The 125,134-nt window shown below is 41.2% G+C and overlaps 1 protein-coding gene across 2 annotated transcripts; it reads left to right on the forward strand.

The window, feature by feature from the left end:
• The first annotated feature begins 4,367 nt into the window (after positions 1-4,367).
• GAK (cyclin G associated kinase) lies at positions 4,368-103,110 on the forward strand. Of its 2 annotated transcripts, XM_032213190.1 has the most exons (28): positions 4,368-4,677; positions 30,603-30,664; positions 35,521-35,580; positions 36,400-36,514; positions 37,792-37,934; positions 41,971-42,096; positions 44,930-45,019; positions 46,824-46,959; positions 47,449-47,561; positions 48,411-48,522; positions 50,226-50,349; positions 57,798-57,847; positions 57,953-58,101; positions 60,252-60,374; positions 62,404-62,537; positions 64,996-65,190; positions 67,707-67,824; positions 68,500-68,579; positions 70,111-70,304; positions 70,822-70,977; positions 72,400-72,885; positions 76,211-76,375; positions 91,828-91,950; positions 93,820-93,939; positions 96,446-96,682; positions 98,962-99,110; positions 99,686-99,862; positions 101,030-103,110. In XM_032213190.1, exons 1-28 carry the CDS (start codon positions 4,536-4,538, stop codon positions 101,129-101,131), a joined length of 3,981 nt encoding a protein of 1,326 aa, XP_032069081.1. In that variant the 5' UTR covers positions 4,368-4,535; the 3' UTR covers positions 101,132-103,110. The 2 variants fall into 2 exon arrangements, with proteins under 2 accessions (XP_032069081.1, XP_032069082.1); XM_032213191.1 differs by lacking the exon at positions 76,211-76,375.
• The last annotated feature ends 22,024 nt before the right edge of the window (positions 103,111-125,134 follow it).

The raw sequence follows: 125,134 nt of genomic DNA on the forward strand, positions 1-125,134 counted from the left end.
ACACATACACATATATAATAAAACAGTGAAAGCAGAGTAAAACAAGGTAGTTTTACCTCTTGAAGTCTATTGATTCATATCTAGTTTCAGTTTGCTTTGGCAGTTAGTAGATCAGATTCATTGGTATAAAAACCATGAAATAAACTTGTACTGCTTTTGAACGCTATACTGTCTCCTAATTTCTTATGCCTGACATTATATGCTTAAGTGGTTAAACACAGGCGTTGGCTACCAAGCTATAAATCACACCATTTTTTTTTATTGGACTGAACCACTTGGGTAGTTTCCCCATACAATACGACTTTCAGTATAGAAAACCAGTGAAGAAACTGGATTAAATGTCCATGGAGCGTCTCAATCATCCAGGTCACGGTTATCTCAAAGGTTCTTTTTCAAGACACAACTGGACTTTCTTGAGGAAAGAAAGAAAGGAAGGAAGGAACGAACAAACGAAGGAAGGAAAGGAAAAGTAAGAAGAAAGAAAGAAAAGAAATGAGGAAACAAAGGAAGGAAGAGAGAGAAAGAAGGAAGGGAAAAAAAGAAAGTCAGTCAGTCAGTCCAGTTGCCTTTTGAAAAAGCACCTTTGGGATAGCTGGATTAAACCTTCCTCTAGTTTCCTTTATATAGGACTATGATGGCAAACCTATGGCACGCGTGCCACAGGTGGCACGCGGAGCCATTTGTTAGGGCATGCGAGGCATTGCCGTCAGCTCCAGCACGCATGTGTGTGCTGGCCAGCTGACTTTGGCCTTTTTTTTAGGCTGTTTTGAAGCCCCCGGAGCGCGAAAAACTGGCCCTATGGGCAAACCGGAATTTCAGGAACGGACTTCCAATTTGCTCATAGGTCCGATTTCACCCTCCGTAGGTTGAAAATCGGCCCTCCGGACAAACCGAAAGTCACCATTCCAGAACTTCCGGGTTCCCTGTAGGTTCGGTTTTCAGCATCTGAGGGGGCCGTGGAGGCTATTTTCGCCCTCCCCAGGCTCCTAGAAAGCCTCTGGAGCCTGGGGAGGGTGAAAAAACCGTACCAAAAGCTTGGGGGGAGGGCTGGTCGAGCACATCCGCACGTGGGTGGGTGTCACGCGCATAGCATTATGGGTCTGGCACACCCATGCACGACCCCCCTGCGCTCCCCCCGCTTTTGGCACAGGAGCCAAAAAAGGTTAGCCATCACTGATATAGGACTTGATTTATCTTTTGGGAGATAAATGAATAAAAATATGTTTTAGTCACAGCATAAAATGATACCATTGAGAACCTATTTAACGATTTTAACTTATTCTGTTAATATGCTAACTGAGCATTCCACATGCTACTGAATTTCATGTGTTTCATGTGTCATTTTTATAAGGAAATAGGTATATATCAGATACTACGTATTTCCAAGAATGTCAGTGGAAATAAGCACGCTTTGACTATACAGTGAGTTGCCTTGGACTGTAATTTACTACTCACTTCACAGGATTAAATTACAAGACTTGCACTGTGTTTGCAACCTTGGAGCAGCAATGTCATAAAATCAAGCAGGCTGTCTCCTCTGAGAGAGTGGAGGTGATACAGGAACGGAAGTGTAAGGGATAATTTAAGATTTGATTTGGTACGATGGAGGTCTGGAGGCCATTATAGAGTCTTCATTTTCCAAAGCACCTAACATGATATTAAAACTCCATTAAATTCAGTGGGGTTTATATGTGCGCAGACCTGTATAGAATTTCACTGTAATTCTAATCATTCAAAGGCAAGACTGTGTATAAAGCTAGGAGGTTTTGAAATTACCTTAACTACTAAACCAGATATTGTCAACCTGATACGTTTTATTACTATACTTTACAAAAGAGATCTTCATCCTTGCAATCTGAATTTTACAGGATTATAGAATACAGGTGGTCCTCAATTTACAACAGTTAATTTAGTGACCATTCAAAGTTACAATGCCCAAGCAGGAGACCCTACACTCATGATGGTGAACCTATGGCACTGCCACAGGTGGCAAACGGAGCCCTCTCTGCAGGTATGCAAGCCGTTGTCCAGCTCAGTTACACCACACATGCATGCCAGCGGATTTTGGGGTCTCTGCTGTGCATGCGGGAGACCTGTGTGCATGCGCGGTTGTGCCTGCATGTGTGGGGGGTTGTGCCTGCATGCATGAGGGGTGGGGGGAGAGCAGAAGGATGCAGCACGACCCCTGCACTCTATTTTTGGTTTCACAAGTCTTCAGGGAGGCCTGCTAAGTCCAAAATGGGGTGCGGGGGGGGGATTTCATGTGCATACACAAAGGGGGGGGTGCGTGCATGCAGGGGTTGGAGGGAGCACAGTGGGTCATGCATGAATGCACAAGGGGGCAAGGCGCATTGCATTGTGAGTGTGGGCATGCACATGGGCGTGATTTCGGCATGTGAGGGCAAAAGGTTAGCCATCACTGCCCTACACCATTCCTGACAGATGGCAGTCCAGTCTCTTCTTGACAGCTTCTGGTGATGAAGCTCTCACAACTTAAAACATTTGCAACCTTTACTGCTGACTCCCAACAAGCAAACTCAATGGAGAAGCAGGTCACAAAATGATCCAGAGACTTTGCAGTTGCCTGGGATTCACCTAACAACCTTAACTGGGACTGTACAAAACAGAACTGCTGAACAAGCCAACCCTTGTCTAACTGTCTAGATGACAATCTACACTTTCCTCCCGATGTTAATATCCTGAGTAACATCTGCCTGTTTAAATGTAAGTAGTAGCGTCAGCCAAGGAAAGCTCTAAATCTTGATCCTGTACTAAAAACAAAACCATGAGAGTATTCGCAAGACACATTAATAAGCCATCTCCTAGCCTAATCTTGTTTCAGCCTAGACTAGTGTTGGATGAAGCCAGTTAACAGTCAGGTAAACCGATGAAACCTTAGTTCAGGGGTGTCCAAACTTGGGAACTTTAAGACTTGTGGACTTCAACTCCCACAATTCTGCCTGGGGAATTCTGGGAGTTGAAGTCCACAAGTCTTAAAGTTCCCAAGTTTGGACACCCCTGCCTTAGTTTATTCTGGTTGAAATTACTGTAACCTATGCATAATGTGCGTCGCGTGTGAGCCGCCCTCCTCCTTTCGAAGAAACCGAGTAGGGAGGGAGGTATCCAATTGCAGTAGTTGTCCGAGTGCCGAAAGTCATCGGAATGACATCACAAGGGTCCAAGCAACTTCGCGGAAACCGGCGTGGGCGCGGCGAACATTCCGACCAGCAGGCAGGAGAGATAAGAAGTGGACAGAACACACCGGAAAGAGAGAGGGGCGGGAGGACGAGGAGGAGGAAGGCGGGGCTTAGAACGTTGAGCAGGGCGGGTCCGAGCCCTTAGTGAGCGTGGACCCAAAGTAGCCATCTGCCGTAAGGGAAGAGGTGCATTGAGTGGTTTCGCTATGCTTTTTTTTTTTTTACAACTATTATGAAAGGAATCGCTTCCTAGAGAAGACAACGGAAAACCCCCAAAACTTTTACCTCCTTTGACAATAATATTCTCTTCCTGTATTTTATGAGAGCAAAGACAGAATGCTTTTCACTTCGTGGTTTCTTTTTTTTAAGTACCTCCCTCCCAACCTGGAATACAAAGAGCAAGTGTTTCTATTTTTAAAATTAAATGATCACCAAACGGGAAAAAATAAATACGTTATACATCCCTTTTATGTATTATTTACTGAATTGCCCGGGACCATCAACATCGGAAGGATCACATAGTGAACATTAAATATTGGGGAGAGAAGAAAGGCAGCAAAGAGCGATATGATTTATATGTGTGTGTGTGCGCGCCTGTACACACACACACACACACACACACACACACAGAGACACACATACGATGTCAAAGAGTGACATTGGTAAAAGGCAATCCTATATAATAGGGCCCACTATTAATCTTTCTCAAACTAAAAGGTGAGCAGAGAAATAATATAATAACATAACAATCCGCTTTACTATCTATCTATCTATCTATCTATCTATCTATCTATCTATCTATCTATCTATCAATCATCTAATCATTTCTACATCTCCGTATATGTATATGCATAGTATAAGCAGGCTTAAAGTAAAGTTGAATTTCTTGCTTCCGAGTCCAAATGCAAATGCCCGTGCTAAAGAGCGAAGAGCAAAGCGGGGCGATTTCCTGCTCCCCTTACAATCTTTTCACCGTCAGGAAGGACCAAAGTTCAAAACCGAGGTGGCCCTTCGACTAAAAGCGAAGCGAGTTCCAAGGCAACTTTCGAGGAGGTGCCCGTCGTGCCGTTAGTACAGCGATAGTCGTCTTTACTTACCTCTTTGCGAAGGGCTGGCGGGGGGCGGGGCGACAAGAAATATGGGCGGGGCTCCAGCTTCCTGCTCTGACGAACAACGTTGGCGGAAGTGGGTTCGGTGCGGACTGGAGGAGAGGGCGAGTACGGCGGGCTGAGCGAGGGTGTAATTGGCGGCGGCAGGCGAAACCGGCCAGCTTCGGCCAGCGCTCTCCCACTCCCCGCCCGGCGCTGGACTTGCCGCCGAGTCCCTGCTTGAGCCGCCATGTCGCTGTTGCAGTCGGCGTTGGAGTTCTTGGCCGGGCCCGGCTCTTTAGGAGCCGCCAGCCGGGATCAAAACGATTTCGTGGGGCAGGTGGTGGAGATGGGCGACATGAAGCTGCGGATCAAGAAGGTCATCGCCGAAGGTACGTGGGGCAGAAGCGGGCGAAGGGAGCTCCGGCTGGGGTGCCCCCCCCCCAGATCGCGGGGAAGGGCGGGAACCGGTGTGGTCAGGCGGCTCTCGCCTTCCTCCTTCCCTCTCCAACCTCTTTCTCTCTTTTTTTCCTCCCTTTCCCTTCCCTTTTTCCTCCTCCTGCCTTTTCCATTTCAGTTTCAGGAAACAGACCACATAAAGCATCCATCCTTAGGAACCAGGATGCTATTAGTCCCCAAAATAAGAATGTCAGTATTTTTTTAAACCCCGTTTAACATTTTTATTATTTTTTAAAGAATGGGGTTTATATACCAAATTAACCCCTCTGGCGTTGTATAGGAGCGGGAAAGAAAATTGACCTTGGTGTCTCTGTGTGTGTGTGTGTATGTTTGTGAATTCTTACATTTGCCAAGAGACATTAGGAAGAAAAGGAAGGCGGAAGAAGGGTCTTTAAGGGTGTAACAAGGCCAGCAGCAGCAAGTGTGACATTTATGGGAGGGAGCCTTCCTGGCAGAGATACCAATGTGTTAAGAAATATTCCTTAACAAGCTGTGATTAAAGGGGAAGGAGCAGGAGTAAATAAAATAATAGCTGTTATCAGATAATGATGTGGTCTTAAGGTATTGTGATTTGGCAGATATGAGTGACCTTTTTTTCCATTTTGGGATTTTTCACATTTCATTGTCAGTAAGATGTTACTGCTTTTTCCATAGCTGTCTGAACAGTTATCCGTTGCATTGGATCCTTTTAAGATCAGTTCAAGGTCTAAAATTTAGCAAAGGCAATTTTGCTATATCTCACAATGCTGCCTGGACATATTCACAGTAATGTTTCTGGGAAGATATTTCTTCCTGTGAAATTAGCACAATAATCAATCCGGAAGTGGGGGTTATAGCAGATGGAGGATTTACAAGATGCTAGAGTTTCAGCATGCAAGAGTTTCATCTATATATATTTACATCTATATGGCTATTTAACGGGATATTCAGAACCATTTCAAACATATATTCCTGGTGAACTGGGCATGGTATTGTGTAACTGCATGTTGCGGTTCCTAACCATAGGTATGTGTGTTGCATGGGTAATACTGACAAATGAGCAGTTATGTATTTTCCCAAACTTTGATGGCAGTGAATGTCACATTTGTACTTGTATTTTGTCCCCAGTTGAAATCATGTCATCGCAAAGTACTGTACTATACACCTTTGTTGTTTCTAGATTTGTTGGGAATAACTATGAATCTGCCTGGTAAAGATTTTATGACATAGTTCATCTAGTGATCTAGTCCCTTGCCTCTTAGCACCCCCCTGCTGCCCCCTTGCCTCTTAGCGCCCACCGAAGTCATCTCACCGCCCCCTTTGGGAACCACTGGTCTATAGGATAAGATTCCAAGGCGTAACCTGTGCTGTTAGTGTTACTGTTCATTTGAGGCTAGATTTACTAGATTTGTGAAGCTTTTCCTGTGAAAGTATATTGTTTCATGTGACGAAAATCCTTAAGCAGAAAGTTAATGGAGTTTGATGAAGTTAACTATTAAAGATATTAAAACAGAAGGTACCTTGGTGACTCATATGTCCAAACCAAGAGTTCTGATTTCTTCCTTCCATCCCTCATTGGACATGCTGTTCCACTCCAGAAAAATTACCCCATTCAACCTGCTAAGCAAGTTTCAGATGGACACTTTAATATAGTTTGGGGGATATCAGCCAGAAATATTCAAATATATTGAATATACATACAATATTTATGCTATACTGCAGGGCTTAATTAATAAAGGTAGATTCTGAAAGTCCCATGTGGATAAAATATACAGTTCCTGCCCAGGGTTAAAGTGAAAGAGAATAAAGTTGAATGGTGTACATTTTCTGTTCTTACACTAGATATTTATTTTGGTGAGGTCTTGAACTTTCAAGCTTTTCTCCAGAATAATTTGTTTAACCACCCTGCTGTTAAAACTAAAATGTTTCCTTTTTAATTGTCATTGTATACATTTTTAGGGCACTAGAAAATGCATAGTCACTGGAGAGGTTGTGGAGATGAAGCTTAGTAAACTGGGGTGCTGTTGCACTTGCATGATTTTCCCATTCCAAAAATAAGACAGAGCAAATTATTTTAGGATCCAACTCTTAGAGCTGAATGCACCCTTCTAGATTTTATCTGAAATATGGCAAAATGTTGGCCGATAGCTTTGTTCTGTTGTGCTTTGTCCAGCATCAACTAACCCATAAGGTGATTTATTTGTTTCTTCCTTAGCATATTGTGTGTATCAGGTTACTCTGATTTGTTAAACATGGTTTGTGGCTTTGTATATTAGGCAGTTTCAGATATTTATCTGAATTCAATCAATTATGGTTAATTAAACCACATATGATCTACTCTTAGCCAGGACATTTTCATGTCTTGAATGATAATATTTTAAAATGAGATGAATGTTAACATATAACAGATCTGGTTACATATATTTGTGTAATGCTCAAAGCACTACAAAGAAGTCTCTATTAATAGGCTCAATTTTTTATTCCTTCATAGAAAAAGTATTTTGATTTATTTTCTTTTTAAGAGTTATTGGTAAAGTGTTCATCGGGATACTATTGTAATTTACTTTTAAATGCTCTCCCATGTAGGAGTTTCATTTTAAATAATTGTTACTGAATTTTACAGATACAAAGATTAATAAACTAAGGAAAAATATACAAACTAACTAGTTTCCTACAAATTAAGAAGGAAAAATAAAAAAAAAAGTGCAGAGGAAAAAATAAAAAGGAAGAAAAAAGAAAAGTATATAAGGAACCGATTTCCCTCTTCATCAAGAGAAGTACAATTTCAATAACTTATCACCTATTCTGATATTACAACAGAAGATCTTTTCATCTCATACCTCATCTCTTATCTAAAGACAAATGTTTAAAGCCTCATTAGTGCTAATCAGCAAAAATTCATTAAGAGCTGCAAAAAATAATGTGTGTGTATGTGTGTGTTTGCATTTTAACCTTAAAAATCAACTTTGTGTTCCTTTCCTTATTTCAAAATATAACATTTTTTCTTCTTTCCATATCTTATCTTCTATATAAAGCAATCTTTAAAATCTTATCATTGAGTCCTAGTCTAGAAATCCATTAAAAACTACCAGAAACATCATATTTATTTTAACCTTGCTTTAATTTAAAGCTAAGTCAGCTTTATATTCCTTCCCTTTGTTTTTAAAAATGTTCTTTAATCCTTTTAAATAGTATATCAAAAGTGTATTTCTTTTCACTTTTTTCTTTGCCTTTTTCCCAGGAATACCTTCATAAATTAACATACCTGCTTTGAAAGACCAAGATAAGAATGTTGTCCAAGTAATTCTTCTGTTTTATTATTTGTGTGTCCATTTTTGTTATGAAGACATCAACTGGTTTCATTTGTATATCCAGTGTAACATATTTTTCCATATCATTCTTGTAGTTTGTCATTTTTAAATCCACATCCACCACTCATTTATCCTCTTCTATCACATCTTTTAGACCTTTTTTATAGTGGCATGCAATCTTAAGAGTAACCTCTGATTTCATTGCCCCCAAATACCCTTAAATTTTCCCCAAATGTAAATATTTTGCTCCGTTCTATACTAGTGGTTCTCTTCTCTTTTAATTATAATCTTTCATTCTTTTTTGTTCCTTCTAATCCTATGCTTTTCTCTAGTCCAGAATATTTTCCCATGGGAATATTTCTTACACTTACTGTATTTTTCAGACTATAAGACCCTCCGGACTATAAGACACACCTAGCTTTTGGGGAAGAAAGCAAGAAAAAAAAATCTGCCTCTGCCTCCCAGCAATTTGCCTCCTTGCAGCAAACAGTAAACAGCCTGGTCAGCTTCAGCACAGCTAGATTTAGCACAAGCAGCTGATTGGCAGTTGGATCGGCCTTCTGGAATACCACCGATCAGCTGTTCCAGGCTGTGGGGATCGCCACTGCCCATCAGTGCCATTGCCGCTGCGACCTATCGCCGCCTCTGCACGCCCCATTTATGGCTTCTGCGTGCCCCATTTTTGGTCTCTGTGCATCCCATTTTTGGCCTGTTCCAAGCGACTGGTATAGGCGATACCCGCCATCTGGAACAGGCCAAAAACAGGATGTGCGGAGGCCGAAAATAGGGCACACAGAGGCCAAACACAGGGTGCATGGAGGCTGAAAACGGGGCGTACAAAGGTGGCAACAGAGATGGGCGGCGCTGGTGCTGATGGGCGGCGGATCCGTGCAACCTGGAACAGCTGATTGGTGGTATTCTGGGAAGCTAATCCAACCGCCAATCAGCTGCTCGTGCTAAATCAGGCTGTGCTGAAGCTGACCATGCTTTTTGCTGTTTCCTGCAAGGAGAAAAATTGCTGAGAGGCAGAGGCTGAAGGGTGGGGGCTGGTGGGTGGGCGGGGCTTCGGCAACATTTGCTCTATTAAGATGCACAGACATTTCCACCCACTTTTTTGTGGAGAGGGGGAGTGCATTTTACAGTCTGAAAAATACCGTAGTTTTTAAATCTTTACATATTTTAATAGAATTTTTTAAAAGGAAGTTTGTAATTAATTCAAAATCTAATTTCAAATCCATCCCACCTCTTAGTCCATTTATAACATTACATGACCTGTGTTCTAATCACCCTTTTGCTTTTTACTCTATAATCAGAATTTTTTAAAGTCCTTAAACTTTCATTAAAATTATTTTGTTAAGGATTCATTCACCTGATGTAATGAAACTTCATCTTTTTGACAATTCTTGCTATCCAAAAATCTGTTAAGCACTTTCCAGAAGTGATCAAGAAAAAGCATATGTAAACCAGAGGTGGGTTCCTACCAGTTCGCACCTATTCGGTAGAACCAGTTCATCAAATCTACCGAACCGGTTAGAAGAAGTTCCACCAGTGGACCTGGAAAGCAGGCCACACCTATAGAAGAGGTTCCAAAAATTTTGAAACCCACCACTGATGCAAACCCAGTTATTTTTGTGAAGGTACCAAACTGCGGCTTCAGCAAAAAATGGCTTTTGATCAGTTTCCAGAGCTCTAAAACTAACCAGAGAGAGACTACTATCTTACAGTCTCCTTGCGGGGACTCCTGTATGGAGTGCATGTGGAGAATCCCAGATCCTCTCCTTTTTCCAGGATGGAATTCCAAGGAGCTGATCTACTTGCCAGCTCCTTGTCCTTGCCACCGTGATTAGTTCTGCTCTCAGCAGAGCCATCTTCAGTCACCATTGCTTCGTCAGAAGTCCTATGTAGGAATTTAATGCTTCAAATATTCCAGGACAGAGGAAAGATTAATCCTTCTTTGATGGGTTTAAAAAAATAAGGAAGCTTTTTATTTGAAGTAGTTTATATATAATATTGAATAGTGATGCTTAATCATGCTTCATGATTGATTGATTGATTGATTTTCTCCATGATGATCTGTCCCTAATCCTGTCTTTCAGGTCTTTCAACAAGTTTAATGTTTAATGAATAAAAAACAATTGGCTGGGGTGTACACTAAGGCCTTTGCCCATTGTTTACAAATCACAATGCATATGGATGCACAACATACTAAAACAAAATTAAACCACATTAACATGATGTATGAATAAGATAAAGATTGTTCCTATAGGAGCTACTATATGGCACTGTAATATTCATTTACCTTGTTGGTTACAGTTCAACATGTGGATTGATTGATTGATTAGCAATGGTTTATGGGTTTTGTGTAAAAATTAAATGCAAATGATAAATTTGAAGCAGAAAATATAATAAGATGTGGTTGAATAATGTAACCTGCTATAGTCTTGTTGTAGAGACTATTAGCTTAGTGGTATTATCAAACCACTTGAAAAATGCTTTTTTGTCTGTACAGAAACATAAGCCACACATTATACAAATATGTTTTACCTTTGACTTTTGTAACATGAAAGTTTTACTCCTCAATTTGAGTTTTAGTATTGTGAATTGGACTTTAGTTTAGAGCAGTGGTTCCCAAACTTGGCAACTTTAAGACTTGTGGACTTCAACTCCCAGAATTCTCCAGCCAGCAGAGCAGAGCTGGCTGGAGAATTCTGGAAGTTGAAGTTCACAAGTCTTAAAGTTGCCAAGTTTGGGAACCACTGGTTTAGAGGACTGTACATTTAATTTTATATGTTTTAAAATACATAGAGGTACACCAGAAGTGTAACATTTTTTTCCCTACAACTTTTGGATACTGATGATCATTGGGTTTTGCTTGACTTGGAAATTTGAGGTATATAATATACTAAGAAAACTATTATTAGTCAAAAGTTACTTTTTATAGCACTGCAAAATATGAACCAGCCCATTATGTAAAACTATAATGAGTTTATTTTGTGTGAAATTATGTGTTACATTTTGTTAACCATAGTTATAGCTTAACTGTGTTATGAACACAATGAATGCAGATACACTAGCTCTTACACTTTTATTAATAGCAACTATGGGGTTTTTGCATTTTCTTTCCAGCAACTTCTCATCATATGAAATTTCCTCTGTTTTCCCTAAGGTTAATGTCATCACGACAAAAAAGTGAATTAGTTGTAGATATGATTTGCAAATCAGCCTCTAACCCTAATTCTTGCAAGTAATGGATAACCCTGTTAAGGCCAATAGATGTATAACTTAGATGAGTGATAGAGAAATATTGTGGTTTGCATTACAGCTGTAGTAGGCATAATGATATTCTTTGACTTACTACTTTTCTGAACGTTATTTAAAAAGAAACCATAATTTATACATTGGAAAACTATAATTGAGAGTCTAGTATAAATTAAGATAGATAGAAATGCCACCCTTACGATTTATAAAATTCTTCCAAAGTGCTAAATTGCAAGGGATGGAGATAGGAAACCTACAGTATTACCTCTTTTTACCAGTAATTGATAACTAGAAATTTTCACAATTTTAAGAGAGAAAGGTAGCAAATTCATTGATGTTTATGTGTTTTACACCCACCCACCCACACACACACACACACACACCTACCTCCTAAGGTTTTAAGGATGATTTCTATGTTAATGTACAGAGGCTCAACCTACAGAGGATGTGACACTAATTGTTAAAATGTGTCAAGAGTACCAATTAATACCTAATGATAAGGTATTTTAGTTTTATGATGATGACTTGGAGTGCTTCAAGAACTACATGGAAGAAGAGATAAAATAATAACACAGCATGTAAACATGGAACTGTCTTATATAACTGAGTCTGGCATTTGGACTCTGACTGTAAGCAGAGACTATTCTGGGTTGTTGTCAAGAAGTTCAAAGATATACATTGTCAAGTAATTGGCTGTCACTTAAAGAATTCACAACTTCATGAGAAGTACACATCTCTAGGGTATAGATGTCTTTTTTCAAAAGAGTTGGAAAAGCCTTCAGATTCTATCTGTGATTGAAATCTGTAATAAATATATACCGTATCCATCTTCTAGAAAGAATAGCCAAAATGCAACTGAATTGATATTTTCAACACTCCCCCACCAACATTTTTTTTTTACTTTTAAACTAGCATATTGTTGTTTTTGACCTAACAAAGGAGAAAACATAGTGCTAAATGCTTTCCAAACAAATAGAATCTTTCTCTGGCTGGGGTTCAGCTTTAGGTTGTTTATGTCACCCAATGTCTTGCATCCTTCAATAATTAGGGGAGGAACTTCCATGAATCTCTAGCCTAGTCTGGGGTATTATACACATGGAGTATCATATGCATGTTAATTGTCAAAAGGTAAAACAGAAAAGTTTCCCCTTTAAGTCTGCCCACGTCTGAGTCTAGAGCATGGTGCTCATCTCTTGTTTCTTGGCCAAGGGAGCCAGTGTTGTCCGAAGATATGTACCTTATCCCTAATCCACGTGGAACAATTCCCTGTGCATTTCATAAAGGTATTCAATAACAGTAGAGTGATAACTGAGCATTGTGTAGTACCCCACAGAAAGTGACTGACATCTTGACCATTCCTGCTCCCATATGATTGATTAGAGCAGGGATGTCAAACTCACATCATCATGGTGGTGTCATGTGATGTATCAGGACTCCCCCCTTTGCTAAACGGAGCGGGCGTGGCCAGCACATGACACATCTGGCCCGTAGGCTGGGAGTTTGACAACCCTAGATTGGAGCTGCCACCTCAGAAAGAAGCAGAACCATCTACTTCCAACTCTCATGGGAAGTTCAGAAGAGCACCACAATTGATGGTACTAAATGCTACCGCAGGAAGGCCATGGCACCTTCATCCAGGACTTGATGAAGAGACCAATGCTGTTTCCATCCCATAACCAAATCTAAAGTCTGACTGAAAAAGATCCAGATAAATCACTTTATACAAGATAACTCAATTTATCTAGGACAGTGATGGCGAACCTTTTTTGGCTTGCGTGCCAAAAGCAGGGGCAGCACAGGGGGTGGGGTTTCATATGCAGACGTGCCACACATGCGTGTGCTTCCCCTCTCTGTATGCATGCACACATGACCCGCACTCCCCCCTGCTTTGGGCACACTTTTTTCGCTTTCCTCAGGCTCCAGAGCCTGGGGGGGGGGCGAAAACAGGCCTCCCCCTCGGAAGCCCTCCAGAGGCTTCAGGAACTTTCCTGAAGACTCCGGAGCGCGAAAAACCAGCCCTACGGACAAACCAGAAGTTTGAGAACAGACTTCCAGTTTGCTCTTAGGGCCATTTTTCTCCCTCTAGAGCCTTCAGGAGGCTTCCCTGAAGACTCCGGAGGGTGAAAAACAGACCTACAGCCAAACCAGAAGTCACTTCTTGTTTGCTTGTAGGGCCATTTTTTGCCTTCCGGAGCCTCCAGGGAAGCCTTTTGAAGGCTGCTGAAGGCTCCGGAGGCCGAAAAACGGCCCTACAAGCAAACTGGAAGTCCCTTCCTGAATTTCCGGTTTGCCTGTAGGGCTGGTTTTACATGCTTCGGAGGCTTCAGGGAAGCCTCCAGAGGGCAAAAAACACCCTCAAAAGAAGGCTGAAGTCAGCTGGCCAGCCTGCACATTTGCGCTGGAGCTGACAGACCAACGCCTCACGTACCCTAACAAATGGCTCTGCATGCCACCTGTGGCACGCGTGCGATAGGTTTGCCATCACGGATCTGGGATATCCTGCCTCTGGAGCTCTCATTTTTTCTAAAAAGAGAAGATTAGAGACTAGATGCGTTATCTAAAATTGCCAGATTGAGAGAGAGTTTATTCAAGAGCAGGCGTATCACTGCATCCTTCAAAGAGGTTGATACTAGTACTGGGGCAATCCCTAGATTACTTTGCAAATTGTTATTCCAGCCTCGTCATTTGCGTTTGTCCATATGGCTTTGAAATCTAAGTAATTTTATCTGCAAAAGTCCAACAAGTAGGTCACAGTGGGTTTTATAAAAGTTGTCCTGTCCAGTGCTCTCCAGTAGGAAAGGTAGATAATATTCTACCTGAAGATGAGTTCATGCCCCTGTTTAGTGAAACTCCTTGTCTTCCTCTATTGGTGCTACAGGCATCCCTTCAGGCTTTTCATCTTGTGGAATCAACAAGCAAGGAGAGACAACTCCCAAGCAATTGCATTCAACACTCTTGTTTGTGAATTCCAGAAGTCTCTGAGATGCATGATAGAACGCTTGCAATGTAACTCGAAAATCCCTAGATCCTATTGAAAACAGTTAGATCCATAAGGTGGCTGGGACAACTAGCCTGCTGAGTCCCCTTCCCCTTCCTCCCTTTTCTAGAGATCACAGGTGCCAGTCATTTGCATGACAGTGAGCTAACCATAACAAAGAATAGTGTGGATTTGTTCATTGCATAGGCTAGGCCTACGGAGGGTGTGGATTCCTGAGCCTTTCTCAGAATCCCAGTACCGTTCCCCCAGGAAAAAATTACCACTAGGCCTGTGACAAGGTCTAGGAATTCAGGAAGGGCTACTGTTAGTTGGCAGGATGGGTGATATACCAGCTTTATCATCAAACGCTGACATTCACAGCCAATCATCTTTGGAACACAGCCCAGGCTTATAGCCAAAGCCCTTCAGGAACATTATGCCCCACCTCCAGCTTTGAAGTCACAGCCGCTGAAGCAACTGAAACCCAAATTGGACAGAGCAACATCTCAACTCCTGTTCAACCAGTTCTCTCAATCATGCATGCAAGGTTCACTGGTTCATTCCCAATGAGGTCACGAAAAATAATGCGGTCTTATTACTTAGTGGTTTGTTATTCACCAGCAGCCAGCACTGAAGCTAAGAGTGCTAGCAGTCTGGGTTCAAAGTCCAGAATAGAGGCATTTGACACTGGCACCATTTTGCTGGTTGCTGTTCTGTCTTAACAACCAGGCCAGAGTCTTTTTATCTTGCTTTCCTCTGCCATTTAGTTGTTTGCATCTCACTTTCATCCTCCTTCATAGAATTCCTGAACTTTTTTCTAAAGTAACTTCTAGCCAACTTGCCAATGAGCAGTAGCCTTATTCCTCCTCAACCCAGTAATGCCAGCCTTCAGTGAAGCAACCATCTGATCAATAGCTACTCCAGCCAGCCCATCCTTCTCCCTAATGGTACATATTCACCACTACATTTAAACACCTCTACCAGGCATGAGCTGATGCCTTCCTAGCCTTAAACGCCCTTTGTGGGTTATCCTGCTCGCTGTTTAGACATTAGACAATGCTAATTGAATACAGGTAGTCCTTATCTTACAACACTTCCTTTAGTGGCCTTTCAAAGTCACAACGCCACTGAAAGAAATGACATGACTATTTTTCACAATTATGACAGTTGCAACATCCCGATGGTCACGTGGTTTACGTTTGGATGCTTGACAACTGGTTCATATTTATGACAATTGCAATTGCAGGGATAAAGGGATCATTTTGTTGCGACCTTCCGACAAGCAAAGTTGATGGGGAAGCCCAATTCCCTTAACAATCGTGTCACTAATTTAACAACTGCAGTGATTTACTTAACAAACGTGGCAAGAAAAGTCGTAAAATGGGGCATAACTCATTAACAAATTTCTCACTTAGGAACATACATCCTGGGCTCAATTGCGGTCATAAGTCGAGGACTGCCCATAATCCCCATCTGATTCCAGATGAATCCTTGAGCATGGCCACTGTGGTTGGGGCGGTCCTCATCACATGCTGTTGCAGTGAGTTTCCTATATTAACAATGCTGCTTATAACACAGCATTTGCTGCTGCCAAACATCATGTTTTATTAAATTGGTTAACCCAAATTCCACTGCATGGGAGGTGTGCAATCATTGAGGAAAAGAATTACAACCAAAGAACACTACATGAGCCCATAGAACTGGGGTGATCTATATTCTGTGTCTTTTCTGTCTTAATGAGAAATGTTTTATATTTTGGGGCACACATTGTTCTTTCTAAGCGTCTTGCAATATATAACTGCCATTCTTTCTCACTGCGATAGTCCCAAGCAATCTTTCTGTGCATTTGCCCTTATCATGGCTTTCTAGAGAGTTGACTTTTGAAAAGTATTACCTTGAAATAGCAGAAATATACCTATGTCTCGGAATTTGCTTTGTTCTGTTAGATAAAGAATCTGAACAAGAATAAGAAATGCTACTGTAGCTGCCTTACTTAAGATTCCAAGTATCTCCATGTTCTGGAGCTTAAGCTTCTTGGCCTACTGCAAAATATTGAAATTTGAATGCCTTTTTAATTATCATGAAGAATGCAGTGTTTCTAGAAGCAATCCAATTGTAAATACCTTATTGCTGCAAAATAAAACTTCATTTAGTTACTGGGGAGCAAACGGTGTATATTACCTGTTCACAGTATCTTAAGAGAGCAGCTTTCCTATAGTTCTATTAGGCTACAAATAGACATTGTATTAACAGCATGCTATCATTAGCCATACTTGCAGTCTGGCACATCTGAGTAGCACTAGGCCAGGAAAGGCTGCGTAAAAAAATACAAGTCACTTGATTGGAAGAAAAGGTTGAGAAAAGAGATGAGTCAGATTGGGGCGGGATGTGGGAAGATCATACTTGTTTTGTGATTTGGATTTCATCTTTTAAAAAAATATTCTGAAGGAGACACATATCAATCCTCAGCAGAGGATAGGAATCCTTCAATCTTATATTTGCTTGTTCCCTAGGTCTTGTTGCCTTCTATTGCAATGATATGACTGCTGATTTTCTGCATTGATTTTGTTCCCTGTATGCAGAAACTACCATGAGAAGCACTTTTGATTCCTGTGATATCCCTTATAATTTTTTTCCAGAGTCTTTAATTAGTTTACGAACAGTCTCTAAAATTTTAGATGCTAGTATAAATTTTATGGGAAACTATAATCTTTCTCTCCATCCTGTTCTCATCTGCATTTATGATGGATTTAAAAAAATGAGGCCTTTGATAATTCTAAAGGTGTAAATTTGTTATGGTAAGTTTAGAGTATGTATGTATGACCTTATCACAAGTTCAAGGCCAATAACTCTTTAATGCGGCTAAACTTTTCTGTATTGTGAGTCCTAAAACTTATTTGTAGGCCACATGGAATTGTTGCTTATTATATAGTTGCTTATAGAACTGTAGATGTTTAGGTAAAATAAACCACCTATTTACTGCAATACAGCTAGTCCTCAACGTAGAGCCACAATTGAGCCAAAAGTTCTGTTGCTAAGTGAGAAATTTGCTAAGTGAGTTTTGCCCCATTCTACAACTTTTCTTGCCACATTTGATAAGTGAATCACTGCAATTATTAAATTAGTAACACGGTTGTTAAATGAATCTAGTTTCCCCATTGACCTTGCTTGTCAGAAGTTTGCAAAAGGTGATTACATGACCTCAGGGCATTGCAACCATCATAAATGCGAGACAATTGTCAGCACCTGAATGTAAATTACGTGACCATGAGGATGCTGCATAATTTTGAAAAATGGTCATAAGTCACTTTTTTAGTCCTATTGTAACTTTGAATGGTTACTAAGTGAACTGTTGTAAGTTGAGGACTACCTGTACAGCATACCATCACAGTCAATCATATGAACACTAGAGAGTTCCAAGTTCTCTGCTGCAAATAAATGTGATAGGGTTATCCATTTGCATGCTGTGCTTAAAAAAAACTCCGCATTGTTTACTACACAAAGAATCACAATTCAGGATCATATTTTTAAGGAGCTTAAACTAGTCATTTACTAGTTTTTTGCTTCTACAACATGGGTGTCGAACTCGGGTCATCACATGATGTTTTGCAATTTTTTCCCCATTTGCGGAGCTGGGATGGGTGTGGCTTGGACATAATGCATCTGGTCCGTGGGCAGCCAGTTTGACACCCATTTTCTACAGTATTAACATGGCAAGTAATGAGGTATATTTTTTCCAAACGTCATTCAATTTCAATAGGATGGGATGGTATAGGATGGATAGGATACTTGATTGGTCAAGTGTCAACCCTGAAGCCATTTTGGGAGCTTCAGGGCTGCCACAGCAAGGCGGGGAGAGAGAGATAGCTGGGGGATGTGTAGCCAAAATAGCATTCTTTCCCATGGGAGCCAAGGATGCTCTACCAGGTGTTGGAGGGGTGTGGACAAAAGTCAACCAGAGTTGGGATTGCAACTTGATTGGACCATGTGATGGACATGTGACCTGGGGAAGGTGCAAGAACTTTGGGTTTTGATTTGGGTAGGGAAAACCCTGGGTCCTTCAGAGTATGGCTTTCACCAGCTGTGCCAATATCACATTCCAAATAAAATTATGCTTTGAGGAAACTCTAGGCCTCAGAGTTGTGATTGCTTTGAGTTTGTTACTTGGAACCCGGACACTAAGTGTGATTAGATACACAAAATTTGTTTCTTTTTTTAACAATATAGTCTTAAACATGACAATTATGAAGCTTACTACGGCCTTTTGAATGGGCTGATTGAAAGTCTTAAAGCTATTGTGTGGCATGGAATGTAGTGTTTCTGAATATAAAATAACTTTCTGTATCACTTGGCACAGATTTATAAAAATGGGAAGGGCACTTTCATGTAGTTAATACTTCCTTTTAATGGTATGTAGCATTCACAATTTTCTGGTGTCGCATCCTCTGTGTCAACATACTTACTCTCAGAATGAGTATGTTTGACGTTATAGTTAGAAGGAATATGGTAATTTCTCAGATGCAAAGCAAATACTCCTGGTGGGTATTATTCCTTCAGAAATAATGTTATAGCTAACATTTGAATTGTCTGAATTTTAACTGGGCCCCAGAGAATGCTGCTGAAAGAAAGAAAGTGCCCTACTCTCATTAAGTTATTCACTTATTATATAGTATGGTACCCAGAAATATGTACAGAATATGAACTAATCTATATCTAATATGATGAATGCAAGGACAATGAGTAAGGCTGTGTTCTCTTGTTCTGTTGCATCCGTTCAAGTTTTTCTTTGCTGTTGAAAAAAAAAAGTTGCTAATCTGAAACTGGCAGCTTGCTTTAGCAAACACAGGTCTTTGAGGGAGCAGGTGGTAGGATAAATTCAGGCATTGCCTTGAATGCATGCACTCTCTTTAGAAATGGCGGAACAGTTGATCAGGTAACTTGCAAGCAAATGGCTTGCTCTGTTTTTAGTATATTTATTGAAACTTTTAAGCAAGAGGAAATCTAATAGAAACTAATATGAAGTAAGGGGAAAAAACGAAAAAGCAAAGAGAAAGGGCGTTGGTACTTACCTGATACGCCTCTTCTCATAGTGGGGGGAGGAGTATCCAGAATGGGTTGACCTTGTCCTCTCATGATTGGATGAGTCAGATAAGCTCTTTGGGCAACGCCCCCTGGCCACCAGGTATTCCCCATATTTGACGAAGAGCTCTATCCGACTCGTTGCACCATTCACTCCAGACTCTTAATTCAGTTCTTAGCTTTTATCGTCTTCAACATCAATATTTATATAACCTCATAAACAATGAACATAACACTTAGTCGTACAAACATAGTCAGGGAGGGACTGGATACTCCTCCGCCCCACTATGAGAAGAGGCGTATCAGGTAAGTACCAACGCCCTTTCTCCATAGTGAGGGGGGAGGAGTATCCAGAATGGGACGTACCAAAGCCTGCATGTCCCTAGGGAGGGAGACCCCTGAGGCCCCATGTCCCCCACTCATGCCAGATGAGGCATGGGCCCAGCCCTGTGAACCGCCTGCAATACCCTGCGGCCAAAGAGGCTTCTGCCGAGGCAAAAGAATCCAGTTTATAGTTCCTAGCAAAGGGAGAGGGGAAAGCCCACATGGCTGCCCTGCAGATTTCGGCCAGGGATGTTGCTGCGCTCCGTGTGGAGTGAGCTGTGATATGACTGGTGTCTGTAAGCCCTGCAATTGGTATGCAGTATGCAGTGGCAATGCAGGTTCACAACCACCTGCCTATTGTGGTGGAAGTTACCTTGTTACTCAGGGACCCTGGTTGGAAGGAGACAAATAGACCTTCGGATCTCCTGTTTGGCCTGGTTCTCCTGAGGTAAATCCTCAGAGCCCTCCTTACACCCAGAGTGTGCCACTTCTTCTCCAACGGGTGAGAAGAGTCTGGACAGAAGCTGGGCAAATCAGTTCCTGGGCTCGATGGAAGCAGCCCCCCCCCCTTGGGGATGAAGGATGAATCCAGTCGTAACCCCACCCTGTCTTGATGGAAGACGCAGAGATCCTCCCTGGTGGACAGAGCTTGCAGTTCGGATATCCGCCTGGCGGAGGTGATGGCCACCAGAAAGGCCACCTTAAGAGTCAGGAACTTAAGGGAAACTGTTCGTAAAGGCTCAAATGGAGCACCTGTTAGAGCGTCCCCTACCCTGTGTAAGTCCCAGGAAGGGTACCTGAATACCGTGGATGGTTTGGGGTTGGAAGCCCCCTTGAGGAATTGCCTGACCACAGGATGGTGAGTCAAGCTCTGGTTCCTGCCACGCAGGAGAACTGACGAGATGGCTGAAACCTGTCTCCTAATCGTGTTTGGAGCTAACCCTCTGTCCAGGCCTGCCTGGAGGAAGTCCAGAATCTGTGGCACTGAGGCCTGGATAGGATTGTACCCCAGGGAGTTACACTATGAGGCAAAAGCCCGCCACATGGAGCCATAGATACGCTCTGTGGAGGGTGTGCGGGCAGTCTGGATAGTCTGCATCACCCTGGGGGGGGGAGAGGTCTTTCCCCAGGATGCTCCACTCAAGAGCTAAGCGGTCAGCTGGAGCCATAGAGGGTCTAGGTGCTCCAGCGACCCCTGGTTAAGGGATATCCCCTCCTGGGGGATTCTCCAGGGCCTCTCCCCTGAAAGCGACTGGAGATCTGCAAACCACGGCCTCCGGGGCCAGTGAGGCGCCAACAGAACCCTTTCCGCCCCCTCCTGAAGGATTTTCCATATGACCCTGGGGGTCATGGGTAAGGGCGGAAAGGCATACCGACGACCCCTGGGCCAGGGGCTTCGCAGAGCGTCCACCCCTTCTGCCCCCCATGTCTGGTACCTGGAGAAGAACCTCGGGAGCTGAGTGTTGAGGGGCGTGGTGAATAAGTCAACCTCCGGCCGTACGAAGCACTCCGCCAGCTCCTTGAAGATTGCTGGCTGCAGCTTCCGTTCCAAGTTGTCCACCTCGGTCCGGCTGAGACAGTCGGCTCTGATGTTCTCCACCCCTGCTATATGTTCTGCCCTCAGCGAATGCTGTTTAAGATCATAGGCTATCTGAGGTGCTTTTGCGATTTCTCATAGTTGGACATCCCATTCTGAGTTTGTGGTGGGTTCTGGCATGGGGACTGGCCTGTCTGACCCTTTTTCCCCGGCCATAAGGGTGCTATGATTCTATGACTAGGATTAGCTCAGAGATATTCTGAATGTAAACACAGACGGAGTTCAATGGTCAGCCACCAGAGTGCGTGTAAAGATGAAGTGAGGGAAGCTAAGGCTCACAATAAAGAAAGGCCTGCCGCAAAGGTAAAATAATAATAATAATAATAATAATAATAACAACAACAACAACAACAACAACAATAATCATCATCATCATAATAAAATAAAATACAAAAGGGGGCATCTTCCCCCATGTTAAAAACAAGAAAGATTAAGGAAATGATTGGTCCCTTGCTGGGAGAAAGTGGCCAGAAGGTGACAAGCAGCAGGGGTAAAGCAGAACTATTTAACTCATGTTTTGTATCTGTCTTTAACAAAGGGATAAAACAGTCCAACCTATCAAGAACAGCACCCCAAAAATCAGATTAGAAACCCAAGATGAGATAGGGAAGAAAATGGTAAGTGAGCACCTGTCTACCCTAGCCAAGGTCCAATTCCCAGGACCGGATGGATTACACCCCAGGGATCTGAAGGAACTGGCTGACGAGATCTCCAAACAACTGAACCATATCTTTCAGAGATCCTGGAGTACTGGAGAACTACCATAGGATTGCTGATATGGTTCCCCTCTTCAGAAAGGGAGAAAACAGATCAAGAGCCCAAAGCCAACATGGGTTTGTCAAAAACAGATCATGCCAGACTAGTCATATTGCCTTCTTAGATACAGTGACAACACTAGTGGACCATAGGAATGCCATCGATATAGTTAACTTGGACTTCAGCAAGTCCTGATAAGGTAGACCATAACATACTACTAGATAAAGTAGAAGAATGTGGGTTGGACATTGTCAACACCAGATGGCTTTGTAACTGGTTGACCAACCGCACACACCTGTACTCCTCGATGGAACTGCCTCTTCATGGAGGGAAGTATGCAGTGGAGTACCCCAAGGCTCTGTTTTGGGTCCAATACTCTTCAACATCTTCATCAGTGATTTGGATGAGGGTGTTAGGTATGTAAGCTAACAGTTGGGTTAACACTATATATGTCATGATAGTGCTGTTTTTTTAAGTACTGCTGTTATCTCAAGCGGTCATAAGGAGGAGCCAGAATGACTGTCAGCTCTCCGTTTGTTAAATGCTGATCCGTGTGGGGACTCATCAGATTTGCAGATGACCCCAAGCTGGCAGGAATAGCCAACACTCCAGAATACAGGCTAAAGATATAGAAGGATCTTGATACACTTGAACATTGGGCACTGTCTAAGAAAATGAGATTCAATGAAATAAGGTTCTACCTTTAGGCAACGAAAACGAAATGCACAGGTACAGAATACTTGCTCCACAGTAGTAACTGTGAAGGGGATCTTGGAGTCCTAGTGGACAACCCTTTAAATATGAGCCAGCAGTGTGCAGCAGCTGCCAGAAAGACCAACAGTTTTAGGCTGCATAAACAAAGGAATAGAATCAAGCTCACGTGAAGTGTTAATACCACTTTATAAGGCCTTGGTAAAGCCACACTTGGAATTCTGCATTCAGTTTGGTCACTATGATGTAGAAAGGATGGAGACTCTAGGAAGAGTGCAGAGAAGAACAACACAGGGGATCAGGGGACTGGAGGCTAAAGCCTATGAAGAACAGTTGCAGGAACTGGGTAGGTCTAGTTTACTGAAAGGAAGGACTAGGGGAGACGTGATAGCAGTGTTCCAATATCTCAGGGGTTGCCACAGAGAAGAGGCAACCTAACTATCCTCCAAGGCACTTGAGTGCAGAACAAGAAGCAATGGGTGGAAACTAATCAAGGAGAGAACCAACTTAGAACTGAAGAGAAATTTCCTGACAGAACAATTAATCAGTGGAACAACTTGCCTCCAGACGTTGTGAATGTCCCAACACTGGGAGTCTTTAAACTGTTGGATAGCCATTTGTCTGAAATGGTATAGGATTTCCTGCCTAGGCAGGGGGTTGGGCTAGAAGACCTCCAAGGTCCCTTCCCACTCTGCTATTGTATTGCATAGTATTGTATTGCATTGTATTTTGCTCTTTGCCTAGTCGCCCCAACCCTTGGAAGGCCTTCAGGCGTAATCTCTAACCTGATTGGAGGTTCTTCTGTCCCTCCATTGAGAGCTGCAGCCTTTAGCAGTGAGGGCTGATTTCTGCTTGTGTTTTCCCAGCTGCCATCTTGGGCCACATGGAGCCTCTCCTCCCCCTTCTTCCCAAATGGCTCTGCGGGGCAAATACCATAGCCCTGCCCTGAAGAATTAGTAACAAAAAACACAGCTTGTGCTACTAAGAGCTGCTGGCTTGTGCAGTTAAGTGTGGCCTCCTGCTGAGAACCTTCTCGCCCCCCCCTTCTTTCTCCCATTTAAAGGGGAGTGTTCTTAAAGGAGAAGCCTCTGGAATTCTCCTGCGACTCAGAAAGGGGCAGAATAGGGTTTGCATAAATCCTGAAAGCAAGGTTGTTGGAACCCAGATGACAAAGTCATTGCTGCCTGAAGAGAAAACTAGTGATCTTTCCTCAGTTTCCAGGGGCGTGGGGAGGGGCTCTTCCTGCTGCTGGCCTTGTGGCAGCTGCCTCTGCCTTTCCTACTTGGAAGTAGGCTGGGGGGAGGGGGGAATTGATCCACCGCCTGCCTCTTTAACCCCCCTTGATGGAGATATGCCTCCTTTTGGCCTTTGCCTGCCTCCCCCGCCCTTGGCTAATGCCTCTGCGATGGTCTCTAACCTTTTTAAGGGCTCCTCAGAGCCTCTGGTGGTGGTTGTTGCTGCAGGGCTGAGAGCTGGGCTCCTGCCGGCCTCCTCTGAGCTGCTGGGGGGCGCCATCTTGGACCACGTGGTTTCAAGATGGCCCCCGGCTCCAAATTCAAAAGCTCCTCTTTGCTGGAGCACATGGAAATGGCTTGTGCCTTTGCAGGCTGCCATGTAGCTGCCGCTGCCGCTGGAGGCTCTCTCTCTCGCCTCCCCCTGCCTCCCACAGCTCTTTCTGAGCCTCTCCGGCTCTCACCTTGTTCACTGGTGATCGCTGCCAGCGCAGGCTCTCCAGAGCGTTTTAACAACCCGCGGTTCATGGCTCAACCCCTGAGGGGAGCAGAGGAGCACTCCTGCTCCTGAGAAGCCTCTGCGGCAAGGGCTTGCCTGCAAGAGGCTTGTGCCCTGTCCTCCTGCTTGCCCGGCAAAGGTCATCACTGAGTGACTCCGTCTCACTCAGTGGCCAGGGCAGCGTGCCGCCCCAGGGGGGCTTGTGGCAGTCCAGTCCTTGCAGGAGGAGGCTGTGCGCGATGTAGGGAGGCAGGATTCGCCGGGTCCAAGCTTATTTTCCTTAATCCTTTGTAAATTACTGGAGGTCTAGAGTGGTGCAACCTTTCCAGTGAGTGGATGAGTCAAATATGGGGAATACCTGGTGGCCAGGGGTCGTTGCTTATCTGACTCATCCAATCATGAGAGGACAAGTTGAACCCATTCTGGATATTCCTCCCTCCTCACTATGGAGAAAGCAAAAAGTGCATGAAAAAATGTTGGGTGGGGAAGAAAAAAAGATCTAAAGAAATGGCTTCCAATGTTCTTCGTAGCAGTTATAAGTACAAATATCTTTTAACCTATCTCTAAAGTTACATCATATTATTCTTTCTATAGTCTATCTTGTCTAATCAGAGCCATAAATCACGTTCATTTCTTCCTTTTTTTAATACAAAAAGTCTGTAAGAGGCTTCCAGTCACCTCTAAATTTAGATAATGTCTTTTCGCTAATCAAAGATGTGAGTATATCTATTTCAGCAAAATCTGTCAACTTCATCAATCATTCCTTCATAGTGGATAGTGTCGTATCTTTCCATCTATGGAAAGTGTATGTAGCAATCACTTCATAGTAATCACATGTTGAAATAACCTTCCATTTTTTAAATATATTTGTTTTACTATCTATTTATCTATTAATCCTAAAAGAAAGTTCTGGCTTCAGTTGAATAATGATCTTTAAAATCTTCTGTATCAAAGTATGTATTTTATCCAAAAATATTTGGGAGCACGGTGGCTCATGTGGTTAGGACGCTGAGTTGATAAGCAACAAACTCATGTTCGAGACCAAAGTGGTACCATGGGTGGAGTGAGTTCCGGTCCTTTGCTCTAACTCCTGCAGGGGACATGAAATGATCTCCCAGCCGAGCAACAGTACTATCACCAGCTAATCCTTTCAACCCTGAAGCACCTTGATGCTTCCAACATGAGTGTGATGCAATTCTGTGAAATTATTTAGCTATTTTACATGGCCACTAGCTATTTTACATGGCCACCAAGTATGATAAAATGCCCCTTTGTATTGTTCACATTTCCAACATACATTTGAAGTGCTTTTGTACATTATAGATGTTTTCTCTGGCATTATGTACCAAAAATAAATAATTTTATAAACATTCTTTTTGAGATTGTAACACAATGTAAATTTCACCCATTTTAATCATATATTTTCCCATTGATCCATCTGTATATTAAACCAACATTCTTAATTCCACTTTATCATATACTCTTAACTTGTTCTTCTTTTGCTTGAGATAGATAAAAATATGTTTCATAAGTCCTATATCCATATTAAATCTTTCAGATGGCTGTCTGTTCTTGACCCTTTAGTTACATTTGTGAATTGCAACATAAAGTGCCTCTTAAAGAGTCCCTCTTTGTGTGAGATGGGTGGTTTAGAAATATGAAATATAAATGAATAGCAATACAATACAATAGCAGAGTTGGAAGGGACCTTGGAGGTCTTCTAGTCCAACCCCCTGCCTAGGCAGGAAACCTTATACCGTTTCAGACAAATGGCTATCCAACATCTTCTTAAAAACTTCCAGTGTTGGGGTATTCACAACTTCTGGAGGCAAGCTGTTCCACTGATTAATTGTTCTAACTGTCAGGAAATTTCTCCTCAGTTCTAAGTTGCTTCTCTCCTTGATTAGTTTCCACCCATTGCTTTTTGTTCTACCCTCAGATGCCTTGGAAAATAGTTTGACTCCCTCTTCTTTGTGGCAAACCCTGAGCATACGCACACACAAATATCTGACATATGCATTACTGCTACTGTGTTTGCTCTTTGAACCTTGTTTTTACGTGAAGCTGTTACGCCAAAATTATTGGACAAAACAAAATGAAGCAAAGACTAAATAATGCATGGCATAAATGCAGGGAAATAGTATGTTAAGCCCATGTTAACTTTGAGAAAGAAAGAAGAAAGGTAAGCTTATTTCAGCTGGGTTGCCCTAACTTGCTGCCTGTCACCTTCCCCAAATATGGGGTGTTTCCAATTTCCAGTTTCCTAGCCTTGAGTAAGCTTCTTTATGCTCTATCTTAAAACCTACTGAACTATCCAAAAACTACATACAGGCAGCGGAAAAGCGGAGAATCAGTAAAATTTTAAATTATTTTTAATTCACGCACTAGACAATGCATACATGGAAATAGGAGGAATAGAATAACAGAGTTGGAAGGGACCTTGGAGGTCTTCTAGTCCACCCCCCCTGCTTAGGTAGGAAACCCTACATCACTTCAGACAAATGATTATCTAACATTTTCCTAAAAACTTCCAGTGTTGGAACATTCACAACTTCTGGAGGCAAGTTGCAGCTGTTTTTCAGATGAAGCACAGTGTAATGAGGACTAACAGCTTGCAAAGGAACTACTCCCACCTATGACTCAATGCCATAGGGTTTCCTGTTAAACACGAAGCAATCTTAGAGAGCAATTTATTTCTCATTCAACCAATAAACAATCTGATACGTTTCTGAGGGCACAAATTACACGCCTGTAATAACAAACAGCCCTACAGGTCTTGTTAACCTTGTTCACGAACGTATACTATATGTTTCTCAAATCATAGCCTCTATTGGTTATGCCTGGGGTGTCTCTTTTAAAGAATTGCAGACTCTCCGCGTAAAGTTGAGAGCTGGTTATTTTGCCAGATCAGTAGCAAGTGATGTACTAGGCACAAAATAATAATCCTGCTTGGAGCTCTCATTGTGAATATAACACACCATTCTATACACACAATGGTGCGGACTGCATACTCTCAACATCCAGAGAATGGCTAGTGGGTCATTGAACAGGATTAGGTGAGCCAGGGTTGATGGTCTTGAACTTCTAAGAGGGCCTCAAACGCTTGCTGTTGCTACTAGAAAACAAACAGGTCATCCATACAGGTGAAACTCGAAAAATTAGAATATCATGCAAAAGTTCATTTATTTCAGTAATGCAACTTAAAAGGTGAAACTAATATATGAGATAGGACTCATTATATGCAAAGCAAGATAGTTCAAGCCGTGATGTGTCATAATTGTGATGATTATGGCTTACAGCTCATGAAAACACCAAATCCGCAAACTCAGAAAATTAGAATATTACATGCAATCAATAAAACAAGGATTGTATATAGAACAATATCAGACCTCTGAAAAGTATAAGCATGCATATATACTCACTACTTGGTTTGGGGCCCTTTTGCAGCAATTACTGCCTCAGTGCAGCATGGCCTGTGGCACTGCTGAGGTGTTATGGAAGACCAGGATGCTTTGATAGCAGCCTTCAGCTCTTCTGCATTGTTCGGTCTCATGTCTCTCATCTTTCTCTTGGCAATGCCCCATAGATTCTCTATGGGGTTCAGTTCAGGCGAGTTTGCTGGCCAATCAAGCACAGTAATCCCACAGTCATTGAACCAGGTTTTGGAGCTTTTGGCAGTGTGGGCAGGTGCCAAGTCCTGCTGGAAAATGAAGTCAGAATCCCCATAAAGCTCGTCTGCAGAAGGAAGCATGAAGTGCTCCAAAATCTCCTGGTAGACGGCTGCGTTGACCCTGGACTTAATGAAGCACAGTGGACCAACACCAGCAGATGACATGGCTCCTCAAATCAACAAAGACTGTGGAAACTTCACGCTTGACTTCAAGCATCTTGCATCTCTCCATTCTTCCTCCATACTCTGGGTCCTTGGTTTCCAAATGAGATGCAAAAGTTGCTCTCTCATTAAAGATGACTTTGGACCACTGAGCAACAGACCATGTCTTTTTTTCTTTAGCCCAGGTAAGACACTTCTGACATTGTTTGTTGTTCAGGAGTGGCTTGACAAGAGGAATACGACATTTGAAGCTCATGTCCAGGATCCTTCTGTGTGTGTGGCTCTTGATGCACTGACTCCAGCCTTAGTCCACTCCTTGTGAAATTCCCCAACACTTTTGAATGGCCTTTTCCTGACAATCTTTTCCAGGCTGTGGTCATCCCTGCTGCTTGTGCACCTTTTTCTTCCACACTTTTCCCTTCCTCATAACTTTCTATTAATGTGCTTTGATACAGCACTTTGGGAACATCCAACTTCTTTTGCAATTACCTTTTGAGGCTTTCCCTCCTTATGGAGGGTGTCAATGATGGTTTTCTGCACAACTGTCAGGTCAGCAGTCTTTCCCATGATTGTGATTCCTACTAAACCAGACTGAGAGACCATTTAAAGTCTCAGGAACCCTTTGCAGGTGTTATGGCTTAATTAGTTGATTAGAGTGGGACACTTTGAGGCTAGAATATTGCACCTTTTCACAATATTCTATTTTTTTTGAGATTGTGGATTTAGGGTTTTCATGAGCTGTAAGCCATAATCATCAAAATTATGAACTAACTTGCTTTGTATGTAATGAGTCTATCTCATATACCGTGTTTTCCCAAAAATAAGACAGGGTCTTATTTTCTTTTTACTCACAAAATATGGCTTGGGCCTTATTATGAGGGGAGGGTTTATTGTTTGGGGTTGCCAGGCGGCTGCTCTCTTCCGAGCGGGCTCCAAAAGAGCTGGGGACAGCCTCAGGGGCGAATGGCTGTGAAAGGCGCTCTGCATGGCTGGAGAGGGGGGTTGTGCGAACGTACTCTCTGCCGGCAGCTGGCCCACAACCATAGAGCATACGCCCAGAGCGGCCACTGCTGGAAGACTCGGTTTGGAAGCCACCGAAAAAGCCATGCGGTGGCGGCGGGAGCAGAGGTGCCTTGGCTCTGCAGAGAGAGCTGGGCCAGGGCGTCATGAGGCTGGGAGGTGTGCGAGCAGAAGCGAAACAGCCGCTCGTGCAACCCTCCTCTCCAGCCATGCAGAGCGCCTTTCACTGGCATTTTGAAGGCGCCAAGCTGCGGGAGCTGGGCGGCGGTGAATGGGTGCTCATGTGGCTTGGCAATACCCCTAGGTCAGTGAATGTGGGTTTGCCAGGTGGCTGCTCGTGAGTGTGGTTGCTTCATGACTGTTGTGTTGCACTGCTGCGACAGCGCAACACACCCATTCGCCCATGAGGCTGTGCCTGGCTTTTGGGAGCCCACTCGTAACAGAGCAGCCACCCGGGGAAATACGGTATTAGTTTCACCTTTTAAGTTGCATTACTAAAATTAATGAACTTTTGTACGAGATTTAAATTTTTTGAGTTTCACCTGTATATCGAAACGAGAGTGCAAAGCCTTTCAGCATAAGGACAGCACGAGGTCTGCGCAACATTTTTGAGGATTGCATGCTCACAGCAAGTGCAGTCAGCAACCATGTGGTAGGTTGCTTAAAACCTTCAGTTGGCCTCTTAACCTTTTCTGGAGAACGTTTGGGTTTATATGTTAGATTGTTTTGTCGGTGATTATTTATTACGTGTTTTACAGGTTGGGTCATAGTTGTGTGTCGCACAATATATTTTGCTTTATGATGTTGGCTTACTGGATGTCCTTGGTGATTATGGCAGTATTTAATTGTTAGATTTATACTCTCTTTTTGATTCAGTGTCTTAATTGACATATGCAGGGTTTCTGCCTCACCACAATCATCAGGTTCTATCTTAGCTGACATTTAAGGTTTGTGTGATAAACTGTGCATTGGCAGGAGAAGCTGGGGAGAATGTCACTGCGGCTTCCCAAGGAGGAGGCAGCATATTCCGGAGAGGGTCCCAGACAAGAGACTGCATAGTTTTGAACTGGATGGTGGAGGGGAAGAAAAGTTTCAAAGTGGCCACACCTTAAAGTTTCCCAAGCTATAACTACTGTATTAGGTTAGGTGGTTATAGTTTTAGTCTGGTAAGATTCTGTCTATTAGGTGTAACCAAATAAGGATCTGGATTTGAATGGATCTCATTGTGCCATCTCTGGGGTTTGGGACTGAAAGGTTTTTAATCATCTCATTTTTTTTTCTAGGTGGCTTCGCTTTTGTATATGAAGCTCAGGATCTTGGAAGTGGGAAGGATTATGCTTTAAAGGTAATTATCTTAATTTGGGGGATTTTATTTCTCTGCTTGACTTCATTGATAGTAACAATTTGAATGGCAAATACTGGTAGGGTTAGGGTAGTCCTCGATTTAACAATAGTTCACTTAGTGACCAAAGTTAAAACAGCTCTGAAAAAAGTGACATAACCATTTTTTGCACTTATACCATTGCAGCCGCCCCATGATCAGGGGATTTACATTTAGATGCTTTACAACTGGTTCATATTTATGACGGTTGCAGAGTCCTGGGGTAATATGTTCATCAGAGTGACATAGCAAAGTCAATGAGAAACCAGGTTCACTTAACAACTGTGTTGCTAATTTAACAACTTCGGTGATTTGTTTAACAGGCGTATCAAGAAAAGTTGTAAAATGGAGCAAAACTCACTTAACATATTTCTCACTTAGCAACAGAAATTCTGGACTGAATTGTTGTTGTAAGTTGAGGACTACATGTACAGCAGTTAAGAACAAATCAATTCCAGAATTGACTACTTATTAATAAACATAAAATATGTGGCTTGGTAATCTCTTTGACTATAATTTTAGTCCAATATGATGCCTTTCATATGTTTTGGAACTACAACTTCTGGAAATGTACATAATATATTGGGAGATATGTATAGATTGGAGGAGATTATCCACATAATATTTAGCTAACAATCGTCTGCCTCCCCCTTTCCTAACTCTATCCTGCTGTACATTCTCCATTAAAAAGGCTTCCTAGATAAGTTTGTAAATTTCCCCCTATCCTATTCATGATGTTCACTTTTTCTGGACTGCTTCAATTTACCTACCTGAATTGAAAGCAATCCGTATATGGTGGTCAAGAGAACAAGAATGATCCATAGCATTTCAAGGGAAATACTTGTTGTTTATTCTACCTGTCTAAGATGGCATACAGTGGGAAATGCCCTCAATTTATCTCTGCAGCAAACTGGGAAGTAAGAAGGGCTTAGAGAGATTGACTCAACCAATCATCCAATGAGCTCCATTGTTCAGTGAGGACTAGAAGTTGGGTCTGCCTCTCTTCATCAGTACAACTTCAGTACGCCAGATAATGTAAAATTATACACTGAGGAATGCCTATTGTTAATGTCCATATTTGTAAGCTTTGCTTAAAGCAGCCCACTTACAGTGATAAGAAAATCAATGTTATTGTGCATAGTGCGTAAATTTTCACCATGCTGCACACTGTCCCAAATTTTTTTTCCATTTTTCATTAGAACATTAATCCTAAGAAGGAAATAAACCCATCCAATTGACTAGTTACCGTATTTTTTGGAGTATAAGATGCACCGGAGTATAAGACGCAACAAGGTTTTGAAGAGGAAAATTAAAAAAAAAAGTTTTTGCACTCTGCAAACCTCCCCAAAATGGCCCGTTTTTCACAAAAATGGGGACAAAAACAAGCAAAAAGTGGTCTGTTTTTTGCAAAAAAAGGGCATGGATAGCCTATAGGAAGCTTATAGTGTGCTCCTGAGGGCTGGGGGGGGGGAATTGAGCAAAAAATGGGCTGTTTGCTCATTTCTGCCCTCCCCAGCCCCCAGGAGTTCTCTGAAAGCTTCCTAGAGGCTGTGCATGGCCATTTTTGTGAAGAGGGTGGAGTTTTGGGAGGCAAAATTGCTGTATTCAGTGCATAAGACACATCCAGTTTTTCAGCCTCTTTTTTGAAGGAAAAAGGTGTGTCTTATACTCCGAAAAATATGGTAATATATATCTTGTGTTATGTTTGGTTATCTTACTCTTCTTTTTTCTCTCTTTAATACTTGTCCTAAAAGAGTTTTAGACACATAAAGTACTAATGGTGATGCAAGTGTCAGACTTGGTAGACAAATTCTAAGGAGAAGAGGAAAGAAAAAAGATTTAGTGTTTAATTTCTAAAACTTCTTAGAGCTAGTTCAAGCAAATGCTTTCTCAGTAACTTAGAGTAGAAATGCAGATAAATAATGAATAAATGAAAGCATTTCCTTCTTTCTATGCCCCTGGGATATTTTTCTCTCAAATACCAGTTTTACACAAAATCATTGTGGTTTTCAATTTAATATAGCATGCTTTTTCAAATTTCACCAAATAAGAAGATAAAGTGAACTTCTAAATGAGTCCTGATGCATTTCCTTTTGATTTAGAAGAACCCAAAACTAATTATAACTGTTGTTTAAATGTTTTTATCATTCGCAAACTATGTAACTTGTTATTAAAATCCCACAGTGATAAATAGTGAACAGTGTAAATGATATTTAATAATATGTCGGTATAGGGTCAGAGGTGCTATTCTAAACATTAAAACAATAAATATTCTGTTCTTATATTCTAATTTTGGAATCAAATATCAGACTAAACTCTTATTTGGAGAGGAAAGCAAGAATGAATGTGTTCTATGCAGCAAAACTAAGCTCTCAATTATGGATTGAGAAGGAGAGAAAAGCAAGAACGTATGTGTTAAGCATAGCAAAACTAAGCTCTCAATTATGGTTTAAGAAGGACAGAAAAGCAAGAATGTATGTGTTAAGCATAGCAAAACTAAGCTTCAATTATTGGTTTAAGCAGGAGAGAAAATAGGAATGAATATGTTCTATGTAGCAAAAAGCAATATGTGTGGCAAACCTGGATTCCTAGCTTAAAGTAACATACCCTATTTAGTGTTTATGAATGAAATGTTTTAAAAGCACTCAACATATGAGTGTACATATGTGTACACACACACGACTGTTAACAGTATATGATTACAATTAGTCTTTGATTTATGACCAGTTGTTCAGGGATCATTCAAAGTTACCATGGTGTTGAACAAGGGACTTATGATCTGTACTCAAACTTATGGCTGCTGCTGCTCCACTGTAACCATGTGATCCCAATTTAAGTACTTCGTAATCTGCCTGACCTTATGACCATCTGCAACAGCCCCTACCTGCCTATCTTTCCTCCCCATCCCATCTTGCTGTGTCCTTTGGATCTACTTCCCATCTGGCTGGGTAGCCACAGGCCTTGGGCTTGCTTCCTGCCCTGCTTGGTACCACATCCTTAATTCTCCTCTCTGCCCCATCACACCTTGCTCCATTTACCTCTGAAGATTGTGCTTCCGAAAGAGAATCAGGCAATGCGCATGTGGCCTTCCTATATAGAAGCCACTTGTGTCACCCTGGAAGTGGGTGCCATTTTGGAAGCTGCAGAAATTCCTGGATTACCTGCTTCCAGGATGTCATGAGGCAGTACAAGAATGCCATGCAGCACATCGGTTGATTTTCCTTTTCAAAAGCCGATTCCCAAAGATCACATTTCTGAAAGAGGACTCGGCTAATGTGACATGCGTTCTTTTACATAAGCCGCCTTGTGCCATTCCAAAAATGGCCGTCATGTCATCTCTCCGAAGGGTACAGTTTTCCAAATCACATGATTAGTAAAAATTGTGTCCACCTGAGAGCTTGTGAGAATGGCAAACTATGCCTCTGCAGGAAGGTTGCGTGTCACATGGGCTGGGATCTCTTCTGGAAAGGTGATCTTTGGAAAAGGCAAGTGGAATAGTTGTGATGGGGCGGGATGAAGGCCCAAGGGTCCTTCAAGAGGTGGGGGAGACTATGTGAGGCCCTGAGCCGGCCACATGCGAACTGGAATGGTGCTGCACTCCCAGGGCCTCTTCTATATCCTGATAAAACCTTCTGCTCCCCTTAATGATCACAGCAGGGAAACACAGGATTGTGGTCATTAAGCATTTGGGCACCTCGCGTAATGACCACAATGATTTATAACTGTAATTCCAGGTTCAGTTGTGGTTGTAAGTGGAGTAAAAAGTGTTTCATGAGAGCTGAACTTTGTCTCCCTCTGCAAAGTTCTGTTATAAAGGAATCCGGATCTGCTTCTAAGTAATATTACATAAAACAGCAAAATTGTGTTTCCTTAGTTGGTTATCTATAGTGAAACAAATGTTCTGAATAAAAATATTGACCAAATAATTTAAAAAAATTTTTTTATATTTTTCTTTAAAATCCTATATGAATTTGTATCTAAGAAAGTGTGTCTGAGTCTATGTTGCGTTTACTTCCAATATTTCATTTTTTTTCTTTTCCTTTTGTCATTGGCTTAAGTTCTTTAGTATATATTTTTTTTGTTTAGCAAAAGTAAAAATACTGGGGAGAAGTATGGCATTAGTATTGTTCCTTAAAGCACTGTGTATGAATGTTAAATATTGCTACCTGCATACTTGAGCCTTTCCTACTAATAAAGAAATATTAATCAGTAATAGAATCTAGTGACCATGTTTTGATTTCTGATAGCATACAGTTTCATGCATTGAGATATTTTTTAGCAATAACCCAGAAGATTTTTAGTTGAAAATTGAGATTCCTGTGAATTGGCATAGTGAAGTCAGGATCCAACCAAAACTTGTGGAATAATCTCTATGCCTGATTTCATCTAAAGCTGGAGGTCATACATGATAGCACTTAGCGCTTATATACCGCCTCACAGTGCTTTACAGCACTCTCCAAGTGGTTAACAGAATCAGCATGTTTTCCCCAACAGTCTGGGTCTTCATTTTACCAATCTCAGAAGGATGGAAGGCTGAGTCAACCTTGAGCCGGGAAGGATTGAATTCCAGACTGTGGGGAGAATTACAACAATGCATTCTGAGCATTGTCCCACCACAGCTCTTGGTGATATCAGTGATATGAGTGTATTGGTCTTCATTTACATTCAAAGTTGGGGTGAGCTAATAACTAGTTTTTAATATAATTATAAGAGAAGGAAGGGTATAATTACTATTGTTTGGAAACAAAACAAACACCCCCCAAAAAGAGAGAAAAGAAATCAAAATGTTCTTCTTTGAGATCTCTTTATTTTCCTGGCAGAGATTATTGTCCAATGAAGAGGAAAAGAACAAAGCTATCATTCAAGAAGTCTGCTTCATGGTATCCTTTTGGAGACAGGTGAAGAAGTCATATTATGCTTGGACTATCAAATTCTGGTTTAATAAGTAAGGCTACAAAAGTGGTTTCTTTGCTTCTTCTTCAGAGCAAAAGTTCAGTTTATATTTAAACTAGAAACTATCTTAATGTTTTTCAAACAGCTCAGAATTTGAAACCCGAGTTTATCTGGGGCTTAAATATCGGTTCACTGTTGTGTTCCAAATTGTTTTGCTGCTCATATGACAGGAGAAGTAGAGGAGGCATGTGTAGCGGAGGACAGGAGAGCTAGTCTAAATGGGATCTTTGATTAAATATATGATACAGGAAATTTGTTTGGAGTTATAGTTGCCTCAGAGAGCATATTAGTTCTACCTGCCTCCTAATCTGTGTAAATTTTCCTTGTTTGAAACTCAGCTTTCTTTTGACCTATTAATCTTAATAATGTTTGTTACATCAGAAATGCTTTCCTCTGTCCTTTTCTCCCTCCTGCTTTAAATTATGCATAGAATGTGGTTGTGTTCAGCTGACTGTTAAAAGTTGATCCTAATGTTAATTGGATAAGCTCAATGTAAGCTACGCTTGACCACATCGGAGGCAGGAAGCGCAGTTGCCAAACTTTGCCAATAGTGGCGTAATGTGGAATTCATTGAGTTTTCAACATCCTGGTCTGGGTGGTCAGCACATGTTTCCGACCACAGTCTCTCGTTCAGAATTGGAATTATAATCCAACCGAGTAAACAGTAGTTTCACTGCATGCAAACCTGCAAAGAGGTTTTCCAAATAAACAAGAAAATTTGAAACCTTAACAGACACGTGATTCAGAAAAAACTATCTGGACACCCAAACATTGTCCAGTTCTGTTCTGCTGCCTCCATTGGAAAAGAAGAATCGGATACTGGGCAAGGAGAATTTCTTCTGCTCACGGAACTTTGTAAAGGTAAAGTTGCAATTTTTGTGTGGAATCACCTTGGCTTGACAGCCTCATTCACTGACTCAGCCAGGCTGGCTCTGTTGAGAAAAGACGTTTCTTAGAACAAAAGCATTTAGTATCATCAAAGGGCTCCAGGGCTGTTCTGCACTTTGAGCAAAATATATAGTCTTCATTATCTGGAATTTGAAACTTAACTCCTCCATTTTCATTTCTGACCTTTCTGTTTCAAGCAATATTTTAGAAACAGAATGAAGGAAAACATTATTTTAAGTGTAGCAGAGGAATGACTAAGTGACTCTTCCCCACTTCAGAACTTTGAATTTTAATTCATGTTTTCATTGCAGATTAAAATGTACTGGCTAATTATTTGATTTTACTAAGTTTGAAGAATAAGTTTATTTCCTCCTCCTCCCGTTTGTCCTATGTCAGACATGAAACAAATGCAAAGTGAAAATAACTTTTAAAAAAATGTTCTGGCCTGGGTACAAATAAAAAAAGAAAAACCTTTAGAGATGTTTTACATTTCAAAACCTGCCATTTGTCTTGCCAAAAGAACAACAGGTTACTGAACCAAAAATTGTTCAGCATTTGGTCTTCCCTGTTTCCCCTTCATTTATTAGATGTTTATCCTTTACTTTATAAGTAAATCAAAGTGGCAAACACACCTAATCCTCCCCCTTCCTCCTATTTCCCCCCACAACAACCCTGTGAGGTAGGTTGGACTAAGAGAGAGAATGACTGGCCCAAAGTCACCACCAGGCTTTAAAGCCTAAGGTGAGACTCCTGGTTACTAGGCCAGCACCTTCACTACTACACTAAACCTCACTGCACCAAACCTTTCCAAAGGCTGAGTAATAATTGAAGTGTACCGCAGTACTTGTTTGTAGTCTAATATCATACGAACTAATGATAGAGTGTATTAAAGAAAAGAAGTATATAGCTGAGGTGGTGTTGCTAGTAGAGGATACATTAGGGGAGCCTTATCTCTCTGCAGAAAAATCCCAGCGTACAGCTGGACTGATTCACACATTTTCTCCTCCCTTTCAAACTGCACATGCAGCAGCAGATAATGTATTCACTTGGTACTAGCACTGTGCTCATCACACAATCTCAGAATGAACCAAAACACCTGAGCTTCAACTCTTATGTTAGAATATACCAAGAAAGTAAAGGGATCCAGGGGTGTGTGGTGGTATTTATAGGCCTATGTTGGCTGTCATCAAAATTAGCACTCCTATTGCCTCTTCCATAATGTGTGTGATTCATGGATTTTATGTTCATAGGGCAGCTGGTGGAATTTTTAAAGAAAGTGGAATCTAAAGGCCCCCTTTCATGCGATACAGTTTTGAAGATATTTTATCAGACTTGCCGTGCTGTGCAACATATGCACAAACAGAAGCCCCCTATTATCCACAGAGATTTAAAGGTAAGGAATCCTCGTTTCCTCTACTCCTTATGAGATTGAAGCAGTGATACTTTTGAGTTAGGATGGGCTTGAATTTACCTGTAGTAGTCTGAAAGGTAAAGAGTAAGTCTAGGTTGTCTGAGAATGAGTTAGAGAAGATTAGGCTAAGTTCATTTTTTGCTAAAAGTTTCCCCAAACCTGGACATTTTTTCATAAGCAACTTTGAAAGAGTAAAAATTTAAAAAAGAGGAGGGGACAAAATCATATACCCCTGTTTCAGAACTAAAAAGTGGAAAAACCTTGAGTGTTGGTCATATGTGTAAAGTTCACTGAGGAAAGAAACAGCAGAAGAGACATGCAGGAGCTGATTACAGATAGTAAATGCCGCCATTTTTTTGTATAGCTTGTGGTGTTCCAAGGGATTTTAATTGCAATATAAATAATTATACTACAAATGACAGGTCCCTTGGCCTTCTGATACCTTCTAGTTCCCAGACTTTCTGGCAGAGGTGGATTTGGCTGAGTAGGTAGTAACTCAGCCTGCCACATCCCCAAACCGGTTCTATCGGCGGCAGTGCCATCTTGATTTTTGGTTCTGTGCATGCACAGAACAATCTTCATTGCAAAAAGTTAATTTTCTTTTCCTTTTCTAACATGTACATGCACAGACCTTTTTAGGTGCAAATGCACACGTGCGTAGAGCAAAACTTTTTGCACGCCTAACCAACAGTAATGCTGGCAGGAACCCACCCCTGCTTTCCGGAAGTTATCCTAGCACATCAGCAGAACTAGGCAGGAAAACAATTACCTGTATATCTTATTTGTTTTATATATAATAGTGCTGACCAGGACTGAAATCAGATCTGGAATTGAATTAATTTTCCCCCTTGATTGCGTAGTAACTAGATAGAAATTAATGCTTAAAGAGATACTGGTCTTGTTGTATTCGGGTCTTTTCCCGTATAAGACTGAGATTGTCTTGGCAACGTTTCAGCGAGGTCTCACTCGCCATCTTCAGGCTGGGTTTTGGGCTTAAAGTGTGATCGGAGTTGCCGTCTTTCTATAAATCTTGGTGGGCTTTGTTTCAGTAAGTGGAATGATTGGTTGTGTGGTTGTATCATGATTGGTAGATTGGTGCTGATTGGTGCTGTCTATGTGTCTATTGTCGTTTCGTGTTGTAACGGCTTGGGTGGTGGGTGGAGCTCGTTTGTTGACTAGGGCTGGTTTCCAGATGTCTGGTAGGCGGGAGGTATCGTCACGTTTACTCATGTTGTGAGGGTATTTCTCTATTTCGATAGCTTCCATAATTATTCTCTTGTTGAAGTGTTCTGTTTTGGAAATGAACCTGGTTCCTTCAAAATTAATTTCATGTCCTGTAGCTTTAAGGTGTTGGAAAAGGGAGGAAGTTTTTTCTTTTTTTCTTACTGAGTTCTTGTGTTCTGCGATGTGTGCATTTATTCTCCTGTTCGTTTGTCCTATGTATGTTGCAGGGCAGATTTTGCATGGTATTTCGTAGACTCCTTGGTTTTCTACCTGGATTTTGTCTTTGGGGTTTCTTAAGATGTTGTCTATTTTTTGATCAGTGTTGAAGGCTGTCTTCATATTGTGCTTGTGGAGAATTTTGCTGATTTTATCTGTGGTGCCTTTGATGTAAGGGAGGAGGGCGATGCCGTTGTTCTGTTCTGTGTTTTGGTTTTTGGGGAGAAGTCTCCCTTTGGATTAGGTTGGTAATTGTTTTTCTTTGGAATCCATTAGAGATTAATACGTTTATGAGAGTGTGTAATTCAGTTTTCAGGTGGTCTTTGTCACCTAGGTGTTTGGTTCTGGAGATGATGGTCTTGCCTACAGAGTTGATCTGTGCAGGGTGGTGATGGGATTGTGCGTTTAAGTAGCGGTTGGTGTGTGTTTTTTTTCGGTAGATGGTGTGTCCTAGGGAGCCATTGGGTTTTTTGTAGATTAGGACGTCCAGAAAGGGAAGTTGGTAGTTTGCTTCTATTTCCATGGTGAATTGTATTTTGGGGCGTAGGCTGTTGAGATGTGTGAGGAAGTTGTCCAGTTTTTCTTTCCCATGTGATCAAATCACGAAAGTGTCATCAACATATCTAAGCCAGAGATATGCTGGGAGAATGATTATGTTGTTGTCTTGCCTCAGGTTGGTGAGGGCTATTTCTTCTTGCTGTAAGTTGCTTCTGGGTGGATTACTGGAGCAAAGGACGTTGCTGACTGCAAGTCTGATTTTATTGGCTTCATCTGGGTTGATTTTGGTGAGTGTAGCTCCAACTCAGCATATGATGTCTTCAGTGGTGATGTGTTTAGGGGTGACTAAAAAGTTGAATCCTCTGGAAAGGACATTGGTTTCAGCTGTGGTGAGGGTTCTGTCTGATATGTTTTGTATTGTTTGTTTCATGAGTTGCTGTGGAGGGGGGGTTGGGCTTCTGTTGTTTTTCTAGTCTGGAGTTTGTTGGTGTGTTTGTCTTGTAGGAGGTTTCTTTTTCGGCTCTCCAGAGGACTAGTTGTTTGGATTTGTCCCAGTGTGTTGGGTGGATTTTGTTGCTGAGTTTGAGGTAAAGAGTGAGTAGGTCTCGGTTGGTTTGGTCTAGTAGGAATCTTTTCCTATGGAGTTCATTTCTGATTAGGGCTAATTCAGTTCTTTTCAGAATCCTTTCCATGGCTGAGGTTTTTGAATAGAATTTTAGGTGGAAGCATGTGGGAATCAGGCTTTTGTCTCGGCACTTGGTTAGGAATGTGAGGTCACATAAGATGGTGGCTCTTCGGACTTTCTCATAGGATCTGGTGAGCAGGAAGGTTTCCTCCTCATAAAGCTACAGGATATGAAATTAATTTTGAAGGAACCAGGTTAATCTCCAAAACAGAACACTTCAACAAAAGAATAATTATGGAAGCTATCGAAATAGAGAAATACCCTCACAACATGAATAAACGTGACGATACCTCCCGCCTACCAGACATCTGGAAACCAGCCCTAGTCAACCAACGAGCCCCACCACTTCCCAGGCCGTTACAACACGAAGCGACAATAGACACATAGACAGCACCAATCAGCACCAATCTACCAATCATAATACAACCACACAACCAATCATTCTACTTACTGAAACAAAGCCAGCACTCCACACACCCCACCAAGATTTATAGAAAAACGGCAACTCCGATCACACTTTAAGGCCAAAACCCAGCCTGAAGATGGCGAATGAGACCTTGCTGAAATGTTGCCAAGACAATCTCAATCTTACATGGGAAAAGATCCGAAAGTGTGATTGGAGCTGCCGTTTTTCTATAAATCTTGGTTGGGGTATGTGGAGTGCTGGCTTTGTTTCAGTAAGTGTAATGATTAGTTGTGTGGTTGTATCATGATTGGTAGATTGGTGCTGATTGGTGCTGGCTGTGTCTGTTGTTTCGTGTTGTAACAGCTGGGTGGTGGGTGGGGCTCGTTTCTTCCCCTGAAACAAAGCCAGCACTCCACACCCACCCACCAAGATTTATAGAAAGACGGCAGCTCCGACCATGCTTTAAGCCCAAAACCCAGCCTGAAGATGGCGAGTGGGATGTCGCTGAAACGTTGCCAAGACAATCTCAATCTTACATGGGAAAAGACATAAATACATATATATATACATACATACATACATACATACATACATACATACATACATACATGTCTGTGTATTGATGTCAGGTTAAAACATAAAGGAGTTGTTTAGTGATGTTATGTTATTAAAATGATATGAACATTGCAGAGAATCCTAGAACTATGGTGTTCTTTATGTTGCATGGGGGGATGAAGATTATAGACATGTGGGTGAGAAGATGCGAAGTCTTGAGTCTCATTGCTTAAGCATTTAAAATTATCTTGTTCTCAGTAACTTTCCAAATTATAAAGACAGAACATTTGAATTTCAAAGCAGGCTATTGAACCTTAGAAAAATGTTTAGTCTAATGAGAACTTTGATGATCTGTGTCTACCTTGGTGATGTGAATACAGATATGCCTACTTCGAGGCCTTTTTAATGTAAATGTGTGTAACTTGTTTCTGCAGATTGAAAATATGCTGATAAGTAATCAAGGAACAATTAAATTGTGTGATTTTGGTAGTGCAACAGTTGTGACACATTATCCTGATTATAGCTGGTCTGCACAAAGACGAGCAACTGTTGAAGATGAGGTAAGACATCCAACACTATATTTTATTTTCCAGGGTGCTGCTCTGGAGAGTCCAAGCACGGGTCCTCTGGACCCCCTCCTTCATACCCAAGGTGTGCTCTTGTTTCCACCGATCACAAGAGCTGATGTTGCCCAATTTCTGTCCGGACTCCTCCCATCCCTTGGAGAGGAAGTGGCACACCTTGGATGTGAGGAGGGTGCTGAGGTTCTTCCTCAAACGAAGCCTGCCAATGAGAAACTCCCTAGGGACGTGTGAGCTTTGGTATGTCCCATCCTGGATACTCCTCCCCTCACTATAGAGAAAGGGCGCTGGTACTTACCTGATACGCCTATTCTCATAGTGGGGGAGGAGTATCCAGCCCCTCTCTGAGTTGTAATGTATTCGGAACGTTATGTTTTGGTTGTATAGCTAGAGTGTTAAGGAAATACATGAGCAAATAAAGGTTTGAAACTACATCAATGTCTAAGAGTGGATGACACATCAAGTCTGATAGAGTTCTTCATTGAAACTGGGTATTACCTGGCGACTAGGGCGTGGTCTAAAGAGCTTATCAGACTCAGTCCAATCAATGAGGACGAAGTTAACCCATCCTGGATACTTCTCCCCCACTAAGAGAATAGGCATATCAGGTACCATCACCCTTTTCCATGGTTATGTGGCGAGCATGACTAGGCTGAAGTGCACAGAACACTGTTACCTTCCTGCTTAAGTGCTACCTATTTATCTACTTGAATTTGCATTCTTTCAAACTAGGTGGGCAGGAACTAGGGTCAGCTTTCCAGGTGACAAGCTCAACATCTTCAACTACTGAGCCATTGTGCCCCACTTTTGAAAACCTTATATTGAAAATAATTGTTAGCTAAAAAAATTAGTTTTTTAACTAATTTATATGAGGATCTTAATTTTGTTGGCTTTATTTAATGGTCTTTTCAAAGAGTTTCCAGCATTTAGGTGGCTTAGCTTCCGTTACTGCTGAGTATTGCATTGTTTGAAATTCTACTCTCTGAACTATGCTATTAAACACTGTGCTTTTTTGTTTCATTTATGCTTACCTAGCAAAACAGATGGATATATTCCATTTGAATAAACTCTGTGCCAAAATTCCATGCTGGGTTTTCAAAATGTATTCCCAGCCAAGTTGCATCTATTGTCCTTTCTTTGTACAGTTCTGTTTCCGAGAACAGCTTTTGAAAGAATTTGTCTGTTTCTGGCAAGGACTGATAGAAAAAGAACAGGAAATTTAGGTTAGGAATAGGAGATTCGGAGGGGAAAATCAAAGAACTTTGGATAGATCTGAACCTCTTTTTCCTTATCATTAGAGTGCATTCTGCCTACTTGTAAAAAACTGCTCAAACATAGGAGTGTGTATGGAAGTTCTATTTCCCTACAATTCCCATCAACTTTTCTTTGATTCTTTAGCTGAGCAATTTGTGAAGAGGCACATACCCACTTTGATGTAGTAGCTCTCTGTTGCCCACAGGGAGAGTTACATAATCCTATTTCAACTGAACACTGTGTGTGGCTAAAAAATTTGCCCTGGGTCAGAACAAAAGCTAAACAAATTTAACTTACCGTATTTTTCGGAGTATAAGATGAACCTTGTTCCCTCAAAAAAGAGGCCGAAAATCTGGGTGTGTCTTATACATCGAATACAGCATTTTTTGCCTCTCAAAACCCCTCCCCCTTCACGAAAATGGCCATGCATAGCATTTAGGAAGCTTTCAGAATGCTCTTGGGTGCTGGGGAGGGCAGAAATGAGTGAAAAACGGGCTGTTTTTTGCTCAATTCCGCCCGCCCCCCTCCCCAGCCCCAGGAGCAGTCTATAAGCCTCCTAAAGGATATGCATGCCCCCCCTTTTTAAAAAAAGGGCCCATTTTCACAAAAAGCAAGCCGTTTTTGGGAGGTCTTCAGAGTGCAAAAACTGTTTTTTTAAATTTGCCTCTTCAAAATCTTGGTGCGTCTTATACTCCGGTGCATCTTATACGCCGAAAAATATGGTAGTTGGAGAGATGGAGAGCACCAAGTTGTATCTGGTTTAACAGTGGTCTTCTTTGTCCAGAGTATAGAATAGAGTCTTTATTGGCCAAGTGTGATTGGACACACACATAATTTGTCTTTGGTGCATATGCTATCAGTATACATAAGCAGAATAAAATACATTCATCAAGAATAAAAAGATATAACACTTAGTGATAGTCATAGGTTACTAATCGTACTAGGAAACAAATTAAAACAATATAAATTGAAAGATACAAGCAACATGGTTATAGTCATAAGTGGGAAGAGATAGATACTAGGAAGGAAGAGAGGAATAATAGTAATACAGTCTTGGTAAATTATTTGACAGCGTTGAGGGAATTATTTGTTTAGCAGAGTGATGTCATTCGGGAAAAAACTGTCCATGTGTCTAGTTGTTCTGGTGTGCAGTGGCCTATAGCGTCCTTTTGAGGGTAGAAGTTGAAACAATTTATGTCCAGGATGTGGGGGCTCTGTAGTATCTGCTCCACCACAGCTTTTTCTCAAAATGCTTGAGTACTGCAAACTAGATAACTTTTCTCCAAAGACTATAGGAAAGTTGCTGGTTTTGTGAGATGGGTGGCTAGATAAATTAGACAAATAAATAAAGCAATTGAATGTAACTAATTAAAGAGTTTCATTATTATAAGTCTTTGGTCTTGCAAATGGATCTGCTTATTGTAATAGCTAGGATAACTTATGAAAAGGCTGAATGTTAAACAGCATAAGGCTGAACTTTAACAAATAAGTGATTTTGATGATTATATATATTATTTGATTATTATTTGTGGATGAATCTCTTATTTTGTGTGTACAGGTCACAAGGAACACTACGCCAATGTATAGAACTCCTGAAATTATAGATTTGTATTCAAACTTTCCAATTGATGAAAAGCAAGATATATGGGTATGCATTTTCTTTCTGCATTTCGGGGGTAGTGATTTGCCCCTATTGATTAGGCTTTCTCATTTATTTAGAGAGGTTCTCCTTTTTCCTTTCTCTGATAGACTGTACCAGGTAGCTAATATTAACTTGTTACAATGTATTAACACCATTCAGTGTGCGTGTTAAAACTGAAATAAAGAGCTGCAAAATCTAAAACTGGCATCTCCCCCCCCCCCAAAAACCTCAATAGTGTGATGGAAGTAACATGGGTAAAACCTTAGATAAATAGGAAAGCAGTAAAATACCCTTAGAAATAGCAATATTCCAATCAAACCTCTCAATTCTGTTCCTCTAAGATTTATTCTGCAGACTTAATGCTCATCATCATCATCATCATCATCAAGGAAGCTGCTTAATCTTTCCTAAGTTTTGCACAGACCACAAACAGAACATCTTCTACCTGGGGGCTTAAACTCTAAATGATATGACACAGAAGGAAAAAGAGATAGGGAGGGAGAAGGAAAACCAGCTCAGCGTTGCTTTTGAAGATAATTGAATGGAAAGAAGCACCCACAGTTCAAACTCAGTAGAATGGACCATGCCAACTCATATTTGCTTCTGCATTCGAATTTTTATAGAATTGACTTATTATTAAAACAATTAAAATTAATTACATTTAACTAAAACAATTAAAAGCAATAATTGAAATCCAATAGAGTTCATTGTGGGATCAGACCCCAGTGGTTCTCTTTCAGAATAACAGAGTTGGGAGAAACCTTGGACATCTTGCTTCCTGCTCAGGCAGAAAACCCTATACCATTTCAGATGAATGGTTGTCCAATCTCTTCTTATAAGCTTTCAGGATTGGAACATTCACAACTTCTGGAGGCAAGTTGTTCCACTGATCAATTGTTCTAACTGTCAGGAAATTTCTCCTTAATTCTAGGTTGGTTCTCTGCTTAATTAGTTTCCATCCATTGCTTTTTGTCCTGCCTTCAGATGCTTTGGAGAATAGATTCAGTCCCTCTTTTTCTGACAACCCCTAAGATATTGGAACACTGCTATCATGTCACTCCTAGTGCTTCTTTTCATTACACTAAACAATTCAGTATAATTTAATTTCATCTCTCTTATGTTCCAAGTAAGATGTTTAATAAAAAATCTCCCTAGGGAGCACCAACATGAAATTATCAAGAAAAAGAAAATGCAAAAAGATCTAAGGGTGATAAGATTTTTTCTTAGCGTCAGCTGAAAATATTCTGATAAAAGAGAATATATGTATTCCATGAAAAGCTTCCATAAGCAAACTTTATTCAACCATAATGCTACATAACTATAGACAAAAAGACTACCTCATGTGATAAATTTCCTCTCAACGTTATCACAATAGCTTCTTTTTGATGATCCAAAGCCACAAAGAAAGTTACCTGAAAAATCTGAAAACACAAGAAACAGAGTATAAAAAGCAGCACCCTTCTACACTTTGGCTTGTTTGATAGTCTATTTTCTCCTGTATGCTTTAACAATTGCCTGTAAAACACGAAGGTCCCAATAGTTGATTTAGTTATTTCAAAAGACTCCAAAACATAGTAACTTTTTAGACAGTAGTATGCTATTTTTAGGCACCTATTAGATAATCATGCTTGTTGATGAAGCACGTAAATCTCTTATCAGATGCTGAATTGTCTGTCAAATCAGCTCAAAATCTGAAACGACAATAACTTTAAAAGGGAGAATAGTCATCATTACAATTGATTTGGCTAAACCTTGAATGGTTTAGTCTTGTTTGGTTTCTTTTCGTCAACTCTTTGTTATTTCCATGCAGGCCTTGGGTTGCATCCTCTACTTGCTGTGCTTTAGACAACACCCATTTGAAGATGGAGCTAAGCTTCGAATAGTCAATGGAAAATACTCCATCCCACAGAATGACACAAAATATACCGTGTTTCATGATCTTATACGTAAGTTTCAGACAAAGGCACCAAATTCCTGGAGAGGTGGCATGAAAAGAAGAGGAGCTGATGATTTTGTAGAGAATTTTATGATTTCCTTTTAAACTCATGAATGCATTTGGTTTCCATACTTACAAGTGTATGTGAAAGTCCTCTCTATAGCAGCTATTTCAACCTGCTACTTTTCAAAGACTTGGACACACATTCTCATCATTCCTGCTTCTCAGTGTCCATGCAAGAGAGCAGTAATGGGATCCTTTACAAGGACAAATCATTTGAAGAGGATAGACTAGGAAGAGCTGGCCTGCTCTTAATTCAAGAAGAAGACTAATACATGCATTAAGATTGTCTTTTTATTGTTTCAATATAGTTTTAATGTGTGGCTTCATTCTAGCTACTCCCGAGTGCTAGAATTTCAGAGTTACATCATATCAATGATCACAAGTCCTATCGGCAGGCTTTTAACATATGCTGATCTCTTTCTTGCATTGTCTTTAGGTTCTGCTTTGAGGGTGAACCCAGAAGAGAGGCTGTCCATCACTGAGTTTGTCAATCAGCTGCAGGAGATTGCAGCTGCTAGAAATGTGAACCCAAAGTCCCCTATCACAGAGGTAATAGATCCCGTTTGGTGAAACCAGTTCTCTGCTATGTGGCAGCACTTAGTATAGCTTTACTGATCTAAAAATGCTGGGTAGATTTGGACCGAGTTAATAGTCAAATGGTAGAACCCCAGGAACCCCAATAGTGTAAGTATGATTAGGAAGAAACCTGTATCATATCATTCATTTGCTTATCTAAGAAAATGTCATGGATGTATCCATGAAATCATCAGGAATTGAACTTAAGGATGTTTAGCTTTAGTAAAAGCTTATGGCAACAGCCATGTTTTTAAATCTGAGCAGCACCTTTTTTTAGCTGTCCCCTGCAGTAAGAGGAGCAAGCAAATAACAGGACAGAATCGGTGGCCAGCTTTTGGTATTATTGGGAGGCAAAATGTTGCACATAGATGATGTCATTTTACAAGGCTGTTGGGAACTGCAGAAGAGATAAAGAGATAAATACTACGATTGGCTTTTGGGAATGGGAATTGCATAATTCCTTCCCAAATCATCCATTTATTCTGCTCTCTTTCTGCTCCTCTGGGTTATGTTTTCAAAGGTGAAGGAGAAAAGATAGTTGATGGTGATGATGGAACAGACTATATAAGCCAATCCTTCATTTTTAATAATTTGGCTTAGTGTTTTTCCACATTAATTAAGATTATTGCTTCTTGAATGCTTCATTTATAGCTTTATATTAAAATCAAAATTTGCCGCAATCCTTGTATTCTATTTTTACAATCAACCAAACATATTTAAAGTGACTCAATATTACTTTTTTTTGTATGCAGATGGACTGTGGGTGGGGAAGAGTGGGAGTATATTTGTGTTCACTCCTGCTGTGATGTTTTTTCCCCCCAGCTTCTTGAACAAAATGGGGGCTATGGGAATTGTGCTCAGCCTAAGACATCTTCAGCCTTGGTGCCACAGAACTCAAAACCTGCTGGTCAGCTTAACAATATATATAATGCAGGTATGGTGCTTAATGGAATTTTCTTTGTGTATTGTCCAATTCTTACTTTCTTTTAACATTTTTGGCATCTTTCTTAGGTAGCCTTTCTTACAGTATTTGGCCATCTCAATTCTTATTTATTTTAGTATTGCTACTAAATTTTTAAGTTTAGACTTTTAAAAGTTTTCCCAAACTTAGAAGTCCTGGTAAGAAATAATAGTAATCAAACTTTGAACAGAATCATGAATTACTCACCTTCTCATATTGATATCATATTTACAGTTAAGGCGTTAGATTAGGAGACCAGTTCATAGTTTATTCTCAGCCATGGATGTTGACTGGGTAATTTTGGGCCAGTCACTCCCTCACACTTCGTTTCCTCTCAAGAGACAAAAGGAAGGGGAAACATTATGAGTCTCACCTTGAGCTTCTGAAGGAAAGTGGAATATAAATACAACAAACTTCCAGGTTTGGAATAAACCACAAAATCATAACAAACCACAATAATTTGGGATGTTGGAGTAAAAGGGAAGAAAGTGATTCTGTTGGATATTGAAAATTCAGTCTGATTTTATAGTTATCCTTCTCCGATGAAGAGGTAAAAATCATATGTAGGTTTTAGAATATTTGTTGACAGTATAAATTTGAGAACTGATTCCTGGAATATAAACTGTATTAAAAAGGAAAGTTTTGTTTCCTGATTTGTAAGCAAAATATAGGAACTTTCGATTGGTTTCTATCTGTGCCTTAATGGACTGTCAGAATAATTACAATATTATAATTAACATTAGGAATATATTAATTATACTAGTAATATCTCACTACATTTTACATAGTTTACTCTTCAGTGTCTTTACACTCTTTCCGTGGAGCAGGTGATCTGCATACTTAAACAGAGCACCTTAGAGACCAGCAAATGTATGTGTGTATTTTATTAATTTCAGTCACTTCACTGGATCAGATGTACTTATTGATATAGAGCTTAGTCAAATAGTACATCAGTTTTGGCACTGGAGTCTAAAAACCAATAGTGTCTCTAGATGAAATGAGTGAAATGCTACGGTGGTGCAGTGGTTAGAATGCAGTATTGCAGGCTACTTCTGCTGTCTGCAGGCTGCCTGCAATTTGGCAGTTCAAATCTCACCAGGCTCAAGGTTGATTCAGCCTTCCATCCTTCCAAGGTGGGTGAAATGAGGGCCCAGATTGTTGGGGGCAATAGGCTGACTGCTTAGAGAGGGCTGGAAAGTACTGGAAAGCAGTATATAAGTCTAAGTGCTATTAGATGGTCCTTGTATTTCCTTCTCACTGATCTTCCGTCTTACCATTGTGTGAGCATTTAAAACATACAGCAGCCCTCTGATCCCTGAAGGTAATAGCAGCTGGCTGCCATCTGAAATTGAATGCTTTGTTTATTGCAGCAAATAGTTTTGCAGGACTGTGTTTGCTTCAGAATGTGTGGACTGTCTTAGGAACCATTTGCTGCTTTTCTGTTGAATTATTACAATTGGCCGCTCTTCTTTGTGTAGGGAAATATTGCCTTAATTAAAAGACACAGACTAAGGTAATAATACATAAACAAAGATGGCAACTAAAGAGCCCTGCTAAATTTGTTTTTAAATGGAAGTACAATTTAATGCAATTTCTAATGGAAATGTAGTCTGTTTAGAGGAAAGAATAATGATGATTGCCTGCCTAGGTTATAATGCTGTGTTTTTGGCTTTTAGGGCTGATAGTGGCAGAATGTGACCAGTCTTCTGGTGGGTTTTTTGATATCCTTCGAGGTGGGACGGAAAGATTTTTCACAAATATCAAGGATACATCTTCAAAAGTTATTCAGTCTGTAGCCAAGTAAGTAGCAATGTGGCTGTATTGATATTTCCATTCACTGTATTGCAGTTCGCCATTCTCAGTGCAAATGGCATTTTAATGTAGTACCATTATTTTCCTTTGGGAGTTTTTTATTTTATAAGTTACAACCCACTTACAGTCTTGTGGACAGGAACACTAGGAATTCTACTAAGATCAAGAGATGAACAGCTTGCCTCCAGAAGTTGTGAATGCCCCAAAACTGGAAGTCTTTAAGAAGATGTTGGATAGCTATTTGTCTGGAACGGTATAGGGTTTCCTGCCTAGGCAGGGGGTTGGACTAGAAGACCTCCAAGGTCCCTTCCAACTCTGCTATTGTATAATCTGAATCCTATCCTTTCCCATGCTTGACTGGGAGAATAGAATTGTTCCTTAATCAGATTAATATTGATATTGGGAAAAATTTGGAATTCCAATTCTGAGAAATCATAGGGCCAGAATGACCTTATTCATTTGTATGTATGTATGCATGCATGCATAAAAAGTCTGGTCTCATATGCAAATCAATTTAATTCATTTAAACTTACTTATTTGTGGTCTAATACCAAGACAATAAATTTTAAAATACCATATGCCACTAAACTCAAGCCCTATATATAATTTATTGTCTAAATTACAGTCAGTGTTCAAATTGTTTGCAAATTTGCTTATAAGTACTTCCTTGCTCAGTTGACACCTGATCTTTGAACATTCCTAAGTACAGTAAAATTTTCTCTGAAAAAAATTAATAAGACATGCCGTAATTTGTCTATGGGGCTTGACTTATTGGACATCTTATATGTATGATAGATGATAGATAGATAGATAGATAGATAGATAGATAGATAGATAGATAGATAGATAGATAGATAATTAATACATTAACCATAGTTTCTTGACATTTTTTAAAAAAATATTTATATCCCTCCTGTATTATTTTTACCAGTAACACTAGGCAATGAACAAGTGATAGAAAGAAAGTGATAACTTTAAATTATTACTAGGGAATCCCAGGAATGTTAGATCTTGAAGCAGAATTGCCATAGTGTATATTTCAAATGTGGCCCTTGCTTTGAAGATTATAAAAAAGACACAATAGACAATAAGCCAAATAACCCTAAAACTCTAAATTTTAGATTGAGGAAAAGAGTGACTTCCCATTCATTAAATATGCCCAAATTTTAGCAGCAAAATCTTAGCATGGTCAGGTGATATATATTACTCTCTTCGAATTTCATAATCTGAAAAAAATTAAAACACCTTTTGTTGTATATTACATTACATTATCTCTTTCCAATTACAGTGGAATTCTTTTTAAAAATATTTCTTTTGTTTCAGTTGTTTTTACTGCATGTTTAACTGTCATTTTGGAATTATCCTTAATGCTTAAAACCTGTTAAATGGACTTTAAACTAGCACACACCTAGCTTACATGTGAAAAATAACTAAAATCCAGTCAAATTATTCCCTTATGCATTGCAAATTACATCACCAATGGTGTGTTCAAGGTGGCAGGAATATGAGGAATCATAGCTGAGATTTGCTGAAAACAGGACTATCAAGCTAGCTGGCTTTTCAGTTAGAATCTTTCCCCAGTTACTAAAGCTATAGAATCATACTGTAAGGCTCAATATAGCATTATTAATGGTCCCAAACACTCATTCATTTATTCAGTGAAGTTATGCTTCATTTCTAATCTAGTTTTGGATCTAACTCACATGTTAGATGTTAGATAAGATAGTAGTGACCATTCAAGAGTTGCTCTGTTCTGTGTCTCCTTAGCAACTCATAGTTTCTAAATCATGTGAGGCTGCGTCAATCATTCTTTCTTTCAGTTATTGTCTGAGAAGACGTGTGGGCATGGGAACAGAGAGTTCAGAGTGACCCATGTGATGTTTCCTTTCCAAAAAATGCCAAGACGGGATAGGGAGTAATGAGATGGATTTGCATTTTTTTTAGATCTGCTTTTTTGCTTTTGTTTTGTTGTAATAAGTTTTTTAAACAATAGCTGGTGTACAAATGAAATTGAATTAATTGAATCCATGATTGTGTTGAATCCATGATTGTGTTAGTCTGTTTTCTCCTAAAGCCGAGTAAAATTCTTTAGTTTACATTTTTGCACCCTGCTCTAGACCAGGATTTTCATGGGGAAGAGGTGAGTTGGGCCCATTTGAGTTTTCAAATACCTGTAATGGTTGCCATGGTAAATCTGGCCAATCACAGAAGCCTCGTATGACAGATGATAAACAGACCCCAGGATTGGAATTACTCACTGTTTTATTTTCTAAATCTTACCAGAGGATCTATAAGTTACACAAACAGTGATTTGCTTTGCTGCATGCTAACTTCCCATTACATTTTTTTTAATGAAGGGCAAAGAACTGGACAAAATGCTGGACAAGCTATAGGTGGCACACTGTCACTCATTGATCTTAGATAGCACATTGGGGACTAGGTTTTAAAGTTTGTGTGATCTGTAGATCATTCATGCCCCTACAAATAATTGAATGAATTATATTCTAATAACATATTCTTGAGTGCCATCTTTTCTGTTATATTCAGTGTTTTGTTGTTGTTGTTGTTGTTGTTGTTGTTATTATCATCTCTTTTATTCATTAAACATGAAACTCAGCCAACTGAACATTTAAACATGTATCACATTTTTATTATTTATTATTTATTTATCATATTATTATTTAATTGGTTCATAAATATCCTTGTGCTATGCTGCATTCTGTAAACTATTGTTGCTTGGTGTGACTTCAATATTAATCAATTACTCTTTGCACATCTGGTGGTCAGATCAATGGTTATTACATTGCTCTAGAGAAAAGGTTTGTTTATATAGGTTTTGATGATAACGCAATGGTCTGCTTAAAAGGATGGGAACTTCTGTTATTTAGAGATCAGCAAAGAAATCTATAACATATTTTCAGTTTTATCAATCTCTTGATATGGTTTTATCTTAAATGTACAATTGCAAACTTGGAATGAAATAATACAACTTATTTGGGACCCCGAAGGTTAAAGTATTCATCATAGGTTCAAAGAGTGTTATGGACTTTTTTGAATCTTAGATAGTCCAGTATGTGACTGGTAGCTTTTGAGGGGTAACTACTGTATTGAAGAGATCAGTGGGAGAAAGAAGCAAACACCTCCATCTCGGGGTTAATGCCTAGGAACAGTTTTCACATAATTTAAAGTCTTCATGCATTTTTACACAAGGAAGAAATAACTAGTTAGACTGGAAAAAGAATATACTTCTTCCTCTGCTGTTCAGCAGCCTAATTTGAAGAAAAGTTTATGAAACTGATGTATAGGGAGATTCAGGTCTAGTATTCTGGATGGATTATGACATTAGGATTGGGCTAACCAATCATAAATCAGTTAACCCACATACTATTCCATGATGTCATTCTGTTGGTGGCCTGGAACCAAGACAATGGTTCAGTGTCACCGAGACCTCAAAATAGCTCACTTAGTTTTTTAGGTTTTCCTTTTTGCTAGTCACTCAGTGCTTGAATGCTAGCAGCTGTACACTGTCAGAGGGAATTCTCATTGGGATGGACTGGAACCGTTTCTTTCAAGTGGGGCCTTTCCTGGGCAAGGTGAAGAACCTCAGGAAATATTTTGTCACACTTTATGGGTTGATATCTCTGATGGTTCTGTCATTTGGGTAGTGACAGTGGGGAAAAACATTCCACTTTAGGGGGAAAATATATATTTACTACCAGTACTGTATTTTAGTTGGTGCTTTGTAGTTTGAGCCACAGGATAAGATTTGACAGTGCCAGAACTCAATAGTCGTGGATCTTTAAATATTGACCACCTAATTCACTCCGATATAGTGAAATTAATTCTTACAAAAAAAAATAGGAAACACAATCAAGGATTTTACTAAATTGACAGTAGGAAACACAATCAAGGATTTTACTAAACTGACAAAATGATCCTGTTAGCTTCTTTATTGCTCACATGGGAATATGTGTGCATGCTTATCCTAACACAGGGATGTTATTTCCACTGTTATAGGGTATCTTTTATGTTTATTCAAGTTCCAAAGAATCACATGTATCCAGCAGAATTAGTGGTCTGTGCTTTCTTAATGACTGTTCTATTATACAACAGAGCAAAGTCTGTCCGCTTGCATATTATATATTAACTTACATTTTGAATCCCTCAAAATGGGCTTTTCTGAAAATAATTTGACTTTTTTAAGCTAATGATCAGATATTTTGGAACATATGCTGGCTGGGAAATCTATACATAGTACTCTTAACATAACAAGAAAGCAGAAGGCTGAGGAAATTTGGTATATAATGAGAGATAACATAAATTATTGGATTGGAATAGTTCGTTTGTATCCTCTAAACATTTATAACTTCAGCGAAGCATTCTTAGCTGGAAATAAGCAGCATTTTAATTGGTAGAAATTACAAATAAACATGAAAAATTACTGTATCTCACAGAATATGAGCAGTATTTATGAAAATAGTCAACTAAGTCTGGGAAGAATTGTGAGCATTGTCTCTCACCCACATCGGTTGTTCTTGCTATTCATAATGGTACCCATCCAACTTAATGTGGGCTAAAGCATTTGGGACAAGGAAAAACAAAAGCAAAATTCAGGTTTTTTCATCTTTACTTTGTTTTTTTGGGTGACTTCAGTTTTGTTTTGTTTTATTTTACGTTTTGATTTTGTGTTTGATGCTTCTTTTCGTGTCCATTTTTCCCCTTTGCTTTTCGTCATTCCATACTCATGTCCCTTAGCAGCCCAAGGTAAATATTTCTTCAGTGTGTGCATGCTAGCAGCCAATATGAAACTACAAAAAGTTTTCCAAACTCTCAAGTTTTACCTGTGCCTTGTGATCTCTGCTCATTGTTTTAGCACATGCATAAAACATGTATGCAGACCTATAACCTTATGAATTAAGATATTACCATTAGGTAATTAGTTACATTTATATGTAGTATCATATTCTTGGGACATGTGTATCTTTAGAGTTTATTTTTTTCATCAGCCCACTAAATTGCTATATCTCATATTTCTGGCTGGGATGCAGATAGTAGGAAGCAGAATATTGTCACTGAAATCTTGATTTCTTGATTTCTGTTATTTTTAGAACTTGAAAGAATGGGGCTGTATTTTTAGGGGTATGTGTAGCCAGCTAAAATAACCTCTCTGAACTATGTTAAGTTGAATTAACCCATTCAAACTAAAACCGTTCTCTGAAAGGCATAATTCCAGTAAATGTATCGCAACAACTAAATTGAAATGTGCACACACTGTATAATGATCTCCATATGGATTGTTACATGACCAGATCTCCCCAAAATTGGGGGGAGGGAGTTGTTGCAAACACTAAAAAATAAATAAAAATGGCTCCATGTATAAAACTGTGGCTTTATTATCCAGTCCTAACGAAAAATTTAAGCTAGTGCATAAATATCAAAACTCCCATTTAACTTACAATATCTTTATTACATAGGATAGGGAAGGGAAATTGATACCCCAAGGGCTTGCTGGGTTCTTGTCCTATTTTGCACACAGTTCTATTCAGACCAAACTAAGAATCTACTGACTTGGATTGACTCACATCCATTGTGTGAAATGTGATCCTCATAACCATTGTTAGGGGGATTCACAAAATTGGTCGAAACTGTGGTGGTGCAATGGTGAGAATACAGTACTGCAGCTACTTCTGCTGACTGCCAGCAGTTTGGCAGTTTGAGTCTCATTGGCTCATGGTTGACTCAGCGTTCCGTCCTTCCGAGGTGGGTAAAATGAGGACCCAGATTGTTGGGGGCAGTATGTTGACTCTGTAAACAGCTTAGAGAGGGCTGTAAAGCACTGTGAATGGTATATAAGTCTAAATGCTATTGCTATTGAGACTATTAGTATCTCAAAAAGTGCTAATTAAGGTGCTCTAGGCATAGGCCAGCCTACTGGCTCCTTCCAAATAGTTTCAATTAAATGCCCATAATTCCCAGACATTCCCATTATCCTTCACCTATGTAGTCCGTGTCATGGTGCAGGAAGAATTTTGCTCAGTCCATAGCTTTGCTGTGAAGCAAACTGGCAAGGAGATCACAGATCTGTTGGTAGCCCATATCAAAGGAAGATGGAAATCCTGAGCGTAAATGTGGAAGCCAGACTGGAAATAGCTGGTTAAAGGTTTTGTCACTTTTGTGTGTGGATGTGGGTGTTTTGTTTAACTTCTCTAACTTACTAAATCTGTTTTTCAAACCTAAAAATGCTATCCTCTTAAGGAGTCTTAAAACCACCTGTGCCAACCTAAATTAACTTATTTTCTGCATATAATATTAGTTATCTTCCTGCTCACTGCTTGAGAGTGATTTACCATTATGTCCCACTGCATAATTGACTGTTATTTTGTAGACTCTACTTCATTAAAGCTAACCTGTGTATTGCACAGCCTAATACCTTTACCGCCGATAGTCCTCAAATTATGACCGCCATTGAGCCCAAAGTTTCCATTGCTAATCGAGACGGGTGAGTGGTTGTTAAGTTAGCAACATGGTTGTTAAGTGAATCAGGCTTCCCCGTTGACTTTGCATGTCAGAAGGTCGCAAAAAGGAATCGCATGACACACTTCAAACCTCACAAATATGAGCCAGTTGACAAGCATCCTAATTTTGATCATGTGACCATAGGGATGCTGCAATGGTCGTAAGTGTGAATAACAGTTATAGCAAGTCATTTTTTTCAGTGCCATTGTAACCCCAGTCACTAAATGAAAGGTTGTACGTTGAGAACTACCTATACTACTCTACCTCTTCCTCCTCCTCCTTCTTTTTCCCTCTGTGCTAATGGAGGATTAAAAGCTCTGTACTGTTGTATCTTGAAGGCCTTTTTTTTTGCTGTTGATGTAATAACAAACTAGACTATTAATTTTCCAGAGCTTTGATACAATCTAGGAAGAGGAAACCTGTAACCCTCCGGATATTACTGAACTTTAATTCCTAGCATACTTCATCAATGAGCATGCTATGGGAATGCATATATACAGTTGTAGTTACCAATAGCTGGACAGGTGCAGATTTCTCCTGAAGAGAATGTTCCTCCCCCCTCCCAGCCTGAAAACAATTAATTTTGCAAAGCCTATTATCTAAGACAGTGATCAGGATCCTTCAGCTTTCAGATAATTGTTTTTTATCAAAAGAAGAGAATCTTTTAATAATGGTTCAGGCATTTAAGCTGCCATTTACAGTGTGTGTTAACCAGGGATATTCTAGATTCTTTAGTTTATCTCCCGTAGTTCAGATATTTGAGAATCACATTTGTGACTCTTCTCTTGGGGATAGGGAGGTCTTGTCTGATGAACAAAAAGCCAGTACAATTTAATAAGCCACTTGAAGATAATCATTTGTTGAACCGACTTACATTCTAACTTTTAACTTGAGTTTTTTTTTTTGACTATCTATTTCAGTTACGCAAAAGGAGATTTGGATATATCATACATTACATCCAGAATTGCTGGTATGATTACTAACATTTTATTAAACATGGTTTTCTTTAAAAGCAGATGAAATATATTGAGTTCAGCCCTGACTATTTTTCTTCCTTTCTCCTTTTGTTCTCTAGTGATGTCCTTTCCAGCGGAAGGTGTTGAGTCTGCTATAAAAAATAACATTGAAGATGTGCGGCTGTTTTTGGACTCCAAACATCCTGGGCGCTATGCTGTCTACAATCTGTCTCCAAGATCCTATCGGCCTTCCAGATTTCACAATAGGGTTTGTAAAGCAGAATTACTTTACTCCATTGTGTTTTGTGCATGACAGTATTGCACATTTCATTGTACACCTTCCTCGCCTTGGTGGGGAGAATAGTGAGAGTGTTTATAGTATCAAAGAAGAATCTTCAAGCTGATTTCCAACCATCAGTAAACCCAAAACTTTTTTTTAGCCTGAAGGCTTTGTTCAATCTTAAGGGACTGCAAAAGGAAGAAGGGATTGTCGGTAAAATGGGGCTGGATCAAAAGAAGGAAGGAATATTTCATAAAGTAAACACATAAATAGACAAGGACAGTGGATATGGCAGTTACTGCTAGATGTTTCCATAAGATCTATTGAGCAAGATATGAAATAATTTATAGACAGAACAACATACACCCTCACACCAGTGGTGGGTTTCTACCGGTTCAGCCAAACCAGTAGTGGTTTAGCAGCCTGGGTGGCTGGAACCGGTAGTGACCCAGGCTTGCCATGCCCCTGAACCGGGCAGTGGGTGGCGCCATCTTGTTTTTCACTTCTGCACATGCACAGAACAATTATAATTGCACTGCAAGTACAGTGCACTGCAATGCCCTCGCCCACGAGCGAACTGGCAGTAGTGCCTGCCGGAACACACCCCTGCCTCACACATATTTTTGCCTCTAGTAGTAGCATTTCTTAAAAAAAAAAAAAACCTTCACAAGAATTTGTGTATGTTTGTATTCTACTAGTTTTAATACTTTGAAATTAAGAAAAAGACCATTCAAAATAGCAGCAAATCTTTTTCCAAATGTTATTGGATTTGATTTATAAAACTTATGCATAGTTTCTAAGTGCATATCATTTTATATATGCTTCTTAATTCTGAACTGCAATCCCTTCCAAGCTATTTCAGTGCCATTCTATCCTGCTGAATTTTAGTGATAAATGAAGTGATATGGGGTACTCTGAAGCCTTGGGATGGCGAGGTGGAAGCACATACAGGCTGTGAGCTACCCTCACTATTGGATAAAGCTCTTCATAATATTGAAACTTGCTGCAAGAAAATGTGATGCCTTTGTGAGATTTTTACCAGGTTCCCAGGAATTACTCCCTGAATTAGGGATTTGCAGAATATTCTCTTCAGAGACAAAACATTCCAAGGATCACCCAACAAGAGTGTTGTTCCTCCTCCAGACCGTGCTGATCTTGCTCATCTGGAGATGGCCTGGCAGTTTTTTTGAAGTAAAGATTTCAGATATGATTTTGCAGCACCCAAATCACCACATGCCAGGAATCCATAAGAGGAAGTGTATTGCCATCATATCCTGTTTACAAATTTAAATTGGCTGCTAGCCCTGCGATGGACTAGATGAACTTGTATTCTGCCCTAGAAGTGGTGCTTTTGCCTTCTTGACATGAAGCTTCAGTTTCAGTGTCTGGAAATAGTCGGCAATGGATTTAGTGCAGCATTGTAAACAAATAATTTAAAATCTGAAGGGGATTTCAAAAAGCCAAGTTTAGTGAAGCAATTTAAATATATATTTAAAAAACTGTTTCGAGAGAAGTAGATAGCAATAACACATATTAGACATATACTGTTTTACAATGCTTTACAGCCTCTCTAAGTGGTTTACAGAGTCAGCCTATTGCCCCCAACAATCTGGGTCCTCATTTTACACACCTCAGAAGATGGAAGCCTGAGTCAACCTTGAGCCTAGTGAGATTCGAACTGTCAAATTGAAAGCACTCAGCACTCAGCAGTCAGCAGAAAGCCTGCGGTACTGCACTCTAACCACTGCACCACCATAGCTCATACAGTTAGCTTATTGTCATTTAAACCTATATCCTAAAGAACCTAAAATGACTCTCATTCTGTAATTTTGTAGACGCAATTAATATTCTTGCAATATCGCCCTTTTTATCTTTTCCCTTTAATCCTTTCATTCAGAAGTTTCCAAAACGATGAAGAGTGATCCCAATGTACAATTTGTTATGGGGAAAAACAAGTACCAGTTGCATCCGTTTAGCATTGTTAAATGAGATCATGCCCCAGTTTGTTTCGGGGGGGGGGGGGAAGGCTTGATTGCTTCTGTGGGACAGGTTCAATTGAAGGCTTGGCATTTTTTTAAAAAATGTGATACTAGTTGGCAGTATATTAGATTTAATAAGTCACAATGTTTCCTTAACAGGTATCTGAATGTGGTTGGCCGGCAAGGCGAACGCCAAACCTTCAAAACCTTTATGGCATCTGTAAGAACATGCATTCATGGCTGAAGCAAGATCCCAAGAATGTTTGCATTGTGCACTGCCTTGTAAGTAATGTTGAGCTTCGCTATGCACACTGGTCTGAAATAAATTACAGGTAGTTCTTTTTTTTTTTTTAGTTTAATTTTTTTTATTGAATTTTGTTTTTAAAAAAGCTTTTACAAATATTTACCTCCCCTCCCCCACCCTCCCCCCCCCGAACCCAACCCCCTCCCAACCTCCCCCCCCCCCGACTTCCCAGAACAAATACAGGGTATAAATCTTTAACAAACATATTCTAAAATAAACTAAAAGAAAGTTAGTATCATCTTTCATTTGTCCTTTAACTCCTCTTTTGTTAGGCTAACTCTAAACAGGTTATATCATTACTCACTTTTTCAGTCATAAACTATCTGGAATTTCTTAGTCCCGTATTTATTTTGAATATAGTCAATCCATCTTCTCCACTCCAATTTATATTTCACATCTGAGTGATCCTTAAGATCACAGGTAGTTCTTGACTAACAGCAGTTCATTTAGTGACTGTTCACAGTTACAACAGCTCTGAAAAAAAAGTGAGCTATGACCTGTTTTCACACTTATGACCATTGCAGCATCCCCATGGTCACATAATCAAAATTCAGATGCTCATATTTATGACCATTGCGGTGTCCTGGGATCATGTGATTCCCTTTTGCGACATTCTGACAAGCCAAGTCAATGGGGAAGCCAGAGTCACTTAACAACCGTGTTACTAACTTAACAAATGCAGTGATTCACTTAACAGCTGAGGAAGGAAAGGTCGTAAAATAGGGCAAGATTCACTTAACAACTGTCTTATTTCGAAATAGAAATGTTGGGTTCAATTGTCTTATAACCTGTACTCTTTTAAAATTCACCATGAATAGCTTGGGAATGTCCTAAAGCCATAAAGCAATATATATTGGGAAGATCTATACACCATGACATAGATAAAAGATTTTGATTCAATGCTAAATATTTAAAATAAAGGGAGGAATGATTTCTTTTTGGTTCCTGTAGTTCGGGCATTGGTGAGGATGAAGAGTATGTGGCTGTACCAGGTCTAGTTTTAATGTACTCTTGTTTTAATGTAGATGTATTTTTAATATCTGTAAGCCATCCAGAGTTACCTTATGGTAGGATTGGCCAATAACTTTTATAAATAGGTAGGTGGGTGGGTGGATGGGTGGGTGGATGGATGTGGTATCCTGGTATGACAATTCTTTTCCCTCCCAGTCTCTGGATCATTTTTGCCAAACTACAGAACTGATATCTTAGCAGAGGAATTTTGAAATCATGATACCATATGGCAGGCACATGAGCAAAAATAGGCAAACAAAATTATTAGCAGATTGAGGAACCTCCTTTATAATAGGAATCTGGATGGTTTGAAATCAGCTATTTATAGGAGTATATGTGCAGGAGAGAAAGTTGGCTGAGAGAACATTCTTCCCCATAATATTAAATCTGGTGTCTAATTCAGATTTTCATCTATACTGTAAATGCATTTCTTCAGGGCAACTCTAGTTTTAGTTGTGGGTTTGGAAAATAACGTTGAGATTTTGTTGTTGTTAGTTGCGAAGTTGTGTCTGACCCATCGCAACCCCATGGACAACATTCCTCCAGGCCTTCCTGTCCTCTACCATCCTCTGGAGTCCATTTAAACTCACGTGGACTGCTTCGGTGACTCCATCCAGCCATCTCATTTTCTGTCGTCCCCTTCTTCTTTTGCCCTCAATCTTTCCCAGCATTAGGCTCTTCTCCAGCGAGTCCTTTCTCATTTGGTAGCCAAAGAACCTTGAGATTATGGTCCTTATTTTCTCAGTCTGCAGATGAGGAAATTGAGAAGCCTTTTCTCAGCTATGTTAAATCAAGTCAAATCTTTTGTTGCAGTCAAGGATCAGTAATAGGTGCAATTCAGCAACAGTTTGATGGAGGTGGTGGTGAATGGGGAGTGGGATATGGATAGATGAGAAATTCACAGAAAAGAGAAGACATATTCTTGCCAAGAGTGAAATCACATTTTGTTTGATTTTCAATAATTCCCCTCTTTGATGGGTCTGTGCTTTTTCATAGGACGGAAGAGCAGCATCCGCAGTCGTGGTCTGTTCTTTCTTATGTTTCTGTCGCCTTTTCACCACAGCTGAAGCTGCGGTTTATATGTTTAGTATGAAACGTTGTCCTCCCGGCATTTGGCCATCGCATAAGAGGTACGTTGCTTGCAGAAACGACCGTTTGCTTAAAAACAAACCTTGATATTTTTTGGGGGTAAAATTTCCAAAGTGGTAAGCTGTAAGCAGATCAGTGGAGTGTGTCTTCTTACAAAGGCATTTGATTCTTCAGGGTTCTATCCTGTTCATACAGTCCACAGCAAGATGTTTTTATAATTGTAGCATTGGTTCAAACCCAGTATAGGTGCCAGACCTGACTGGATTTTTTTCATTTCCCCTCCTTTTTAGTTTAATATCCCGCCAACCTTTTCATTGCCCATCATTTTCTAACATTTTATTTGTTTATTTTAATTGAAGAAAAAAATAGAAATATGGCCACAAAAAAGTCAATTGGGTTTTAAACTGTCATGTCATTTTCTGCAGGATTAATGACTTAACTGGCAGCTGACTGTTTATCCCAGATTCATACAACAATCCAAATAATGATTAAGGAAATTTAATTCCTGATAAATTGCCTATAGTGGCCTGTAGTTTAGACATTTTTTCCTTAACCATAGTTTGACTTTACTCTGGGCTCATGCAGCATGCTAAACTTAACCACAGGAGATATAATACATTGTGCGAACCTGTTCATTCTACAAGATTGCAATGACTGCTTTTCCTGTTTTCAGCTATTGAAAGTTCCTTGTTCTCGTCTGTCATTCAAATGCTGCCTCACTATGCTGATAAAGTTCATGCCTTTTAAAATGTATTTATATTTCTGAATACATTTTGAGGCCTCTGATATTTATTTATTTATTTATTGATTGATTGATTGAATTTATATTGTCACCTATTCCCCCATGGCGATTCAAGGCGGCTTACAGAATTAAAGGCCACATTTAAAACAATAAAAACTAACAAAAAGAATCAAATAAATTAATATAGTATAATATAGCAAAATCACCCCCCCCCCTACTTCCCACCCACCCTGCCCCAGCGACAACAGATCACATGAGCCATTTAATGGGCTCCATTCCGCTATGGGTTCCCCAGGCCTGCTGGCAGAATCAGGTCTTCAGCACCTTCCAGAAGAGTATTAGAGTGGGGGAATGATGTTCCAAAGAGAGGGAACCACCACGGAGAAGGCTCTTTTTCTGGGTCCCACCAGGTGCATCTCCCTCAGGGATGGGACCCACAACATTCCCTGCCTCCCTGCTCTGATGGGTCGGGTAGATGTGACCGGCAAGAGACTGTCCCTCGGATAACCTGGTCCCAAGCCATGAGAGGCTTTAAAGGTGATAACCAGCACCTTGAATTGCACCCAGAAGCAAATCAACAACCAGTGCAGCTCCCGCAGGAGAGGTGATACACGTGCACACCAGGGTCTGCACAAAATCATGTGGGCCGCTACATTTTGCCCCAACTAGAGCTTTTGGATGCTCTTCAAGGGCAGCCTCATGTAGAGCGTGTTGCAATTGTCAATTCAGGAAGTGACTAGGGCATGAGTGACTGTGAATAGGGACCGGTGGTCCAGGAAAAGGCATAACTGGCGCACAACCTGCAGTTGCACAAACGCCTTCCTGGCCACGACTGCCACCTGCTCTTCAAGCAGGAGTTATGAGTCCAGGAAAACCCCTAGATTATGCACAGGGTCTGTTAGGGGTAGTGCCACCAAAGGTGGCAATTCTCACTGAGCCAACAAACCCCAAACCCAGAACCACTCCGTCTTGCAAATATTTAGTTTCAAACTATTGCTCCCCATTCAACTCCTAACAGCCTGCAGGCACTGCGAGATGGAGGACACGGCTTCACTTAACTCACCACAGGCTGAGATATACTTTTCATTGATAAAAAGTTTGAACATAGAGATATGACAAAGTACAAAAAGAGGGAATATAATAATAAAACTGCAGATATTATGACAAACCCATAAGCCTTACTAAAAGCACTTGTTCCTCAAACATTGTTCAGCTACATATTTAGACATGTCTTCAGGGCATAGGAAGCAAGTATGATCATTCATGGCTGACCCAGCTACATAACAAATGATCCATTAATGATAAAGTTACCTTTTTTGTAAAAAAATAATAAAATAAAACCAGTTGTTTCTTAGTATGGGTTTACTTGGTCACTTAAACTAAATATGGAAAACACTCTTGTGGTTCAGCCATTGGTCTATAGGTTTAGCCATTCCCTTCCAGCTATGCTGGCTGGAGAATTCTGGGAGTTGAAGTCTACACATCTTCAAGCTACCAAGGTTGAGAAACACTGATCTATGGCAAGCATGTCTCCCAATTATGGGATTATACAAACTGAAATAAGATGGCTTTATTCTTCTCAGAGTATCTCTGTGTTACAATACTGTTTAACTATGTACAGCATAAGGGTAGTAGGGGAAAGAATACATGCCTTTGCACACTTACTGATGATATGTATGCTTGAAGCTGTATTGCATTGACTTGGCTCATGTAGCCTTCTTTGACTATACATTGATTATGTTCTTGTGTGCTCCCAGATATATTGAATATATGTGTGACATGATGGCGGATGAGCCCATTATTCCTCACAGCAAGCCAATCCTCATAAAGTCAATCAACATGACTCCAGTTCCTCTCTTCAGCAAGCAGCGCAATGGCTGTAGGCCTTTCTGTGAAGTTTATGTCGGAGATGAAAGAATAACCACTACCTCACAAGAATATGATAAAATGAAGTAAGTGGGATTTCTCAACAGCTACCATTTTGTCTCTTGCAGTGATGTGGTCTAGGTTGGGGAGGACATCCATTGGTGCCTTAATATCAAACATAGCTTTATGGCTGACATAGTCAATTAGAGTTGGCTATCCGATGTAGGTACTAATTCATGCAATGACTATTTTATTAGATGTTTTATTTGATTATTGTGCTGAAAGGCTCCCTGGATTGATTCATATTAAAGGCATCCCTGTCTTCAATTTATGAAGTAAAAGATGAACATAAAGGAAATATGGGGAAGAAGAGAAATCCCAGAGTTCTGAAGGTTAGAAAGAAAAGGAAAAGTTGGAATTTTATCAAGGCTGGTGGACTGGCTTTGTTCACTACTTTCCCCTGCTTTAGCCCAGAGGTTAAGATGGACATCAGGTGAAAAAGAGCCAGAGGTGGTCAGTCTTTCAAGTTTTAGATATTCCTTTAAAGTAAAGGCAGATTTGCCTGAATTTTGTTTGCTTTGGAGTTCAAATATGTTAATCAGCCATTTCCATCATCCAGTGGTCATGCAAGCTGAGGGTTGATGGGAGTAACACATATGGAGGGCCATGTGATTTGAGAAAATTATCCTGCAGCATGGTATGAGATGGCTCCCCCCAAAAGCCCCATTTAATCTTGGCATGTTTACAACTAGGAGCCAGTGTTAGTAAGCAACAGGAAGTTGTAAATATCTGCTGTAAATATTAATACCTAATTTTAGAACAGGAGTCCTCTGAAAGTGCAAGGAATGTTTGTGTTTTTGTGCTTTGTTGGTCAGTTCGCAAGGTACTTAGCCAGACTTTCATAGAAACAATTGGCCATATAATTTCGGAGTTCCCAAGATGGTTCATGATATGATTTTGGGTTGAGAGTGACAAGACCGAGTGACTGTTGTGTTTCCCTCCCAACAATTTGGCCAGTGTTCCATCGCTCAGGCTGGGGGGTCAAATTTTACACCCCTCAGACAGGGTTCGCAACTTGGGAGTCCTCCTGGACCCACAGCTGACTTTCGACCATCATTTGTCGGCTGTGACCAGGGGGGCATTTGCCCAGGTTCGCCTGGTCCGCCAGTTGCGCCCCTACCTGAACCGGGAGGCCCTCGCAACAGTCACTCGAGCCCTTGTGATCTCTAGGCTGGAATACTGCAATGTGCTCTACATGGGGCTGCCCTTGAAGTGCATTCGGCGACTGCAGTTAGTCCAGAATGCAGCCGCGCGAGTGATAGTGGGCGCACCGCGGTTCGCCCACATAAAACCTATCCTCCGCGAGCTGCACTGGCTACCTGTCGATCTCCGGGTGCGCTTCAGGGTATTACTTACCACCTTTAAAGCCCTCCATGGTAGTGGATCTGAGTACTTGAGAGACCGCCTCCTGCCGATTACCTCCCTCCGACCAATTAGATCGCACAGATTGGGCCTCCTCCGAATTCCATCCGCCAGTCAATGCCGACTGGCGACTACGCGGAGGAGAGCCTTTTCAGTAGCAGCTCCGACCCTGTGGAACGACCTCCCCGTCGAGATTCGCACCCTCACCACCGTCCAGACCTTCCGCACAGCCCTTAAGACCTGGCTATCCCATCAGGCCTGGGGATAAGTTTCTAATTCACCCCGCCCGAGTTTTGAGTGTTGAATGAAAGTTGTGCTTTTGCTGTTTATTTTATTCACATATTGTTTATGTCTTTGTATTGCACCCCCCTTTTCCTATGAATGTAAGCCGCCCTGAGTCCCCTCAGGGAAAAGGGCGGCCTATAAATCCCAAATAAATGAAAAAAAAATGAAATGAAATGAGAGAGAGAAAAGTCTGTTATTTAATGACCACACCAGAATAAAAATTTGGGTATGGCTAATCTTCATCTCTGTTTACATTTTCAAGGTAGGCAGGACTGTCCCAAAAGCCTAGCTTTGTCATACATGTAGATAGACAAAGGTGGATTTGCTTTTACTAATCTTGGCTTATAATACTATAATACTTATAATACTATAACTGTATGAGCAATCGCCAGTTTGGTGCAGTGGTTCTATTAGGCTAGAAACCAGGAAACCAAGAGTTTTAGTCCCACTTTAAGGCATGAAGTCAGCCATTGAGTTAGTTCCCTTCTCTTAGCTTAGGAAGAAAGCAATGGCAAACTACTTCCAAAATACCTTGCCGAGAAAACTGCAGGAACTAATCTGGCTAGTGTGTGACTTGAAGGCACATATATGCACAGTCCAACTTTTAAGTAAAACTGAACTATATATTTTGAATGTATGACCATATCTTTTAATAAACTAAAATGTATTATTTGATTTTGTACACATATGGAAGTCAAAATAAAATTAGGGAGTATTAATTTGACTTCTGTGTGGTGTGCATGCTTGCCCCTCAGTCCAGGTGCAAGAGAGCAGATGAATTGGGATATCTCTATCATCGGTACTTTAAAAAGGGAAGCAATGAACTAATAAACTGGCAGAATGAATTATGATTGCATTCAGATCTTAAAATCACGGCTATGCTTATCCTCCTTAGGGATTTCAAAATGGAAGATGGGAAAGCAGTCATCCCATTAGGCATCACCGTCCAAGGAGATGTCCTCATTGTGATATATCATGCCAGGTCCACTTTAGGTGGTAGACTCCAAGCCAAGGTAATAATCAAGCTGGGGACTACTGTGCTTGTAAGTTCTGCAAACATTGTTGGGCACTTCATGGTAAATAGGATACCATTTCCTCATTTTCACCGCTGCTTTCCTGAGTTCAACTGATTTTTCCAAACAAAGTTGTATAAGTATAAATAAAATAATTATTAGACATTATGTAACCTGAAACAACTGCAGAAAAATGTCAAAAGTGAAAGAGTTAAGTGCTGTGATTTGATCTTTGAGAACCAGCTTTTTTTAAAAAAAATTAAACATTTAAAGAGAAATATAAATATGAATTTTCTGCAGATTGCTGTAGAAAATTCAGATTGTTTTGTATCTACGGTAATTGAAACGCTTGAGATTTATTCACAATAACAACTACCAATTCAGCTTATTTTTTTTGGCCAAGATAATTCTGGCTGACTTTAATTCTAGTTGCCCTGAGCCTAGAGGGAAAAAAAAGCATAGCTTCAAATGCTATGAATAAATGTATTGACAGCAGGAAATCATTGGGATGCAAGATAAACTGTTCCAGGGCCAAAGGTCTTTTAACACAAGATTGGCAGTCAGAAAATATATGTAATGAAATGTTGAAGGTGGTCAGATGAGGATTTGTGTCTTCAGGGCATGTTGTTTCACTAGCACATCTTAATTCTTTTGTTGTTGTTTTTCCTTTTCAAGATGGCATCAATGAAGATGTTCCAGATCCAGTTTCATACAGGATTTGTACCTCGCAATGCCACTACTGTGAAATTTGCAAAGTATGTTGATCATGTCTCTATAGGAAATGCTTCCCAACACTTCTTCTAGTTGCATTTGTATTGGTTTGTTTTTTTATATACAGGTAGTCCTCTTACAACAGTTCATGTAATGACCGTTCAAAATGACAGTGGCATTGAAAAAAAAGTGACTTAGGACTATTTTTCACACTTATGTCCATTGCAGCATCCCCTGGGTCACGTGATCAAAATCTAGCCACTTGGCAACTGAGTCGTATTTTATGATGGTTGCAGTGTGCTGGGGTCATGTGATCCCCTTTTGTGACCTTCTGACAAGCAAAAACAGTGGGGAAGCCAGACTCACTTAACAACCGTGTGACTAACTCAACAGCTGCAGGGATTTCATCTAACAACTGTGGCAAGAAAGGTCATAAAATGGGACAAAATCTACTTAACTGTTTCACTTAGCAATAGAAAGGTTGAGCTAGCATTGTGGTTGTAAGTTGAGGACTACCTATCTAGCATCTTCCATTGCAGTGTTTCAGCCTTTTTTCAACCCAGTGGACAACATAATTGCTATTTAACTGACCAGAGTACTGGAGAGACTTTTCTTCTTCAGCCATAACTTGCACTCTTACTTACTCTTATTGACTCCACAGCAGTGGTTTGTTGCAGGCGGTACGCCCCGGTACAGGTGTGCCGGAGCCTGCCTGGAGCACCAGATATCATTCCAGTAAGGTGCTTCAGAGGGCCCACCTGCCTGCCCAAGCTCCTTACCTGTCCTTTAAGCCTTTGGCGCTTCTGCACACGCACATGGTGCATTTGGCGCCTGCGCTACGCTACGCCGAGCAGCTGGGGCATCGCGGAGGCATGCAGAGGCATTGCAGGCAGGTACGACGCACGCACGTGCTGCGCGTGGGTGTGCCTGCGCTGGGCGTGTCCATGTGGGAGACGCCGGGCCCGTTCCAACCGTACCAATTGGAACAGGATCTGGAACCGACCACTGCTCCACAGTCATGTTTCTGACTGTGGTATTTAAGTGTGGCTTCTGATCACTTCAGAGTGAAGAAAAAATAGACACCAAATGCTGAGCTCTGAAGCAAAATGTGTGGTGTTCTAGGTTTGGCTAGACACAATAGAGGTAGTCCTTGACTTAAAACAGTTCATTTAGTGACTGTTCAAAGCTGTAACCACTGAAAAAAGTGACATGACTGTTTTTCACACTTACGACCATTGTAGCATCCTCATGGTCATGTGATTTACATTCAGATGATTGACAACTGACTCACATTTATGACGGTTGCAGTGTCCCGGAATCATGTGATCTTCTTTTGCAACTTTCTGACAAGCAAAGTCCATGAGGAAACCAGATCCCCTTAACAAGTGTTGCTAATTTAACAGCTGCAGGGATTCACTTAGCAAATGTGGAAAAAAAAGTCATAAAATGGAGCAGAATATTCTTAGCAAATTTCTCAATTAACAACATAAATGTTGGGCTCAGTTGTGGTTGTACATTGAGGACGTAATCTTTTTTAAAAAAGAAGTGCTTCTAACTAATGCCATATTGCTGCAGGTATGATCTGGATGCCTGTGATATTCAAGAGAAGTATCCTGACTTGTTTCAAGTGAATCTAGAAGTAGAAGTAGAGCCCCGAAATAAGCCCATCATGGAACAAGCTCCCTGGGATAACTTGAACATCAAAGGCCTAAATCCCAAGATCCTTTTTTCCAGCCGCGAAGAACAACAAGAGATTTTAACAAAATTTGGTAAGAAAAAGAAAGAACGTCCACAGGGTAAAGGTAAAAGGTAAAAGTTCCCCTCACACATATATACTAGTCACTCCCGACTCTAGGGGGCAGTGCTAATCTCCGTTTCAAAGCTGTAGAGCCAGCGCTATCTAAAGACGTCTCCGTGGCCGTGTGGCCGGCATGACTCAATGCCGAAGGACACGGAACGCTGTTACCTTCTCACCAAAGGTGGTTCCTATTTTTCTACTTGCATTTTTTACATGCTTTCGAACTGCTAGGTTGGCAGAAGCTGGGACAAGTAACGGGAGCTCACTCCATTACGCAGCGCTAGGGATTTGAACAGCCGAACTGCTGACCTTTCTGATCGACAAGCTCAGCATCTTAGCCACTGAGCCACCGTGTCCCTTGCCACCCCCTGAGTAACCTTTTCTTCCTTTTTAAGCACTTAAAGAGAAAGCCAGTTCCAAAAGAGGCGGGGACTTAAATAGGATGTTTTTATATTCCTTGGATTTGAATGTTATTTTTTATCTAATAGGTAAGCCTGAACTGCCTAGGCAGCCGGGATCAACTGCCCAATACGAAGCAGAAGCATCAACATCAGAAGCTTCTTCTGAAGGTCCACCTGTGGAGCCAGACTCTCCAGAGAGCGGCAGTGCCGAGGCAAACTTCTTTCATACACTCGACTGGCAAGGTAAAGGGAAAGGATCTGTTACTAGCAAAATCTGTGTTGTCGCTCTTCGTTTTTTCTAAACTCCCCTTTTATCCTTTTCTTAGCCTCAAACGTTCTTAGAGCAGCTTATGGATGATTGATCTCACCCTTCCCCATAACCTTATAATCTAAATTCAGGCAGGAGAGTGGGAGGGGGGGAGCAGGAAAAAGAAAAAAGGGGGGGGGGGGAAACCCACCTGTGCTGAGTCCTTATTCTTAAATCTAACCAAGTCAGCATAAAACCCCCAAACTGGTCTTTAAACATAGCTAATAATGGAAGAGTTCTGCTATCTGCCTTTTGTGCAGCTTAACCACAGCTGCTTTGCTTCATCCATTATAATTACACAAAGAAAGCAAACAGTTTTTGCTTCCTTGATTCCTCTTGATTATGATGGACCGCGGTGGCACAGTGGCTAGAATGCAGTACTGCAGGCTACTTCTGCTGATCACCGGCTGCCTGCAGCTTGGCAGATCTAATCTCACCAGGCTCAAGGTTGACTAAGCCTTTCATCCTTCCGAGGTCGATAAAATGAGGAGCCAGATTGTTGGGGGCAATAGGCTGACTCTGTAAAATCACTTAGAGCATTGTGAAGTGGCAAATAAACCTAAGTGCTATTGCTATATGATTTTAGGAAGCAGTTTCTCTCAATAATGCCCTTGGCCAAAGTCCTCAGTTATGTTTCTTTTTCAAGATGGAGAGGGTTCCGCTGCTGGCCATTTTACTGTGTCTGACCATTTCCTTCTGTAGCCTTTGCAGAGGCAAAAAAGGTGACTGGACTTGGTGTTGGATTTGCCCTTAAGATACTCTTCCTCAAACTGGGCAGTCTCAAAATGTGGGACTGTAATTCCCCAGAATTCTCGGCAGTAATCATGCTAACTAGGAGGTTCTGGGAATTTACACTCATGTCAGAAGCACCGAGGCACTTCTGGGTTGAAAGGGCTAGCCACTGACATCACTGTTTCCCAGGGGATGCCCAGTTGGCGGTTCCTTTCATGTCCCCAGCAGGAGCTGGAGCAAAGGATGGGAGCTCATCCCACCACACGGTATCACTTAGATCTTGAACGCAGGCTTGCTAACCTCCCACCCAGCATCCTAACCATGTAAGCCACCATATTCCTGTTCTAGGAGTTGAATTCCACGTTTCTCAAGGCTGTGCTAAGACTTTGGCAGCCATGGCAATTTGAGGAGTGCTGCTTGGAGCTTTACAAAAATACCCCTTGGGGAAAAAATGGTTGTTGACATATAAAATTATCTTCCTCTGAAGTCAGCCGATTGAGTTCAGCAGGTGCCTTTGAATGAATTGTTATGTTGATAAGAGAAGAGAATCCTATATGCTTTGCAATGAATTCTTCGGGGAAAGGCGTATGAATATTAACAAACTTCTTTTTTTTTTAAATAAACAGAAGGAAAACAATCTGAAACCGTTCCTGAAGGTTCCTTTTCTCAAGAGAGTCTTGATCGCGTTGAGGAAGAGAAGGAGGATGAATCTTCCAATGAGGAATTCTCTGCATTCCCCAGTGACGTTAGACCGTCTGAGGACAGAGAGATGCACCTCCTGGAACAGAAAGATGGCAAACATTTTTTTGAAGCTGGCTTTGATATGCCAGCTGCTCAGTCAGAAGAGGCTCCTGAAGAAGACAGCATTGACTTGCTTGGGCTAGATTCAGAGGCTAATCCTGAACTTCTCCAACCTCCAACTGAGATGAAGAGTTCTTCCAGCAATGCAGACTTGCTGAATGGACTCTTTGTTGGTAGCACTCCAGAAATTTCAGAAGATTCAGCTGCAGACCTCCTGGGTGGAGGACCAGACTTCTTTTTTGGTGGCCAGCCCCAGGCCTCAGCAAATTCCCAGGGCAACAGTTCCTCAGCAGCAGCCACCTCTTCTACAGGTAGGTACAACTCTGGCCTGCAGAGCAGCTGAGTAAAGATAGACAACTTTTTTTTCTTTCAGCATTGGTGCCAAAGCTGTGATTAAGAGGGCAGAGCTTCTGAATATCATCTGACAAGCCCAGCCTTTTCTGCTGTTCTTTTGTCCATTCCCCAAGTACCCCCCCCCCAAAAAAAACCTTGTGAAGAGTTGTTTCTTCCATTAGTCTTTCCAAGGAACCCAGTTTTGATTTTGTGTTTTTTAAAAAAGAAAAATCTGCTCTAGAGTATAAAATGAAATGTTTCAATAGATGCTTGATCTTGAAAACCTCAGCTTTTTTAATTTGGTTTTTTAATGGTACAGTTCTAGCCTTTGTGTTTACATCACAACAAATCCTATATAAGTTTGTTAGGAGGTTTATGGAGGAGGAGAGAAATGAAAACAGATTACACTGATCATTAATATAGTGATTGCTTGGTTTAATTTATCAGTTGTTCCTGTTGTTATTGCATCTTGTTACCTTACCTTAAAGGTAAAGGCAGGAGCTGAAAAACAAGAGTGATTAAAATTTGGTTTAATAGCTAAATCTTAAGAAGTGTGTACTTACAGTTTAATATCATCCAAGTATAATGGAATCAGTATTAGCTTTATTCTTGGGTACTATCAATGTTAGCCATTACCAGTAGTCATTGTTTACCAACTACCTTGTTTAATGACCAAAGTTACAATAGCTTTTTTTTAAAAGCTTTGCAACAAATCCTTGCATTTACAGCTGTTGACAACGTCCTACAGTTATGTGATGCTGTTGAATACGTTTGGGCACAGTTCTGCCTTTTGGAAGCTGGTTGTAAAGTCATTGTGAAGCCATTTATGAGCTTCACAACCAGCTTCCAAAAAGCAGAATTAATGGAAAATGCAGAAGTGAAATCTCATGTCATAATTCTGAGCTATCTTGCTTAACAACCATGGTGATTTGCTTAAGTCTGGGATGGTCACATGATTTTTCACTTAATGACCAACCTGCAAACTTTCAAAATCAGAAATTACTGATTTAGTTTAAAAAATAAAAGTTTTATGCAATAATATTGGGCAGCACGGTGAATCAGTGGTTAAGATGCTGGGCTTGTCATTTGGAAAGCCAGCAGTCCAGGTTCAAGTCCTGAGCACCACATGACAGTGAGCTCCTGTTACTTGCTCCAGCTCCTGCCTACCTAGTAGTTCGAAAGCATACAAATGTGAGTAGATAAATAGGTACCCCTTCGATGGGAAGGTAACAGCACTCCGTGACCTCGTGCTGGCAACAAGAACACAGAAATGTCTTTGGACAGTGCTGGATGAAGGCCTTGAAACAAAGATGAGCACCGCCCCTTAGAGTTGGCAATGATTAATTGAGTAAAATCTCAGAGACTCCTTTACCTTTATCTTTTTATTGGAAAGATAGGCCAGTGCTCCCATTATTTTTTTAATCCTATTTCTATCTGTAGTATTAAGTGTTCCAGCTGGGTTCTGGTTGCTTGGTTTTTCTTGTTTAAGGGATCTTATTAATACCATGGGCTATTTCCAAATGGAAAGAGATTACAGAACAGGGGTGTCTTATGGATTAGGACTGTTGGACAGCATAATGGCACAATGAAAGCTCTGTGTGAGCTAAAAATGCCTCCACTTTCATTCTTCATAAGGTTTTAAAGTATCTTCCAATGGTAAAATAGATTTCTGTGTTTTGTGCCATATGGTTTTAGTTAGTTTCAATCTGGCCCCTTCCAATGTGATGGGAAATTTGGTCCAACATATATAGAGGTTGCCATGTTCTTGAAACTAATTCTAGTATATCAAATTTATGAAATTCAAGCAGGGGAGTTAACATTTTCTCTGAACATTAAATGATTTGTTTAGAATTTGGCAACCAAGGAGGAGTGCCTGTATGTCAAGGGAGACATTTAAGGCAGTCCATTCTGCCCAAGTCATTTGGTTCTTGATCAGTCTGTCTCCTTTCTGAATTCTCACTCACTGCATTTGCTCTCAGAATCTGACTGGAGAAAGGTGTGATTAGCTGCACATTCTGAGAAACTATAAAAAATTGTGTGTTCACCCTTGCAGTTTTCACTTTGTCTTGTGTCAGCTGCAAAGTTTAGCCACCTTATATGCTCTCTCCTTCAAAATCTCAGAAGGATGTAAAATTAAGGATGGACTCTCCTAATGGCTGCAAAAACAGTGGGGACTTTCATTCTACTCTGATAAAGTTTGTGTGCAGTGTGGTTTTACCTATTGCGATCCTTCCCTCTCAAACTGTTGTAAATGAAAGTTTGCCCTTGAGGAAGCAAGATTGTTCTAATGATTGCAATACATCTTGACATCAGATGAGGGCAACACTGCTGTAATTGTTTGGAACAGGATTGTGTGTTGGGTGTTTATGAAAAATGCCTTGTTTATTATTATATTCATCTACTGATGCATGATGATGAAAACGATCAGGTTAGTTTTGCTTGAAATGATGAGGGGTGGTTGGGGTGGGTTGCTAATTCGAGCAGCTTTGCTGTTGTGTTCACAACAAACATTACCGCATCTTGATTTCTAGGAGCCTTGACTCTTAAAACCTTTAAGTGCCAAGGTGGAACATCTGCCAGATTTCCCGCTGGCCACAGTGTGGCGTTCCCTGCTGGATATAAATACAGTTCCTGAGCAGTTGCAGTCAGTTTTTGCTTGACAGTAGGCAGTGAAATACCTTCAGGCTGAGAGCTGCTCTTTTTATTTTTATTTTCTTCCCTCCCCTTTTGTAGCTTCTTTTGAAAAAAAAAATCAATAATGCCTTCCCTTCTGACTGGTACAGTATGACTTTTCTCCTTCCATTCAGGTCACTAGACCACAGGGGTTTATTATTATTATTATTTTGTAAAGGAAAACCCTGTTAGGTTTCCTTCTGCTGATGAGTTTTGTGCTAATTTCAGTTTGTCAGCCGGCTTTCTTTTAGTATAAAACTTAGTTGGCTTTTTTGTGGGTTTCAGAGGTTGCAGCTTTTTCTTTATTGAGAGTCAAGAGACTTTTAAGAAGCTGAACGATACAGATTGGATACAGATTATCTGAGGCATTATTACAGAACCTTTTGCTCTTTCTGATGATTAGAAATCCTTTTGTTATATAATAGCAATTAAGCCCTAATAATAGTCCTGGTTTGTGTAAAGCTCAGCCTTAACATCTAGAAAGAATTTATCCTTAATATGCCTTGTGTTGGCACCTCCTCAGGCTTCCTATATTTGCCAGAGCAGAAGCTTAACTTTTTGCTTGCCTTATTTCTGGAAGCATCTCAAGTAACACCAGCAATGTTGTGTTGTGTTTTGTTTTATCTTTAGCTGACCAGTTTGACCCATTCACAGTCAATGCAGACAGTCCAACTCTTACCGGTCCTGATCTATTTGGTGACTTTCTTAGTTCAAATGCACCAACTGTACCTGCTATGTTTCCTTCCACACACAGTGCACCGCCTCCTTCCTCTAGCACAGACTTCCTTAATTTGGGTAAGTGGATGTATCACTTGGTTTCCTTCCTTCCTTCCTTCTCTCTTTCCTTCCCTTTCTCCCTTCCAAAAATCACATGGCCTGTTGAGTGAAACCTGATAACTTAGATCAGTTAAAGTTGGATTAGTGTCAAACAAGCGTAGTGATGGCACTGTTATGGACAAGCCTTCCGTTGTCGATATAAACTTGTAACTCCCAATATAAACTGGGGAATGTTTTGCAAACCGACGTCTTCTTTTACCTTCAGATTTTTTAGGGGGTGCAAAACAGAACTACGTTGGGGAAAATCATCCCATAGTATAAAATTTTAAAATATAAAAAGGCACTCAAGACTCTCTCGTTTTGTCCAGTCAGCTGTTAGAAGGTGTAATATGAAGTTGGTGCCCTCTTTAAGTAACAGCCTTTATGGTTCTCGAGGTTCTGTTTTGTGTAACGTATTTCTACGTTTTGCCTTAAAAACAGGAGTGGGCAACCTTTCCACAACCCTTGCGAAAAAGGGGGGAATGGTTGGTAAGTGCTTCAGGAATAATAGAGGGTCCACTTTTGTTTAAGAGTTGAAACTGTGTAAGAACTAAAGACATGCTATAAAAAAATTTTATAGGCCCGTTTCTGAAGGCCTTTGACTCATCAGTCATCCTTAAGGGGCTTCTGATTGGTGGTTAGCTGTGAAACTTCTCAATAGCCAATAAGATGATGGAAAAGGTGGAACAAGCTTGTTTTCAACACCCTACCAGTGGCTTACACCTTTTCAAGCCTATTACTTTTAGCGATCAGCTTCTTGTACCGTTACTGCTTAAAGCTGATTCATACTCTGGAGCTAAACTAATTTGCTTATGATATTCTGAAGAGTGATAAAAGTCTCCTGTAACTTTCTGTAATTTAAATGTGCCATGTTAGACATTTAAGAACATAGTAAAGAATTGTGGAGTGTTGCGTTGATGGCTCCTGAGCTGGAATCCAGATCTCTTATCAGGATGATAAGTGTATTTCATTGTCTGTGATTTTTTGTTTTCTCTCCCTTTTCAACTGTTAGTCAGAATTCTATGGATAGTAGGCATGTCTCCCCTCCCCACAACAGTGTTTACTTCCTGTCAAGTATTTTGTGCTTCTGAAAATCTTGGTGCTCTTCCACCCACCCCCAGCCAACTAAAATTTTAATCATAGAATCGCTGAGTTGGAAGACACATTTTAGGGCATTGATCCAACTCCCTTATTCAGTACACAAATCCAAATTAAACCATTGCCCCTATTCAGTATGTCTGTATATTGTTTACATATATTAAGTGAAGAAGACCACACTACTTTAATTAACTAATTCCATTTCTTGACTGATCTTACTCTATTGTACTTTAATTTACAATCATTATTCCATGTTCTGCACAATAGGCATTTTTATTCCATGCTGGTATAGAGAAATATTGTCTTGGCTACCTTCTGCATGATATCTCATGAGGTATTAGATGAATCTTGGAGCATTGCTTTCCATATTCTCTTTTCAAGAGTTTATATTACCATTTTTCTCAATCTCTGCTTGTCAGATCTAATTTCTGGTCCTCTTATCATTCCCATTGCCCTTCTTTACTTCATTCCAATTTGTTTCAAACTTTTGAAAAACATGGTGCATAGAATTAGATGTAAGATCTGAGATAATATCTGACCAGTATGGAATTCTTCTATTTTTCAAAAACGTTACATTAATGCAGCCTAAAACCCAATTTGCCCTGTTTGTAACCATATTGCTGTTATGTAGGCTTCAGTTAAAACCATTTTAGGGATGTAAGAGGCAGCATGCAGAAAAATAATACGAGTATGGATTATTTCTGTTCGATTGGATATCTAACCCATAAGAACCAGGGATACAAAGTATTTAATTATACTCAGTAACTCATTTGAGTTCAAATTCTCTGGAGTCTAAAGAGAAGACAGACTAAATGAATAACAAATGGCTCACTGTATTAAAATATGAATTTATTCTCAGTGTTGAGTATCTAGAGAGTTACCTTCTTCATTTATTTATAAAGAAAAATAAGTGCTAGGGAAGTAGGTATAGACAACTGTGTTGGCTACGATTCTACATCTTTCTTCCCATGTTGACAACAACACAATTAACTCTGATCTTTACCTAATTCAATGCTCCAGTGCATTTATTTTCTGGAAAAGTGTATTTGTCCTTTTTCATTCTAAAAAAATAATTGAGAAAAAAACATACATATCGTAAAGCAATGAACCATTTTTGTAGTTATTACTGATTTGCATAGATTGTCCATCAAGCAGTGAGAGGGCTGATAGAAATATTTTTCCCCCTTTTCTTGGCTAGTTCACATCAATCATATGCATCTAAAAGTGTCTTGTGTATAAAAACATTTGGTTTCTATAACTGAACATAGGAGTAGCTCTCATTGGATGGGTGTATGTTTGAATAGGCAGAAAAGCAAATACAGAAAGTCTGAATGCCCTTTTTATATTAAATCTGAACTGAGGAGGCACCACATGCAGTTGTTATTCAGGCTCCTCTCCTGATTAAATCTATAAATAACAGTTTGTGGAGTCCGGAAAAGATCTCTCTTGCCGGCTTAATAGCACATCTGCTCCATGCTTTGGATAAAGATGCTGAGAGCTTTTCTAAAGTGATTGCGTCATCTGTTAGAGGGCTTTAGTAGACTTGCTGTAAGACCGGGTTGGGCAGGGACTTTTTGACCTCAGTGAAATCTTGTGTAACCAATATAATAATTTAAACTTTTGTGGCTGTCAGGTTTTTTTTCAACTATCCAATCTACATGCACATTTTTTTAAAGAAATAAACCATCCCCATTTCTATTAAAATAGCAGGTGCCTTCTGCCTGGTTATTTACAGGAAATCTTTTAGTGTAACAGCCAGGAGGGAGAAAAAAGAAAGAGCAATAAAGTCAAAATGTACATTAAATTTAAATGGGCATTACATACCTGCATAAGTTGATGAAGGGGGATTTTCCACCTGCAGAAAATGACAAATGAGAATACTATGCAGGAACAGAAGGGGTACATTGTATGAAAAGATTTCGGTCTGTTAATCTGTAACTGTTAAACTGAGGGTTTTATACAACCCTGAGTGGGTATCTAACTGATGTGTTACAAAATATTTCACTTCAATGGTGAAATAATTTTCACAGTAACCTTGGACAGAAGCATATAAGGAAATAAAAACAGTCTTCACTGCAGTTGTCTTTTTCACGGAATGGATTAAGGAATGTATCTGTTGAAGCTGTCCTCAGGTTGACACAGGCTTTCAAAACTTGAATTAAACTCTTAAAATTGCCAGCTGACATGGCTGGAAATATTGGGAATGCTGGTGTATGTAGTTTACCAACTTATGAAGGTTTATTCTCTGTCTGACTTTGACTCTGATAATCATTTAACATCTAGAGCAACTGACAATTGTGACTCCCCCCCCCCCCCCACCAACCATTCTGTTAATTCCCAGAGTAAGCTAAGGCCTTCTGGACATGAAATCTGAGAATGGCAGTCGATCTGGTTTATGCTAAATTTGGAAGGTAGATTGAAAACACTAATGCAGCCCAACCAGAAAGCCATTTGCATTTTTAAAGTCAGTACTGTTAAAAGTCAGAACTAAATGTTTGAATGTTAAATTGAGAAAAGTGGAACATGCAGAGACCTCAAGTCATTTAGCTTAATTGACCTGAATCGGATGCTGGCAATTGTACAACTGGAAAATTCAAAATAAGACCCAGGAAGGACTCGCCTGTTTACCAGTAGAACAGTCACATTAGCAGCCTCTTATACTCCAGTTATAGTTCTTGTATTGTGGATAACTTTGTGACACTGTATCGTTATACACTCTGATACAGAATAAAGCAGGTTTTTTAATCCAATATATCCACCAGCCACCAGGTTGGGATGGCTGCTTGGAATGAAGTTCAGATGTAGATGTAGATACAAATCCAAAATCTGAAGAATGCAGTTTGAATTTAAATCAAGGCTTGGAAGTGTTGCTGAACAGAGAGCAACTGTAAAATGAAATTGTCAAAGAGGCAGTTTAGGGTACTCTGTATGACTTGCCTAGATTAAAATATGACTTGTAAGATGCTGCCAAGAATCTCAATCTCTCAATGACTCTGGGCGGCAAATAACAGTTAACTTACATAAAATCATAATAGTAGCACAATAAACACAGATTGGCAAACAAGATAAAAAATTCCTGTGAGTGGAACAAAAGAAAGTTTTTTGGAAGCCAGACTAACACTGAAGTGAAATTGTATAAGGAAATTAAACCTCATTGTATCCCCCCCCCAAAAAAAATGCTAGAAAATTATTTAAAACAAAAAAAGCCAACCACACACAAAAAAGTGTGTGGTTTTTCTTTGTATATTCAATGGGACAGATGTCTATTACTTGAGTTCCAGTGAGACTTTGAGGTTGGGGGGCGGGGTGCTTGATAGGGAAGAGACCAGAAGCAACAATAGGATTTCCTACAAATATCATGCTATTCCTAAAGATTACATGACTCAAAGTGTGCTATTATAACCAAATTCCAACCATATAGGTAATCCCCAACTTATGATCATATGTTTAGTGGTATGTTTACTGGCAGCACTGAAAAAAGTGACGCGCTACCAGTCCTCACCTTTACAACCACCATAGTGCCCTGTGGTCACTGAGATTGCTGTACTATTAGGCCCCTTCATCGCTGCCAGCCCCATGTGGTTTCCTTAGTTTATTGAGGAGATGGGAGAAATCAAGCAATTGAAAAATTGCCAAGAATGAAACCAAAAGTTGGTGCAACTGAGAACTAGAAGGAATCTAAATTCAAACTTACCTTATAGCAATAAGAGCAAAGGAACCTGTCAGGGTTCCAAGAAACACCCTCTCCCGTTTCCCCACAGTAGAAAATGTGGCAGGCCTGAAATCCCAAAAAGTAAAAGATAGCTTCCAGGTCTGACTTGTAATATGCCTCTAGTTTTAATTTTACACATTAATATACTTGACCTGAAATATGTTCCCAGTATTCACTTCTTTAAAAAGTGTATATATTTATATTTTTTAAAAGTTAGAAAGCTTTCAATTACAGACTGACTCTGTGATCCTTAAATGAGAGAATTTTGTATATATTGAACTTAGGTGCAGAACTGTTTGCTTCTGTCGTTGACTAATGAAGCCTCTTTTCGTTCTCAACGATATTGTTCTATATCAGGGTTCCCCAACTTTTTTGGTTCAACGGGCCGGCATAGACAGTGGTAGCAGAGGGTTGGGTGGAGAGGGGATGGTTTCACATGTCTGCATGTGTCAGTTTCACAAATGCAGCAGTTATGTCTTTTTGGTTTGTTTACTTGAGTCTCTGTTCAAATGTAAGAAGTTAGACTTTCAAAACAAGGCATTTGTGAACCTGCCTGTTTGACTTGGAAAAGTTTTGGGAAAGATCTTGATAGTGAAATGTCTAAAAAGAGAGGCCCTGTGATCTGTAGGAGAGGTTTAAGGAGTCAAAAGATTATAGTGATTTAATGCAAGCAGGCAGCTCTGAAATTGAATTCTGATGACTTTTCTAGCTAATTAAGAGACGCTAAACATGGATCTGAGGCAAGCCAAACCTGTACCTTATTTTGAAGAAATCTTGACGGCCATCTTTAGTTACAGAATTAAAGGACCTTCTGAGTGCAGAAGACATCTGTTTATCCAGTAGCAACTAGTCATTTGACAATTGAGGCTAATAATATAGACATAATGCGTGGTGTTTTGTAGAATCTGATACTTGCCTGTGTTAACAGCAGTTCAGTTATTTATACTTTTATTTGTGCCTTTGAGTCAGTTTCGACTCCTGGTTTTTGACCCCGCCTGGGCATGTTCGTGCAATTTTCTTGGCAAAGTTTTTCTTAATTGGTTTGCCATTGCCTGCTTCCTAGGGGTGAGAAAGAGTGGCCAGCCCAGGGCCACCCAACCGGCCTTGAGTCTAAGGCAGGACTAGAAAGGACGTTGGTCTTACCTGAACGTCTATTTTCTGAGTGGAGGAGGGAGTGGTCACATGTGGGTTTTATCTTAGCCTGATTGGTCCAAGACTGAGAGCAAAGCTATAAATACTGGTGCCTTCCAATCCTGGCCCAGATTCTCGAAGATGAATGGTACAACTGAAACGATAAAAACAACAACACAACAAACCCCGGGAACGCCCGGGCCCTCCCCTTGGCCCCAACCAACCGAACTCAGGGTGGGTCGTGACCACTCCCTCCTCCACTCAGAAAATAGACGTTCAGATAAGACCAACGTCCTTTTTCCAGAGTGGGAGGAGGGAGTGGTCACGTGTGGGACATACCCAAGCTAAAGTCCCAGGGAGGGAGAACAAGAACACTAGGGCCCAAGGGGAGCCTCAGCCGCCACCCCCAGCAAAACTCTCCGACTGAAGGACGCGTCCGCAGACGCGAAAGCATCCAGACGATAATGCCGGATGAAGGATGTCGGGGAAGCTCAAATGGCCGCACGGCAGATGTCCTCAAACGGAGCCCTCGTGGCCCACGCCGCCATGGTTGCGGCACTCCTAGTGGAATGCGCCGTGATCCCCGATGGAGCCTGCCGACCCGAGGCCGTGTAAGCCTCCACGATGGCCTGACGCAGCTAATGGCCAATGGTAGCCGAAGACACCCTCGATCCCAGCGACCCTGGCTGGAAGGAGACAAACAGGGCCTCCGACCTACGGACCTCCCCAGTCCGCCGGAGGTAGATCCGCAGAGCGCGGCGGACATCCAACTGATGCCAGAGACGTTCCCTGTCATTGGCTGGGCCCGGGCAAAAGTGGGGCAGGACGATCTCCTGGGCCCTATGAAAGGGAGTATTTACTTTCGGGACGAAGGCCGGGTCAAGGTGAAGGACCACCCTATCCTGATGAAAGTGACAAAGGTCGTCCCTGGAGGACAGGGCGCCTAGCTCAGAAATATGTTGGGCGGATGTGATCGCCACCAGGAAAACCACTTTCAGCGACAGGAAGCGTAAGTGAACCGAGCAGAGGGGCTCAAACGTGGCCCCCGTAAAGGCCCTGAGGACTAGGGGAAGATCCCACGTAGGGAACCGGTGAACGGGGGGAGGCCTGAGATTAGCTGCCCCCTTCAGGAAAAGCTTGATCAGGGGAAACTGGGAAAGGGAAGAAGAACCCACCCACCCCCCAGGACCGAAGACAAAGCTGCCCCTGGCGACGCAAGGTGTTCTGTGAAAGCCCGTCCTCAAGACTTTTCTGAAGGAAATCCAAGACGTGGGGAATGGTGGCCCTATCTGGAGAAATGCCCCTAGGCAAGCACCACCAGACGAAGGCCGCCCAGGTGGAGTTATAGATGCGGGTCGTCGATGGCCGTCAAGCCGCCTCGATGGTGTGAATGACCCCGGAGGATAGATGAGCCTCCCTCAGAAGCCGCCGTTCAAGAGCCACGCGGTCAGATGAAGCCACTGTGGCTCCGGGTGAACCAGAGCCCCTGCAGCAAGACTTCCTCCCCCCGTGGAATCCTCCATGGGGGAGCCACCGACAGCTGTACCAGGTCCGCGAACCAGGGCCTCCTGGGCCAATACAGGGCCACCAGAATGACCAGGGCCCCCTCCGCCACTGCCTTCCTGATGGTCCCTGGGATGAGGGGAATGGGAGGGAAGGCATAAAGAAGGCCCGGGGGCCACCGGCTCCTGAGAGCATCCGCGCCCTCCGCCGACCTGGACTGGAAACGGGTGAAGAACCGTGGAAGCTGGGCATTCTTGGGTGATGCAAACAGGTCCACCAGAGGAGACCCAAACCTTTGGCAGATCTCCCGGAACAGCGACGGGTGGAGTTGCCACTCGCCGTTGTCCAGGGTCGCTCGACTGAGCCAATCCGCCTGGACGTTGGAGAGTCCCGAGATGTGTTCTGACACCAAGGACCGCAGGTGTCTCTCCGCCCAGGAGCCCAGCCGCAGAGCCTCCAACCAGAGTGCCCGCGAGTGGGTCCCACCTTGACGATTGATGTGTGCTTTGGTGGCTACATTGTCCGTCAGGAGGAGCCCATGACGCCCTTCCACCGAGGACTGGAAGTGACGCAGAGCCAGTCGCGCAGCCTTCAGCTCCAGCCAATTTATGTTGTGGCGGAGGTCCGAGGCCGTCCACCTGCCCTGTGCCATCCGGGAGCCCACCAGGGCCCCCCACCCGAACAGACTCGCGTCCGTGGTGACAGTCACCCTGTCCGGCTCCCAGAAGTAGCAGCCCTGCTGAATGACCGGGGAGAGCCACCACGCCAGAGAGATGCGGACCCCCGCTGGGAGACGGAGAGTCCGAAGAGAATTGCTCAGGCGTCCCCTCTGAAAGGGGATGAGTTCCCACTGAAGGGGCCAGAGATGGAGCCTAGCCCACGGAACAATCCCGAGGCAAGAGACCATCTTGCCCAATAACTGTGATAGAGAGAGGATGGAAGTGGACCGCCTTGCGCGAACGCACTCCGCCAGACGACGGAGGCTGTCCTGACGTTCTTGAGACAGACTCACCACCCCCAACCTGGAGTCTATGACTGTCCCCAGATGCAGAATGCGAGTGGAGGGAGAAAGATGACTCTTGATGAAGTTCACCGAAAAACCCAGGCTTTGAAGGCTCCGAATAGTGAGCCGAAGATCCGAGACGGCCTGATGAAGGAAGGGACCCCGCCTGAACCAAGACGTCGTCTAAATAGCATTGGAGACGAACCGGCACAGACCGCAGATGAGCCGCCAGAGCCGCCAGAACCTTCGTGAAGGTCCGTGGGGCTGAGGCCAGGCCGAAGGGAAGAGCCCTGTACTGGTAGTGGCGGGACCTGTGAGAGAACCTCAAGAACCGGCAATGAGCGGGCAGGATGGGAATGTGAAGATAGGCCTCCGTGAGGTCCACGTAGGCCAGGAAGTCCCCTTTCCTGATGCCCTGAAGGATAGACTTGAGGGATGACATTTTGAAGGGCCTGTACACCAGGAACCTGTTCAGGCGCTTGAGGTCTAAAATTGCCCTCCAGCCCCCCGTGCTCTTCGGAACCACGAAGAGATTGGAGTAGTAGCCCAGGCCCCGTTCCCCTAAAGGAACTGCCTCCACCGCCCGAATTTCAAGGAGGTGGGCGATCGCCTGAACCATCAGGCAGCGGTGCTCCCGACTCCGAGACAGAGGGAACGACCGGAAGAGGTTTGGAGGAGTGGAGAGAAATTCTAACCTGAGCCTGTGACGAACCGTGGCTCAGACCCAGGCGTCCGACGTGATCTCGTCCCACCGATCCACATAGAGGGAGAGGGGACTCGGGTTCGAGTCACTTCCCTCTGCGGTAGGGACGGCCGCCTCCTCCACGAAAGGGCCGCCGAGCCTGGCCCTGGAAGCAATTCCTGTCCTGAAAGGACTGCCCGGAGAATTGTCTATCAACAGGGAAGGAAGAAAAGCGTTGGTTATAGCTATAATCAGAAGCCCTATACCTTTGCCTACGGAAAGGACGTGACTTAGCCTCGGCCTTCTTAGCCGTGGAAGGAAGGACCTTCTTCTTGTCCTTATCCTCAACAAGAATGGGAGTAAGGGCCTCCCCGAAAAGATTGGGCCCCTTAAAGGGGGCGGCCGCCAAATCCCATTTCGCCTTGTTGTCCATCTGCCAGTGACGCAACCAAAGAAGCCTACGAGAGGTGACAGAGGTGGCTAAGGTAACTGGAGGCAAACTTGACCGTATCCAGGGTCACATCAGCCGAGAAGTGGCAGGCCGCCATGATCTTAAACAGATCCTGGTGGATCCGGTCGTCCTGAATAGGAATGCGCTCCTGAAGCTTCTTAAGCCACATGACTGTGGCACGGTTAAAGTAGGAAGCCGAGGCCGCAGACTTAATAGCCCACGCAGTGGCGTTAAAATTCTTCTGCAAGGTAAGCTCTGCATGCTTATCCTCCGGTTTCATCTTATCCGCCGCGTCACCCGACACCACCGGGGAGGAGGAGACTAGGGCAGCCACCGGGGTGTCAATGGCTGGCAGCTGAATGGCCTGAGCAAAGGTCTGTTCTACGTTATAGTACCGGCGGTCATTACTGCCAGGAGCCAAGAAGTTGGAGGGGCGAGCCCACTGGTTAGTCAAGACCTCCAAAAACAGGGGAGGAGCAGGGATCTCCTCCTTGTTGGTGGCCGTAGCGGAAAACATGGCCATGTCAGGATCCCTAGGGGGGGGCACTGAAGAGTCCCCAGTCCCAACCTTAGTGGTCTGCCGTGCCTTGTCCAGGAGAATTTTAAACATGGCCGGAACAAAGAGGCCCTTGGAAGAAGGCTCATCAGAAAGGGCTGTATTCTCATCATCCGAGAAGCCCATTTCCTGGGGAAACTCCCCCCCCCCAAGAACGAAGCCTCACTGACCATGGAAGGAGAGGAAGCCCGATACTGAACCCTGCCCGAGCCTCCTATGCTTAGAAGAAAGGGAGCTTTTGTCTCGTTGGGCAATGCCCCGTGAAATGGCTGCAGAAATAAGTCTTTTAATTCCTTCAGGAAGATTATCCAGATCCTCCACATCCCCATAAACAGAACCAGGCCCTTGGGGAGCCAACCTCTGAGAGGAACAGTGGCCCCTGGACGTACCCTCCAGGGGATCACCTGCAGGGGATGGAGAACGCCTCCTTCTGAAGTAGGCCCGAGACCTGCCAGGGGAGCTAGAGGAAGATGCCGGGCTAAATCCCCTAGGGGAAGATCTGCTGGACATAGGCCCAAGGGGAGACCTGGACCTGTCCCGGGATGAAGGCCTGGCTGACTGGGCCTGCCTCTCCGCCCTCGCAAAAGTCTTCTCCAGAGCCCTATGCTGCCTGGCCTCCTCCCTAGTGGAGGACCTAGAAGGGCGCCTAGAGACCAAGGATCCCTGGGGGGGAGCCCCCCACCCCACCTCCAGATCCAGGGCCTCCTCAGCCCCAGCTGGGCCCACCACCTGGCCCTGGGGAATCTCCGCTCCCTCGTCCATTCCCCACTCATGTGTCCAACGAAGGGAGCAGGAATACAGGCCTCCGAACGTCCCACCGGAACCAGGACCTGAAGATCTGTGGGGAGAGCTAGGCCCAATGCCTCGTGCTAGGCCGCACCCACGAGGTAGGCCGAACCAGGCCCCGCGCACGTGGCAACCTCCCAAAATGGCCGCCGGAACTCTGTGCGCGGGCGAAAAGGCCGGAAAAGACTCCAGCGGCTCAGCCGGGCTTCCAGGAGCCGGCGCCGCGCTGAATCTGGTCGGGGGGGACCCACGTGGCACTCAGACACACTCTCCTCACCCCCGCACGGCCCCCACAGCAAATAAGATGATAAGCGGCGGAGCGGCAGCCGCCCGGGCCGATCAGCTGTAAGGCAGGCGGCTCGCGCACTTCACGTGGTGCCGAAGCCGCTCTTGCCGCCGCCGCTGCAAAGCGAGCTTCCTGGGAAGCAGCTGAAGACCGGAGCTGGCGCTCCCGGGGATAGGGCTGAGGCTCCTGGCCCCCGGGGGGGAGACCAAAGCGCCCCACAGGGCCCTCCCCCAGCCGCCCGAGGCAGAGATCTGTCCCTTGGGGCCTCAGCAGCGCAATTTAGAAGTTTGAGAGTTTTAAAGTGCCCAATTAGCCAAATAGAAACCAGATCGCAAAAGGACTAAAACAAAGGGGAAAAAATCCTACCTAAACACTTTTCTAACAGTACTTGGACCAAGACTGAGAGAATCTGGGCCAGGATTGGAAGGCACCAATATTTATAGCTTTGCTCTCAGTCTTGGACCAATCAGGCTAAGATAAAACCCACACGTGACCACTCCCTCCTCCCACTCTGGAAAACTCAGTCTTCCAGTTTCTAGCATAATGCCTTAACCACTATACCAAACTGCCTGTACATCTTTTACAAGTGCTTTATAAAATATTTGAGTTATGCTAGTTTAGCAGGCATTTTAACTGTTATTGTGAGCAGGAGTTTTCATGTATTAGACATTTGGATTCTATGTAGGATGCTTCAATTGACAAATCCATTATACTGAGATTGCACAGTAATCTTTACGACTGCAGAGCACTTCAAATTCGCTTTCCAAAAGGTGATTAAATCCAGGAAAAATAAATACAGCTATTTTGTTGCAAACAAGCACTCTGTCAGCATTCCAAATATCATGCAGAATTAAATCAGAGTCCAAGGCAAAACTATCCTTAAAGTTCCAATTTAAAAAAGACAGACATGTTGGCACATCTGTGGAAATCCCAAATCTGAAAACTTCCTGGGATTTCACCCAGTTGAAAGTTCATGATCTTATCCCCACACCCATAAATCCATCACATGGTCCAATCTTCTTTAGCCACGCTGGCATTTCCACCCATCTAGTTCCGGTCAGATTCAGAGGTGCAGAGACAAAAGATGACCTTGGGCTTCTAGAAAAGAATGGCAACAACACATTCCACAATTCTACTCCTTTCTAGTCCCCCTCCCAATTACTACACTAATGAAACAGCATAATGAAATAATAGAGAGCATGGCAGGCCAAAGATCCTAAAAAGCAATATAATTGCAGGCCTGACACACTCGTTTTGTTCAACATGTCCAACCCAACTTTCGGGGATCAAATTTGAAACTCTGCACTCTCCAAATAATCATCAGGTTTTTTAAAAAACAAAACACCTCACACACAATGGGGTGATGGCAGTGCAATTTCTCAATATCTCATAATATGAAATGTCCATTTACCCCCATGAAATACATTTTTCTGCTCTTGGTCTGACTGCTAAGTACTACCCTTCTAACACCCAGTGTGGATCCAATTGTATTGGACACCATTTGATATTCTCTGCCCCGTTCTTTCCCGGTTTCTCAAGGAAAGGACTGAGAAACCTTGTTCCCAGCTGTAATTATGGCAAAGAAATAAGTTGGAAGAAACCTACTATTGAGCATGACATGGGAACACTATGACAATGTCTATTTTTTTGTTGAAACTTTCCCCATTTTGGCATACATATTCCAGATATGCAGGATTTCTGGAAACCGTAGTTAAACCTGTTGGGGGAGGGTGTATGTGTGCTGTGCACACATGTTATGGCTGGGCTAGGCAATGTTCATGGTGATGATAAGGTTCTGCAGTTGCCTTAACAGAGCTTTTCTTTTGGTAATTTCAGGGATGTTTAAGGTCCTTATCAAAAGTAATTTGATAAGATATTCTAAGCTTTCAAATATTCAGATAGACGTTTAAACTGGTAACATCAAGCAGCTCATGCCTGCATTGCTATTTTAAACAAAAAAATAAATTCTGTTCTTTGTCATTCAGAAAACTTTTATGAGAAAACCATGATCTTTTAGAATGCAGACCTAAATATACTCATAACTACTCTATGGGTATATTTAGGTCTTCACTCTAAAAGATCATGATTTCATACACAGGAAGGCAAGCTAGCTATTTTGGACTAATCTCATCATTAGCTGGATGATTATAGAGAGTGTGCATTGCACCAGATTGTCCACTTCTAATTTAATATTCCTGCATCAAAATAGCACAGTTGAATAGCACAGTAACATTTATTAGCATAACTACTAAAGTGATACTATGATTTGTTTTAACATACAGTAAATATCCTGATTTGGGTTAGCAACATCCTAAATCCCATTGAAGACCTAACTGCAACGTTTATTTATTTATTTTACAATGCAGTGAACCTTTCTGGGAGATTATAAATAGCAAAGCTTTTGAATACTCATTGGCATAGCTAATTAGAGTTTTGATATTGGAGTTTATCCAACACAAACAGGATTTGTTTTTTAAATCCAGCCATAGATGAGCATATAAAGGAATACCGTAGTCAATGTGTAACTTTGTCAATTCCCGTATCTACAGTACAGGTAGTCCTCAACTTATGACTACAATTGAGCCCAAAATTTATATTATTAAGTGAGAATATTGTTAAGTGAATTTTGCCCTATTTTATGACTTTTCTTACTACGTTTGTTAAGTGAATCACTGCTGCTATTAAATTAGTAACACCGCTGTTAAGTGAATCTGGTTTCCACATTGACTTTGCTGGTCAGAAGGTCACAAAAGGCGATCACCTGACTCCAGGGCACTGAAACCGACATGAATGTGACAGTTGTTAAGCGTCCAAATGTGAATCGTGTGACCATGGGGATACTACAACAGTCGTAAGTCACTTTTTTCAGCGATGTGACTTCAAACAGTCACTAAATGAACTGTTGTAAGTCGAGGACTACTTGCTTAGTTTCTAAAGCACAGTCTTCTGCTAGAATGGTATTTCTCAACCTCAGCAGCTTTAAGTTGTGTGGACTTCAACTCCCGGAATTCTGGGGAATTCTGGCTGGAGAATAATGGGAATTGAAGTCTACACTTCCCAAAGTGGCTGAGATTGAGAAACACTAAGTTGGAATGCTAGCAAGACGTGACTTCCTTGTTTTCAGGGTTACAGTTTTAATAACAAAAGAATTCTGCTAGATTAGTTCAGAGATCAGTCTATCTCAGTGGCGCCTTGTCATATTTCTCCTGGATACTTTACAAGCATTATATGAAGACATGTGCCCACCTCATATATTTTTTTGTTCCCTATCCCACTCCTGTTCATGCTTCTTTATTCATAATTCACTCTCCTGTTTGATACAGAAGTTAATACCAATAGTCATTTGATTTAACCTGGTTTGTGGACTTCAGAGGCAAGCAGATAATGTATGTGCTTTGGGAAGGCGGAAAATCAGGGCTTCCTGTCCTTATTCAGAAATGACATTTTGCTGCATGGCCTTTTGGAGGAGCCCAGCTAATTCTTTCCTCGGTGCATGCTTTGGACAGGAACCCCATGTCATTAGAAAATGTTATCTATTGCTGCTCACCACATATGACATTTTAACCCTTCCAGGCAGTGAAAATATTGGGGGAGGTTTTTTTTTTCTTTCTGAGTTCCCATTTACAAATAGTTGGAGAGCAGCAGGGTCAGTTGAGAGTTTAAATCTAAAGGATTTAAAATCTCTGCTAAATGTCCTAACTGCATTTTCATAGCAATAGCACTTAGACTTATATAGTGCTTTATTGCACATTCTAAGCGGTTTACAGAGTAAAGCATATTGCCCCTACGGGTCCTCATTTTACCAACCTCAGAAGGATGGAAGGCTGAGTCAACATTGAACCGGTCAGATCAAACTGCTGGCAGTCAGCAGAATTAGTCTGCAATAATGCATTCTAACCACTGGTGTAGTGGTCTAGAGGTGGAGCTCTCGCCTCATAATCACAATCCTAGAGGCAGATATTTCTCTGTCTGGGCATAGTGAGAATATATCTGCTGAACAAAACTCCTCATTGGTGACCGGAAGAGCCTCCGGCCAGTAAATACTCTGCTAGCTCCATTCAGTTGCCCAGACTTCAGCCCACAAGGGATTAGGGGGTCATTAAAAGAAGGTGATGAGTGTATTCTAACCACAGCACCAGCTCTTGATCTGCAGGATGTAAGTTTATGCAATTTTTTTGCGTGCCTTTACCTTAACGTATTAATTCTGATTTGTGTCCTTTTAGGCAATTTGGCCCCAGAACCACCTAAAATAACTTCCTCGGCAAGTCAGCCAGACCTTTTAGGTGGCTGGGATTCTTGGACTGACAGCACTATCCCAACAGCACCTAAGAAGTCAACTTTGGAAGGTATGGTATGAGGCTGTCGCTTGCATTTTTAGCTGCTAAAAGGAAGTAGGCAAAGCTAATAGTACCATCAGATAGCATTGTGAGACCTGACAGCTTTATAATGCAGTGTCTTTAAAATACTATACACCTGCAAGAAACACTTGGCTGTATGGCCAGTTTGGATTTTGTTTTTAAAAAGCAATAGCAAAGGACAGCAAGCTTTAACATTTGCAATTGCTAACATTCCATTTTGCTGCAATTTGTGGAATATGTTCAGACCTAAATGGTGGATACGTAATAAAAGGAGAATTGGCAACAGCCTTCCCTTAGAGTTGTATGTGTTTTAGAACTGGAAATGAAACTTCATTTTATGTGGATGGGGAAAATTTCAGGCATAAGCAGTCAGGGTCAATTGGCTACCTTGGTCCATATCTTATGCCCTGCCAAGTTTGCTTTCTGGCACTCTTCCTCATTGTGGTCTTAATAGACTTTCTGAATTAAAATATGTGTTGTTGTTGTTTTCGAACTGCTGCTGCAATTTCAAGATAAAACCAGCAGCATGCAAGAAAATCAAAGATGAAGCATGGCATCTTATTTTGGTCATTAAAGGAATTTAGAATGAACAGTAGAGTATCATGCATAGTCAATAAAAGAGGTTGGTTTCTACAGCTTCCCTACCTGCATCCTAAAGAATAAACTGAGCAATCGCCCTTGTGAAGCATCTCTGTTAATCCCTCAATGTAAGGAAGCAAATTAATCCAATGTGCCAATCGGATTTGTTCAATGTCAATCAAAGTTACACGAGCAAGGTTCGTTCTGAACTGAGATGCTTTACCCTGGCTTGTATTTTCCCTTCTCCGGCGTTATAAAAACATGGTTGATTTTTGCTAATTATATCACTTAATCTGCTACCGAAACTGCTTCCACAGCAATCATGGGTTAATGGATCCCATAATATTAGGAGTGTCTCTGCTTCTGGGTGCTACCTGGGGGGGGGGGATTTCACAAAAAGGAGTCCTAATAAAAATCCTGGTCTTGTTATTCTTAGTTATTCAAAGAATTGGGACACAGAGAAATAAATGCATATTAACTTTCTGAATTAAAACCGTCACTTATACATACATTCACACATCCCTATATACTAGTTTAAGAAGTCTAGCTGAGATTATGTTTAAGTTTCCTAAGCTTGAAGATGGCACAGCTATTGTTCATGGTATCCAAGGGAATGATTGAAGGACAGCATACCTAACTTCCAACAAGATTTGGCCAATACCAGCACGATACTTTTCTCATATATTTACATGTGGAAGCTATGTGTTGTTCAATATAATATATTCATAGAGACACAGTGGCTCAGTGGCTAAGACGCTGAGCTTGTCGATCAGAAAAGTCGGCAGTTTGGCGGTTCAAATAGCGCCGCGTAACCGAGTGAGCTCCCGTTACTTGTCCCAGTTTCTGCCAACCTAGCAGTTCGAAAGCATGTAAGAATGCAAATAGAAAAATAGGAACCACCTTTGGTGGGAAGGTAACAGCGTTCTATGCGCCTTCGCCGTCTTCGGCCTTCGGTGTTTAGACATGCCACATGATCACGGTGACATCTTTAGACAGTGCTGGCTCTTCGGCTTTGAAACAGAGATGAGCGCCACCCCCTACTAGCACATTTGTGTGAGGGGAACCTTTACCTTTTTCATATATTCAATTTGATAACTGCCTATTAACATGGATTACAATAATGGCAACACTCCAACATGCATACAGACTGGGGGGAAACTATAGAAAAGCCAGTGGATGCTGGCTGTGCTTGGAAAAGGTATCAAACAGCCCCCAAAATGAATAGTTGCTGTTAAAAAGAAAAAAAAATACCAAGTCTTTGCATTTACTACCGCACAGGCTCAGCTTTCACAACAGGAGGGCCAGCGAGTGGCTCCTTGGGTCATTCCTCCAATCAAGCAAAATCACAAAATCTTGACCCTTTTGCTGACCTTGCAAACTTGAGAAGTGGCCTTCCAGGTAAGTGTTGGTATAAAGCTAATGAAAGGCCATAGTCATTACTCATCACTCGTTTTTATTTTAAGGGTACTTTTTCCATTTGACTCCAGCCACCTGCTGCTTCAGGGAGTTCAGCCACCTGCTGCTATGGTTTGTAGCCTTCACTCCGATTCTCTTCCAGAGGAGCTTCCCCTGGCTCTGTGAAATAATTTGGTACTCTTGTTTTTCATCCTTTGCTGCTCCTTTGAGGCCCATCTTGCCCTTTAATTTCAAAAAATGGAGAGCTGAGTCTCGCCCACCTTTTGAACTGGAATCCGTGCAAAAGGTACGGGAAAAGGTCAATGTGACAGACTGGTGGGACAGAAATTGAGTTAGAAGAGAGAGCAGCCTGACCTGTCATTGTGGCTGCTTGACAGTTGAACAGGGTATTTGAAGAGTAATTGGATGAAAGCTCTCCGGAGTCCTCTGTGAAACTGTGCCGGCTGACCTACATCAGGAGCATTGTAATGTCTCTAGAAAGGCCACAAAATCAATGGTGCACAGGTAGTCCTCAACGTACGACCACGGTTTTACAAAATGTATGTTGCTAAGTGAGATGTTTTGTTAAGTGAGTTTTGTCCTATTTTACGACCTTCTCAGTTGTGAGGTGAATCACTTCAGTTGTTAAGTTGGTAACACGGTTGATAAGTGAACCTAGTTCCCCCATTGACCTTGCTTGCCAGAAGGTCACAAAAGGTGATCAGGTGACCCTGGGACACTGTAACCGTCATAAATATGTGTCAGTTGCCAAGCATTTTGATTTTGGATCACATGACCATGGGGATGCTGCAGGGTTTGTAAGTGTGAAAAACGGTCATAAGTAACTCTCTTCAGTGCCTTTGTAACTTTGAACGGTCACTAAATTAACTGTTGTAAGTCAAGGACTACGTCCCAGTTAGTTCCCTGTTCTCTTTTCCATCCTCCTTGTTCATATTTCAGGAAAGATTTGGAACACGTCCAGCGGATCCCAAGGAGATACATATGAGTTGCCCCTCCAAATAACTCTTTGACAGTCGGAAGAATTGGAGCCGGATTATTAGATGAGCAATTCCTGCATAGAAAGCTTTTTTTTTTGGTATCATTTAATTTAATCTTTACTTAAACGCTAGTTATTACATTTGTATCCTGCCAGATCAGCACAGGACTCCTGATGCTTTTGTTATTAGACTGTTGTTCTCTTTGTGCAACCGTGCATTTTTCCTTTCTGAAAAAAGTAATAAAAATATAACATTGGTATGAGGATTATTATTCCGTGAGGGTGGGTGACTGGCATTTTTCAGGTGTTTTGAACTGTACCACTCACATTCCCTTGGCATTGGCCATGTTGGCCGAGGCTGATAAAGCTGTAGTCCAAACATTGGAAGGATACCACGTTGGCTACCCTTACTTCTAAATATGCCATCTAAATATGGACATGTGCCACCCTCACTTCCAAAAATCTGATGCAAATTATAAGTCATCCTTCATTTTGAAAAATGAATACCCTTCCTTTATTCTTTTATATTCAAGCAACTTGCAGTTTCACAAATTTGGCCATGCATTATTTTGGTATGTGCCATAATTTTGTTCAGTTTCTTGTTGGGATGGCTGTTGATATTTGAGGTTGTATTCACAAACAGGTGTGATGCCACTAACTTGTCCTAGTTTGATCTCAAGCATCTGGCCATCTGTTTTCCCTTCCCTCTCACAGAAAGAAAGCTTATATCAGTGGTTCTCAACCTGTGGGTTGGGACCCCTTTGGGGGTCAAACGATCCTTTCATAGGGGTTGCCTAAAACCATTGGAAAACACATATTTTCAATGGTCTTAGGAACCGAGACACCAATTTTATGGTTGGGGGTCACCAAAACATGAGGAACTGTATTAAAGGGTCGCGGCATTGGGAAGGTTGAGAACCACTAATTTATATGCTTTCCACTATTTAACTTAGATTTAAAGATCAGCACTAAGAGTTACTGCAAGCCTTTATATTGTGTCTGTCCAGGGTAGCTTAGACCACAGATAATCCTTGACTTACAACCATTCATTTAATGACTCTTCAAAATTACAACAGGACTGAAAAAAGTGACTTCTGTTTTTCACACTTATGACCATTACAGCATCCCCATGATCAAAATTCGGGCACTTGGCATCTGATTCATATTTATGACGGTTGCAGTGTCCCCAGGTCATGTGATCCCTTTTGGCGACCTTTTGACAAGTAATGTCAGTGGGGAAGCCAGATTCACTTAACAACTGTGTGACTAACAGTTGTCATTGTAAGTTGAGAACTACCTGTATAGCATACCAGTACTTGCAGTCACTGATATTTGCAGTTTGGACTGTTGAAAGATCTTGCCATACTTTTTACTAATGGTTTTGGCTCAGGGTGCTGTTTTTGAATTACATTTAATAGCACCTTTCTTACTAATGTTGTGATAGAATTGCTCTTGGAAAGATTTCCCTTCTGACTCAAGCATAATTTAGTTGTTCCATTGTTTCTTATCTAGGAACATCTAGTGGAGGATTCTCAGCTGGCAGTTTTGCGCCCAAGTCAGCTCAAAAATCAGCGGGGACTCAGTGGCAAACAAGCAAGCCACAAACCACCGGCACTTCATGGCAACCTTCACCCCAGCCCAAACCTCCGGAACAAGCCAAGTTGGGCACACAACCCAAACCCAACTACACTGTGAATTTTAGTGTAATTGGAGGGCGGGAGGAGAGAGGCATCCGAGTCCCTGGCTTTGGTAAGTACATGGCATCAGGCTTGCATTAGGCCATAATCTTTGACCTTACACATTTCAACTGGCAGGAAATCCCCATTAACTTTAAGGGGACAGGTGTTTCTCACTATCTAGCTGAGACAGCACAGTTAAATTCCTGATTCCAAGATTATTATTTTTTTAGGTTGTTCATATAGTCAAAATGTATTATCCCTTGAAATAGAGCATACCTACTTCCAAATTCCTCCATTTCCTATCTCTTTTTTAAAAATTTACAGCAGAGAGGGGAGCCCCCACTATATGGCTGAATGTGATCTGCTTGGACTGCATAGGGCACGTTTGTTCTATGCTTCTGTATGATAAAATGGAAGTGAATGGATGTTGTAACTTGTTAGATTCTGTCTCTCTCTCTCTCTCTCTCTCTCTTTCTCTGTCTCTGTCTCTCTGCCTCTGTCTCTCTCTCTCTATCTCTGAGTGGGTACTGAGTTGTCTATACAGATGCTGATATTATATTTTGTGTTTGTATTATGTTATTATGAGCTTCTCTAAATTGCTCTGGATTTGGAATTTAAATCTAATAAAATCTGATTGACTCTACAAAGTGGGCTGGGAATTTGTTTAGGCCCCGGAAGGCAATTCTAGCACAATCAAATTAATTTATGTAGCCCTCCAGCTTTCACAATTTAAGGAGTGTACATCTAAATTTATGAACATTCCTTCTTTTTTCTCTTCATTAAAAATGTGTGTATTTAACCAATTGGAAGGAGCTTTTACGCTTGTCCAGGAAGCTGATGGGTTGAACATGAGGATTGCCTACAGAACTTTTTTTTTTTCCATTTAAAGAAAGTATAAGGGATATTCTTTATCTCCATTATCCTGGGCAGAGGTAATTCCAGGAGGGTAAATGCCCGTAGAGCCTTTTCCAGCCAGTAGAATGAAACTTTTTTCTTTGGCTGAGAATTCTTCCATCATCCTTCACCCTTGTTCAACATTGGTGAGGACTGCTGACAGTTGTAATTCAACAATAGCTGGAGTACTACAAGTTGTCTATGCCTGCTTTAACAGAGGACTGAGTTGCTCTCAGCTTCAGAACACATCTTCCATAATGGTTAATCAGTGGTGGGCTGCAACTGGTTTAACAACCAGTTTGGTGGTTTTGCGGTTTGCACGCACACGTGTGCTTTGTAGGCACATGCCTAACACACTTGTGCACAGCGTTCAAAATACAGCAATTTGAAGGTCAGCTGCTCACCATCTAAGGCAGCCCCAGTAAGTAGAACAGCAGAGCCATGGAAATCAGCTGTGCCACGCAAATCAGCTGAGCCAGGAAGAAGGAAATATAGGACAGGATAGGGCGGGTGGAAGGGTGGGGGCAGCTGATCATCGGAACTACTAATTCATTTGAACCGGTCTGAACCAGCAGCAGCCCACCACTGAGGTTAATCCAAGGTCACCTAGTCATTCTTTGAATATACTAAAGGGTTGAATGCTGCTAACTAATTGCACCAATATAGATCTGTTACACTGCCAATATGAAAGGTGTAGTCTGAGAGAAGAAAATGAATAGGAATGTTTACTCATCTGATGGTACCTAATCATTGTGTGGCTATGACAGGGGTTAGCAGTCTGTGGCTCTGGAGCCACATGTGGCTCTTTCATCCCTCTGCTGCAGCGCCTTGTCACTCAAAATAGTGGTTGCAATCGCCAATGTGTGACACCCGCCAGATTGCGATTTGTTGAGCTTTATGAACCCCACTAGGCCAACCATGGATAAATCCAAGAAAAGTTTCAGAAGAAAACAGAATGTTTAATTCAACTACATATGCTAGTATTGTTGGCCACTCAGGAAATAAATCAGGCACGGGGAGGGTTTTGTAGCTCCCGGTGTTTTCTTTTCTGTGGAAAATGAGTCCAAATGGCTCTTTGAGTGTTTAAGGTTGCTTACCCCTGGGCTATGATGACATTTTTGAACCAAGATTTTTTCAGATCTCACCATTAATTTCTGGGCTTTGCTGAGATTCTTAACTGGAAACATGTAAATAACAAGTAACTGATTATAAAGAAGATAGGCGTCTAGTAAGTCACCGGTTTTTCCCTTAGTCTGCATCAAGGGAACAGACTAATTCAGGAATAAGCCCTGTTGAAAAAAGTTGGATTTGTTTCTGAGCAAGGAGATATAACCATTTCCTAAAAAATAGTGGCTCAGTAATCACCAACATGAGTAATGAATAACAAATCTGTCATTTCTGTGTAAATTTTCTATTAACAGGAAAATGCCTAGCTTCTTTTTTCTTCTTTGCCAGGACACAAACCCAAAGTTTCAGAAAATGATTTTGAAGACCTTTTGTCAAATCAAGGCTTTTCAACGAAGTGTGACAAAAAAGGACCCAGAACCATTGCTGAGATGAGAAAGCAAGAACTATCTAAAGATATGGATCCTTTAAAATTAAAGGTTTGTAGCATTTATGATGAACATTTCCCCTGGCATCAGATTCTTGCCGTGTTTTCCACCAAGAAGTGGATTGTATGCAGTGCAAAAAGAATTTGCACTATAAGAGGCAATGGCTACAAAAAAAGTACAATAGGAAGGAAGGTGGCTGCCTTAGTGCAGGGGTGTCAAACTCGATTTCATTGAGGGTCTCATCAGGGTTGTGTTTGACCTCGGAGGGCCGAGGTGGGCGTGGCCAGCTTGGTGTCACTCGTGTCAGGGGTGCCTCTGGTGGCCTGTGCGCTCTGCCAGCGAAAACAACTTCCTGAGCTCTGTTTTCAGCTGCGACGGCCTCCTGCAGCCCTCTGCCAGAGAAAACGGATAGTGCTATAATAGTTAAGCAGAAGCAATTGTGAACTCATTATGAGCAAAGTGGGTCAGTGGCTGTTAGAAAGCGAGTATTAAATGATTACATATCAACATTGTCAGATAACAAATGTTGCTATGGGTAGCAATACAAAGAACCAAACTACATCAATGAAATGTTGTGCAGCACTTGGCTTATGCGAATTCCCATTCCTTCCCATTTCCTCTGCCAGCTTCTAGACTGGATTGATGGAAAAGAGAGGAACATAAGAGCTTTATTATCTACTCTTCACACTGTGCTTTGGGAAGGTGAAACCAAATGGAAGCCAGTTGGGATGGCAGACCTGGTTACCCCTGACCAGGTCAAAAAGTACTATAGAAAAGCAGCGCTTGTTGTTCATCCAGATAAGGTGAGTGTCTGGTAAATACTCACAAACAGATAAAGTAATGAACATTTACATGAATGCTGAAAACAGGTAGACCTTAACTTACAACCGGTTGTTTAATGGCCCTCTTCAAAAAACGTGCCAATGACTCGTTTTTGAATTATGACTACCACCCCCGCCCTCGACACACACATACTGTTGTTGTCAAAAGTTAAAGTGCATCACGCTCTCTGCTAACTGCCATTGCTTTGAATGTGCAGCAGCGGTGGGATTCACTTACCTCCCCTACCGATTCGCAAATGTGAGAGCATGTGCTGCGTCTGCGCATACGCACCACCTTATGCGCATACGTAGTGCTTGCACATTACGTTGGGGTGGGTGGGCAGAGTCCCCAAAGCTGCCTCTACCAGTTCGCCTGAACCAAAGAGAACCGGATGAATACCACTTCTGGTGTGCAGTATTTAAAAACAAGCATGGTTTGCTGCCACAGAAACAACATATAGCGGATCGTGGAAGTGCTTGGTCAAATCTTCCTGGTTTATGGAATATACACAAAGATAGGCGAGTTGCTGTCATCCTTCTTGTGGTGGCTGCTTCAGGGACCAAGGCTTTTGACTGTAAGTAGGCTTTGAGTTGAGAACCTTAAGGCAACCTGCCCATTCCAACTTTCCCAACCCAGATGTGAATGCCAATTTTTGGATAAAATGCCATATAGGTGGGCTAATTGCCAAGGGCCCAAAATGCGGTCATATTTGGAACTGGATCATAAGCAATTTTGGGGGGTGGGTGGGGGTCCTGTCATAACTTCAAAGGGTTGTAAGTCAAGGACTACCTGCTGACTGTTTCTGGAACAGGAAGGGGAAATCATTCAAATAGTTTGTCCTCAGTGGCATGTGGTTCCATATTGACATCTGAACTCAAAACCATTCTTGTTCCATAATGGGCAAATTGGTCGATCGTGTCTCTCTGAGGAAAAAAAACACAGTTCAGAGCTCATTCAGTGCACTCATCCTTCTTTGAAAAAAATAAAATTGTGAATATAAGAAATCAGTGTGCAGATAGTAATAATATCGGGGATTTCTTCTTAACTCCAGAAATAAAGTTCATTGCTTGTGATGCAAGTTAAGTTTGCGTACTTTTGCAGTTGCACTGTAATTCAGTTTTTCCTTTGTTTTGTTTGTTTGTTTACAGGCTACAGGGCAGCCTTATGAGCACTATGCCAAAATGATCTTCATGGAGCTGAACGATGCGTGGTCAGAATTTGAAAACCAAGGCTCAAAATCCCTTTTTTAACAGAAAGTCCCTCCTGCAAGGGAATTGATGTCAAAATGCATTGGCAGCAAAACTGAATCTCGAGTGCTGTAGTGTAACCTCCTTAGTTGGAGGAGGGAGGCAAAACAACTTTCCCTGTTCTTGCACAATTTAAAACTGTACACGCAGCCACACAGTGTGCATTGTAGGAGATAAAATGTGAAACTTCGCAAAGATGGCATCCCCATCAGTGCTGGGAAGTTTGTGTGGTGGAAGTGGCAAGTTTCAGGCTGTGTTACAGAAGGTTGAATGCACCAGTAATTCTAATAATGGCTGCTGGCGTGAGCAAAATTTTGCTAGTGGGAACATCATCTGTTTTGAATCTTGATTTTTTTTAAATTTTTCCATTTGAAAAACACAAAACCTCAATTTGCATTTCTGTTTTATTTCCCATGTAGTCTTTGTGATTCCCCTCCCCCTTTTTGTTCCTTGTTTGCCTTATTTAAGTGCTTTTGTTATCCTATAGTCTGTGAATTCGCTCAACAACATTTTTTTTCTTGTTTCTGTTAGAGGTGTACATTTTTCTTCTGTATTTTATGTAATCCTTCCAATGATCATTCTGTAAATAATTAAAATAGTTTTCTGACAACATCTGCGTTCCTTACCCTGCATCAACAATTGCTCAGCCAAAAGCTCTTCCAATTGGAGAAAGAAGTTGGCTTGGGCGAATCTTGGGTTTATACTACTTCCTTTTAAAGAAAAAGCAAAACAAAACAAACTTGTAAACTATAAACAAAGAAGCGGACGACTGGGTAGTCTTGCTTTATTTATTGTAATACTGTTGGAGGCAAGACAGTTAATGTTCAGGTATTCAACCAGAAAGATAGCGCCTGTGACTTCTCCCTCTGGGCTGCACTGGGTGATCGATACGCAATTTTCAGGCAGGTTGACACATGCACAGATGGAAGCAGAAGTCCATTTGGTTCACATTTGATGAAATTGCATAAATGTTGCCTCTTTGAAGGAGTGTGCATACTTTTGCTAGCCATAGCTAACTTTTGTTCATTATTTATAAAGGCTGCAGAGTCTGGAGGTTTGCATGTATGGATATGTACCCTCTTCAAGACTATCAATATGTATAATTAAATTGGATGGATGGATAGACAGATATTATTTAAAGACAATCCCCCTACTTGATGTGTCCTTTAGAACACGTTCTAAAACCGGGGAGAAAAATTCACTTTTGGGTATAACTTCTTAACTGAATACTGTAATGTAGTTCAACATTGTATCAGAGTAGCAGCATTTCAACATTTGGTCTCCGAGCTGCATTAGTAGCTCCCAATAGAGAGTCTAGTTTGCTGTTCAGATTTATTGCCTGTTTTATGGTATTATGGATTGTTTTGTCTTATTGGGTGACCGCTGAGGTGAAGCTTGGCCTAATCACTGAAGGGCTGCTTTATTTGTGAGTAACTCCTGAAGAAATTTAATTCAGGGTGCAGTGTCTTTTTCCCTTTAGAGAACCAACTCTATTTTTGGGGGAAAGAAGGGCAGAAGTGTTGATGAGAGGTCCTATTAAAAAAAAAAAACCTCCAAGTTGATGTCAACCAGAGAACGATGTACAAAGTTAAAACAAGAAAGTTTGAAATCCTTACAATTACTTGAAACTCTTTTCCCCCTGAAGAAAATGCAATTGGCTTGCTAAAGTGGCTTTTAGAAATGATAATATTAGGCTGAAGACGCTAATGTATAAAGCAGGAACGGGGGAACATAGGGTCCTTTCTTTTTTGTTGGATTATAGTTTTGAAACATTTTGCATCATTGGCTATGTTAGCTAAGGCTGATGGACGTTGTAGTTCAGCAACATTTACAGCGTATTGGGAAAATTCTGTAAATCTGTAAAAATTAGGATAAAATGCAGAATTAGAGTAAAACAAAGCCCTCCTGTGAATTCCTGTACTTCTAAATAGAGCTATTTGCAACTTAATCTTTAATAACAGGAAACACTTTGTGTAACCGTTTTTAAAGAAAGGCAGGATAAATTCAGAGATGATAGTTTAGGATGGGTTTTCCCCCCCAAATAGATACTTTGCTGCTTTACTTTACTTTCTGAGTTGAGAGGTATTGATTGGCATTATAGAGCACAAGCTGTCTCTCACTCTTAGAATATCTGTTGCTGTTAATTGTTTACAGACTGGGCCATTCCTAAAACACAAAGACAAGATCTAGTGGGAGTCAAGAATTTCTGCCTGCCCCTTAATTGCTAGTCTGTACTAGAATTAATCTAGAAAAAGGACCTGTGATTTCTACTGTATACTTGTGACACATTTTATATACAGCCAGCACTGCAAATTAATCTGGCTAACGTACTCATAGTATCCAGGACTTTTTGCTCAAACCTCAACAGGCATTTAGTCATAACACAGAGTTGAATTAGATTCAAAGGTCTTTCCTCCTTTTTGAAGCCTTTCATAAGAAATCTATGTGGGATGTTTTGCTGCTGTTTGCACTCCCTAGTTGGAAGAAACTTTGGTTCTTAGCTTGCCATTCAAAATACACTTCTATGCCCAGGTCACCCCTAAAAATAAGATATAGTAAAACCATGTCCTCCTTGGGAATTTTTTTATGGATAGATGCCAGTGACATAGGAGGGAAATCTATATGGATGTGGGTGTCATATCCAGGGAAGGGACCCAATTGAAGGTCTTAGGACTGTATTGGAAAGAATGGAAGTATATTTCTACTTTCTTCCTCTCTGAAATTCAGTAGGAGCAACTAACTAACACTAAGAAAGGCTATTGAGTCATACTTAGCTATAATCCAGCTTCAGTTTAGGTATGGCCCACTCAGTGGAACTTCCAATATGTCTTCAGATGTGCTGTTAAGAGTGAGAACTGCAAACTTCTCAGCATAATCCCCTCCAGATGAAACTTCAGCTTTCATGACTCTTTCCAGGATCTTTTGGGGGATGCAGCATCCTCTTTAATAAATATTCCTTCTGACCACAAAGTGGTAAAATGGTTGCGCATATCTTTAGGGCAAATATTCAAGCTGTATAGATCACATAATATAGTGCTTTAATATCCTTCATTTTTGATGATCAGAAAGGGGGTACAGATTCCCAAAGTCTGATTCCTTTTCAAATTAGTCCTTTAAATTAAGTTGCTGCGATAGAGAGAGGGGGGGAGAGAGAGAGAGAAAGAGAGAGACCAGTTTATAAATGTTTGAAATAACAATTTGCTGTAGTTCTGCCAATGTTGATGGTTTTTTACTATAAAACATAAGGAAAAGTAAAAGCCATGGCTTTGCCTAGAATAATTTTGCAGTCTACATTTCAAGAAAGGTATCTGAGTTAATAATTGGGATAGAAACCTTACATAAGTTAAGTGTAAGCCAGTTTTAATTTGGATGGTAGTGATGCTTTCTTTAATGATATTTTCCCTCTCTGGTGAATTATAATGTCATATTAAAATAGTAGGTGCCTGGAAACAAAAGCCTGGTGATTTTTTTTAAAAATTACATTCCAAGCAACTTCAACCTGCAATCATTTCTTTTTAGAGGTACTTGGTACTGAAGTTCAAAAAAATGCAAATTTGAATCAGTGTTAAACCAACAGCATTGAAAAAGATTTTAATTGTCTGGTAACTAGGGAGTAACATCTTACCACTGTGTGTGTGTGTGTGTGTGTGTGTGTGTGTGTTTATTATAGGGTAAGAGGGATAAAAGTACACCTGTGCCAGAACAAGCTCCATGATCAATGCTCTAGTTTTGGAAACTGGATATTTAGCATCATCGTTGGATCTGCTACAGATATAAATTTTTAGGTGAATTTAAAAAATGTTCAGGTTATTGCTGAAATACGATGTAGTTTCTTTGATGCAGCTGGTACACTATGGTTATATAGGATATATACCGTATCTGCTATGGATATTTTAAGGGCAACATAAGAAATCTACTTTACACCGACTCAATTTTTGTAGTCCATTTCAACTGTTAGTGGCAACAAATTTCCCACAACTTCCACACTCCCTTCTTAACCGGAGGCCGAGCTTAGAAACATAGGAAGCTGTTAATATGTAATGTTCTTTTGCTCAAAAATCAACTTTATAGGATTTCAGGCAGGTTTATCCTCAACTGTTCCAAGGGATAGCAAGACCTGTATCTGGGACTTTTTTTTACAGAGTACACATGTACTCTTCCACTGAGCCATGGTATATCTTTCAGTAGCTTGTATCTGATATTATTATGCTGTAGTGAGGGAAACTGTTCCAATTTGAGAAGAAATTTAGCATATTGTTGGCTGTGAACATGCCAAGCTCTTGCTCAGTTGGAATTTTAGCATTTTGGCCAAAGAATTCTAGTTGGAATGTCAAAGCTGTTCTTTCATTCAAGTTAATGGATACCTCCGTAAGCCTTTCTTTCTCGGGTTGTTTTTTTCTAGCATCAATTGAAATCGTGATAGCCGTACTATCCCCAAAGAGGATTTAAGTGTTCAGAAAAAAAAATTGGTTTGCTGTTCCTACTAACTGCTTTAAAAATTCCATTCTTTACCTCCCCCCCCTTATTTTCTTTAGAAGATATTTCAGTGTTGTGAAAGGCAGCAGTACACAGCACATGATTTGACAGATTTATTGCAGCAATTCTAGAACGTTCTTCCTCTGGGGAAAAAAGTGCTTGCTTTCCCAAACAACAATAGTAGCATTTTCTTTTTGTGACATAGAGATGCTTTTGTAAACTCATGTAACCATGGAAGCATTGCTGGGAATATTCTGCGAAAATATGGATTCTTTCGAATCAGCAGTGCTTGATTTCTCCCCCCCCCCATGCCTCAATCAATGATTTATTACATTCTTCTTTATCTAATTAGATTTTAGGTATAACTGTCATAAATATGTTGCTCAATTAGCAATCAAAATAACATTTTCGTCCCCCTCCCCTAATATTACAATTTGCAAATAATTCCTCTAGAGCAGTGTTTTTCAACTTGGTGATTTTAAGGTGAGTGGCTGGGGAATTCCAGGAGTTGAAGTCCATCCATCATAAAGTAACCAAGGTTGAGAAACATTGCTGTAGAATTTAATCCTCCATTCCAGTTTTCAGCATAATCCAGAAAGGTAACAATAGTTTTGACCAATGAGATTTTAAAAAGGGGGAGGGGGGGAAATCAAGCCTACAGCAATAAAAATTAGGTCTGGTAGCCTAATTTAGGGAGCAAGGAAAAATCTGATTTCTGTATCCTCCTGTACCTTGGACTTCCATATGGCTTTTGCAGAATAAAATGTTAAAAATATTGAACTGTTTTTCATGAAGGATGCATTTACATTTTTTAAATTAAAAAAAGGGAACTTAGAGGCATTGTGAACATTACTTTTTTTCCTAATCTTTTGGTGAATGTACTGTATATTATGGAACTGAAGAACAGCGAATGAAGATCCTGCTCATTCCATGATGAAAAAAAAATCACATTTTTTGTGTCTTAAATCGTCTGTTTTGCTGTTCATATGCATGGGGGTTTGGTCGGCATTGAGTTTAATAAAGAGATGGAGAGAGGGGAACAGAGATTGTTGTTTGTTTATTTTCATTGTGGTCCAAGTACCTTTGGTAATAGTTCAAATGAAAAAAATGTATAAATGTGTACGTACATAAACCGAGCATTGTTTTAAGGTCATACCTTGTAAAACAATTGTGGATAATCTATGTCAATGTTTTGCTCATGATGTACTGAATCAAAGTCTTTTGCTTTGAAATGGCCCTGTTTCCGTCATTTAAAAAAAATCAAATATAGCTTTTCCATAGTCACAAAGAGTAGACGGCTCTTTTCTTGTAATCCAGTCACATTGTCATATGCTTGGTTGTTTCTATAGTAGGAGGACCCCAGGTGCTGCCCTTTAATAAAATCACACTGTAATCTTGCCTGGGAAGATTCAAAACCCTTGTTCATTACTGGCATGATAAACATGTTGAGTTAAAAACAGCTGTTCCAATCTTCTTCTATTCTGATCGTTCTGAAAGTATTCCAAGTTCAAAACCAGTCTTGCCGAAGTTCAAAATTCCTACTTAAGCTCAAAGTAGGACATTGCAAGCTTGGGAACCTTTCCAGAATGGTCAGACTGGAGGTGGTATTCAGCAAGTTCTGGCCAGTTCTGGAGAACCAGTAGCGGAAACTTTGAGTAGTTGGGAGAAAGGTAAATACCACCTCTGATTGGCCCTGCCCATGACTATTCTCTGCCTCCTGAGTCCCAGCTGATCAAGACGAAATGGGGATTTTGCAGTAGTCTTCCCCTGGAGTGGGGAGGGAATGGAGATTTTACTGTATCCTTCCCCTGACACATCCACCAAGCCACACTAAGCCCACCAAGCCACACCCACAGAACCGGTAGTAAAAAATTTGAATTCCACCACTGGGTCAGACCATCCCATTTTGAACTGGAAACCTTGTGCAAACCCTTCCAGTTCATATATGTGTCTATCCCAGTGGTGGGTTTCCATTTTTTTTACTACTGGTTCGCTCTTGCGTACCCCACATTTCTACGAATGCACAGAAGCGACCAGGCAGGTGGGCGGAGTCTCCCAGCGCCGCTACTACCAGTTCGCCCAATCCAGGCCAAACTGGGAGCAACCCACATCTGGTCTATATGGTTTGATTGTTTCACATTTGTTCCTCAATGAAGAATGACTGCCTTTGGACCCACTCCTAGCTGAAGACTGGGTTCAGGTTTGTAGTTTCAGAATTTAGCTAAGGCAAGGAAGGGAATGGCAGGCAAGCAAAATTCAACTCTCAACAAGGGAATATTCTTCCTGTTGCTTTCTAACATAAATATTGAAGATCTTCTAAAGAAGGTGGATAGTGATAAATTCTAAGACTAAGGCATGTACGTAATACAGTGCACTGCATTTTTGAAGCAGTTTTACCACAATGTATAGTGAAGGTGTCTATTTTAGATTATTAGAAGAGAAATCTATCAATGGCATCTCATTCTCTTTAGTTATTTGAAAGGTAAAGGTAAAGGTTCCCCTCGCACATACAGTGTATACTAGTTGTTCCCACTCGGGGGGGGGGTGCTCATCTCCGTTTCAAAGCCGAAGAGCCAGCGCTGTCTGAAGACGTCCCCGTGGTCATGTGGCCGGCATGACTAAATGCCGAAGGTGCATGGAAGGCTGTTACCTTCCCACCAAAGTAGTTCCTATTTTTCTACTTGCATGTTTATATATTTTCGAACTGCTGCTCAGCATCTTAGTCACTGAGCCACTGCGTCCCTTAATAGTTATTTGTAGTCTCAAACTAAAACAAAGCTTCAGCTAAGTTGGTACATACAGCTATGAATTGTAAAGAAAGAATTTTAAAAATCCCAATGATTACCATTCAGATCATTCAGAAGTATTCTTGTTTCATTCTCTAGTGTTTCCTCCTAAAAGTTCACTAAATGGTTGAGAGAAGCAGATTGTAATGTGCTCCTTTCCAAAAAGACAGGCTGCCTAGTCCAATGTTTCTCAACATTGACAATTCTCTGAAGTCTATCTGGGAGACTTCAACTCCCAGAATTCCTCACCCAATATGTCTCACCAAGGTTGAGAAATATTGGCCTAGAAGACTGACCATGGTTGTTTTCTTACGTCATAGTAAGCAGGCCAAAGGTATTCACTGATGGAACTGACTGCACTCCATTTACAAACAAAGATGAAGAAAATGGCAGGAGTTAATCAAGCAGAACTGTAAAGAGACAATTCTACACCTCAAGAATTTATGTTGCTATCCCAGAGAGTAGGGAACAGGGGACTCAGCATCTGAAATGTTATAATTCCAGATATTCATGGCAAGCTGATGGAAAGGCAGCGGTGTCAAATTTGCAAGATGGAATGAGGGGTCCTGCAATTGAAGCCGCCTCCTTTTGTATCTGGTGCCATACACAAGGGTCAAGGTTTTGAAATGTCTATATGGTGAAAGAGAGGGGGAACTACAGCTCAGCAACTCTTAAATGGGAAAGTGTGCTAATTTCTAACTGCTATGGGTGTGGGTGTGTCCTTGGTGCTCTCCGTGCTTAGTTGTTTTCTGCAGACGTTTTGTTGCCCAAACTAGCCCTGTTGGATGTTACCTAGTTTGGGTAATGTTTGCAAGAAAACAAGCTCAGAGAGCACCAAGGACTCATTTCAACCCTGAGATGCAAATATTCTCTTTTATTGGTATCTGCTATATATTCTTGTAAATGTGACATCATATTCTACTTCAACAGGAAAGCATGGCATGATACAGGTTAAGGCAAAATCAAATGTAATTCATTATTGCAAAGTATCCATACAAGATGAGGGTAAAAAAATTACAGAAAATGGCTTTTTTACTGCAAATTTATCTGAATACTAAAGTTTACAAATACCAAAAATGGGGAAAGGGGTAGGAGAGAGCACTTAAGTACTAAAGGTTAAGAGTATCTAAGGGCCACAAAATGTTGATATCATCAGGAAGATCAATGGAAGAGGAGAATGACATGGAAACAACTGGATTCCTGAACTGGATGCCTTCCATCTGCAACAGTTTGTTATAAACTTCACTTAGATTCAACTAATTTCATTCAAAACCAGCCCTGCATCCAGCCTTCCTTCCTTTTCCTGTCATTTCATGGTGCTTAGCCAGGCTTCCAATACTCATTTCTAATCTCTCATGTTAATGCCCATTAGTTGGATCCTGTCAATTTCACTATGAATTTCTGTAACATTAAGTGATGTTGGCATCTTTTCTGGCAGCAGCTAATAGGTTATTTGACCTCAGGTTGATCATCTCTGGCTGCAGGTTCCATCTGTCTATCTTTTTACTGCTTTTTTAAAAATGGATGGAGAGAACGGAGGCAGTGGTTTCTCCATTTCAGAACTGATTTTGGGAACACGTAGAAAAGCATACAGATAAGAGTGGGCAGATTTATGAACCAGATTTAAGAAACAAACTCTTATTCCTTGTAAGTTCAAATTCTATTGCTTTCATTTTGGAGATGGATGGATCCCAGGAATTCCCAATCTGTCGGTCTGGAAATGCAGATTGTGAAATAATATGGCAGGGAGAACAGTTTAATGTCCCTGTCACCAGAATTAGTGCTTTTATCCAGCTTCTTGTGACTGGGCTTTAACTTCAACAAGTTCCTGTTCTCTGTCTCTAAATTGGCTCTTAAGACACTGAAAATTAATATTTTGCCAGGCATTTTCAGTAATGTATGACAAATTAAAGATTTAATGGCTGGGTTTGCACATTGCTCAGGCTAAGCCATAACAGAGTTAGCTTGGTTTGATCTAAGCATATGCTAGGAATCCAGCCCCATTTTTTCCCTAATTTTCCTAATGCTGTGCTCTTGACCAAAATGAAATAGGCTGGGCTGAGAGATAATGTCTGAGCCAAAATCTATTATGTGATCCATAATTATCTGGAATTTGAACCCTTAACCATTATACCAGAACTAGCTATCTTCTCCCCATACTCAGTATTATTCAAAGGGACCAGCATCCTTGGTTCTTGGTTTCCTTCCTCTGATAGCACATCTCATTCTTCTGTCTCAAAAACCATAGATTGCTCACCTTGGTAATCATAAGATAGACAGATCCATGAAAAGCATCTGGAATCTTACTTAGCCCTGGGTGTTAATATTGTACATTAATTCATAATATACATATACATATATGCACATGTGTTTATTGTGATGGGGAATTCAGCTGATTGTGATTTTCTCAACTAAGTATTCTTAAGCAAGATGTAGTTTAACAACTTGGACCTCTGCCCCAGCACTAAGAATAAGGAAAAGGTTATGATCCAGTGGTGGCCTACATGTAGACAAGTCAACATTCAGTCAATGTTCCTTGGCATTGTTATGTCTAATTGAAAAACCAAACTGAAAAGTTGAAAGATCTTGCTAGGCAGCATCAACAGCTTCTACCAAGGAGAGCTTTTGAACCCGTATGCTTTTTTTTGGTCCTTTTCGAAACCAAAGGAGACTATTTCTGAGTCTATTACTTTCTGACAATTAGGTGGGCTACAGAATCTTAAGGTTGATGGAATTATATCCCCACATGATAGAGAGCAAACAATTGTATGCAGCTTTCCCTTAACAGTGGGAATTGAAGGCTTATTGTTCCCGTCCTTAAAATACCTAGCCATACTCTCAAAAATTACTCCATAACATTCACAAACAAACAGCAGAAACCCATTTGTAGGAGGTGAACAAAATATTCAGACAAAATAACTCCAACATAACTGCATAAAAGTGAATGTTAAAGCAAATAATCTTATACCTAGAAAAATCTTACCAGGAAAAGAACACTTAATATATTTTGATTGTGAAATTTAAGGTCAAGTTGTAAACATCAAGATGAAAACAAAAATAGCAACTCATGTCCTTCCAGAGATATTGAAGAAGTATACCTTGTCATCAAATCTTGTGTGTTGTTTATTGTCAGATGTTGTAATACAGAGATACACAGCAGCTTGTATAAAGTATAAAACCAATAAAGCTATAATATCATAATATCACCCCAGCAGAAATCTTCCAATTATAAAAAGAGAAAATAATGATGGCTTGATTGACTCAGGAGAAGGCTGTGTAAAATCCTATTATGACTCTTAAGAGGTATCTCAGGTATGGAATAGACACCATGACTTGTAGCCATTGATAAGTTTGTCTGCCATGAATTTGTCTAAGTCCATTTCAAGCTATCCAAATCAGCATCTGTCCTACATCTTCCAATGCCGCAGTTTAACTATACATTGTCTGTTTTTGTCTGTTCAGTTTGCTCCTGTCCCTGATTATTTTAATTATCCTTCCTGTGGAAGGCACAACTAGAACTGCACACAGCATTCAAGTTAAAGCTGTCCCATTTGTTGGAGGCCATTCTGTTTAGTTTATTTTTGACCTCTTCCACAATTAATACAAAATTTGCATTTCTCATAGCAAAGCTGACATTTCAATGGGCTACCCAGTATTAACCTCAGCTCTATTTTTTTTTCTGCTCAATCACCAAGAGCTCAGACCTGATCAGAATATACGTGATTTTTTTTTTACCTCAGTGTGCCTCACATTATAATTAAGCTGTTATCTATTCATCTTACTTAAAGATAAATCTCATTCCAGGGACTTTGTTGGGACATTCTTGTTGGGTCTTTTTGACAGCAATGGGGAAGTGGCTTGCTATTGTCATCTTTCAAGATTGTCTTCTCAGCTTCCCAGTCTAGCCTCCACCCCCAAGATTTGGAACCTCCAACTAAAAACAACCCAGTCCTGACCATCATTCACTCGAAGAACACAAAAACCACCTCAGTGGTGCTTCTGGCTGCAGGGCAGCTGACTTTAGAGTTATGCATATTCGTGTGGTGGTAGGTGTCTCCTTAAATTGGAAAGTGTGACGTCTGAGTAAATCTGCATAGGATTACATGATATGAAACATGAACATTACATGAACACTTATCAGGAGGTAGTTTTCTTTTTTTTAAATGGGGCATTTTGATGAGAAAGGGAAGTCATCTATAACTCACAAATTTCTACTCCTCCAGTTTTTGTTTTTGTTTGGCCTAGAAGTTATACGGCTGCTAAACCCATTTTAGACTGATAGAACTAGGAGACTGTAAGCAATCAGTGAAATGGTGAATTCGATAATAAAATATGCTACATTCAAGCATCCTCTGAGTGGTGCTGTTTTTTACTTGTTCTCCAAGAGGAGGTAGACTATTTCTGAAAGAAAAAAATTGCTGCTGTCATTTACCCACTATTGATGCTATTTGGGTGAGGTAGCAAATGTAAATTTTTACTGATTAGTCAGGAGACCATATCAACTGAAAAAAAATTGTCACATAAAAACTAGTCAACCAGGTTAAGTATATATTTGGTAGTAGGTATGGGAGATATTGAGGAATAAAAGGGTTAACAGTTGACTCGGATGTCCGGTCCTTTCTTTTTAGCATTTGATAGCTGAACTGATCTAAAACTCATTAAAACCCTCAGTAAACACAATTAGCCATGCCTTGGAAATGAATTCTCTTGATATCAAGGATAATGTGAATGGATCTAGCAGACAGAGGAGAAAAACAATTGTTTTTAATTTCAGTGCAAATGTTATTTCTGGGAATTTTGAAGGGCACCAAAGTCTTCAAAAGGTCAATGATTCTCATCCATAATGGTTTTCTGTCATACAGCACTGCAAAAGAATTCAACTCTGGAAGGTCATACTATCACTTCAATGCAATGGCCTGGTTTGCACATAGCATGAAGCTTCAGTATGCTTAACATTATTTTTTTTAACCTAACTAGAATTGGTTTACATAATATGCTATACCCAAACCTACCAAGCCATTTTAGGGTTTAGCTATGATATGTAAACTCAAGAACTCTATCATTATATAGCAACTACTGGAATAAGGGGTAGAAAGCAGAGGATTTGCTAGTTTTCTTCTTGCTGTTACCCTACTATGTCCAGTTGCATGCTAACATATATATGTGGACTGCAAAGGAAAAAAGCCTGTACCTTGAGAAATAAACAGCTATAAATATCAATGAGGCCAAGATGATACATGTTATAAACCAGTGTTTTTCAAACTTGGCAACTTTAACGTGTGGACTTCAGCTCCCAGAATTCCCCAGCCAGCATGCTAGAGGAATGACTCTTACAAAACTGAAAGGTACAACAGTCATCTTTGCATGATGTCCATTGTACAACACTGTTTTTTTCATGGTTGCCTTCATCATAATTTCCTCCAGTCAAAATGTATCTTAAGTTCCTCACTACCACAGGAAGGAAGGGAGGGAGGGAGGAAGAGAGGAAGGGAGGGAGGGAGGGAGGGAGGGAGGAAGAAAGGAAGGAAAGAAGGAAGGAAGGTCCACTTGCCTCTTGAAAAAGCACCTTTGGAATGACTGGATTAAACCCAGGGAGGGAGGATTCTGATAAACTTGTCAATCAAAAGGACAGCAACATGGGAGAGTGTGTGAGCCTTCATTATTCAAAGGACTTCCATTTGTTCAGAAAAGCAGCAAAACTGCATTGCCATCTGTAGACTAAAACTGGATGGCAGTGAACAGGAAGAGCTTGTTCTACATTATCTGAAATCTGCTGTCAAACTGTTTACAAAGCAATCAATTCCAAGTGTGTCTACAGTTTCAATATAAATGAAATGGAAATGACAAAATGATATGGATCTTAGGATGTGTTGGAAAAATGAAACATCTTTCATCGAGACAGTTGGGGATTTACAGCTTTACGGTTTTGTCCTAGGGTTGAAATAATTACATATTCAATTCAGAATCTGGATGGTTTGAATTTATGAAACCCAAGATAATGTACAGTGCGTATTTTTGCACCACAGGTAGACAAACCAATACTTTAAGTTTTCCTGGGAACTGTGGTTCATGTAATGGATGCAATTTTCATTATAATTTGAAGAATACATTTCCCAAGTTACAATTCCTAGGATAAAGTTGTGTATAAATTTGAAATGTGACTGTGCCTTGAATGACCTTCTTCCTGTATTATCAATATTACTGTTAGGGCGATCATTGAATGAAATAGATATTACTTCATTAATCACATTTTTTTAAAAAAACTGACACCATACAAATGATAATGATTTATTTATTACATTTATATTCTGCCCATCTCACTATCTAAGGAACTTTTTGGTATGATCTCTTTTTAAAAAAACTGAAATTTATTTATTTATTTATTTATTTATTTATTTATTTATTTATTTATTTATTTATTTATTTATTTATTTATGTAATTTACATAGCAACCCATCTCACAAGTAGGCAATTCTGGCTGGTGTACAGCAAAATTAAAACAATATCTAAAGCCATTATCATTGACAAACATTAAAAATATTAAGAAAACATAAAAACAGCTAAAATGAGAATAATAGACAAAGAGAAGTTAATACGGTAGTTATGGAAACACCTCATCAGTTCACCCATCCCTGGGATTCCCAGGCCTGCTGGTATAACTAGGTCTTGAGAGAGTTTTGGAATCTTGGAAATGATGAGGCAGCCTGCTATCTAGGGCCCACTAAATGTAGCTTCCTAGATAATGAAACCCATAATATGCCCATTCTATTAGATCAGATGGGAAACACAGAAGAAATCTGGGAGAGACAGTACCTCAAATAACCTATTCCCAAGTCATATGAGGCCCTCAGGGTCAAAACCAGGATTTTCTTTTTACATTTTATTTTATTTTATTTTATTCCAAAGTTAAAATATGTAGAAGAAGAATCAAACTAACAACCACCAGATACTAGTAATAAAGATAAAAAGCATGTGTAGAAAATATATTATAACAAATGATGAATGTCTCATTCACACCAGCATTAAACATAAAAAGTCCATCCTGGTTGAATGTTGAAAAATATATCAGAAATATCAGATTCTCATCTCCTTATATAACGGGTCTATAAGTAATCTATAAATTTTCCTATCTACAGTACATTTAATAATACCAGCATCTTGAATTGGGCCCAGAAATAAACTGGTAATCAATGGAGCAAAGATATAACATGTGTTCTACCAGAAATACATAACTGCTCCTGCTGCTTCATTCACACTCAGTGAATTTTGCACCAGCTGAAGTTTTAAGATACTCTTCAAGGCAGAAAACGAGTAGTGCCCTTTGCTGATCACCCGAACAAAAATAAATTCAGCCACAACAGCAAAAGTAACAGTAATATAATATTTAATATAACATCAACATTTATTCTGCAGCAATCTGTGAATTTTTATTTTTATTGAAACAAGATGTTTGTGTGTGTATATGTGTGTGTGAAGAAATAGAGATGAAACAATGATGTAATGCATAAATTAGCACATGGCTTGGTTGGGTTAACCATCAGCTGGCTTCAGAGATGTAAACCATAATATAATTTGTTTGGTTTATATATAGTGTGAATCCAGCAAGTGTAGTCATTAAATCAGGCTTTATAACTTTAGCACAACATGCAAACACAGCCAGGTTAAGGTTATTCATGAGACAGTGGCTTAGTGCAATGTGTGAACCCAGCCTTTGAAGGGTAATTTTGCTGAAATCAACAAGCACTGAAGTTGCAACTATTCTAAATTTCATTATAAAAAAAACCTTGCTGGCATTATTATTTTTTGTGCTCTCAGTCGATGCCCCAGAGGAAATTGTGTTTTCAGGTAATTGTTGCATCTCCGTTCCAGAAATAAAGTTATTACCTGCTCATGGAGTGTTCCAGGTGTGTCACAAACAGCTTGGAAATGAGAGTAGTTAGTGACAGCTTCCTTGATGTGAAATGTTGCCAGGCAGAGCATTCTGACATCTTTGGCTCTTGCTAGCCTTAAAATCACTACATATAAACTTAACAAAATCTAAAATGCTATCTAAATGACAGTTTACCTCACAACCCACTCATTATTTTTTGATTGATCTGTAAGTTTTTTTTTCTGTTTCATATTAAGCCAGCACAAGGCTTGGGAAGGTGCTTATTTTAGTACAGAACATTCAGATAATTTCAGCATGGTTACAGAGTGAAAAGCAAGGAGTGGGATGAAGTGAGGGAGAAGGCTCATTTCAAATAGGGCCAGATAATCAGACACATTTCTAAATTAAATTGTGTTCCTTTTTTTCATCTCAAAAGTTTTTTATTTTTATTTCTCATACATTCACAAACATACCATCTCATAACTATTATTAATAATACGTGTTATCTTTTGACATAACAATTCATTCCTCCTCCTAAAATTAAAAGTATAATCGACATTGCTTTCCTGCCATCCTATACACCAGGGCTGTTCAAACTTGGGAACTTTAAGACTTGTGGACTTCAACTCCCATGTGGCTGGGGAATTCTGGTCAGTTGAAGTCCACAAGCCTTAAAGTTCCCAGGTTTGGACACCCTTGCTATACACTCATCTTATTTTACAACAACGCTACTTCTTCTTCCCTCCCCTTTTCTCCTTCCCTCCCTTCTTCTCTCCTTCTCTACTTTCTTCTTTCCTCCTCTCTTTTCTTTTCTCTTTTTCCCCTTCCTCTCCTCCTCTCCTCCCATCTTCTTCCCTTTCCTACCCTCTCTCCTACTCTTACTTCCCCTCCATTTATTCCTCTCCTGTTCCCTTTCTTCTTTCCCTCTAATTAAGTTGTGTTCCTTCTCTGTATCTTCATTTCATTTCATGTTATTAACTTGTATGCTGCCCACTCTCGGAAGACTCAGGGTGCTTACAAATAAAAAAGGGAAAGGGGGAATATAAAAATAAAAAACAATAGTTAAAAATACAACAACATTCATAACACAAGATGGGGCTGGATAATTCAACAGCCCCAGGCCTGCCGGAACAGCCAGGTCTTGGTCGCTTTGCGGAAGCCCAGAAGGGTAGTGAGAGTCCGGATCTTAACGGGGAGATCGTTCCATAGGGCCGAAGCAGCAACAGAGAAGGCCCTCCCCCGGGGGGTCGCCAGCCGACATTGGCCAGCAGATGGAATCCGGAGGAGGCCTAGTCTGTGCGATCTAATAGGTCTCAGGGAGGTAATTGGTAGGAGGCGGTCTCTCAGGTATTTTATTTATTTATTAAATTTTTGTATGCCGCCCACTCTCAAAAGAGACTCAGTAGCCAGGTCCGATACCACGTAGGGCTTTAAAAGTAATGACTAGCACCTTGAAGCGTGTCCGGAGACCAATGGGAAGCCAGTGCAGCTCGTGGAGGAAAGGTGTAACATGGATGTACCTAGGTACACCCACAATCGCTCACGCGGCTGCATTCTGGACTAGCTGAAGTCTTCGAACACTCTTCAGGGGCAGCCCCATGTAGAACACGTTACAGTAATTCAGTCTTGAGGTGACGAGGGCATGAGTGACTGTCCGAAGGGCCTCCCAGTCCAGATAGGGTCGCAATTGGTGTACCAGGCGAACCTGGGCAAAGACCCCCCTGGTCACAGCCGACAAATGATGTTCTAATGTCAGCTGCGGATCCAGGAGGACTCCCAAATTGCGAACCCTCTCTGAGGGGCGTATAATCACCCCCCAGGCTAAGAGATGGAATAGCTGGACCATCTTTGGGAGGGAGCATCAACAGACACTCAGTCTTGTCGGGATTGAGTGCAAGCTTGTTCGCTCCCATCCAGACCCTGACAGCTTCCAGGCACTGGCACATCACTTCTACCGCTTCACTGAGTTGGCACTGGGCGGACAGATACAATTGTGTATCATCTGCATATTGATGATATTTAATCCCGTGCCGGCGTATGATCTCACCCAGCAGCTTCATGTAGATGTTAAATAGGAGGGGGGACAGGATCGAGCTCTGTGGCACCCCATAATTGAGGGGCCTAGGGGTTGATCTCTGCCCTCCAACCAACACCGACTGCGACCTGTCCGAGAGGTAGGAGGAGAACCACCGAAGAACGGTACCTCCTACTCCCATCTCCCGCAACCGTCGCAGAAGGATACCATGGTCAATGGTATCGAAGGCCGCTGAGAGGTCAAGAAGCACTAGGATAGAGGAGTGACCCCTATCCCTGGCTCGCCAGAGATCATCGATCAGCATGACCAAAGCAGTTTCCGTGCTGTAACCAGGCCTGAAACCAGATTGAAAGGAATCCAGATAATTGGTTTCATCCAAGGACTGTCGGAGTTGAAAGGCCACCACTTTCTCAACAACCTTCCCTACAAAGGGGAGGTTGGAGACTGGATGATAGTTACTCAAAATGGCTGGATCCAGAGAAGGCTTCTTCAGGAGGGGTCTCACCACCGCATCCTTTAGAAGATGCGGGAAGGATCCCTCCCGGAGAGAGGTGTTAACTATCGTCTGGATCCAGCCCCATGTCACCCCTCTGCTGGTCGAGACCAGCCAGGAGGGGCACGGGTCCAGTATACAGGTGGAGGCACTCACCGCTCACATGGCCTTGTCCACTTCCTCAGGAGCGACAAGCTGAAACTCGCTCCATAAAATCTGCTCAAGACCTTCCCCCGGTACCTCGGCTGGTACCGTGCAATTGGAGTCCAGATCTGTCTGAATCCGAGCGACTTTATCCGTTAGAAACTGAACAAATTCCTCAGCTTTACCCTGTAAAGGGTCATCTGCGTCCCTCCCTTTCAAGAGGGAGCAGGCTATTCTAAACAGGGCGGCTGGGCGCGATTCAGCGGATGCAATAAGGGCGGCAAAATGCACACATTTTGCCGCCTGTATTGCCACGAGATAGGTTCTGATATAGGCTCTCATCAGTGCTCGGTCTGATTCAGAGTTACTGGCCCCCCAGCGGTGCTCTAGGCGTCTCTTTTGGCGCTTCATCTCCCGGAGTTCCTCGGAGAACGAAGGAGCCCTCCTGGATCCACTACCTCGGAGAGGCCGTAAAGGCGCAATCCGGTTTAGAGCCCCTGTTGCCGCTGTATTCCAAGCAGTGACTAAGGACTCCACCGGACTGTGGACGAGAGCGTCAGGTATTTCTCCAAGCGCCGTCTGAAATCCCATAGGGTCCATCAGGCGCCTGGGGCGGAACCACCTAATTGGTTCCTCCTCCCTACAGTGGGGGATTGGTTTCCGAAAGTCAAACCTCAGTAGGAAGTGATCAGACCATGACAAGGGCAAGATCTTAATGCCCCTCAAATCTAGAACATGTCTCCACTGTTCCAAGAGGAATACGAGGTCAAGTGTGTGACCTGCTGAGTGAGTCGGACCCCGGATTACTTGGGTCAAGTCCATGGCTGTCATGGAAGCCATGAACTCCTGCGCCCCATCAGAGTGTTTGCCGAGCGAAGGCAGGTTGAAATCCCCCAGGACCATAAGCCTGGGGAACTCTACCGCCAGCTCGGCTACTGACTCGAGGAGCGAGGGGAGGGCTGTTGCAACGCTGTTGGGAGGCAGGTATGTTAACAACAAGCCCACTTGACCCACAAGGTCCAACTTCACCAACAAGGACTCACACCCGACAAGCTCCAGAGCAGGGATCCTACGAGGAACTAATGACCCTCGGATGATGATAGCCACTCCCCCACCCCTTCTTGGGGTCATGGCTGATGGAGCACCTGAAACCCTTCTGGGCACATTTAAGTGAGGGGGACTCCTCCCTCCGGGCCCAGCCAGGTTTCAGTAATACATGCCAGGTCTGCCCCCTCGTCTAATATTAGGTCCCGGACGAGGGGAGCCTTGTGAACCACAAACCTGGCATTTAGCAACAACAGCCTGAGACCAGGGCCCTGACCACTCTCGCCATCTGGTCCTGGAGTGGAACTAACAGGGCCGGAAGGAGGGATCGCTGTGACGTAGCGGACCCTCCTTCCCCGGTAATGGCTAGCCCTGAAGTTCCCGTCGTACCTGCCCCTCCCCATCATGATTGTAATGTTCCGGCTCACTCCCATACCCGTGGACCCCATTTCCCCGCCCGTGGCCTCCGCTCTCCCCGGCAGGCCATTTATCTCAGTCATTCTAGGATGGGAGGTAGGCCTGGGCCCCCTACCACTTCTGCAATAGCACTCAGTGGAGGAGGCACCCGGCTGTACTCCCAGTCCTATCATACATACTCAGTCACTCACTCATACAGTCAATTTAAAATTACAGGGTACAATGATAATAAGATTAATAAAAGTGGGTACAAACATCGACCATCCATCACTTACATATCACATACATACCCCATACAAAGAGAAAAAAATTGCGCAGCTGTTAAAATGTGCAAAGTTCATATTTTATCTTAGACGACTGCTGCAATGTTCCAAACACTACAGAGTATTTTGAGCAAATTGATGTCCCAAAGTGAAAGCAGTCCTCAAGCTCATTTGATGGAGTCGCTGGATTAACTCTAAACCACTACTGTCAAAATGCAGTGAAATCTTTCCCTGACCCCTTGAGGCACTGGTCTTCTAAGTGGCAGAATTAGACAAATTACAGAGGGACTTAATATGCAGAAGGTATCTCTTGTCTGTTAAGAGCTAAAACTGGTAATCAGCAGTGGGAGATAGTACTAAAGAATAGCAGTCAGCAGTTAGACTTATATACCGCTTCATAGGGCTTTCAGCCCTCTCTAAGCGGTTTACAGAGTCAGCATATCGCCCCCACAGTCTGGGTCCTCATTTTACCCACCTCGGAAGAATGGAAGGCTGAGTCAACCTTGAGCCGGTGAGATTTGAACCACCGAACTGCAGCTAACAGTCGGCTGAAGTGGCTGCAGTACTGCACTCTAACCACTGCGCCACCTCGGCTCAAGTAATCAAGTCCAGACATACATCATAAAGTAACATTCAGTTTACCATATAATCACAGAATTACTAGGTTCGTTAAAGTTATTTTCAAATACTGCGATTTGGTTCAGAATATTCCTAGGTGCCTAATTCAAATTGATAATTGCTTTCAGCTGCACTAGGAATACTTCTTACATTGGGTTGTAAAAAACCTGTTCTCATGGAACACATCAATTCTGTATTTGGATGAAATCCCCTTTAAGGTCATGTTCCCTGTGAACAGAAGGTTTATTGTCTTTACCCTTTGAAACTCATGGAAGTTATCTACCTGTTGATCAGTGGATAGATCTTTTCTAGCTTCGATTTTCTACACTGATAATCTGTGTTTGGGGGCTTCAAACTGGGTTCCACAAGGGATTAATGGGGAAGGATGAGTGAGGAGAAAGCCCTCAGACGTATTCCGTCATCTGTTTCTGCCTCAATGTTGTTTTTCCTTCATCATATATAGTCCTTGATTTACAACAGTTCATTTAGTGACTGTCTGAAGTTACAATGGCATTAAAAAAGGGACTTACCGCCATTTTTCACACTTATGATCATTGCAGCATCACCATGGTCACATGATCAAAATTCAGATGCTTGGCAATTGATTCATATTTACTATGGTTGGGGTGTCCCGGGATTTGCGACCTTCTGACAAGCAAAGTCAATGGGGAATTCACTTAACAACCATGTTATTAACTTAATTGCAGTGATTCACTTAATTGCTGAGGCAATAAAAGTTGTAAAATGGGGCAAAACTCATTTAACAACTGTCTCGGTTAACAACAGAAATTTAGATTTCAGTTGTGATTGTAAGTTGAAGATTACCTGTACATGTGCACAAAACCTGACATGCTGCCTACCCCCAAATTTGTAAAATCTTTTTTAGCTCTGTGATGAGACTTTCCCTCCATTTTCACACATTTTTTCCTGGAAATATTTGTATGCACATGTCTATCCCCAAGAGTTCTTCTGAAAATCAAGGTGGCATGCTGTGCATACTTACTAAGAGTTCACTAGGTTGTGGGGGAATTAATACATTCAGGATTGAATGTCTCAGCTGCAGTGCACATGTGCTTCAAATCCAAAATAACATACATGAAAGGTATATCTTCAGAGAGGCATTCAACATTTAAAAAAATCCATACATCCACACTCACTCTATTTTACCCTCATATTTTAGTCTTGTATCTTATATTTTAAACTTTATGTCATAGTGTGTCTTATTTTAATTGTGCTGTTTGTGAAACAAATAAATAAACTCTTTCTGCACATACATATGGTTTTGGATTAGCATTAATATTTCCCCAAATATGGATACTCAGTTATCACCTGTGTACAATTGTAGATGTTATGGAAAAAGGGGAAAGCAGAAAAATCAAAACAAATTCCAGTTGTGTTGCTACTGCTTCTAATGGTAGCCATTCTGTCTCATCTTGCCCTTGGGTGCTTTGGAAAATAGATTGACCCCTTCTTCTTTGTGGAAGCCCCTCAAATATTGGAAGGCTTCTAACTTGTCACCCTCAGACCTTCTTCTGGAGGAGGTAACAAGTGATGACATGCAGCTAGAAAAGAAAGAACTTGCATTGCAATGTCATGACATACATTTCACAACTTTGTCTCATTGATGATTCGGAATGGATGCCTGTGGATGCAGAAGCCTCTTAAGTGGTTATAGCTGACTATTTTAGAACCTTCCTTGGCAGATTTAAAATACATCCCAGCTTATAAAGATAAGATTCTTCTTTAAATAGAGGCTAGATGGGATAATAAGATTAAAATAAATGGCCTGTAAAGATCTTAGTGAAGTTCCTTACTTTAGTAAATCACTCTAATTACTTCTTTATTCCATGTTTTTGTGATTAGGATGTGTTTGAGTTTTAGACACAATGTTTATATTTGGTATTTAGAAACTGGTGGTTGGATTTTCAAGTATATGTACCATTAAGTGCAGCACTTAAGTTTAAATGCCTTTTCACTCACACAGTTGTTGAGTTTTAAGCATTCTGCACCTGCAGTTTTCCTCCTCCATATGTAATTGATTTGAGGGGGGATTTGTTTGTTTATGGAATTTTCTTTTTTTAACTATAGCAAACAATTTGAATGTAGCCATATGCTTCGCATTTTCTTTGTGCAGTAACAGTATGAAGATTTTTAACAACATATATATATATATGTGTGTGTGTGTGGGGGTGTTATCTTGGTAATGTTATGCTTTTTATCTTTCGCACATAATTATGTCCTTGTGTACCACATGTAATCAGAAGTGATAGGAGGTTGAATGCAGGATGCAACTTTTTAAATTTTTTTGTTAATTATACAAACTGTGTTTAATTGCATCAATGGGCTCTATTTATAGATGTTTCAATTAACATGATATCGGGCTTTCATTTTTTGAGGTTCTTTTCAGTCAAATTCTTGATATATGTGAAATGTTTTCAATTTATTTATAATTGCGCTGGTTAACAATGGTTCATAAGTTGTGATGTTTGCAATTATTTCATTGTTCGTTAATACATTGTTTTTCTTAAGCAAAATTCCCTGAAGCAGAACACATCGGGACTGAGACTTTTCCAGTAGATATATATGTGTTATTCCCCCTCCCCCCATTTTTAAAATCTTCATTGTCTAATGTTTTTCTTCTTGTCTCTATCTTTACTCAAATGTTGGCAGCGACTGCATGTTCTCTAAGGATCTTTCCTGGACTCCCTTCTCAATGGAAATGGCAATCTGGCACATCCCTGTAGCCTGCAGAACTGCAGGATGCTAAAAGGGATTACAGACCTCTACAATATGTGATAGCATATAGTTCTGGATATATTTGCGTTATTTTCATTGGCGTTAAACGACAGCAATTACAAAATGTAATAAGTGCTGCTATTATAGAAGCTGATAGATTTCCATATGTTTGCCAGTTCACCCAATCTATTTATGTTATTCAATGAACCATAGTTAGGCATAATTCAGCTTACTTGCTAGCCCTACCATATAGGAAGTTGGTGTATCTTCATATCACATCATCTCTGAAGGCCAACTAGATGGTAATAAGAAAAATGTTTAACTCTTTGCTGCCTTCTAGTGGTCTTAAACATGGATGCAATCCAGATATATTAGGTCTCAGCAAGCTATCAGAGATGAAAAAAATTAAGGAGACAAAGGCAAGAATAGATGCTACAACAGAAGTGAAACTTCATAATGTACGTTGTGCAAGAAACTGTTTGGCATCCTCAGGCAGTACTGAGAACATACATCAGATTAGATCATTTTCTTTTTGTATCTCAGTGATCAGCCCAATTGTTGTAGTCAATAATTTATCTTTAGCCTACACCTTAAAACCTCTTATATAGCGTCAAACAGCAGTGTTTTCATCAAGAGCTACCCAGAAATGTCTGGTTTGGTATCATGCTATATCTATTTGCAAAAATTCAACAAGTAACTTTATAGTTATTCCCTTATGAATTGCCTTTCCATGCTTTGTCACCAAGTAAGTGAAATAGAAGAGCAAAAGAAAAAGAAAAGTATGCCAATATTTGAGGGGCTGCCACAAAGAAGAGGGGGTCAAGTTATTTTTCAAAGCACCAGAAGGCAAGACAATAAATAATGGATGGAAATTGATCAAGGAGAGAAGCAACTTGGAATTAAGGAGAAACTTCCTAACAGTAAGAACAATTAACCAGTGGAATAGCTTGCCTTCAGAAGTTGTAGGTTGTTGTGACTTCATCACTGAAGGTTTTTAAGAAAAGACTGGACAGCCTCCTGAAATGCTTGAGGAGGGGAATTGGACTATGAAGATCTCCAAGGTCCGATCCAGCTCTATTCTGATTGACTGGTTGAAAACCCCTCCAAATATTATTTCACATCCT

Source organism: Thamnophis elegans, chromosome 3, assembly GCF_009769535.1.
Source record: "Thamnophis elegans isolate rThaEle1 chromosome 3, rThaEle1.pri, whole genome shotgun sequence".
Classification (NCBI taxonomy): domain Eukaryota; kingdom Metazoa; phylum Chordata; class Lepidosauria; order Squamata; family Colubridae; genus Thamnophis; species Thamnophis elegans.

What these genes read in the sequence shown, in the direction of transcription:
- GAK (XM_032213190.1), top strand. Translation starts at nt 4,536, where the DNA reads ATGTCGCTGTTGCAGTCGGCGTTGGAGTTCTTGGCCGGGCCCGGCTCT. An exon ending in GTTATTCAGTCTGTAGCCAA is followed by an intron (nt 50,350 to 57,797) that starts GTAAGTAGCAAT and finishes TATCTATTTCAG; the next exon opens with TTACGCAAAAGGAGATTTGG. An exon ending in CTTCCAGATTTCACAATAGG is followed by an intron (nt 58,102 to 60,251) that starts GTTTGTAAAGCA and finishes TTTCCTTAACAG; the next exon opens with GTATCTGAATGTGGTTGGCC.